Below are 144,179 nucleotides of genomic sequence, written 5' to 3'. Positions count from 1 at the left end.
ACATTTGATTTACCTTGTGTAACACTCTCATTAAGAACTTGAGACTTCTCTTTAATAGTATGATTATTATACTCACCCAAACCAACAATCCTACCTATTAAATGATAGCCAGATATTGATGCAATGTACAAAGTAAATAGCCTTAAATTAGAACAACAAGATACACATGCTAGAGACAAAGGAAAATGGTTTACAAAGAGACTAAATACAAATACTACAGATGAACAAAAATGCTATCCATATCAAAACAACATACTAAGCATCGAACAACTTCTATTTCCTACAAAAACAAGGCTACAATGCATCAGCCAAAAATATACTAAATGTACAAATATGTTAAAAATATTAGATCTTGATAAATATTAAGAGATGATAAGCTTTTTATACAGAGTTTTTTGGTGCAAGATGTGAGAGAATTTAAAACATTTACTTATATATTTTTTATTTTTAAAATGTATTATTGTGCATATATTAAATTATTTAGTAGTATCTATATATGAAAGTGTTTATATTAAATATATTTTTAAACAAATGAACTAATTAACAATAGAGAATGTATAAGAAAATTAGTCATACATCAAAAGAGATTATAGAAAAAGTAACATGGATTGGTAAAAAAATTAACTTAAAATTTTCAAATTGTAAAAAAAATAATTTGTTAATTTATAAAATATAAAACTATTGAGATTATGAAATTATATTTAGTTTTAAATTTTTTTAATCAAAGTTAATAAAAAAATTTTAATATAATTTTTTAAAAATAATTTTTTATATTAAAATATTTAATTTATAAAAATCAAAATTTTAACTTTGTAATATATTTTATTGGAATAAATTTTAATATTTAAGCATTACAAATATATGTAATTTAATATATGATAATAATAATTATTGTTTGTAGCTATTAAATATTAAAGAGACTATTCACATTGACTTTAGTTTATCAAACCTTTCTATTTCTAATTGTTTTTCTATCATAAGGTTAGCTTCCTCAAAAAGGATAATTGTTTTGTTAGAAAATCTGCAACTCACTTTACCATATATTAAAAATTGTATTGTTTAATCATGTGTTAAAAATTGTTCGATGCTTATAGTTCCAAAGCCTAAGTCTACCTCTTTTTAAATCAATATTATAATCAAAGATAGATTTGAATTAAATTAATATCAGAATTTATAAATTATTACTATTTTTCAAAGTGTTATCTCAAATATATTTTTTAGTTATATTTACTATACATATAACTAATACACCCTTTCTTTTTACATGCCTTTATGTCCAAAATTAATTTATAGCTATCAGATTTGTTAATTCAAAATTGAATTTTATTAAATGAATAAATGAAAACAAAAAGAGATGATCCAGATGATGTCGCTGGAGATCCCTTGCATTGTACATTCCCCTGCATCATACATTCCTTTGTATAGATCTGCACCCAAGCTAAAATGTTCTGCAAGAAATGAGCATACCCAAAGTAAAGTTCTACAATAATGGTCAATCGAGTCAGGCTATAGGAATATTGCAAGACATAGACAGACGAGAAAAGTTTCATAATCACATCATAGAAGACAGTTATAGCTTGGATTTGTCTCTGAGCTCTAAATATTTTATGTATGCCAAGTAGGGAGGGTTTAGAAGATGCACGCAAAGTGTTTGAGGAAATTCCCAAGAGAACATCAGTCCCCTGGACTACTATGATTGGTGTTTATGCCAAAGGAAAATCTCTAGAGGCTTTCGATCATTCTATGAGATGCACCGAAGAGATGTTGAAACTGATTAATTACTTTAGCCAACATTTTTGCGAGCTTGGAATCTCTATAACATAGCAAGAGGGTCAAAAACCATTGCACGAGGTTGGGGTTTGAGGATATGATTTTTTTGGTGAGCTTCTTAATGCGCATATGAAATGTTGGAGCTAACCAAATAAATTATTGTTTCATAAACTGCCATGGTTGCAGGAAACATTTAGAATGGACAAGTAGGATGGCTTGGAAACTATTTGGTAAAATGCTTGAGAGAAATATAGGGTTGTGGGATGCGATACCTTAGAAACTGCATTTTTTAATTTTTTTTGTTGTTGGGGAGTGCTCTAGCTTACATGCATGCTACAGGTGGAAGGAAAGATAGGAGAAGTGTATGACTATGTATGGAAATGAGTTCTTCAAATCTTTAAGGATATGTAGAGTCGGGAACATATTGTTTTCTTCTTATGTTTGATATTTTGACATATAATTAAATCGGTTTTGTGAGGTCCATAGGTTTCAGTTTGGGAATCTATGTAAGATTTTCCAACTTTTATCATCATAGATACTGCATAATTTTTGACAGTAAAAAGATTGAGGGATATACAGGGTATAAATGCTCCTTGAACATATCCATCCTTTGGTATCTATGCAAAATTAAGTCCCTACATTAATATTTCTCAGCCCCTTCGAGAATTTAAATGCGCGGTCTAGTGCCTGTTGGTAAGATTTTCCAACTTTTATCATCGCAGATACTGCATAATTTTTGACAGTAAAAAGATTGAGGGATAAAAAGGGTATAAATGCTCCTCCAACACATCCATCCTTTGGTATCTATGCAAAATTAAGTCCCTACATTAATATTTCTTAGCCCCTCCAAGAATTTAAATGCGCGGTCCAGTGCCCATTGAGACGAATTGAATGAAATTAAAGAGGACAGGTGTCCTAATTCACATTCAAGATAGCTACAACGGCTTCATAAAATTACAAGATATATAGATCATCAGTATGAAATGAGATTTCCATATACATACGAACAATTTAGCTATCCTTCTCCTAAAACTAACCGTTCATCCTCTAACAGGTTCAAGGCAAGGGTTGCAATTACATAAACAAAATGAATGTGATTACCCTGAGACACGTGGTTTGCATAGTTTTTCTTTTATGCATGGAAGTCTTGCATTCGGGGGACTTGTAGGAGAAGTAGAATATCAACGCTTTCATTTTATTCAAATATTCTGGTGCATATCTCCTCACTCTAGTTTTTACTTTGTGCCTTTTACTTCTCATTATTCAAATTCTTGCTTCATTCTTATGCTTCTCAACCTGGTACCCTCTTTAACTGTCGCCAAGATGTTTGAAACCCCCAATTTTTCTTCACCTACATCGCCATACTCTTTCAGCTTTGTATTCTCAAATTTCTTGATGTTTATACGTTTACTAGTTTGAGCAGGATCCAAGCTACCCCAATCGTCCATGTGGAGCACCGATGCAAGCAAGAGTGTGCAGCTCCGCCTGAAATTCATCATTATTAGGGTCCTCCTATGCTATCTGGTTTTATAATGCCATCTTTCAAATCTAACAGCCGAGGCTGTAACCATTCATTTTTGGTGTGAATGTGTTCAACTATGCTTTTTATAATTCAGTTTACTTTTGGCTTGAAAATGACATGGATTATTTTTTACAGGAGATTGCTAGTGTTGCAGTGATGCGGAGGTTATTTCCATTGAAACGAGTCTTCGCATACAACAATATCAATAATAATTTACCCTACCAGAGGGTTGATAAGGATGGGCCGCCTTGTTTGGAGAAGGGAAGCGATAGCCCGAAGGAGAATTTGCTTGAAAAGAAGTTGATGGTAGATAATTCTTTTGCTATTCCAAAGGAAACTATCTCTGGGGGAGGGGATTCAAAGTGTTCATCTCCACATTTGAAGCGATCATCTCCCCATTCAGTACGCCATCATAGAGAAAGTCATTCATCAACCACTTCCATCTTTTCCAGTGATGAGAGAGAAACATCTTTAGCAACTAAATTGCTAAGGTTGATCGAAGAAGAGATGGAATGTCGAACAAAGATACTAGAGAATGAGAAGAATGATCTGCAATAGACATTAGAAAAGGAGATAGATGGGTGGTCAAATGAATGGGCTTCTATGCTAGAAAAAATTAGGTCAGAGGAGAGGAAGATGAGAAAGAGGATCCAAGATCTGGCTAAGCAAAATGTACAATTGCAAAAAGAAGTTTCATCTTTGAAGAATAGTGTGTGGATGCAAGAAGAAATCTTGAAAGAAAATTCTTGTATATCCTATGATGAATCTCTCAAGAAACATGCAGAAAATCCAGAGGCATATCAACAGGAATAATAGCATAGAGAGGTAATTAATGTTATTTATTTACTTTTTTAGGGAGTGTTCATTAACATGGTTTTGTGATCAACCATTATTCTTCATTGCTATTTTAGAGTGAGGAGGTTTTCAAACAACTAAAACAAGAACTTAAAGCCAAAACTTTACTGGTCAAGCTTCTATGGGAGAAATTATGTTCCAAAGTGGTTGATGTAGAACAAACTGAGGAGAAAGTTGCAACTTTTGAAAGGAGTCAAGAGGTTTTGAGGAGTAACATTGAAAGACTACAGGCTAGGCTCACTTTCTCAAACTAGAAAGAGAAAGATTTGGAGCTTCTGGTATGTGTTTTCATGCTTTCAATTGTTTATATTTAGGATGTCAAATAGTTCATTAAATGGAAGATTAACTTACTTTTGAAGAGTATTATATTTAGTTCAGATTATGAGCACTAATGCTATGATATATTTTATCTACAGCTTGGAGGGAAGGAAAATACCATAAAATGTATATAGACTAACTTAGAAGAATGTCAGAAAGAACAAACGTTGTTAAGAGCAGAGATACCCAAAGTTTTAGAAGAAAGGAATGAATTTCAGCAAGATGCAAAATAAATTACCTTGCAAAACATTAAACTCATCACTGAAGTTGGAACACTGAAGCTCAGAGTAAACAAACTAGATGAAGATGTATTAGTTAGGGATGGACAGTTGTCAATTTTGCAAGAATGCCTAAAGGAAAAGTTCTATAAAGAATTGTAGTATTGTCTGGGTTCATTCCTTTTCCATTGACATGTAATTTTCAACATTCTTGGTGGTTGTATTCTAGTTCTGACATTTTTAATATAGCTGATTGTAGTTTCTAAGCGAATTTAGCAAGAACTCCTTCGATGTATAGTTAATCTCTATTTTAAATGTATTAATTTGACGAAAATATTAGAGGCATTCTGAGACATTAATATTAATACTGATTATAGGAAGACTTCAAGTTTTTGTAATATGTTAAAAGAAAGGTCTCTATAGCTGTATCTCTCTCTATCTATAGCTAATATTTTATTGTGCTGAGAGGCATTCTACAGCGGTATATGTGTTGAACAACTCATCTACAGAAAAGCTCATAAATGGTAAATTAAAACCAGTGCTACCCCAATTTTTTGGGATGGGTACAGCAAGGGACGAGTTTTTGGGATGACAACTTTTTTGTGCAATTTTGGGGACAGCTATATAACAATAAGGAAATCAAATTAAAATATGTAGAAAAATTTAGAGATTCATAAAGAATAGACAAAGCATGCTCTTATATGTAATAGAAACTTAAAATATAAGAATTAGCAAAATTCATTTTTTCAAATTTCTCTTACTTTTTTACATCAAGAGTCAAAGACAAATATCTTCTAGAAATCAAAGTCAATGTCCCCTAGGCATACACTATCCTTGAAACTTATCCAAGATGGGGATGGCTGAAAAACATATTGGAAATGCATTCCAAAGTAACATTGAATTAAACCCATTGCCACTTGTACCATTTGTCATGATTTGTAAGTAATTTTTTTGTATTCCATTTGAAATGGAGAGGAGGTCAATAATCAAGATGGTGCGGATTTGTAACCAATAGTAGAAGAGTGGTTCTTGAATTGATACAAAATATTTCATGCCCTGACACACCCTCCACCTAGTTGTTTCCTTTATTTGTGACTCTCTGTGGCATTGATAGAATAGAGTTCTGAGGAGAAAGTCATAGGTTTTGTTAAGCTCTTAGATTTATCCACATAAAAATTTTGTCATGTGTTCTGAGGTTTCTATTAATGGTTCAATATTTACATGGTGTTTTAGATGGTGCATCTTATCTTTCCAAGACTCCTACCATATGGGACCTCACATATGGATCTTCAATTCCTATTCCTGCTCAATTCTTCATCAATAAAAACCCTTGAAAGGAAACTAGTAGGAGTGTTGGTCCCATATGATAAAAGTTTAGTAGTAGTAAATTCTGATTGGAAGTTGAAAAGGAATTTTGTTTCTCTATTATTGTGAAATCTTGGATTGTTTTTGATGATTTTGTTCCAAACTTATTTTGTGTGGCCAAAACTTTTATTCAACAATTCTTCAAATCTTAATATGTTTTTGCAGTTTGGATGTGGGTGTGTCCATGGATATGGTTCAATTCTTAATATCTTAATATGATTGAGTACATAAAATCCTACATTACAAGATGTGCCTTTTGTAGTCTAGATGCAGACGTGTCTATGGATATATGGCTTATTGTCATATAACCCATTCTTTAGATACTGAATAAGTCATTGCCACTTGGATTAGTTGAAGCCATTTTCCTTTTAAAAATATATATATTAAAAAATGGAATCAAAATAATATTAATAATAGGTTTATATTGCATACTGATGACCTAGATTTTGAATAGAAGTTACAAATTTATAGGGGGAATCTAATTTAGTACTAATTTTTTTTAGAACCATCATCTGAAAGTAACTAAAACGTACTCCCTAGCTGCTAATTGGGACAACATGCATATTTTTAAGTTAAATGGGAGAGTTGAGGGAAGAGGTGGGGGAAGCGTTGAAAACTGGGAAGGGAACTCATTTGCCTCAATGGTTTTCTTCTATTGTTTTCTTTTGCTTGATACTCAGAGGTATGGGCATATATTCTATTCAAGGTTAACTATATATAACTTTCAAGAAATTCTTCATTATTTGTGAAATTTATTGCTATAATCTTGTTGATTGCACTTGTATAACACCTTAGTTTTAAAATTTTCTTGCATTGTCTTGTTTTTGTTCTGCATATTAGCGAGATCCCTAGGAAATTGCCATTTATATTATCCTCACCTACTTTATTGAATATGGTTGTGTATGCATACCTTATAATTTTTCTCCGCTTCACCAACAAATTAATGTCAAACTGAAATATTGGATGCATTTTTTGTATAACACCATTAGCCTTCAGATTCCTCCAAGATTAGGTAGTCAGAGTAATAGGAAGCTTGATTAAGCACTACATTTTTCTTTATTTCTCTTTTTACCTTAGCTTCCATGTTACCTGGCCTTGGATTGAGGATTGGTTGATTAGTTTGCATCTTACTAGCTGCTAAATCACCATGACCAGACTAAAAGACTCTGGATTAAATGATTCCTTTGATGTTTCTATTTGTTTTTTCTTTCTTCTCTCAAGGCCATAATGTAGGTGGTTTGAGATAATGGACATTGATATATGTCTGGTAGCCTAGAATTTACAAGTTAAATAGAATGGCCTTTGACCATGCTCCAAGGGACATCTAAGAGGTCATTTTGATTGTGGGGGAAAAGTTGGGAGTCAGTGGCAAGTTTGGGGACTATTGGCGAAGACTGTATCATTGTGGACTTGGTTTTCGACTGATTAGAGAATGGTCTACTTGTTTGTATTGGTTTCATTCAAAACTTTTGTTAGAAATATAATTGACAATTTCAAAGTTTTCCTTGCTATGTGAGATTTTCTAAGGTTGTGTCTTCTCCTTGGTCATCGCTCCTTGGGTTTTTACTGTTGAACCTTACTACTTTTATATCTACACTTATTGACTCTGTTATTCGTTTTAGCATAGGTGTCTCTTCCTATTTTGAAGTGATCATGTAACTTCATGATTTGATGCTTCATTTTCTATCAAAATTTTTATGCTAAAAGCCAATATTTTCACCCATTTGGCTTCTGACATTTGCTTCAACCTATTTTTCTATTTTCTTCAGATTTCACATCAGTTTGTTTGATTTCAGTATCATTATGATTTCAATGTCCATTCCTACACAACTTCTTATTTTTAAGGAAGATATTTGTATATTTATATTGAATAGGAAGTTTCAATTTCATTGGGTTGTTTCAATCTAACTTTTAAGTCTGTTTGGCAATGGGAATACAAGTGGAATAGGCATATGTAAATTCTTAAAATTTTGAATTTTGTGTCTAGGTGCACCAAATTAGAATTGTGAATTGGAATAAAATAGGAATATGTATTCCAATTTCATCCCAAAAATAAATATTTTCAATTCCACCTCAATAGGTGGAATTGGAATATGTATTCCTATTCTAGTTTTATTTATTTTAGAAAACTTTGGGTCCGTGAATTCCCCATCAAATTCTGGCTGAACCAAACAAAGAATATGAATATATATTCCTATTTTCTATTCCAAAATAACAATTCCTATTCCCATATTTGTATTCCCACAACCAAACGAGCCCTTAAAAGGATTTGCATTATTTAAACATATTGTGGACTTACAATTTTCACTTCAATTTTCGTTTAATATCATTACACTTTGATTACTCAAGTTGTCTATTACACGGTCAAATATTTGTTGGTTTATAAATATGCTCTGTAGTTTAATTCATTTTCTTTGAGTTAACTCTTAAGGAAAGATCAATAATTCCCTTGTGTTGTCATGGTTCCTATTTGGATATCAAAAATGTATTCTATTGATGGGCCTCATTCCTTGTTGCAACACCATCTCAATCCATCACCTCTTTTCTAATCTTAATCATATGACACTAACTATCTCAACTTTCACTTATTACCATATCTAATTCTTGCATGCCAAGGTGTGATGTTGTTTTACCATTTTTTTCTTATTGATTATCTATTTTTCATATTTAGACTAATCACTCATCTACTTGATTCTTCTTTCTATTCTCTTAGCTATTTAGCTCCATTGGAAAAACTAGTAAATATGAACAATACTCAGCCTAACATGAGAAAGACTAAACAAGTAAAACTACAAGGAGTAATGGAATTACATCACATGACATCTCATATTATACCTAGTATATTGTGAATCATAGATGTATTTAACTTAGAGGAGCATAAGACCAACATTAACAAATAAAACTCTTGAAATTAGTTGGATTAGAGAATAAGGTAACACATCAATCTATTATATTATTATATTGATTGTAATTAATAAATAAATTACAAGTATGTATGTGTGTGTGTGTGTGTGTGTGTGTGTGTGTGTATTATGAACAAATTACTATATAAATAAATCGCTTCATGCTTTTTCATAATATGAATTAAAAGAATCATTACTATTAATCAACTAATTCAAATTCACAAACTATCCCTTATAATTCAAACTTTACAAATACCAACTACTTAATTAAATGTAAAAGAAGCTATTTACTTGATTTTCCACTAGATCTAAATAGTTAAGGGATGAGAAAGAAGATATCAATTAGAGGAGTGATTAATTTGAATATGAAGAATAGATAATCAATAAGATCAAAATGGGAAAACAACATCATATCTTAACATACAAGAATTAGATATGGCAATAAGAGAAAGTAGGGATAACTAGTGTTAGATTATTAAGACTAGAAAATAGGCGATCGATTGAGATGGTGCCACAACAAGGAACGTGGCCCATCAAGAGAAAACATTTTTGATGGCCAAATAAGAACCATGACAACACAAGGATACAAGGGAATTATTGATTTCCTTAAGAGTTCACTTGGAGAAAATGAGTAAGACTAGAGAGCATATTTCTCAATGAACAAATATTTGACCATGTAACAGATAATTGCAATGATCAAAGCATAATGATGTCAAACAAAAATTTGCAGTGAAAATTGCAAGCCCACAATCCACAATCTACTTGAATAATTGAACTTATAAAAGTACAAGTCAGGCTAAACCATCAAATATTTTTGAAGCATCTCCAAGTTTGAGCTGGATTGAACAATCTAATGGAATAGAAACTCCCTGTTTGATATAAATACACAAATCTTCCTTAAAAAGTAAGAAGTTGCATAGGAATTGATGATAAAATCATAATGATATTAAAATCAAACAAACTATTGTAAAATATGGAGAAAATAGGAAAAGAGGCTAAAGTAAATCTCAGCAACCAAATGGGTGAAAATATTAGCTTTCGGCATGAACATTCTGATAACCCTTGAGGAGGAATGACCAAGGAGAAGACACATCCTTAGAAGGGCAAGGCCTCAATATTGTGCTGTTGGCATTCCTCGTGCAATGTGATGTAAGGGTTGTGTGATATGATGCAAAGACTGCATGACATTGTGAAGCTGTGCCCAAAGAAATACAAATCCTCTCACGTAGTTAGGCAAGGTCTCGTGTGGAGAAGCAAAGTCTCATGCCAGACTATAGATCAATGTCTCCTTGCATGAAAAATAATGGGCATTTTGGCTTGGCCAAGGAAAGTTTGGAAGTTGGTTTTGGACACACTACTAGGTTCCACACCTTCCTAGTTCAAAACATATTTTCTATGGAGTTTAAAATATGTCATTTAAGTATAAGTTGACATATTTTAATATATTCTTAAGAAATATTTTAATATATGTGACGATTCATTTGAGATAGGTCCAGAACTCTCCGAGTTAAGATAAATATTCTGGGAAATTTTAGGACTTCAAAAGTTTAGACTTCGCCAAATTTTAGGGCTTTAGGATTTTAGACTTAGCCAAATTTCAAGAGTGAGGTTGTAACTTTGAGCCCTTGTGCTGTGTATAACCATTGTTAGTCTCTACTTGTAATTCTTGATTATGTTGTAACTAGTGGGAATGGACTTGTTTGTCCAACCATACTAGGAGCTTTTACTTTGGGTTTGAAAGAGAACATCCCCTTGTATAATCTCATAATTCGTGTGATCTTTGGTTTGTGAGTTATGGTTTAGTGCTTGGAGATCCTTGGAAGTGTTGTAAGACTTCCGTTGGTGTAGGTCAATATATGAGTTTAGCGATGTTCCCTATTCTTATCACCTTGTTTTGATGTTTCATTATTGTATATGGTTACTTTATGTTGTTGATTTAATAACTTATCTTAAGGAAAAAAAAATTATTTAGTGCACATTTTATCCTTGTTTTCCAAGGATCTTTGGGCAGGGCATTACAATATGCATCTGTTATTAATATTATTTTGATTCCAAATGACTTCATCTAATCCAAGGTGGCAATGAAAATATCACTTTATTAGGTATTTGAAAAATGGGTAGTGACATTCTTCCCCCTTTAATTAATGTGTTTTCTTCAATGCATTAATCAAATTTTTCAATCATATCCCAAGAAAATAAAAAAGGTCACTCTTGACATTGTGAATGAACTGAAATGATTGTGAATATATATGTATGAGTATAATATGAAGTAGATATGAATTATCCACTAATACGGTCAGTTCTATGTAATACCAAGGTATGGTAAGCAAGCAAAGGTTTATATTTAGGTTGGTCAGCTGCAAAATCTTTCTAAAAACTCTCTTTGTAAATTAAGATCTTGCTGGTTTATCTTCCTTTTCATGCTTGAATTTCTTTCATTTAATTTTAATATTTTGTTGACTAGTGAATGTGCACATCAACCTTGACTCTTGTAGACTTTTCCTCATTTTATGGCAATTGTTGGTATGACACTCATTTTAGGTTGCAATCCTTACACTTATTAGCATATTTTTGAACTTAGGATTGGGTATGTACACCAAGTTGTTGTGCCAAAAATATGACAACCCTTCTTTTTCAATTTTCAATAGCGTGTACACAGTTTTAAAAAAGAAAAATCTTATTAATGGGCTACATACCCGCAACCCATTCATTTTAACTCTTTTTTTTGCCCTCTCCTCATAGCAGCATGTACATGAATTGTAGAAAATCAAAGTTTTCACCACCTGCCTTACCAATGTGCCTCCTCCCCAATGAAATACAAGATAACAAACATGTTGTATGTGATCTAAATTTCATTTTGCATTGTTTGATATGTTTTTTTATATTGTTTTGTAGGTTTTTTATATTTTTTTGTAGGGTTTTTACAATTTTTCTTTAGATTTGTTTATTTATTTAGATTTCAATTAATTTTTTATCAAAAAATGTCAATAATCAACCGACAAATCTCCAAGAAACTCAAAACCCTTAAGAAAATCAATACCAAAACCCTCCCCAAGAAGAACAACAAATTTTGCACCCTAAACCAATTGAAAGACTTCCACCTGGCAGACAAGAAAATATAATAAATGAAATAGAAAGAGGCAAAATAGAATTAGAAGGACTCATTGGTTGGTTGAAAGAATCTGGACTAACCAATCCAATGAGGGCTCAATTGGCATTGTCCCTCGAATCCATTAAGACCTAGATAGCTTCAATTAGTGGTTAGTTAGATGTTTGGTGGGTTAAGAGGGATGAACAAAAAGGATTTTTTGCAAATAAATTGTCATATCAAGATGTTAAAAAAAATTAAAAATACCAAAAGGTAGAATATGCGCATTTTTTAGAAAACTTGGTGAACAAAATACTATTAGAGAGGGTACTAAATGGTTCCCCATCCATTGGTGCATACATGATGCTATTATAAATAATTTTTGGGATAGATGGTGGATGGTTTTTGATTCCTCTCCTTGCAACAATCACAAGATCCCCATGTATTTTATAAAGAAATTGTATTGTGAGTTTGTCCTTGGGGAGATCCCCAGTTATTTTGATATATTAAACTCCCAGCGTAGAGGTGGGGGTTCATCATTTAAAATCCCAGGGGTAGGTCATGACCCTAATGTAGTTAGGGCACCTGTGGTCATGCCACAGGGTGAGCATGTGACTATTCCTTTAGTTGTGAAGGAACATGTAGAGGCCAACGCTCTAGGGACCATTAATGCTTTGACAGAAACTCTCATCCATTGCATGAGTCCATTAGTTAAGGGGGAGCCTTCAATGCACCATGATCACATCTGCACATCATGTGGATCCTTATGCACATTTAGCACTCATGCTAGAGATGGTGCAGATGATGAGCTTGTCACTGATCAGTTCTTGAATGACACATTTGGCATTGACGCACAAGTAAATTACAATTATAATTTACTAATTTGATCACATTTCATATGTATAATGAATGATTAATTAATTAGCATCTATTGACATTTTTCAAAATTTAGGGTTAGAGTGTTGGTAGGCCTAGTAGCAATCCCCTGGCTCCATTTTTTGCCTCGTCCATGAGTCTAGAGGTATGTATTGATTTAATCATTTAAATTAATACATATATATTATTAAGTAATCATATTAAGGATTAACAAAAAAAATTATGCATGTGCATCAATTCTCTAAAAGACAGTCAACATTTACTACAGACTCAGAGCATAGACATCATACGAGCTTCGTAGAGGTACATTTGTTTCATGTTAATTTAATTCATTTAATTATATTTGTTTCATGTTTCATGTTACATGTCACGTGTATTGTATGACATGCAGCTCATGACATCTCATCTCCGACAGTCTGTCGATCATTGAGTGGCCACAACTATGGCTGGTTCACAGCCATTGAGTGAGGCATGAAAGAATTTTCTTGGTTTTATTTTTTGTTTATTATAGTTAGTATCAAAATTTCTAATGTTATTTATAAGTGATTATATTGATTCAATTGTTGTAGGGTCTTGTCACACCTGATCATCCATGAGCATTCAAGGTGGACTTGTAGAGTGACTATATGATGTTAGTAAGAAAATAATTAACTTTGTGTGTACATATATTTGATTTCAATGTATAATAATTATTCATTCACTTCTAATTTGTTTGTATCAGCTCGAGTTAGAGAAGAGCCTCAACAAGAGGACAAGAAAGTGTGTGAAGAGGACCCCATCATCACTACTATCTCTCTCCACACGATGACCAAAGGCCTCTAGAGATTTGTTTCCTTCCCCTCATGAGAAGGAGAAGATATAGTTGATAGACATGTACATGTATAGGCATCAACAGACATATATGGTTGATTTTATGTCAATGGACATATTCAATATACATTTGATGTATATATGACATTTATTTGATGCATGACATTATTAGAGTTATGAAATTATTGGTTAATATATGATATGTTTGTTCATGTATGACATTAAATCCAATACCTAATCAGTTTGAAACTTTGATAGAATATTGATTAATAATAAACTTTATCACTGTTTAAGCATAAGTTTATCATTTCCAATATGTCATCGTCAAATGATTTATGATCTTGTTCATGTTTAAAGTTTTCCTTCTTTGTCATTTTTTTATCAAGTTTAATTCAATACCTAACTAGTTTGAATTTTTGATAAAATATTGATCAGCAATAAACTTTATCAATGTTAAAATAGCTATTTTATCCCCTTGCTTATGTTTGAACTTGGTGTGGGGCCTTGTGTTATCTCCTAGCTTAGGGGAGTGGGGTAGTAAGGTTCCATGGTTGAGTGGAAAGTCTTTTATCCATTGAGTATTTTTCTAGAGTTTTTCAAGAGCCTTGGATGATTTTTCTTCACACATTCCAATTTTGCATTTTTTTTTGTGTGTGATAACATGTTGCAACATCATATTTTTGTATCATGACTATGATATAATACTTATGTGTCCATTTTATATAGAGATCATGTTAGAGGAGAAAAATGTTAGAAGTATATGAAAACATGATATATAATGATTACTTGCTCCTTGTAATATGGATATGTACACATGCTTAGTTGCAATAAAGAAGAATGGGTATATCAAGATGATTTTCCTTGGTATGCTTATGTGATTTTTATGCTATCTAATTGTAATAATGGATTCAACTATTTATAATGAAACATTGTTCATATATTTATGATGGTTTTTACTTAAGGGAACTTATGTATGTGTTTCTATTAGTGATGTTTGAGAACCTATAAGAACTTGGTTGTTGAGTTAATATAGAATATTCATATATTTAATCAATGAGATATATCAAAATATTTAATGTTAGAAGAATTGAAAATGAAATGTATGTGCTTCAATGTTGTGTTAAAAACAAAATAAAATTTATTCCACTTTTACTCTTATTAGTTATGTGATCTCTTAGGTTCCCTGTCAAGGGGATACAAGGAAGAATTACTCTCTAGATTTCCTAGATTACTAGATGGATTTCTTGTAATATTATGGTTATTGAAATTGAGACTTGTGATGCCTTTGAATCTTTAGGTGTAGATAGGCCACAAAACTTACAAGTAAGTTAAATTTACTACTAGTCTATTTTAATTTTTAAATAAATTATATATATATATATATATATATATATATATATATATGGTGCAGGGTACTCAAGGCACTCAAGGTCTTCATGAAGCATTTTCAAGGACTCTGCATCATACCACCTTTCTAGGTAAAGGTGGATTTGGTGTTTAAATAGTCCCTAGAAGAGATCCTAAGCCCTGCACCTAATGTAGAGCCTCCCACTATTCCCCTAGGAATAACAACTCAACTCTGGGACTCCTTTGTACTCTTGGAATCTACCCAAGGAATCTAACTCTACTAGGGTTCAAGAGAAGTTCTTTGACTTGGTAATACCTTTCCACAACCATATCTAAGAGGTTATATCTTAGTTCTTCAATTTGTCTTCAAAACACCCATGTTGCTACCTATGCACCTAGTGTACCCTGGTGCCTCCAACATACCAAAACCCATCCTAGGCATCACACCATGATCCCAACACCTTGGGTTATCTCAAAACATCCCATCTAACATATTCCAACTCATCTCTTACACTTTGCCAATTATTCTTATTCTAGGCTTGACTCAACTAGCCCTTGCCAGACAATAAATCTCAATTTTCTCCAAACTTTTCCATTGACCTTCCCAAAAAATTTGGTGTTCTAGATAACCTTTATTCCCTTCTAAAAAATACCAAAATTTAACCTATAGTTGCTTTGGAAAGTATCTCTCAAATCTTGCTATCTCAATTACACAACTAGGCTTAATTAAAGGATATTTACAAAGCAACTCATATCCCCTTATTTGTTGGAACCTTAACAACATCAAACAGTCTTGCAATATGACTCAAAGGAAAGGATTTCAAAGTTTTTTTGGTCACTCTAGCATTTCTACATCCCCTTTCACCAAACCCTCACTTCTATGCCCTTTACCATAGGGCTTTCCCAAAAACTCATCTCCCAATCTTTCTAGACATTGTAAATTGACCGAAACATACTTAAAATCATCCGAATAGATGATATCAAACATAAAACTTATCCTTGTTTGGAGAAAACTCTTACTTCTCTACTTGGGGCAGTCACCCATGCCCATGCTCTTCACTACCCAACCAATATTTGGTTCTTTCTCTTTGTCAAAACTCTTACCCTACACACAAAATCATCATATATACATTCATTACAATTGTAACACCCTCTCCCACAAGTTACATCTACATCATAGATAGTGGGAGGGGTAAATCCATTAATCTAGCCTTAAAATAGTGAAGGATTGTCACGTGACAAAGATAGACAATGATGTAGAGCCAAAATAGGATTCTCAAGGTTTAGTTATGATGTAGAGCCTAATAGGATTATCAAGGTTTAGTTATTATGTAGAGCCTAAGAGGATTCTCAAGGTTTCATTAATTCCATATGTTAGATCTACCATCATAGAGTACCAATTATAATGGGCACTCACATGTATATGTGCATCTCATAAATCAATCTATCTATCACCATGGAGACTAGTTATCTATGTATATTCCAGGATAGGTGAAATGGTCTAGCAAATTTTGTTATTGATAAGTAGTCTTAGATCTTTTTTCACAAGTCAAATTGTGATAGTACTAATGGAATTCAAGTGTGTAATTTTTTATTCAATCTCATTATCCCATGTTTCACGAGTAGTGAGACACAAGAACCCATCTCTCATGAGAGTAAAGAGAATACTTAGCACTCATTGGATCTAGGTGATTCTGATAGAGTTGAGGTACATGGACTTCCTAAGATGTCACCCACCCCAGTACTACTCTTGCTTGAGCACACTTAACTATAAATTTTCCTTTATGGTTAAATCCACTCTTCCTATAACACAATTTGCAAAACCTTCACCAAGTATTGAGCCTTATGAACCATTCATTAGAATTCCCCTTAAGCTCATCAAGTAGAAGACATTTCTACAAGAAGTCAAATTGTGATATTGCTGTCAAAATTCAACTATGTAGTATTTGAGACAAATTCATTGACCCATGTTTCATGAGTAGTAATTTACACAAAATAATCTCTCATGATAATGAATAGAACACTTAGCACTCATTGAATCTAATTGATTCTTAAAGAGGTGAAGTATGAATACTTCTTAGGAGGTCACCCATCCTAGTACTACTCCAACTCAAGTGTGCTTAACTAAAAAGTTTCCCCCATGGTTAAAACCACTCTTCTTGTAACTCCATTTGTAAAATATTCATCAAGTGTTGTGCCTTATGAACCATTCATCAGTAATCCCCTTCAGCTTGTTAATTGATAATTAACATATATATTCCACAACATGTCAAATTGTGATATTTCTATCAAGATTCCACTATGTTGTTTTTGAGTCAAATTCATTGATCCATGTTGCATGAGTAGTGGTTTGCATGAACCCATCTCTTATGAGAATAAATAGAAAATTTAGGACTCATTGCATTCTTACTTATCAATTAACACTCGCCAAACCAAACAATACATTACACTATCCCCTCAACTCCTAGAAGTAGTAATTTGTACGCCACATGCTAGCAATTGTCACAACACAAACTAAATGAAATGTAAATCCCAAATCATGCACCATTCCAAGTCTTCTACCATGCTTTATGCTCCCAAACCTTAATTCTAGGTCACCAACAAGTTATAACCAAAATATAGTAACAATACCTGACATATTTCTCTATCACTAGCTTGCAACAAGTTTTTACTAAAACATCTATAACTTAATCAAATCATTACATAAAGTATTGAAATTGTAGACATAAGGTCTATACTCATCTTGCAAGACATATCCAAGCTCAAATATCCATGAACATTGTACACTATTTGTATTGTTCTAATCATTGACCTTAAAACTATTCATTTTGATAGGGTTTACCTGGCCACCTGGAGGTGACGGAGTAGATAGTTTGATCCTACAATGAAAGGTGAGAGAGATTTGGTAGTTGGAAACTTTGTACTGGCCAACACTACAAGTTTTAGCATCACCCGAGATGGCATCACAAAATTAAAACTGAGTATGATCTCCAAAAAGTGAGAGAGGTTAGTAGAGGTCTCTACAACATGGTCCTCTAGGAACTTTAATTTTATCCATACCTTGCACGAGCTCTGAGATATGCCCTTTCAAATATTTTAGCTCTATGGAATTTATTTACCCTTAGGGATATTCTAGTTCGACACTCCCAAGAATGTTTGAGCGTTGAATAGGATGGGACAAGGCTTAGGATAGGGTTTACCTACCCACTTGGAGCTAACATAGTAGATAGTTTGATCCCACAATGAAATGTAAGAGAGATTTGGTAGTTGGCAACTTTGTACTAGCCAACACTAAAAGTTTCAGCATCACTCGAGATGACATCACAAAATCAAAATAGAGTCTGATCTCTAAAAGGTGAGAGAGATTATTGTAGGTCTCCACAACACAGTTCTATAGGAACTATAATTGAATCCATACCTCGCACAAGCTCCAATATATGCGCTATTAAAGATTGCAACCCTATGGCATTTAGTGAACCTTAGGGACATTGTAATTTGGCATGTCCAAGAACGTTTGAGTGCTCAAAAAGATGGGTCAAGGTTGGGGATAGGGTTTACCTAGCCACCTGGAGCTAACAAAGTAGATAGTTTTATCCCACAATGAAAGGTGAGAGAGATTTGGTAGTTGGCAACTTTGAACTGACCAACATTACAAGTTTCAACATCACTTGAGATGCCATCAAAAAATCAAAATAGAGTATGATCTCAAAAAAGTGAGAGAGGCTAGTGTAGGTCTATGTAACATGGTCCTATAGGAACTAGAATCGTATCCATACCTCACACGAGCTCTGAGATATGCCCCATCAAAGATCCTAGCTCCATGGCATTTAGTGACCCTTAGGGACATTTTAGTTCGGCATGCTCGAAAAGTTTGAGTGTTGAATGGGATGATACAAGGTTGGGGATAGGGTTTACCTGGCCACCTGGAGCTAAAAGGGAAGATAGTTTGATCCCACGACGAAAGGTGAAAGAGATTTGGCAGTTAGCAACTTTGTACTGGCCAACACTACAAGTTTCAGCATCACCCGAGATGGCATCACAAATTCAAAATAGCATATGATCTCTAGAAAGAGAGGGTGGTTATTGTAGGCCTCCACAACATGGTCCTATAGGTACTAGAATTGCATCCATATCTTGTAGGAGCTTTGAGATATGCCCCATCAAAGATCGCAGCCCTATGGCATTTAGTGACCCTTAGAGACATTCTAGTTTGGCGTGCCCAAGAATGTTTGAGAACTCAACGGGATGGAATGAGGTTGGGGACAGGGTTTACCTATCCACCTAGAGCTAATAGAGTAGATAGTTCGATCCCATGATGAAAGGTGAGAGAGATTTGGTAGTTGGCAACTTTGTACTAGCCAACACTACAAGTTTCAGCATCACCTGAGATGGCATTGTAAAATCAAAATGGAGTATGATCTCTAAAAAGAGAGAAAATTTATTGTTGGTCTCCACAACATGGTCCTATAGGAACTAGAATCGCATCCATACCTCACATAAGCTCCAAGATATGCCCCATCAAAGATCGCAACCCTATGGCATTTAGTGACCCTTAGGGATGTTCTAGTTTGGTGTGCCCAAGAATGTTCCAACACTCAACAAGATGGGAAAATGTTGGAGATAGGGTTTACCTGGCCACCTGAAGCTAACAGAGCAGATAGTTTGATCCCACAATGAAAGGTGAGAGAGATTTGGCAGTTGGTAACTTTGTACTGGCCAACCCTACAAGTTTCAACATCACCCGAGATGGCATTAAAAAATCAAAATAGAGTATGATCTCTAAAAATAAAGAGAGGTTAGTGTAGGTATCTGCAACATGGTCCTATAGGAATTGGAATCACATCCATACCTCACATGAGCTCTAAGATATGTCGTGTCAAAGATCACAGCTCTATAGCATTTACTGACCCTTAGGAACGTTCCAGTTTGGCATGCTCGAGAATGTTCAAGCACTGAACAGATGAGACAAGGTTGGGAATAGGGTTTACCCAACCACTTGGAGCTAATGGAGCAGATAGTTCGATCTCACGACCCTTTTTCCAATAAGTTGCAAATTTGAGCAACTTTTACAACTTTCAATAATGCAACTTTGCACAAAATATGCAATTTTTACATTTTTCACTTGATTCCAATTCTATGACTTGGAAAAGGTTCAACAATAGTAAAATGACTTATTTCCAAATGCTCAGCCCTTCACCAATTTCCAAACTCTTGCAAAGTTGTCAACATTTTTTCAATTTTGCTTTAATAACTTTTGCAATTTTAGAAATCTTAACTCCTAGATGCCTAAAACTTAACCTAATGACCCCAAGGACCTTTATAACCTTCTAAAAAATCCAAACAATCTTAAGAATCCCCAATCATAAGGAAAACCTATCACAAAGACAACTAATCACTAGTTGCTCTTAAGGGCATCATAAGGCTTATTTGACACAAAACCTCACAAATACAAATAATGACTAGGGGTGACTTCCAAGCATGAAAATGGTCTATTTAGGTCCAAACTAACATGAATTCAACATTAGATTCAAACTATGCAACTTTCATTGGCTAGTTGCTTCACAAACTCAAGACTAGGCTTGTAGCCTTGAACATTGAAAATCACAAACATATCCTCACAACCCAAATAAAGGAATCACTGATTTGGATACCATTTTTAGTTTTATACAACATACTAAAGCCTTGGGATCTCAAGAGAAGTATGCAATAACTGAGTTTTTTAAGGCTTACTTAGGAATGCAGGAAATTAGGAATCTATTAACATAGGAAGTACCCTACCCCTTGATAAAAACTTCAATTCAGAAATTGAAACATGATGGGAATCATGTCAAATGGTCATATACTAATTTTCAAGCCTCAAAACCTTCTCTTTAGCAAGTTATGGAGGATGTTGCTACGAATTTCTAGCATGCACATAGACCTTGCATGCCTAGGGCATCAAGTTTTTCTCTCCAATGTCATTCTTTTGAACTAAAACCAAAAGGAACATAAAAGACATTGTCCTAACTCAAATTCCACCAAGGGTTTTTAATTTCCCATGGTGGAATCTCAAGATATGATGAAAAATAGATGAAACCCTAGGTAATGGCACAAAATGGGGACAACAGTTAGTAAAATAGGAATATCTTGGGTTGTAGAGTGAATTAGAACCTCATTCCAAGTGCAATAGAAATAAGATTCACCATACTAGATATCTATTTCTTAGAAATAATAATAATAGTTGGCATGAGTAGATTTCTACTGTGCATTATCTTTAGTGTTGAGATTGAGATTGTTCTTAGAGGAATGAAGATAACTCAGAGAAAAAGAGGCGTCATTTCCAGGTTCTCTTACTTGTTTTAGAATATACTAACTATATTTCATATTGACCAACTCTAGAAAGAAACTGATTTGAAAAGAATTATTTTTTGGAACACTACATCAATAATTTAAGAAAAGGACATGTGAGAGTGACTTATTTTCAAATTTGAACCCAAAACACATAAGGCAATAAAAATTGTAAGAAGGAACATAACCAAATAAATTTAATATCCTTGTTTGTTCTTTTGAAGAAAACTAAAGGACTAATGTCCTACTTGGTTACAAGTAAAGTACTTACCAGTTAACATACTAGGCCCTCTTCCACTAGACCTTCTTCTACCATTAGATCTTCTACCCCTAAATGTCCCTCTATTAGCAGACTCACTTTCAGCATTTGAACCACTAGATTCCTCCTAATTTTTATTAAAAGATAAAAGCATGTTATTCATAATATCATTATTGGTAACAATATTCCAAATGCAAAGAATTATTTGTTTGAGCTTCTAACAATGATCAAGCAGCTTACTGAACATGCCTTGATGAGTCTTGGAAACCTCTCCCATTATAGATGGACTATGTATGTATGTATCCCAATATTATGAGTGATATCATATGTTCCCAATAACAATACAAACATTACTTTAATATGGATGAAGACACCCCACATAGGGGCATGAGACTATGTGGTAAGGCCATGACCCTATGTGTTCTTAATTAATTACAATCATAATATATGTTAGTATAGAAGCCCATGGATGTGAGTCTGACTCCTAAGTGGTTGTGAACTTGCTTACTTTGTAAGTTCTTAAGAATGTATGTTGGCCTCTAGCTTTAGTTGTTAATCAATCTCTTCTCTTTTGTAGAATTTTGGAATCTGCTTGATTTACTTACATCCCTCAAGAGTGGAATAGAGTTGTGGATTTCTTGACTAAATGGGCTTTTGGTCATGTGCAAGATTGGAATATTACACATAGGGAGAAATTACCCCCGAATTATCTCATGAAATTGATGCCCTTGTTGATTGGGATAGAGATCTTTGCTATCTCCCTTTTGTATCTCTTCTTGTCTTGATAAATTTTTTACCCATCTTTTAATTAAAAAGTATAGCAGCCCATGGATATTTGAGGGTTATCATATTTACTTGAAATGAGACATTAATGATGTTTCTCAATTAGATGTAAATAATATGATTATAATAATTAATTTATCAATACACACACACACACACACACTCGTGTGTGTGTGTATACACATATATAGACATGTATATATACATGTAAATATATGTATGTATGTATATATATATATGTGTGTGTGTGTGTGTGTGCATACATAGATACATACATAGATACATACATACATATATATATATATATATATATATATATATATATATATATATATATATATATATATATATATATATATATATATATATATATATATATATATATATATATATATATATATATATATATATATTTGTGTGTGTGTGTGTGTGTGTGTGTGTGTTTATATATATACATCTAATTGAGTAACATCATCAGTGTCTCATTTCAAGTAAATATGATAAGCTTCAATTATTCATGGGCTGGTATACTTTTTTACTAAAAGAGGGGTAAAATTTTTACTAAGACAAGAAGAGATGCAAAAGGGAGAGCTCAACAAAGAGCTCTATCTCAATCAACAAATTCATAACTATCCCAATCATTATACACACACACACACATGATTGAAGCTACATCGTTAACATATTGAATCAATGATTACAACTCTTACAATTCGTTCAATAACACCTACTCTAAACTATGACTGTAACAATTTCAAAAATACTAATGACCCCTTGATCACTTTTACAATTGGCAATTATAAGATCGATAGCAATCTCACCATCATAAGATATTCAAGATATCTAATACAGATAACATCTCATGTATAGATGCATAAGTATACACTCCTTAAAATTTGTACATGCCTATATTCCTATAGAAGATAATTTTTTTACTAAGTTTCAGCTAAGAAATCTAAATGCTACTGTTCTCATGGTGACCTAAAGAACAATTTTTTCAAAACTTGTCAGAGAAAGAATTGCATGGTAAACTCTCATAGGGTTTGGATTTGTTAAGAAATCTTTAAACAAATAATATTAAACACTTGTGCTAGAGTGTACATGAAACTATTTTATTTCCACAACCATCCAATATATCGTTTACCAAGCTATAGTACATATTATATATAAATTTTACATCTACATACATTTCATACATCAACCAATATTTTAGCAATCTTTTAAATGTATTTGCTAAGAACTCCATATTTCAACCATGATCTATCCTATACTTTAATTATGGGCCACCCTTAAACATTACACACTAAGGAAGAAACTAACTTGAAAAAAATAATTCAACTTTGACTATTTAACACTTCTAACATAGAAATCAATCCTTAGTGTGATGTTTAAGCCATATAATAATTATGTACATTTTTTTCTAACATAAATAATTATCTTATTTTTTGTTAGAGTCACATATTTTTCTCTCTTTCTAGGTATTTGTATATAAAATGTAAAGGTATTTGTACCTAAGCCTCAAACATCACTAGTGTCTTGCACCTCCTCCCTACAAGTATATAGCCACTAATACCCAACAAAACCTAGAAGAGGATGAAGGAGACTCTCATGCATCTTGGTGATGACCGAGATATCTACAAAGCCAACAACATCATGGAGGAGACCCTATAGGGGCCACAAAGAGACATTACCATTCTAATAGTTGACAATAAGAGAGTCAAGGTAGGGTCCACCATTGTCCAACTACTAGTGAGAATTTCATGTAGCCTTGCGGCCCAATCTCAATATCCAATTGCTAAGAGGAGATGTTAGAATATATAGTCAACCAATATAACTGAGACTGGGGGATAAATCAGTTATCCAACTAATATCACAATTAAAAACCTTAAATAAACTTAACCATGTAAGCAATAATCAACAACCACAATAAGATACTAATGTATAATAACATCACATATGTTAACTAGGAAAACTCTTGATTAGAGGGAAAACCTTGGTAGAGATGGTACCCACAAGATGATGTACTAATATAGATATTCCTTGTTAGAGGATGCACCCTATTAGGAGTCTATAATAACATTCAATACATATCTATCCTTATTAGGGGACTTTAAATCCCTTTTAGGAGTTGTAGAAGATAGATGGACCCATTGTCCAAATAGCTTCAGGGGTAAGACCAATGAACCCATTGTCCAAATGATCTCTATATTATTTGTTGCAGAATAATAGAAAGAAATATTATTTCTCCTTCCTCTTTCTATGTCCTATCAATCAAACTTCTGCTCCTTCTGATCTTGTAACTAGATTACAAATGGCACATCCAATAATCCCTTGGATCGCTTACTCACATTCACTAAACGCTTTGCTCCTTTTCACACTTTACATAGAACATATAGAAAATACTTTACAAACAAGGAAAAAATCTTTCCTTTATATGATATCTTTAAAATAATTCCTTGAGTTGGCCTTGAAGCTTTCCTAATTAATTATAATAAGATAATTAATCAATTCATTACAACAATAGAACTACTAGCTCACAGTCTATACAATTTCTCACATGTGCAATACTAGGACTTGCACATTCACTGACATCATCATCAGACTATCTTATGTTAGTGGGTAACATCACATCTCCAAATTATATCTTTGTTAGAAGATACAATACAAACATTAGAAATCACTTCTCAAGTACTTTGTCTCTATAATGCTCTTTGTAAATCAAGCATAGCTTTCGTACATCTTTGACTTAGATACTATGCATTGAACCTTAACATTAGGACATAGTATAGAACATGTCCATGAATACGCACCATCAAATGCTCACAACTTTAATATATACAAATAAGATCTATATATGCTACTCTATTAGTCTTCACAGACTTACTATTCTTCTGACATCAATGACAAACACAGTTATGAATGTAACATGTCAATACTCTCTAATGCTTAGGATACTACCCCAAAGGAATATAATTCCCTGAGCTTATGGATAACTACCCACTTACCATTGTGCCTAGCCTCAACCATGAGGCTCTTAGAATGGTTCAAATCTTCCATTTGGGATTTTGTGAGGTCCTCGTCTAAGTCAATCTTAGTGGGAAAAGGGAATAAATTCCTCTAAGCCCTAACAGCCTGTAACATATCAAAGAGGGAGAGAAATTGAATAAAGAGAGTGTTTTTTGGGGATAACCAACACCTGTCAAGTGTGATGTCCGAGATACCAAGCTAGTTCATGAGAAAGGAGTACCCAGCTAATTATAAGTCTAACAAAGACCATAGGATCAATTCATGAGTTTTCCTCACATACTCATCATCCATCATCCCTTGAACCAACTTCTCAACACAAAAAAGGGGTACAACAGTAGCAGAGTTGCACAAGGAGGCATGAGTATTCACCTTGTCTTCAATTTCTATCAACCAAGAAGAATGCATGCCTTTCTAAAATCTTCATTTGATCCTCTTTGATAGAAATTTATACAAAAATAGATCATCCAATGTGTCTATTTTTGTTATGGAAAGTTTTAAATAATTATTTTAGCACAAGAACATACATTGTAATACAACTCTAAGGTGTGATCCTCTCATTTCATCTAAGGGAAAAAATAGTGTAATAAGAATTTCAATCTTTCCTTTTGGTAAAGTTTGTTAACATTTTAAATTGATATGGAATATTTACATTCATTAATAGATGTATTTAAACACAAAAAATTGTTCTATTTTTAAAATATTAGAAGTCAAATTTTAACAAGTTCCACAAATTGGCTAAGTACTTCCTCTAGTTATATAAAAATTAGTATAATTATTTGAATTATATTTTTGTAATTATACAATTTTGTTATTATCATTATAAACAATCATTATATAGTATTATAATAATACACTATATAAACAATATTAAGCACACTATATAAATAAGATTAAGTAGAAGTATGATCAATGGAGTTATAAATATGCAAAAGGAAGCAAAGGTGGGGAGAATACTGATAGACAAGTAAAAATCCTATTTGGAAGATGTAAGGAAAGTTGTTGTGATTAAAATGCAAACCTCAAGGAAGAAATCTACTATTTTTGGTAATATGAATATCTCCAAGCCCACAAGAAAGCAATAAAAGGACTAATCAAGCTCACAAAGAAATTACTACATCTTCCATTTATAAAGGAGAATAGTAGTAAGCTCAATATTGATATAGAATTGCAGTATTAAAGTAAATAAAATTTAAAATGAGGTAGGAAAAGACTTTAATTTAGAATTAATTAAGATACAGGTTCCTTGAGAGACCTCCACAAAAGAAAAGAAAACTCCTCATATCCAATGTTTGTTATGTGTACTTTCAGCCCTCTAAGTACTATATTCATCAAATATTTATGAGAATTGATGTGCACTTGTCACTGTCAAAATCACATTTTATAGGAAAAATATATTTTAAAAAAAAAGAAATTTCCTTCATAAATTTGAAAAAACATCACCAAATCTGAAACTAACAATGATTTAGCTTTTGATCGAGCTATTCATTGCTCAGATCAGATAATAGAGGCTTAAATTCATCTTGTTTGCATAGGCAAGTATGCCAAGAACATTCACAAGTTTCAATTGTATAAATAATTAACACATGTTGCTCAAGCCTTTTTTTAAACTAGAATTTTTGACCACAGAAAAAATTGAGAAGAAATGGAATTTATTAGCTGAGAAACAATTTGGGGCTTAAAAAATAGTATAAGACGTGTTTATTTTTGAGAAATTGCATGGCATTGGAGAAAAAAATGGAGACTTGAGAAAACCAATAAAGCTTATTTGCGAATAAATAGATTGTGATGTTTCAATCAACCAATTAAAACATAAAAATTTAATAAAGTTCTAATATATTTTATATCAAATGTAATCAATTTAAATCATAAGGACTAAAATGCTTTATTTAGTATTTTTTGAACAAAACTAAATTAGTGTTGGGCGGTCATTTTACAAGAGGTCAATGGTAGGAATCCATTGCACAATTCATCTCTTGAAAAGCTAATCTTTTGGTATCAACACCAAGGTTTAGTATTTGTCCTGCAATGTACCAAAATCTACTCAATTGAAGATAAATGTGATTGTTCATGAGGAGGCATTTGTTGGTTCTATTATGATCTCAAAATGACATAAATCTATTTTCTCTCTCAAAATATCACACAAAAAGAACAATATTTTTGTATTTTCTAAGTTTTCAATGAATGCAATCTAACAGTGCAACTAAAATGAGTTCCTATTCTAACAAGGGGTTAGCAAAGAAAATAACGAAACTAAAAGAAAATAACATGAAATCGAAATAACTTGGAATTGAAATTCTAAATAGACATAAGCTACATAAAACAACATGTTGCAATTTAAACTTTCAAAAAAATCAGTAGGAAACAAATGAAAATGGGAGCAACGCTTCTTAGAATCCACTGATGCAAACATCGATGAGAAATTCTAGTAACCAAATGATGTTTCACTCTTCATCAAATTGCAAGGCCATGAAAAGTGCACTCATGCGAGACAAAGAGTTATGCAAGAACAATTTGTGATCTCTCCTCAAGCTACATACATTAGCAGAATTTGTAAATCTATAGCAAAGACAAAAACTAAAAGATCACACGACTAGAAACAATACAATACCTTTGGCTCAATCACAATCTCATGAATAAAATCTACAAAACAATGACATATTCAAGCAAGAGTGACTACACTCCAAATGTGAGCACCAAAAGCATAATTTAATTGCATAATAATGGCAGCCTTTATTACATCTTACAATGGGGTATTTGTAAGAAATCATCTCCTAAATTTGTGTTGAGAGTGAGAGATATCTTCATGCAATAAAATGCTTTTAAAACATTAAAACAAATATATATAGACTAACAATTAATCTAGTGCTTAGAGGGACTCCATCCATATTTTATTCAGTAATTGGATGCATGAGACCTTTACATGTCAAAAAAATTGAAAGCATCATAGAGAAAGTAGGAGGAAGCCATCAGTCAAAGTGGAAGTGCATGGAGGCACCAAAAATAAAAGTTGGCCTATCACTAGGCGTGTGTCAGAGTTAAACTTGCCATCAAAACGCACTCCTAATGCATGGAAAGTGCCATTTTTGGAACTGGCAGTCAATTATTGGTGAACCTATGAATTGTAGAGTTGTGGACCTCAAACCTACAAAGCTTTAGACCTATGGCGCTATGGACCTATAGATCTTTAGACCTCGATAGGGTCAAAATCTCAAAATTTTACTAAGTGTCAAAATTGAAATTCTGACATTTGGGTTTTGTTCTTGTTCATCCCAAAACTATGTTCAAATGTTTGCCCTTGAATTTCTCTATCATCTTAGTAATTTTAGCTATTTCTAGAAGATCTAAAGTCTCATACTTGTCCTTAACCTTCTATCTATAGATTTCTACCTCAATTTGAGTCTCTACAAAGTCTTCAAGTTTGGTGTCTAATTCCAACAGTGCTTCTTCTATCCTGAAGGCTTCTTTGATATCCTCATCACTAGATGCTTCCTCTAAAGTATTCTTGAAATTCTCCACTACTACCTCAACTAGTAATGGCTTCTCTCATTCTTCATCTTCAAAGATGTTCAAGCACACATCACTGTACAACTTTTCTGCTTCGAAAATTTTCCCCCGTGCTTGGTCCTTGAGCCAATGAATCTTCTCCTACAATATTTCCATTACTTTATTTCCATCTACTATCTTCTCTATCCAATCATCTATCATGTCTAGCTCTTCTCTGGTATATACATCAATTAGAATGTGGTACCTTTTCCCTTTTATGGCTTGTAGAGTTTTCAAATATTTTCTCCATGCCCATACCTCATCCATGATACTAAAGTCTTGCCTCAAAATTGCCACAATATTATCAACATTCTCTTGCGTAGCATGAAATAACTTCAAATTCCCTATCATTGTGGTGACACCTCTATCCTCAACACTTTCTCGCCATTCCTAACAAGCTTTCAAAAATGGGTTAAGCCATACACCTTCCCCTTCTTTAAGAATTGTATTTAGAGTCTCCTCGAGGTGCTCAAGATCATGAGTACCAACAAATTTGGCTAGATATCCCTTTAGGATCTCAACTTTCCTTCAAAGAGTTTAGAGTTCAACTTCATCTTGCTCCATGTGCTTGAGAACCTCTTTGACTCCCATAGTCATCATCTATCGAGTTGAATCTCATGTAGGCTTTCCCAACATAAAATCCTTCACTTCATAATCCTCCAGACTAATAGTTTCTTCATCTATACCTTCAGGAGGGAGAGCCACTTGTGCAAATAAATCTTGGTTCTATATGGTAGCAACAAATATGAATGGTGTTGCATCATGTAATAGAGACTCAAGTTTTTTCAAGATCTATACAATATCATAAATATCATCCTCTAAAGCATGGAACTAAGGCTTAGAACTCCTCATTATCTCCTTTTAGAACCATCTTGGAATGTGTTTCTCTATAAACTTGGCTCTTGATGACAAAGGGTGTGTTCAACTACATCCTTCCCCTTATCGCTTTTGCTTAGAGTCACCTCCTATTTTGAGGACTCTCCTTTTATAAATTCAATCTTCGTAGATCCTATGACTTTCTCCTAAAAATCTTGGGAAGGTTGTTGTTCATATTCTACCATCTATCCCTCTTTTGACACTTCATCAATAGCCCTTGGCTCTAGTTTCTCTTGTGGTGATGGTTCCTTTTGAACTTGGAGGTGGGGGAGTTATAAACCCTTATCTACCACTGTAATCTGTGGTAGAGATGGAGGAGTAAGATCAGGACCCTGTGTATTTGGAAACATCTATGTCTAGTCTTCCTATTGGATTTCACCTATATGGGTGTCTCTGATCTTATCCCCAACCAACTTTTTACCGATGGGCATGAAATAAAAATCCATGATGGAGAAAAAAATCCTTACCTCCTTCCCTTTGCTCATTCACCCAGTACTACACTTCAGCTTCCAAAGAAGAGAGTTCTAATGGTTCTACTTGGGTGGATGGTGGGGTACTAGTGGCACTCTTTCTTCTTTCTAACTCTATATCTTTAGCCAACTAAGTTCTTCTTTGTAATGGTATTTGTTCCTCCTCATCTGATTCTATTTCTTCCTCATCTTCTTCTTCCTCTAGAATAGTTTTAGGAATAGATGGATTAGGTACTAATCTTCTACTGATCCTTTGCCTTTTCTTCATCTTAATCTTGATCCTCTTATGTTTCTTGGAGATGGAAGGAGAAGGGGGCTCTTCTTGTATAGGAGGAATGGAGGCTTCTAGAATCTCTCCCTCTTTTGGTTGGCTTGGCACAATAGGAGGCAACTAAGGTTCATCCTGGATTTGAGAGGTTCCAATATCTTGGGACTCTTGTGAGCTTTGTTCATACTGTTGGGAAGACACATGTTTTGTAACCTCTTCTATCTGAATCCTTTGAGGAGAGGTTCTCTTCTTCTTTCCCTTCCTTTTAGGGGGGTGATAATATCAGATTGGGTGATCAAGCTTGTAAACTATTTTTGGCCTAATAGGAGACTGGAGCGCAAAGATAGGAATTGTGACTTTCCTTCCCTTACCCCTTTCTAGGTGAGCATGTGCATGGAAAATTATAGTATCAGGAATTCGATCAAGTGGAAAAGGTTTCTTGATCCAATCCTTTATCATTCTAATGACATGTCTCACTCGATGATTGATGTCATCTCTTTCCTCTTTGTCAACCTCAACATTAAAAATGGTTCTTTCACCAACAATAGTCTCTGATGCGGACATCATAGTCATTTGTGGCACTCATCCAATGATCTTCAATTGCATCTTCATAATGGAAGTCCTTTCCTGCCAGGCTTTCTACTTTACCCACATTGTGAAAGTATGGCCAAGGAGAGTTGTATTCTTTAAGAGGATAGTTCTCCCATTCCCACTCAAAGGTCAAAATGTCCTATTTCTGCTTCACCTCATATGTCCCAATAACCAATGGCCATTCCAAGCAAGGTCTCTATTGTCTTTTGATCCTCTCATAAGCTGACTCAATCTACCAGGAGATCTCTAATAGGACCAGATTGTTACTTGCATATCTTTGAAGCTTCTTAGGATTGATAGATGAACCACCTACTTGAATATATGTAAATTTCTTGATTTGAATAAAGTAAGCTCTAAGAGCCATAATCTGTGCTTTGGCTTCATCAGATAACCTCTTCCCATAGTCCCCCTCAATGAATCAAATTGATTGCAAAGATGAAAGCATCATTTACAATTCTATACTCTTTATTTTGTGATAAGAGCTTCTTTTTCACCAACTAAGGGTAGCCTATGTATGGCTAGGCATTGGGATCCTGCATACTGCCCTTCCTATACAATCTGAGATAGTTCATTACCCTTGCTGCATGTAGGTACACCAAATAAGAAGTCATGTGGAACTTTTTCTTATCATTTATCCTTCTCAGCTACTCACACAGGTTTTCACTTAGTATGGTGGCCCAATCTAGTAGTATCTTTGCATGCCTGATGGTCTCAATGAAGTTGACCATGAATGGAGTGAGATGACCCACTGTAGGTAAGCCCATGAATCTACTCAGGAGAATGATAGAGTATCCAAATGAAGTGCTAAGATAGGTTCATGACTACTCTTGACTACTCTTTTTTTAGGAACAATGTGCCAAGATAGGGTGATGACCAATTAAGTTGATTGCATCGACATAGGATGTGACACTACACTCACTAATTTAGATTAGATCAATGTAGACTCTAAGGTTGACCTTTGTGTCAGATTGTTGCAAACTTTCAAGAACTTTCCCAAGTCCTTGTGTTCGAGGTCATTATCTTTTGATCTCAGCATAATCATCATGTAACCTTGACTTTGGGGGTACGTTGTGGAATTTGAAAACTACAGGCTTGGTTGTTGCTTCCAATGTGGATGCCATTTGATCATGTTACATGCGCATCACGAGAAAAGAAAATGTCATTAGTCACTAGATAGCATAATTTTAAAAATGTAAAAGAAGAAAAAAAGTCCCCCTTGGGGACTTTTTTTTTGGTTTTTTTTTTGAAATATATATATATATATATATATATATTTTAAAATTATTTAATATTTTTTAAAAAGAATTTTGTAAAAAATAAAATAAATAAAAAATGTGACATAGGGCATGGGCACACTATGCAAGCATGGGCATGCCGCATACACCACATGAGTGCCAATGCGTTGGTATGCCGCACGGGCATGCAAAGTGCTCCACACAAGCACACTGTGGCGAACGCCTTGCACCGTCATCTCTGAATGTCTACACAGGTGCAGTGCACGCATGCCAAAAAAGGGTGCAGCATGCAAGTGCCACCACGTGGATGCACTCAAAGGGCACTGTACGGGTGCTATCTATAAATGTATCGCATGGGCACTCCAAAGTAGAAGCGTTGCACAGAAGTAGTGTGCATATGCCTAACAGGGGCATTGCATGCAAGGGGGAAGGGTTGGTTCACCTTGCTCCCCTCAATGAGTCGATTGAAAGAATGAAGGAAAGAGATGGGGGGGGGGAGGGTTTTATAAATTCTCCTCCTTGGATGCACCAAACAAAATTGTGATCTGTGCTTCAATGTGCATGCGTAGGGATGAGGGGAGGATTTTTTATTTTTTATTTTTTTGAAATTTGCATTTCAAATTTTTCCATTTTCCAATTTTTTTTGTTTTTTGACTTTTCTTTTCTATTTTTTTTTTGTTTTTTTTTTTAAATTTTTGTGTTTTTTTTTTTTTTTGTGTTTTTTTTTTACTGTACAATTCAAACATTTAACTAAATTTTCTTCTCCTGACTCTCGAACTATGAGTCCAGGAGTCAAAAAAAGTAGGGGGTCCCCATTCCTGGCAAAGAATGGGGTGTGTGTTGTGGACACCACAACAAAAAGCCCTAAAAAAATGAAGAAATGACCAAGGCATTTCTTCATCAGCAAACATTCCTCCAACATGTGTCAAACACCAACTAGACTTTGGATATCTCTAGTATCTTTTGGATGACTAATATCAAAACTTGAAACCTTCAAACTCAGTGTGTGTGTTTTTCTATTCATTCCCTTTGATATGTCAGTATGCGATCAATTAAAGTTTTCTGACAACTTGAAACAATCTTCCACTCCTCCTAGCTCTTTCATTCAGAATCTCTAGGAAGGCTTTTATCAATCAATTACTTGACCAGATGAAAGAATCAGTTTGAGGATTCTTGGTGGGAAGCCATTTTCTTTTAAATTTTTGGCTTTTGAATAATTGCCCCATGATGTTCAAAATGTTACTTTTGATGGAACAATACTTTGAATACAAGATACCTTGTTTTAAGAATGTATCCTTTTCATCTCTTGTGAACATCCCTTGCATTCCTCTTTTAAAACTTTTGAGAAAACTCTCATGCCAAATCAATGATCTTAGTAACCTTTCAAGAAGACCCCTCCTATTTGAACTAGTTGAAATTTGGATCATCTCTCGCCATCTTTGACTTCAAATCAACAACACCTAAAATAATCAAATATTTAAATTTGCAAAGTGTTGAGAACTTGGTGGTCTAGGCCTCTGATTTCCAAATTGAGAGTCCCCTATTTCGACAAGAAATATTTGTTTCTTGGTTGGTATTAGACACACAATCATCCAAATTTTTTGACAAAGAAATACCTCTTCCTGAAATGAGAACCAAGAAGTGGTTAGTGAAATCTTAAGAGAAAACCTCAAGTGCACCTTACCCTCAGGACTGAAACAACTTTGAAAGCAAACAAACAACTGAAAGAAAACATGCAACTTGAAAGCAAACACACTCATAGAAATAAAATCTAAAATAAATGTGAAAATGAAATCTAATTATTATTATTCTTTTTTTTTGTCTTTTAGGCTTCAAAATAATGCTTCAAAAAATACCCATTTATGGGAAAGGGAAGAAATTCCCCTTGTAAGGAACTGAGCCTAAAAGTATTTTCTCCCAGAAGGGCCTATCCACAAGCATTGAAATGTGGTATGCCTACTCGGCTTTTCTTTCACTTTATCCCAGAGTAGAACAAGGTTGAAAATCCTGAATGATTTGATCATGTCCCTCTTGCTGAACCATCTTTTCACAACAACTTGATGTTTCGTCATGTGCTTGAATGCAACTATTCATTTTTCATCCATATCTAAAAAATTCATCAATCTAATTTGTACTTTTTCAGCATCTTTAGCATACCCACTCATGGATTTCAAAATGGGAATTCTAAGGTTATGTGGGAATACTAGTTCTTGCCCGTAAACAAGAAAATATAGAGAAGTCCCCAAGGCATTTTTTACTCTTACTCGATATGTCCATAGGGCATATTTTAGTTGTGTATGCCAAACCCTAGGATTCTCCTTTAGCAATCATTTTATTGCTATGACCAAGTTCTTGTTTATAGATTCTGCTACCCCATTTCCTTGTGGGTAGTAATTTGAAGAGAACTTGATAATGACTTTTTTTTCAAATGTCCATTGGTTCAAGAATGAAGATGCAAATGCGGACCCATTATCACACACAAGGCTGAAAGGCATTCCAAATCTGGTAACAATGTGTTCTTCTGGAAAGTTAGTCACCACCTTAGTAGTGCAATTCTTGAATGTCTCTGCCTCCATCCATTGTGTACAATAATTTTTAGTTGTAAGGATGAATGCATGGCCAGTTGATGAGGGTGGATTGACTGGACCTATGAAATCTAGTCTCCACTTTGTGAAGGGGCGTACCTTGTACACCAGTTGTAGTGGCATTGCTGGGTGCCTCTCTTTGTTAGCATTGGTTTGACATATATGGAAAGAACACACATGCTCAAAAGTATCCTTGAATATCAATGGCCAAAAATAACCTGATCTTAAAATCATTTGAGCTATTGCTTCTACTAAATCATATCCTGTACCATACTTTTCATGATAATGTTCCAAGACATCTCTAGCTTCTTCATGTATAAGCATTTCAGATAAATCCCTTCGTAGTTCCTTTTATACAACTTGTTATCAAGTAACATGTAAGACTCGCATTTCATCTTAAGTCCCCTACGTTCTAAACTATTCATCCATTTGGGGGCATTGATCTTGTAAGAGATAATAAATAATGTCTTGGTACCAAAATCTATGACCACTCCTTGGTTAATATCAACTTGTGATACAACCATCTTCTTTTGATCATCTTCATCTATCTCATCGTCAAACTTGAATTCCTTTTCATTTCCCTCTTGGTTATCAGCTATCATTTTTGACAACCCTTGACCTCTGACTAATCTCATAGATTGAATTTCAAGATCCAATTCTTGGAGTATGGTCATCCACTTTCCTCTCCCTTCACCAAGTTCATTTTGCATCAAAAGTGTCTTTATTGATGGATTAGGTACAATTGCATACACCTTACTTCTAAGTATGTAGTGACGAAACTTCTTTACTGCCTTGATTAACACAAAGGACTATTTATCAAGGTTTGAATATTTCAACTCTACATTCTTCAAAGGAAAACTCATAAAAGTAATTGGTCTCTCATCTTCCTTCTCTCTTTTTTGTGTTAGGATCCCTATGCAAGAGTGTTTGGAAGCAAAGAAATAGATATTGAAAGGTAACTCATAATCTGGACTCACCAAAACTGGGGCTGTTGAAATGGCAACATTGATATCTTCAAATGACTTCTTTATCTTAGGCACCCATTTCTTCTTAGCCCCTTTCTTGAGTAATTCATTAAGGGGATGAACTATCTCTTCAAATCCACTTATGAATTTTTGCACAAAGTTTATCTTTCCGAAGAAAGACATTAATTCCTTCCGACTGTGTGGAGGAGCTAACTTCAAAATAGACTCAACTCTCTCCAGACCAATGGAGATTCTAGCCTCAGAAATAACATGTGCCAGGAGCTTTCCTTTAGTAACACCAAGTGAACATTTCTTTGGATTGAGAGATATGTCATATTTACGACATCTATTGAATACCTACCTTAGATCAGCAATATGGGTACTTCGATCTTTTGAAAAGATATTCAAGTCATCCATGTAGATAACTATACACCTGTTAATTAACCCTTTGAAAGCTTCATCCATTGCACATTGAAATGTAGCTCTTGCATTAATTAGTCCAAAGGGCATCCTTCTGTAGGAAAAAGTTCCTCACTTCATTGTGGAAGCCGTCTTTAGCCTATCTTCTTTGTAAACCATCACTTGATTATATCTTGAGTAACCATCCAAGAATGACATCATTTTTGAATTATTGACAATTTTCAAAACCTCATCTAGTGAGGGTAAAGGATAATTGTCTTTTTGGGATGCTAAATTGAATTTGCTAAAGTAAACACAAAGATGAATCTCTCCTATCTTCTTCCGCAAAAAAACCAAATTGGCCACCCATGTGGAAGGGTAGATAGGAAATATAATCTTAGCATCCAACAACTTCTTTACTTCTTTCATGATCAATGGTTCAATGAGAGGATTTACTAGTCTTTTTCTTTGTTGGAATAGCTTTGCATCAGGCTTCAGTGGGATGTCATGTGTGATAATCTTGGGATCATAAGTCTTCAGCTCTTCTTAGCTCTAGGCAATGGCATCCTTATACTCAGTGAGTAATTTGAGCATGTCATCCCTTTCTTGTGAGTTGCATGCTTTTCCTATCTGTATCATTCTTGGGATCATAAGTCTTCAGCTCTTCTTAGCTCTAGGCAATGGCATCCTTATACTCAGTGAGTAATTTGAGCATGTCATCCCTTTCTTGTGAGTTGCATGCTTTTCCTATCTGTATCATTCTTGGTTCTTCATTAGTACCCAAATTGTATGAGTCACATTCTTTGATTCCCTTTTCTTGGGTTTCCCTTCTATTGAGTGTTGGTTCATGATGGTCAAAGATACATTCAAGTTCAACCATTCCCTTTGGAATAGTGTTAGTTTTTAAATTCAAAATCTCATCATCATCTTCAAGTTTTTCATCTTTAGGTCTATCATCTAGTGTATCCTCAATTTCTTAGTCCTCAAAATTGTGACCACACATGATAACTCAAGTATATGTTGATCATCTTGAAAGACTTGAAAGTTTGTGATATTATCAGGGATGGATGGAACAATGACCAATTCTATTGAAAATCTTTTCAACTTGGTTCTCTCAACTAGTTTCAATGCACTAGCTGAGATAGAAAGAGCATCTGCTACCATGTTCTTTCTTCTTGGAATGGACTTGAAGTTTAAGGCCTCAAAGTCATCCAATATGTCCCATACTATTTTCCTGTAAGAAAGTAATCTTTTTTCATTGCAAGAATATATGGATTTTACTTGTCATATGACCAATTGGGAATCCCCTTCAAATTTTAAGAGCTATGACTCCTTTCTTCAGTGCAAAGAGGAGTCCTCGGATTATCACCTCATATTTTGCACCATTGTTAGTACATCTAAATTCTAATTGATATGCAACATATAAAGACCTACCTTTTGGGTTGATTAATTTGATACCTACACCGGCTCCCATCTTGCACCTAGAACCATTGAAACAGAGTGTCCAAATTGCATTTTCATTGGGTTTTCTTGCTTTAGGCTTATTCGTCCTTAACTTTTCTTTCACTAGAGCCTTGAATGATTTTTTCTTAGGAACCCAATGTAATTTTCCTTGTCCAAGACTTGATGAGTCCCCTTCATAACTTGTAGATAAAGGAAGTGTGTGTTTTTCTTGTTTATCTTGAATTTCCCCTATTAGCTCTTTGATTTCCTCAACTTTAGGTTGAGAATGAATGACTATTGAAGTCCATCCTTTACCTTTCACATATCCTCTTCTTCTTTTGACTTTGATCATCCCTGGAGGAGGAGGAGACAAACCTCCACCATCTGATGAGGTATCACTGTATGAAACATTTAGATATTCACTTTCTTCTTCAATATTTTCAACAAGGTGGGATGAGTTCATAGAATTTTTACTTTCTGTGAGTTCATTTGTTGAGGTCATTGTATCCTTATTTTCCATCATGTGGGTCAATACCTTCACAACTACTTCTTGACATGGTGAACATTCAAATTCAGAGTGACTGACTTTGTGTAATCGATAAAATCCCAAAAGGAGGAGAATGTTGGGATCAAATTCTTCTCCTAAACATTGTAAATTTGTCACCATACTATCTTTGAACTATGTTACAGTTTCACTTTTGGGTACCGACACCTTAGGTTCTTCATTGTAATCTTGAGGTATATTGTTTGGAACCATATCTAATACCATCACTTTGTATGAACTCAAATCCAATTGTAAGAATGCTATCTCATTCAGGGCATTGTAATCTATGATCATTATTTTTGATTTGGGCTCACCAACTATCTTGATTTGATTGTTCAACCCTTTCCATGGAAACCATAATTGAGCGAAGTCTATAGAGAACCATCCTCTCAGAAATTTTGTCCATTCTCTTTTCAGAAGTAATCCATATGTCTCCGCGATGTCAACCACATGTATATCAATAACATCTTGAATGTGAGGGTCAACTGTTAGCTGTATTCACACATCTTTCAATACACCAATGACTTTTACCTCTATTTTATCCAACCGTATCACCGCTCAATTAGAGGGTTGAGAACTAACTCCTACCCTTTGGTCTATTGATAATGGAAGTACATTACATGAAGCTCCTGAATCAATGAGGTAATTGTGAATATTCTTCCCATATATCCTTATGCTCAACAAAAATGGGGTACCTCAACTTTATCTTTTAACATAGTGGGCATTGCTTCTGCAACATTTACTTGTTGCAACACTGTCTTTTGAGGGATAACATTCATATTGTGGGAAACCTTTGTATTATCTAATTTCTTCATAAGAGCTTCTTTTTGTTGTGGACAATTTTGTAACATGTCAAACATGGACATATTGGCTTTAGTTTTCTTCAGATCTTCTACTACATTGTACTTTTCAGTAAACCAAGTAGAGTTCTTTAGTATTGTTGGTATGTTCACTTGATTTGGATACTGTTGTCCTCCTTGGACTGGTCTTACTAGTAGAAGATTTTTATTTTCTCTTGGATTAGGTGGAGTTGGTTGCAAACCTAGAGGAATCCCATTCATCAGGGGATCCTTTCTATTTATGAGATTATATGTATTCTGGTTGTCATTTTGAAAGACAAACATCTCATCATGTTGAAGGTTTGGTTCTTGGCTAAATGGGAATGAGAATTCCTCATTTTCTTGCTCTTCCACTTGTGTATTTTGTGTAGAATCATAAGATTCCAATGGCATAGCATTGAATTGAATAGGAGGAGGATTGTCATTTACTTGTGAGTTTTGATTCACCTCTTAATTACCATTGTAGTATGAACCATTGTTGCTAGGCACATTTTGGCTACCATCATAGTGACTGATATCAACATATTGAAAATTTGTATTGTTGTTATTAGTATAAATGCTTCCATTATTTGATCAAGTGTTCCATTGTCAATTTTGACTTTGGAAGCCATTGTTGTGATCAGGTGGATTGAAGTTGTTTCCTCCACCATTGTTATTTCTTGCATTGTTTTTGTTACTATTATTGTTGAAGTTCATGTTGTAATTCTGACCAAAAAAATTTTTGTAGGGGCCAACATTATTTCTTTGGAAGTTGTTATTTTGTCCCTGTGACAACCTAAGACATGTCAACTTATTGTTCATTTGTGACATAGTCTTCTTCATTTGACCAACTTCTGAAAGAAGATTGTTATTTTCTTCCACAGGACCCATCAATTTCTATTCAAAGAAAGTTGTTTTTGGAGGCTCATACCCTAGATATGTTATTGCTTGAGTTTGTGGAGTCAGTGCCTATTGTAATGGAACTAGGTTCATAGGTATGAACTAGCTAGGCATGGTGGGTGCTCCCATGGGGTATGTTGACATTGTAGGGACTACTTGTGCTGGAAGCATCATTCCTCCTCCATTAGGATTAGCTTGCTTCATGAATGTGATTGCTTTTGCAAAGACTTTGTCCAATGTGTCAATATTCATTACAGGAAGTCTTCTCAGAATGATTGCAGTAAGAGGGTCCATAGCATTCAAATAAATCTGAATAGCAGCTTCAGTTGGTATGGTGTATGACATTTCCAACTTGCAGTAGGCCATATGAAAGTGATGGTTGAAGCGTGAAACTGTCTCAACTGGGTCCCTTTTGATTGATATGAATTGCTGATGTATCACAGCTGGATTGATGAAGTTTTGAATTTTTCCAAAAACAACTTTTTGAATGTATCCCAATCTCCAATGAATCTAGGTGGAAAATTGACATACCAATTGAAGGAAATTTCTCCCAAAGAGTAGGGAAATAAATGAAGAACCACATCCTCATCAGCCACTTACTTTTAGTCACCAATTTCTTTAAAAACCTTGACATGATCTTCAACAATTTGTGTTTCACCATAGATGAATCTTGGGCAAAACTTCTCAGGATTCTTCGCGAGGTCATGGAGAGCACCTCTCAAGTTTATTTGTGAGTCTACAACATTTGTGAAAAAGGCCATTGGAGGGTTTGGTGGACCTAACGATGGTTGTTGGGGATTAGCTATTGGAGTATGTGGAGGTCCACCTGGTGGTTGAATGGGAGGTGGAGTAGAAGATGAAAAAATGTTGAATGGTAGTGGTTGAATCTAGGTTATTCCTCTTTCACTGTGTGGCTTATGAAAGTGAGTAAGCTCTAGAAATTATTGGGTACTTAGTGAAGACCTTAATGCTCATTGGAATGGGGATCTTGGATCAATATCCTCCAGCTTGCATCAATTTTGGAAAAAGCATACCTCTGCAAAGGTACACTTTCTCACCTATCTAAATTTTGCACACAATAGATTTTTGTGAACTTGTGGACCTATAGAGCTATGGACTTGCAGACCTACATACCTACGAAGCTGAATTTCTAAAAAAATTAGAAGTATTTTCTGAACTTGTACAAAGTACAAATTATTGCAAGGGTGCAAAATTCTAAAACTTTGTCAAATTTTCTTTGTTTTTAGGAGTATATTCACTTTGTGGCCCTCCCTCTAGCATCACTTCTATTGGGTGGTCATTTTACATGAGGTCAATGGTAGGAATCCATTGCACAATTCCTCTCTTGAAAAGCTAATTTTTTGGGATCAACTCCAAGGTTCAGTATTTGCCTTGCAACGTACCAAAATCTGCTCAGTTGAAGATAAATGCGATTGTTCAAGAGGAGGCCTTTTTTGGTTCTATTATGATCTTGGAATGAAGTAAATCTATTTTCTATCTAAAAATATCACACAAGAAGAACAATATTTTTTTATTTTTTGAGTTTTCAATGAATGCAATCTAATAGTCCAACTAAAATGAGTTCCTATTCTAACAAGGGGTTAGAAAAGAAAATAACATGAAATTGAAATAACTTGGAATTGAAATCCTAAATGGACATAAGCTATAGAAAACAACACGTTGCAAGTTAAACTTTTGAAGAAATTGGTAGGAAACTAATGAGAATGGCAGCAACATTTCCTAAAATCCACTGATGCAAACGTCGATGTGAAATTTCAGTAACCGAATGATGTTTCACTCTTCATCAAATCATAAGGCCATGGAAAGTGCACTCATGTGAGACAAAGAGTTATGCAAGAACAATTTGTGATCTCTCCTCAAGCTAGATACGTTAGCAAAATTCATAAATCTATAGCAAACACAAGAACTAAAAGATCACACAACCAAAAACAATGCAATAAACCTTTGGCTTAATCACAATCTCATGAATAAAATCCACAAAACAATGACAAATTTAGGCAAGAATGACTACACTCCAAATGCGAGCACCAAAAGCATAGTTTTATTACAGAATAATGGTGGCCTTTATTACATCTTACAATGGGGTATTTATAAGAAATCATCTCCTCTATTTGTGTTGAGAGTGAGAGATATCTTCATGCAATAAAATGATTTTAAAACATTAAAACAAACTAAATATATACAAACTAACAATTAATCTAGTGCTTAGAGGGACTCCATCCTTATTTTATTCATTAATTGGATGCATGAGTGATTTACATGTCAAAAACAATTAAATCATGAGAGAGAAAGTAGGAGGAAGCCATCAGTCAAAGTGGAAGTGCATGGAAGCACTAAAAATAGAAGCTGGCCCTTCACTAGGTGTGTGTCAGAGTTAAGCTTGCCATCAAAATGCACTCCCAATGCATGGAAAGTGTTATTTTTGGAACTACCAATCAACTATTGGTGCACCTTTGAATTGTGGAGCTGTGGACCTCAAACCTACAAAGCTGTGGACCTCAATAGGGTGAAAATCTCAAAATTTTACTAAGTGTCAATATTGAAATTCTAGTTTTCTTCTTCTTCATCCCAAAGCTATGTTTAGATGTTTTCACTTGAATCTCTCTATAGTTTTCCTTGACCTTCTAGAAGATCTAAAGCCTCATACTTGTCCTTGACCTTCTATCTATAGTTGTCTACCTCAATTCGAGTTGGTGTCTAGTTCCAACAATGCTTCTTCCATCCTGAATGCTTGTTTGATATCTTCATCACTAGATGCTTCCTCTAAAGTCTTCTTGAAATTATCCACTACTACCTCAACTAGCAACAACTTCTCTTGTTCTTCATCTTCAAAGATGTCCAAGAATGCATCACTGTACAACTTTTTTGCTTCCAAAATTCACCCCTGAGCTTGGTCCTTAAGTCGATGCATCTTCTCGTGCAATGTTTCCATTACTTTATTGCCATCCGCTATCTTCTCTATCCAATCATCTATCATGTCTAGCTCTTCTCTAGTATATACATCAATCAAAATGTAGTACCTTTTCCCTTTTATGGCTTGTAGAGTTTACAAATCTTTGTTTCATGCTCATACCTCATCCATGATACTAAAGTCTTTCCTCAAAATTGACGTGATCTTATCAACATTCTCTTCTGTAGCATGCAATAACTTCAAATCCTATAATTGTGGTCACACCTCTATCCTCAAGACTTTCTCACCATTCTTGACAAGCTTTCAAAAATGGGTTAAGCCATACACCTTCCCCTTCTTTAAGAATTTTATTTAGAGTCTCCTTAGGGCACTCAAGATCAAGAGGACCAATAACTTTGACTAGATATCCCTTTAGGATCTCAACTTGCCTTTGAAGAGTTTAGAGTTCAATTTCATCTTCCTCCATGTGCCTAAGAACCTCTTTGAATCCCATAGTCATCATCTGTCGGGTTGAATCCCATGTAGGCTTTCCCAACATAACATCCTCCACTTCATAATCCTCTAGACTAATAGCTTCTGCATTTTTACCTTTAGGAGGGAGAGCCACTTGTGCAAATAAATGCTTGTTCTGTATGGTAGTGACAAATGCAATTGGTGTCACATCATGTAATAGAGACTTAGGTTTTTTCAAGATCTCTACAATATCACAAATATCATCCTTTGAAGCACAAAATTGAGGCTTACCACTCCTCACTATCTCCTTTTGAAACCATCTCAAAATGTGTTTCTCTACAACCTTAGCTCGTGATGATGAAGGGGTGTGTTTAACTACCTACTTACCCTTATCGCATTTGCTTGGAGTCATTTCCTATTGTGAGGAATCTCCTTCTATAACTTCAGTCTCTATAGATCCTATGGCTTGCTCCTCAGCATCTTGGGAAGGATGTTGTGCATATTCTACCATCTATCCCACTTTTGATGCTTCATCAATAGCCCTCAGCTCTGGTTGCTCTTGTGGTGATGGTTCCTTTTGAACTTGTTCCTCTTAAACTTGTTCCTCTTTTAAACTTGGAGGTGCAAGAGTTATTGAACCCTTATCTACCACCATAATCTGTGTTGGAGATGGAGGAGTAAGATTAGGACCCTGTGTATCTGGCAGCATCTATTTCCAATCTGCCTATTGGAGTCCACCTATAAGGGTGTCTCTGATTTATCCCCAACCAAATTTGTACCCATAGCCATGCAATCAAAATTTATCATGGAGAAAACATCCTCACCTCCTTCCCTTTGCTCATTTACCCAGTGTTGCACTTCATCTTCCAAAGAAGAGAGTTCTAATAGTTCTACTTGGGTGGATGGTGGGGTACTGGTGGCACTCTTTCTTCTTTCTAAATATTTAGCTTTAGCTAACCAAGTTCTTCTTTGTAGGGGTACCTATTCCTTGTCCTCTTCTAATTCTATTTCTTCCTCATCTTCTTCTTCCTCCAGAATAGTTTCAAGAATAGATGGATTAAGTACTAATCTTCTATTGATCCTTTGTCTTTTCTTCATCTTAATCTTGATCCTCTTATGTTTCTTGGAGATGGAAGAAGAAGGGGGCTATTCTTGTAGAAAAGGAATTGAGGCTTCTAAAATCTCTCCCTCTTCTATGTTTCTTGGCACAATAGGGGGCAACTGAGATTCATCCTGGATTTGAGAGGCTCCAATACCTTGGGACTCTTGTGAGCTCTATTCATACTACTAGGAAGACACGTGTTCTATAACCTATTCTATCTAAATCCTCTGAGGAGAGATTCTCTTCCTCTTTCCCTTCCTTTTAGGAGGGTGAAAATATCCCACTGGACAATCAAGATGATAAACTATCTCTGGCCTAATGGGATACTCGAGTGCAAAGATAGGAACTGTGACTTTCCTTCCCTTACCCCTTTCTAGGTAAGCATGTGCATGGAAGATTAGAGTATCATGAATTGAATCAAGTGGAAAAGGTTTCTTGATCCAATCCTTTGTCATTCTAATGACATGTCTCTCTTGATGATTGATGTATGGCTGACGAGAGTTGTATTCTTCAAGAGGATAGTTCTCCCATTCCCACTCGAAGGTTAGAATGTCCTATTTTTGCTTCACTTGATGCGACCCAATGACCAATGGCCATTCCTAGTAGGGTCTCTATTGTCTTTTGATCCTCTCATAAGATAACTCAATTAATTGGGAGATCTCCAATAGGACCAGCTTGTTACTTGGATATCTTGGAAACCTCTTAGGAATTGTAGATGCACCACCCATCCAAATATATGTAAATGTCTTAAACTGAATGAAGTAGGCTCCGAGAGCTGTAATCTATGCTTTGGCTTCATCGAATAACCTCTTCCCATAGTCCCCCTCAATGATTCAAATAATTACAAAGATGAAAGCATCATTTATGATTCTATACTCCTTACTATACACTGAGAGCTTCTTCTTCACCATCTAAGGGTAGACTATGTATGGCCAGGCATTGGGATCTTGCATACTGCCCTTTCTGTATAATTTGGGATAGTTTGTTGCCCTTGTTGCAAGTAGGTACACCAAATAAGAAATCATGTAGAACTTCTCATTATCCTTTACCATTCTTAGTTTTTCACATAGGTTTTCACTTAGTGTGGTGGCCCAATCCAATGGTATCTTTGCATGCTTGATGGTCTCAATAAAGTTGACCATGAATGGCGTGATATGACCTGTTGTAGGTAAGCCCATGACTTTGTTGAGGAGAATGATAGAATATTTGATGTCATCCTTCATATATCCCTAATTCATATCCACTTTGCTGATTGTCTTTCCTCAGGATGGCTTCTCAATGAAGTATAAGGAATGTATGATATCGATAGCCTCTTGATGATGCTCTTTGTGCCATCTATCAGCTAGCTCATAGGAGAGTCAGATGAACTATTCAGATCTGGGAAGATGGAAGACTCTCTCCATGTTATCAAGTCAAAGATCTAAGACATCTTCTCCAATAACACTCTTGACTACTCTCTCATTAGGAACAAAGTGTTGAGATAGGGTCATGACCAATTCAGCTGATTGCACTGACACAGGATGTGACCCCGCACTCACTAATCCAAATCAAATCAATGTGGACACTAAGGTTGATCTTTGTGTTGGATTGTTGCAAACTTTCAAGAAATTTCCCCAAGTCTGTGTGTTGGAGGTCAGTATCTTTGATCTTAGTGTAATCATCATGTAACCTTGACTTTGGGGGTATGCCTTAACATTTGAAAACTATGAGCTTGGTTGCTACTCCGGATGTGAACGCCATTTGATCATGTTACCTGTGCATAACGACAAAAGAAAATGTCATTAGTCACCAAATAGCATAAGTAAAAAAATGTAAAAGAAAAAAAAGCCCCCCTTGGGGACCTTTTTTTTTTGAAATTATATATATATATTTTATATTTTATATTTTAAAAATAAAAAATTTACAAAAAATTAAATAAATAAAAATATGTGACATAGGGCATGGGTGTTGATTTGTGGGCGTAGTGCGTGCAGACCTAAAAAGGGTGCGGTGCGTGAGTGCCACCGCATGGACACACTCGAAAGCACTGCATGGTGCGTAGGCACTCCCCACAAGGGTGCTGTGTGCGGGGGGGGGGGGGCGCAAAGTTGGCTCACCTTGCTCCCCTTAACTAGTCACTTAAAAGAATGAAGGAAACAGATGGGGGGGAGGGTTTTGTAACCTATCATCCTCGTGTGCACCAAAAAAAATTGTGCACTGTGCCTTGGCATGCATGCATAGGGGTGAGGGTAGGATTTTTTTTTTTCAAATTGAAATTTGTATTTCAAAATTTTCCATTTTCCAATGTTTTTTTGTTTTTTGACTTCTTTTTTTGGTTTTTTCAATTTTTTAATTTTATGTGTTTTTCTATTTTAAATTTTTTTTGTGTTTTTTTTTCGACTCTATGACTTAAACATTTAACCAAATTTTCTTCTCCTGACTCTTGAACTATAAGTCTAGGAGTTGAAAAAGGTAGGAGGTCCCCTTTCCCAACAAGGAATGGGGCATGTATTGTGGACACCACAACAAATAGTATCTAATATGAGCCTATGTTACCATAAATGTGAAACGTGGGAACGACAACGTGATGAGAAACAAGATATTTAAAAATTGCATATAAGAAATGTGTGTGTGTGTAGTAATTGAGTATATTATTACTTTAAAAAATATATTAGAAATAATTTAATATTCTAATCTTAAAATTCTAAAATTAATAAAAACAAATAAAAAATAAGGTGAACAAATAGATAACTATGTGGTGAATCAGAAACATGTTAGTTGATAAGATAATCAATTATTAATAGATTAGTTAATGTTTAGATTTAACTATTATAAAAACTAGAGTTGTCCCTTTTTATTTTAAAACTATTGTCTTTCTATTTGCGAGAAATTCAATAGTATGATAAATTAGAATTTTGAAATTAGTGATAAATTAGATTTGTGGAAAATTAACTTTAAAATTGGCAAATAAGTATGCAAAAATATAATTTCTTTGAAAATGATAATTATTCTATTGTTGTTGAAATTTTCACAAACTTTGAAATAATCTGAGAAATAGTTGTGCGCAATGAAGAAATGGGTTTTGGTCATTGAAATGTTAAACAACCTTCTCCTGTTGTGTTTCTGGTAACATATATATAGACAAGTACCTATAAGTTCCATTTCTTTTTTATTTAGTTTAAATGTTTAATCTTTAATCTTTTATTTTTAAATAATTCATGATAATATTAAAATAATAATAAGGTGAAAGCCTACAATGTAATGGTAACTTGCGAGCCTCTTATGTGGGAGGTCTTGGGTTCAAATCTACCTTTGCTTAACATATAACAATAATTAATTCCAACAAGTAATATTAATTAATCTAGGCTTTAGTCATTTATCAATATATATATATAATAAAAGAATTTAAGATTTCAATAATAATTACTTTAAAAATGTGTTAGTGAACAATTTTTTAATAGTAGACAAGTAAATCATAAAGAAAGGAATGATCGACTCATTTGGGGAGGAGCAAAGAATTGAAAATATAATGTCAAAAAAGGTTATGAAGCATTTTTGAATTTTGAAGGATGGAAAAAGATGGAAATCCCCCTCAACTTATGTTGGGACACAACATGTCTTCCAAAGGTGGGTATTTTCCTATGGGCCACTCTACAAAGTAGACTCCTAACAATAGATAGATTTACAAAATCAGGGTTTGATGGGCCTTCAAAATGTGTGTTATACGAAAGGAAAAATGAAGTTTTAGAACATTTATTATTGTAATGCTCATTCTCTAACCAATGCTAGAAATGGTTATGTAATAAGTTTAATTGGAAAACAACTCTATTAGACAATCTATGGAATTTCTAAAGAAATAAGCCTCAATAAGATTCATCAAAGGCATATAATGATTCATGGAAAATCTCAACACCCATCCTCCTATGCGAAATATGGAAAGAAAGGAACAACATTATTTTTCGTAAAGTAAAGATGGATATCCAAACACTTCTTGACAAAGTGGAGGCAAGTATATTAGAGGTAGAAAATAATTGCCTAAGAAATATTTACAAAGAAGAGGGATTTTTCTCCAACTAGGATGTAGATATGAGGAAAATTTGGCAAAATTTAATCAACCCTCCATTAACTTCGATAAGGCTAATAAATAAGATAGGATCATCTGCAAATGAGAACCTTCCCTAGTTGGATGGGAAAAATTAAACTTCAATGGTGCTTCAAGGGGCAATGTGGGGCTTCTAGATTAGGATGTATTTTTCAAAATGATCCTAGATCCTAGATGGTCAAACAAGCTAGACACGTAGGGAAGATTTTGTTAGAGTAATTAGATATTTCCTAATTAACTCTAGTTTGCTTAAGCTAAAATTTAGGCATATGATAATTATTTTATCATTAATTATTATGATGCAAACTAAGTTAGACCTTTTTAGGGTTTTCATATCCTTTATAAGGATGATCTCTCTTTGTAATTGTTATTTGATTCACTTTTGATTATAGAAATCTATCTTTTTGCTCATCAAGAATGTCTCACCTATGGATTTGACAATTCCAACCTCCATAGCTTTTGCTTCTCTCTTTTTGTGACAAGTGTTTACATTCAAGTGATTCTTAGGAGCTGTAGGGTCGATCTTTCATCAACTTCAACATGGTATTAGAGCCTCAGATCTTCATGCCCCTATTTTGTTCTTGAGAGTTTTGACATCAATTTTTAGATTTGTGGCTTTCAAAGGGTTTTATAATGGATCTAAGGGAACCCTATTTTCCAAAGCACTTTGAGCTGAATTGAACACCACCGTTGATCTTAGAGTGTTTGAAAACCCCCATTTCCATATAAAATATATCTAGTTTGGACACAGTTGGAATTTGAGGCAAACATATTTTGCACCCAGGCCATTTTGACCTGGGCACACATCCTGAGGTAGCAATATATTTTTATTTTTGTTAAAATTTCTTTTTTGCAAAAATACATGCAGAGTGTTTGGAAGTGCATGTATAGAGGTACATACATTGGTCTTTGTTAGCCTTCATATTTGTGGGGCCCACACTCACCTAATTCTCCATTCTTGCTTTCAAGATCCGAGGATGGTACATGCATATTGTTTGGAGACTTTTTTGGCAAGCAGTCTTCTCTTTTGGTGGTTTAGAAGAAATGATGTGAAATTTTTGATTCGTTGGTTATTTTTGGCTTGCCCATGGTTTTGACAAGCCACTACACTGGTTTATAGGTTTTGTACCATCAAAATTGGTCAACATGAGCATGGATTTTAAGGCTTGTTTTAGCAAAATTTGGGTTTATTTTTTAGGAGGTGCATGTGTTTGACTACAAAGAGAGGGTCTCACATTTTTAGTAACTCCACATGTACCCGAGCCCTTTTTTTGGTGATAGGTTTGTAAGCCTTTTGAAAGGTAGTTTGTGCTTCCTACTCACCTCATTGGTAGTTTGTGGGTTGAGGGCCCCCTATGGTCTACAATTTGTAGAGGTCATGCCCATCTACACCTTGGCTCCACCTACCTCTTGTGCTTCTTTCCTTGGTTTTACAGTTTTTCTCATGCGTTTGATGGCTTCCCACATGGCTTGGGCCTATCTTTGGCCTTCTACACATACATGAATTTTTGGTACCTAGCCTTAGAGTCAATGATATGATATCTCTGGTTGTGACCTCTACCTTGACCTCTACCTCATTTATGGTGTGATTTCTTGGGAGCTTGTGGAGAATTCTATTTCCTTGAATTTCTCCCTTTTATAGGGCTTGGACAAACATCTCATGGCAGTTTCTTCTTCGTTGAAGTGACAATTTGAACCAAATTCATTTTTCTAATTTGATGCTCTTCCATTATCACCGATGACACCTTTTTATTGGAGTGCATGTTCAATTTGAGTCCACATGGCATGATTGCTTGACAACCATCCTCGATGTTCTTCCTCATGCTTGTTTTGGCATGTGCGCCTTTGGCAAATCTAAGCTTGATTCATATGCTGGGGCACCTTGATATTTTGGTGGTCTTCATTCACTTTGGAACTTTATTGGCCCTCATGCTTTCAAAATGGTTGGAGCCTATGTTTTGGTACAATTCTCTACTCGATGATCATGCGTTGGGCTCTTTCAATGGTAAAATCATATTATTTGGGAGAAGGTTAATTATTGGTTGACTACACATTGGGTTGGAGTGCCTACAACAAAATCATCCACTCAGAATGCTTCTACCTTAGCCTCTGCATACATATTATGCATTCAATCAATGGTCTGAACTTATTAATGTCTAGTTAGGCCCATCTTGGGACCCCACCCATAGTGCTTTGGTCCATGTTTTTTTGGGTTTTGCACCATTCTTTCTCTCTGACAATCCCCATTTGAAATTTTTTGGAGGTTGTAAGGAGCACCTATTTCTCTAGCCTGGGCTCCTCATAAGTGGTCCCACCATTTGAATCCCCATTCATTGCCTATGCATCTTGATCTTAGGCCCCAAGTGCTCCTTTCACCTCTTTATGCACATGAGTTTTGATGGGTGGACATTTGTTTTTGGGCTACAAATGTTAAATTATGAGCCATCCCTCCTCTGGGGGTGTTTTTGAACCTCACCAACTTTTTTGGGTGGATGTTTCATGGATAAGAGAGTTGTAGATGATTTTATTGGCATGTGATAGTGGGCCCACTATATATGTCTTTGTACAGGTGGATTGACTACGTTTTTCAAACGTCAACTGTCTCTTCCATTTGTGGTGTTTTCTTGGATTTAAGAAGGCAGATTCTAAGCTTTTTTTCTTGCACCTTATTTACATACATCCCAGTCATTTCCCTTTGTCTTCTTTCATTGGAGAACTGATTTATGGTAGGTTTTTATTACCATCTTCTACATGTGGTTTCATACCATAATTTTCCTAGCATCAACATGTTTGACTTGTATAGGCATTTTATTTGCTACTGAATCTCTTTTTGACACTTGTACATGCTTTATTGGCCACCAATTTTTTTTGGCACCAACCCTTTGATCTAGCATATTGTTTCTATTGGTCAAAATTTTTTTTTATAGGGGTCAATTTTTTGGCATTTTTGCCTCAATGACTATTTGACCATCAAATTTGGGTTCGTCAATTGCTGATATTAGCACCATGTCAGCACTGCATTAATATATCTTGTCACCTCTTCAGGCCTTATTTGGACCTACCTTCAATTTTTTTCTCATATACTAGGCATATAGATTGTATTTTTCAAAAACAAGATACTATCAAAAACCTAGTTCTGAGCCCATCATAGTAATATAGATGTTTTTTAGTTTTGATGCTTTTTTTATGTGTTTTTCTACTGTCAAAGTTAGGGGTAAAATTTTGCACTCCAAGGGACATATCTTGAGCATCTAATCTCCAATTTGGGAATTCTTTATATTATTGGAAAGTTCTTTCTGAGATCTTTCCAATGATGCTAGTTGTTTTTCCAGATTCTACCCTTAGCACATTCTATTCATTCTTTTGCATTTTTTCATTCTAGTGGATATCTTGGTTGTTTCAGGTTTGAGGATTGATTTTGTTGCTTCAGATGATTTTTCATGACTTGTACTATCGGTCGTATTAGTCTTATGTCTCTTTTGGTCTATTTAGACATTATTTGTATGCATTCTTGCAAACATGCTTAGATAAAGTGTCAGATTTCATATGTGCTTTTATTTTAATAGTTTTGTCTTGTTTTTCCTTCTAATTTGAGGAGTGTCATCTAAGGACACTCATACAGATCATTGTATTCTTGGGATTCACCATAACTTGTGCCTTATTATACATACACTACTCTAACTAAAGTTCCATGGGGGGTTGATGTTTTCCCTTTGTTTTCCATCTTCCTTTATATAGTCAACCTCCCTTCTATGACATTAGCCTCATGACATGTTTGAGATTGATCACCTCAATACACACATATGTACTCTTTTGTGCATATTCATCATGGTTCCTTGACATGCAATTCTTTTGGCCCACTTTTCTAGTTTCCTATCACCTCACCCTTATTTGCATTAGGGGGATTCTTTCATTGTTTCTCATGCTTCCTTGGTTTGATGGAGTGAGCTATGTATTCAGTATTTATTCCTATGTACTAGGTAGATGTAGTGGCTGGGTACATATGCATTTCAATGAGATGGATAATTTACCATATAGATAATCTTCTTTTTGTTCATACTTTGGATGTAGCCTTCCATGTTCTATTGATCAGCTCTTCAGGCTTTGGTGTTTCATACCATCAATAGCTTTGAGTTTAGTTGTTTTCCTTTGTGTGCCTCCTAATTCAATATAGATTGTAGTCTTCTCTACCTGGTCAAGTTCTATTTCAATGGATGTTCCTTAAATCAATAGTTAATTTTGACAAAGCTTTGCAACTTCTACATTCATTAGTGGTGTTCTTCATGATCATCTTTTGTTCATATCTTTTGGACATTCCCTAGTTTGGAGGCTTGTTTAGTCCTTCACTAGTTCTTTTTAGCATGTTTTCCATCTCTTTTTGGTCTAAGATTTTTTCCATGTGGCTTTCTTTATTTCTCCTCCTTGTAGAGATTTGGTCATGCTAGGGTACCACATCAGGCCTTGTTGTTAGGACCCAAATCTACATTTTGTAGTAGTTTCTAGGTTTTTAGCTACTCACTAAGTTTATCTTAAGGGGGGGTGTTAGAGTAATTAGATATTTCCTAATTATCTCTAGTTTGCATGGGCTAAACTTTAGGCATCTAATAATTAATTTTTTATTAATTATTATGATGCAACCCAGGTTAGAACATTTTAGGGTTTTGATCTCCTTTATAAGGATGATCTTTCTTTGTACTTATTATTTGATTCACTTTTGATTATAGCAATCTCTCTTTTTTCTCATCAAGAATGTCTCATCTATGGATCTAGGAATTCTAGCCTCTATAGCTTTTGCTTCTCTCTTTTAGTGATAGGTGTTTGCATGAATGTGATTCTTGGGAGTTGTGAGATTGATCTTTCATCAACTTCAACAGATTTCCCATAATATGGAAAAATTAGAAGCCCTCATAGAAGGTTTAAAGCTAAGTTTAGAGGGACATATTTCTAAGTTAATAGTTGAAAGGGATTTTAAATTATCCTTAACACTTTAAGGGAAAAAAGCATCGAAAATTGGATTTTAACTTCTAAATTGAAAGAATTTGTTCAATTATTCAATAAATTGTAGGAGACTAGAATAAACCACATATATAGAGAAGAAAATGTAAAATATGAGCTTTGGAAAATTTAGGAGTTGATTGGGAAGATCTAACATTAAAAATAGCAACCAATTAGCTAAGAAGTAATTTAAATTAGAATCTTATATCAAATTAGTAATTCCAAATCAATGGTTTTAATTTAAATAATTATTCATTATAAAATCCAATGCTTAACTTTAAGCACACAGAAATCTACACAATGTCTAAAAATGTGCTTTAAATAGTATAAAATGTAGAGGAAACATTTTCTTGTTATATCATTTAGATAATCAATTAGAAACCTAGTAGAAAATAAGTAGTATTTTCTCAGTTAACTCACAAGATATGGAATTTATCTAATAATGATCTTGGTCATTATATAAGTCATGAAATTTGTAGTTATCAAACAAGGGAAGGGAATGATTCTTACAGAAGTGCAAAGGATTCAAAGAGTGAATATGAAGCTAGAATTCAAACACAATTTAGAAAAAGTGAGAAGATAAAAAAGCATATCAGAAAGAAGATTTGAGGATATGTGAAAGAAATTTTATATTGTTGGAAATATTCAAGATGTAATAGGTTACTAAGAGGGGAGGGGTGAATTAGTAACAATAAAACTTTTTAAGTCAACCATACACTACATTTACTCATCTATCCTGCTGCATAAAAACTATTAAACATTTAAACCATATATGCACAGAGATTTGGTGACCCAGAAACCTTCCAAAATAGAAAGTAAAACTGGGGTGGGGATGATACCCACAAAGCCTCGTTACTGCAGTACGAAGTTAGCCAGTTAAGGCTTACAATGATCACTTTTGGTGATCTTCCCTGTTAGGAGCACAGAGGATTGCTAGATCCACCTGGTTAGAGGATTTACAAACATACTTTACAAGTATGCACTTTGTTAGGAGATTTGAATAAAGATGGTTAAGTCTACCCTGTTAAAGGATTTACAAAAATGATTCACCTGTTAGGATGAACCAACAAACCAACTTATAATTTGATTGAATTCTTTAGTGTAGATCACCTTCTATGATTGATGAAATCATTTCCACTCCTAGTAGACCTTGCTAAGTATACTTTTCTGTTGATGAATTCGCATATCATATCTTATGTCCCTCTTTCTATTTCTTCTGTATTCTTGAATGTGTCAATTGTATATATTTTGAATGATATAATACATTATATATATACCATTCCAAAAAATTATTCATGCAAGGTCAGCCAAAAACAAGTAAACAAAATATAACTGAGTCGACCAAATAGTAAAATAAACTCGAGTTCTTCTAACAGACTTGATGACCTTCTGATACTTAGCATCCACTACATTACTCGGCATCATCATACACTCGATAGAGGTAGGGGCTCGGTTCATATTATTCATACAACGTTGCCTAGAACTTGGTAACCATTGGTGACTTGGTAGATATAGTGTCACTCGGTAGAAACTAACTTCTTCGATAACCTCCTGAGCTCGGTTATTACTGAGTGCTTCCTTACTCGGTTAATATTGAGTGTATCTTTACTCGGTTGACACTAAGTGCAACTTCACTCAATTAATACTGAGTGCATCTTTACTTGGTTGACACTAAGTGCAACTTCACTCGATTAATACTGATTGCATCTTTACTCGTTTGACACTAAGTGTAACTTCACTTGGTTAATACTGAGTCTTCAGTGCTCGGTTTGAACTATGTTTCCATTATTTAGTCTGCACTGTATTACTTGATGCTCGGTTAGAACTATGTTGTCATTGTTCAGTTTGCACTGTATTAGTCAGTGTGAACTGTATTACTCAGTGTGAACTATGAGATGAGTGTTGTCACTAATGGAAAATAATTTTATGCCAACAATCTCCCCCTTTGGCATTAGTGACAAAAACATTTATGATTCAAAGTTTATGTGAAAAAAAATTGACATACAGTTCTGAATTTTCAAAAAATTGCTCTTTGCAAGTCTTATTTACACATATTTTTCTTACATGTATCTCCCCCATATAGTGTGCATAGTATTTACAAGTCATTACACATATTTGCAAAATTTTATCTCCAGGAGTGTGCTATCTCCCCCCTTTTTGACAATAATGCCAAATTAAACAATATATATTTACACAGAAAGTCCAAAATGAGAGATAAACTCAGAATGTACCTTGAGAATAAGAGCCAATGTCTTATCCCAATTTTCTTGCAAAAGTTTGCTTGTGGAGAGTGCTATTTGAAATTTTGCAGAGAGTTCAATCATATGATCTACAATTGAGAAGTTTTTGTCATGAATCAATGTTTTGGAATGGGCAATGTGCTTTTGCATTGTATCCATGATAGGAAGGATCATATTTTGGATGTCAATCAGAGTATACCTGATCCTTGCTTCCTCTCTCAACAATTCTGCCTATTTCTCTAACAAAAATCTTATTCTGAGATGATGGGATGAACTTGAACTGTGGTCAAGCTGCAAAATTTGTGCACTGACCTTCATATCCTCATCAATTTTATTCAACTTTTCTTTGATTTCCTTATTATACTCGGTAACATCACAAAGTTTTCCAAAAAGTGAAGTTACATTATTAAAAGAATGTTCAAAATTACTCAAAATTGTAGACAGTTCTACCTGTTTTAATGCAATATGCTAAGCAATGTGCTCAAGCACCTTATTGTCCAATTTCTTCTCTACCTTTTCAATCAATTTTTCTTGGCCAGAGGTATCCTCATTGAATTTATATACAGCCTCTTCTAATTGATTCAAAATGTGTTGAGTAGAATCTTCTTCAACACCTATAGCCTCTGTTAGAATATTCTTAGCATTTTCAATAATACTATATTCCTAGTCTCTCTCATGCCTCAGTTGTTTTTGTCTTGCTTTCTGATCTAATAGCTGACTGATCATTCTCATTTCATCAACTGATGCATTATCTAGATCTATCTTAGGAATGACAATGTCCTTATCCAAGTCTATTTCCTCATCCACTGCCTTGCTGGAAATCATGTATCTTTTTGCTTTTCCTGCAGTGACTTCACATTTTCCCTTTGAATATAAAACAATAGTTGATGAAGCTAGACTGGCTGACAAAATTGGAATAGGACTAGCTAGAGGAAAACTGAGAGAAGTGCTAATAGTATCAAAAATTGATGTTCTTCCCAAGATTGATGTACAGGTTGGTATGGGAGAACTAACAGATGCAAAAATTGGAGCAGATGAGGTTGTCAAAATTGGAGTACTAGTGGGTACACTAACTGTATACGCTACAGTAGAAGTTGATATGCCTAATGAACTTATTGTTGTAGCTGATGATGCCTCGATCAATGAAGATGGTTGCAGCTTGGTTAATGAAGTGGTAGAGACTTGCATAGGTGGTGCTTGGAGCTGAGAGGAGACAGGTGAAGATTGAGCAATTGATGAAGCTGTTGTGCACACAATCTCACTAGTAGAGGCTATCTTCGCAGTTGATGTAGCTGCTTTAGGTGGAGAGTGAGGAAGAGATGCAATGACTTTGGCTACAATTTTTACAAGGTCATCTTCCTCCTTATTTTGATTAGTTTCTTCTTCCTCCATTTCCTTTTCGTCTTCCTCTATTTCATCTTCATTGAATTCTTCCTCAACATTTATCATCATTGAATGCAGATCCCCTAAAATATCTTCAATGTCATCATCATCACTACTGTCATTGTCTTTGATTTCAACAATATCCTCACTAGATTTATGTAGATGATAGATATGTTTCCACATGTTTATTGCATCATTGACAACATGCTCAATGTCTTTGATAAGTATCAAACAAGTCTGAAATCTAATCATCATATTACCTTCATGATCTTTCAGTGATTTCTTTACTGCTGCATCAGTGAGACTCGGCAGGAGATTTTTCAGGGTTTGTTCAAAGATATCTTTGAAAATTTTGGTTGTAATTTTCCATCTTGGTTGCAACCTCTCAAATAGCTCTTTGAGGATCTGAGAGGCAATCTCGTCTGGAGAGTATTTCCATCTTCCCATTTTATTTAATACCAACTCCTCAATCTGCATTTTCTCCTAATCTGTTCTTGTTTCAAATTTCAATGGTTTGAAGTTTGTGAAGCTAGTACCTTCTTCTAATTGCTTCAACCTTGCCTCAAATGTGAGTGGAGGCTTGACAAATAGAGGTTCCTTCCTCCCCTGTCTTGTTCTTCTAGAGAAGACTACAATAGCTTGCCTTTTAGGTTTGGTGATAATCACCTTACCTTTCTTTTGTTGAGGCTCCTCTTCTTTTTCTAACTCAGTTTCCTCTTCTTCATCATCATCTTCTCCTTTCCCTTCAGTAATCATCAGAGGACCAAGTTCTATTTTTAGCTTTGCAATCTTCCTCTTTCCTTTGCTAATGACCTGAGGGATTTTGATTGAAAGCTCAATTCTAGCTTTAGCTTCATCATAAGTTCCAAAGATTGGTTTCTTTGTGTCTACTGGTTCATTCACCAGTGCTTCTATGATATCTATGGTTTCATCAATATTAACTTCATAAGGAAGAGGTTTCACCCATGCCACTCAGGGCCTAACTGCCTGTATGTATACTTTGTCACAATCTACCATAAAGCATACATCTTCTTTATATTCCTCAACTAGTTTTGGTGGAATCTAAAACCTATTGTTCATTCTTTCCTTAAAATCTTCAAAGTAATTATCCAAAACACTATCAAAATTTTCTCCTAACTCTGCAATGAACTCATTTATTTGATAAAGAACGGGAATATCTTTTCTCCATACTATTGATCCTTTTGATGGAAAAGACTTTTGAACATAGAAAAATAAATAGATCAAAAGTGAACCAAATTTGCAGGAATTTTTCTTTGAAGTCCTTATGCTTTCCATATTTTTGTTAAATTGAGACAAAAGCAATTCAGACAGATCAAACTCAACATTCTTCTTTACTACCTTATATGCTAAATCTACTGCTTCGCAAAGTACACTATTTGGATGGCTGGAACTATAAATTTTATGAGCAATGATGTGAATACCAAATCTTAATTCAGCGTTAGCTACTGTATTGAGCTTGAGTCTTCTACCATCCCATTCTTCTTGGGTTAGCCTTTGCAATTCTTCCTGACCTAGGGTTTTGGTAGTCTTAGCTTTGCTTAATATGGGAAGGCCAGTGATCTTGTTAATCATTTTCTTTGTGATAAGCACTAGTTTCTCTAACCACAATTGCTCGTTGTGAACCCGACTGAGTACATACCTAACCCATTTAATTTGAAATTTTCTTGGCAAATGTGAAATGTGGGTTAACCCTTTTGTTTCAAGATGCTTATGCTCAGGTTTCAAATATCCATCTACACTCATTTCTCCTAGGGAATTATCAATTTCTAAGTTTCCAAGTTCTTGAATGGAACATTTGAAATGAGAGCGAATGTCATTTACAAGGAGTACCTTTGGAGGAATTCGAGACTGAGCACTGTTAGGGTCAACTGATTCTGCAATTGCTGGTGCCAATTTAAAGTTCGGTGCCTTCCATTCCACACCTTTAACTAGCATTTTTGAGCCTCTCTTTGCCTTGGAGCTGCTGCTACCAGATGCCATTGCTGCTTGGTAAGTGAAGAGAAATTTTGAACAAATTCTTCGCTCTAAAAATTTGCTCAAAATTGCTTTAAGCTTGCTCTTGAATAATAGAAGATAGCTTAGCTCAAAGTTCGTAGTAAAGAATGAGATCAAATTTTGCCCCTTTTTGACGAAACATTCATCATAAATACTTGGTACGATGGTAGATGAAATGACAGGTTGTCATCCACTTGCTTGGTATAACCAAGAGAAAACATTGATGTACTGATCTAACTCGATAAGGTCATGAATCAACCTTGCTCAGTAGATACAACTTGGTGAGTGAAACTTTGTTGCACCCAACCAAACTCGATTGAGTCTTGAACCGATTTGGGGTCAAAGTGTATCTGCATACTGATCTGATCATTTTTCTTCCTTTGGAACTGCTTAGGATGATTCTTGGAAGATGCAGTTCCATACTTTCTTTTATGAATGTTAATTGGAAATGATGGAATCACTCATTTCTTCAGTGATATTGCCATTGTTTGACTTATCTTGTTCGATGGATTTTGGAATCCACTGTTGCTTCATTTGCTTTCGGATGTTGTCCTCTTTGATTTTCTTTTCATCTTCAATTCTTTCTATATTCATGCAATTTCTAGCTATATGACCAAGTTCTGTAAATATATAGCACCTTACAGTAGTGTCCTTCTTCCTTAGGTGATGTCTGGCACAATTTATGCCAGTATGTCCATATTCTCCACAATAGTGACATCTGCACCAGGTGTTGTAGTCCCATCCAAATATGGCTTTGATAAGTTGTTCAGCTAGATTGACTGATTTGGATCTGCATTGGAATGCCTTGTGACCATGTTTATTGCATTTGTGATAGTTGCCTTCAAATTTTGTCTTTTCTTTGTACTCATTTCCTTTGTGACCATGCTGATTGCAATTGAAGCATTTACCATTGAATTTTGCTTTTCCATTGCTCCAGCATTTGTTTGATGTATGACCTAACTTTCCACATTGATTGCAAGTAGGTTTTTGATTCTTTTGGGTGCTTTGTTTTGAAGATTCACCTTCTTCATTATATCCAAGACTAGCTTTACCTTTTTGTCTATGAAGATTTTGCTTATTTTGCAAATTCAATTGATTCATATCTGCTTGGGATTTCATCATTCTTTCATTGACTTGCCTTTCAGAGATTAGATCATTTTCCAAGGTTTCATTGATTTGTCTCTCAGTTCTCAGATCACTATGCAAACTTACATTGATTTGTCTCTCAGTGATTAAATCATTTATCAGACTTTCATTCTCTGATCTTAGAATCATAATTTCTTCATTTGCATTAGATAGTTGTCCTATAAGATCTTCATGCTGAAGGGATAGATTATTCCTTACCTCTAAGTCTTCATTTGCTTTGTTTCTCTGTTCCAAAACTTCACATAACCTGATGGACTAGACTTCTTGTTCTCTTTTGAGTTTTCTTGCCTCTTCTTGGAGAGATCCATTCTTTTCTAGAAGTTCTTTGATTGCCTTGTCAGCTTCTTTTGTACTACTTGATGGTAACAAATCTTCAATCTTTTCTTCAACATAGTGATGGTCATTCATTTGTCTCAAAAGTTCCTTTCTTCTTTTTAGGGATTGAGAAAGATGCTCCTTTGCTTCTTTGAGTTGAACCATGGCCATTTCTAGATCTAACTTTTCATTTTCAATAACTTTCTCCAGTCTGAATATCTCCATAACTTAGATCTTTGCTCAAGCTGTCAAACTTTGTCCTGAGAACCAAAAAGCTCTGATACCAATTGTTGGAAATATTCAAGATGTAATAGGTTACTGAGAGGGGAGGGGTGAATCAGTAACAATAAAACTTTTTAAGTCAACCATACACTACATTTACTCATCTATCCTGCTACATAAAAACTATTAAACATTTAAACCATATATGCACAGAGATTTGGTGACCCAGAAACCTTCCAAAATAGAAACTAAAACTAGGGTGGGGATGATACCCACAAAGTTTTGTTATTGTAGTATGAAGTTAGCTAGTTAAGGCTTACAATGATCACTTCTGGTGATCTGCCCTGTTAGGAGCACAGAGGATTGCTAGATCCACCTGGTTAGAGGATTTACAAACATACTTTACAAGTATGCACTCTGTTAGGAGATTTGAATAAAGATGGTTAAGTCTACCCTGTTAAAGGATTTACAAAAAATATTCACCTGTTAGGATGAACCAACAGATCAACTTACAATTTGACTAAGTTCTTTATTGTAGATCACCTTCTGTGATTGATGAAATCATTTCTGCTCCTGGTAGACCTTGCTGAGTAAAGTTTTTTGCTGATGAATTTGCATATCATATCTTATGTCCCTCTTTCTATTTCTTCTGTATTCTTGAATGTGTCAATTGTATATATTTTGAATGATATAATACATTATATATATACCATTCCAAAAAATTATTCATGCAAGATCGGCAAAAAACAAGTAAACAAAATATAACCGAGTCGGCCAAATAGTAAAATAAACTCGGATTCTTTAGATAGACTTGATGACCTTCTGATACTCGGCATCCACTACATTACTCGGCACTGTCATGCACTCGGTAGAGGTAGGGGCTGGATTCATATTAGTCATACAACGTTGCCTAGAACTCGGTAACCATTGGTGACTCGGTAGATATAGTGTCACTCGGTAGAAACCAACATCTTCGATAACCTCCTGAGCTCGGTTATCACCGAGTGCTTCCTTACTCAGTTAATACTGAGTGTATCTTTACTCGGTTGACACTAAGTGCAACTTCACTCAGTTAATACTGAGTGCATCTTTACTCGGTTGACACTAAGTGAAATTTCACTCGGTTAATACTGAGTGCATCTTTACTCGGTTGATACTAAGTGTAACTTGACTTGGTTAATACTGAGTCTTCAGTGCTCGGTTTGAAATGTGTTGCCATCATTTGGTCTGCACTGTATTACTCGATGCTCGGTTAGAACTGTGTTGCCATTGTTCAGTCTGCACTGTATTACTCGGTATGAACTGTATTACTCGGTGTAAACTGTGAGATGAGTGTTGTCACTAATGGAGATACCACTTAAATTTCAAAATATATATATTTTAATAAGTAATCAATCATTGTGTAAAGGAAGTTATGTCTTCCTAATCCTTCCAATATATATAGGAAGAAAATATAAGGGAGGGTATGCCTTCTTAAAGACCTTTGACCTGCATCAAAGGCAAATGTATCTACATATATACAAGACAATAAATGTCTCGAGCAACATTGGGGGTTTTCTTCCAAATTATTTTTCCCTAAATGCTTGCACTTTGAATGGGAAATAAAAATTTACAAAATTTTTTACTATATATATATATATATAGGGCACTAAGCCTTTTATTGATTAAAAAAAATCACATAAAAAATAATATTTTGTAATATCGTTTTATAGGTAAAAGGTGACAGGGCCTAAGATTATTTTTATATTTGAAGAATCATCTCAATTGGGTACCAAAGATTAGATATGGATATGTATCCTTCGTGTAGCCCTTATATAAATATCTAAGAGTAATCTAACCAATTTGAGAACCTATTTTTTATTTCCAAACTTATAACTTTGTTCTTGATACTTTCTTGTGAATATAACGTGAGAATTAAACTTGGCTACAATCAAGTTCTTAGAAAAAAAAGAAGTATGCTTCATAATTAAAAAAATGAAACTTATCTCCTATTAATTTTAATTTTAAAATCAAATAGTATACAAGGAAACATTTTGAATAATTGAAAGTATGTCACTTATTAACATTTATCTTCCATGATATTAGCTAAATTTAACATGTTTATTTTGGTAATAAAGTTATAAACCAATTTTGCTTCAAAAAAAAGTGTCTAAATTATACTTATCATATTAGTGTGTCTTATTAGAATCTCTTCTCCATATGCTCCTTTGTTAGTGAAATTATCTACTTCTCTATTACTTTCCTTATAAATATGTCTTATGATTATTTCTTTGAGTTGATCAATGATGGGTAGGGCACATTCATTTTTAGAATTAAGGATCCAATTCAGGGTCTCTCTTTTTCTTAATGCATTTAGGATAACTTTTTAGTCTCTTTCGATAACTAATTTGTTAATACTTGTCTCTTTACTTAGAGTTAATTCTTCTATTAGGGCTTCAAATTTGGCTAAGCTATTAGATATTATTCCTAAAGATTTGGCATGTTTAGTTAGGTATTATCTGTTATCTGAAAAAATAATACATCCTAAGCCTATTGGTCTTGGATTACCTCTAGAGGCCCCATCAAAAATTTTACTTTAACCATCTGGAAGGAGGAGGTTCCCAATTACATTCTTTCCAAGTAATCTTTTTGGCTTTTGTGTATATTTATATATTTTTATTCATTTACATTATTTTTTTGTTGTGTTAGTAATGTTTAATCTTTAACATAATTTTAAGATAAGAATATTTATATTCTTCTACTACCCACAGAAATTAAAATATAATGAAGCCATGATACTTACAATGGCCATGTTAGTCGAAGAAATGTTCTTGAAATTAGGGTTTTAAAAATAACTTCTATAAAATAAAAATGATAAATAATATAATAATAAGAATTATATCTAAAGATTCATAAAATGGCATACAAGATTACAATTCAATCAACCAATCAAAACATAAAAAAATAAAATAGAAAAATTATAAAGTTAAAACATTATCATCTAGTTTTTAAAAAACCTAATATTTATAATATAAAAGAAACAAAAAAAATGGATTCTAATGGGCATATTAGAGCTCATTTAGTAATCATTTAATATAAGGATTTGCAAATATGTTACAACAGTATTTGGCCTACTGACAAGTGATAATAAATAAGTTTATTCTTTTATAAACACACACCCCAATATAACAATGCTTTCATTTCCTTCTATTTTAACTTTTTACATTTACTTGTTATTTTTCCTTACAACTAAAATGTAGATTTTTTAAAACTATTTGTCTCTTTCAAAGTCATCTCTATAAAAGATTTTAATTTTCTCTTAAAGTTAAATAAGCGAAGAACTAATGTCATTTTAAACTCAATTGATATTAGCCAAGCCCACCATCATACATATAAGAATACTATTTTGTTTTAGTCGATTAAGCTATTATTGAGTGGACTTTCAGTGGAATGAATTATATCTCACTTGGAAAACTTTCCACACTGATAGTTGGCAATAGTGAATTTTCATGATACCACTCTTCCCTCTACCATCAAATTCTTTTAAAAGCATTACTAGGAAGTGTAAAGTCATCCAAGGGGGAAATTGATGACAAATATCAGGGATCTATGAAGTAGGAAATGAGGGTTTGGTTGGGCCATGACATATAATAATGCTTCTATCAAATGTGGGGGCCTTACAGATTCCTTAGCTTTCTAGGTGAATTATATCCAAAGCATTGGAAAATGATTGTCACCATCTCTCATGCCAATTTAGCAAGTTGCAATGGTATTTTATGTAGAAAAAGAGGATTTCTAGAAGAGGAGTAATATCACAAACACCTAAACAAAAAATTAAAACATGTCTTACTAGGGATAAAAGTACAAAGTTGTGCTATACTAAAGGACATATGAGGGGATTTTGTTTGAAGGGGGTCCAATTGGAAGGGTTTCAAACAAACACACATTGTGCCAGATGGAATGGATGTGGAAAATATGGTCTTGCAAGAAATAAAGTTGTGTGCATGCATATGTAAGTACATGTAACATCATTAAATATAAAATTTATCAAATTGAAATTAATGAAAATCATAAATAAGTTATAATTTTAAAAAATTGAATTGAAATACATGTGTACTTATCTAGACAACCATCAAACCAAATCAAAGTACTCTGAAGCTTTTATATCATGATTTCTAAGATCTTCAAAATATATTGATAAATAATCATGAACTTTATCACCATTGATATAGAAATGAACCTCCTTGATGATAATGTGTTCATTTCAGCCAAACATTTCCATCTCATCCAAATCTTGAAATTGTGTGTGTCTGTAGGCCACTTGAACAAATATCGAAACTTGTTTTGAATGATAATATTGGGCATGAAGTTTTGATTGAGGGGAAACTATATAGTTCTCAAAGACATCTACAACTGAAAGATTACAACCAAGTGAAATTTTTTTTTTTAGAATTATGAAGCTATTTAACTTGTCATCATGCACCATGACAATGTTGGATATGTGCATATATCATAGGACAAAATTTGGTCATAAAATCAATGTAGGGAAATTCACTCTCCTTCAATTTTTTTTTTTGATTAATCTCGTCTTATATTCAAAACTCCTCACAAAATTGGTGTTGAATGATCAATATTCTCAATTTATAGTGGAAATTTATGCAAATCACCACAATTATTGTATTACATTTCTGTTTTTACTTCTAACTCTTCTAATATCTTTATTTATTACATAATATAAATTTCAAATTTTGTGTCATACTTCTAGGGATAACCATATCTGCAATAAGTATTGTTATAACTTTTTTTGTATGATTACAAGCATAGATCAAATTCAACATGATTTTAGCAACAACAAGTTTTGCATAAATTATGTAGAAAGCAAGGACACCACTACTTAAACATTATTTGACATATTTTCACATTTGAAATTTTTTGCTTGAATGCTTGAAATAATTTAGTTTGTGTTATACCTATAAACATTTTTAATGTTTATTTTTCACATTGTCTCTTTATCTTTAATTTCTATAGTATCATCTCTATTGGAAGAAACATGAGAGCATGTGGTTGAATATTCAATGACCTATCTATTTACATCTTTAGAATTTTTTTTTTTAAAGGAAGCTTATTGATATTTATTCAATTCTTTTCAATATTTTCATCTAACATATTTCTCCTCTTAATATATCTTAGAATAATTCTTATATCTATATCTATAGTAAATACAAAATTGCATGTACATATTTTCTCTATGTCAACTTCCTACTAGATATTGTAGTCATCAACACTCTATGTGTGACACTTTGTGAGGCCTCACCTTGACCCATCATAACATAGATGATACACTCATATTTTGACATTTCATGAAATGATTTTTTGACACACTTGTGGTTTAGGTAGATAGAAACTTCTATGGTTATGTTATTTTAATATTGCATTGTGATGACACTAAGTTATGTTGTAGGACCTAACTTATATGTTTTAATGATTGGTGATGTATTTTTTCAGTATTTCAGTATTTTGATTTAAATCGAATTGCTCAGATGCTTGAAATGTAAAATTGTAAAGTTAGGATTTTAACATATGATATTTACTAGGACCTAGTTCACATGCTTAATGATTTGATGGTTATGGATTTAGTGTTTCACTACTATGATAGAAAACAGATTATGATGATATTCAGAATGTTAATTTGACCATGTTAAATAGAGATTAATGTTGATATGTAGATTTGATATTACAATGTTTTGAATATTCCCTATGAAAATGATTAGAAAGGAAACTTAATTTGAATATGCTAATTAATGTGAATTATGCAATATTTAATTCTCATGCACATATATACACGTATTTTTATATGATTTTTATTGGACTACTAATGCTCAATTTTAGTGTATAGGGAATTGAACCATGGAAATTAATTGAGGAAACAAGGTTTAAACTTATGTGAACATAGTATAGCCAAGGTGAATCTTTGGAAGATTCAAATCCTCATTGTTATGTATTTATTTCATGACTTTTCATGTGTGTGATATATTTAAATTTATGAGTAATTAAGGACATGTCATTATGATGTGTAATGTGTCACTTGGCACTTGTAATTTCCCATGTGTAGATGACATGTCATTTAGGGTTTTAGGCATGAGATCACTCAACTTAAACCTAATCCTCATTTTATACTTAAGGAAACCCACTTGGGAGAGTGTTAGGATGGGTCACCATCATGTGAATTTCGGATTCAAACTTGTTAAGAATTTTAGAGGGCCCAAATGTGGTCCCAAAGTGCTATTTTTGTGAATATAAGTCACCCATATGATAGTATAACATGTTAAGGGTCTAAATTTAACCATTTAAGTGCCTAGCTAACTTAGGAGACCCTTTAAAACATTGTATTTTTCAACCAGTTCGAAAATGGAGTTGCCCCATGTTGTTACCCTCACATTTCCATAGAGTCAAAGTTGTATTTTTGTAGGGACAAGAGCGTAAGAGATAGTAGGCTTGAATTTTTTGCCAAAAGTGCGATAGTGGATGAGCCTTTTTAGAGGGCTTGTGAAAAACTACTAGAGTGTTCACCCACTCTCTAAGATTATAGACAATTAGGGGTACTGGAGGGAAAAAGCTAAGGAAGGTAGATCTTCAACAACTATCATTGAAATTTGCTTAGATTCAAGGTTAGTGCTCATGGCATAGTTTCTCATTGAAGCTTGCATTATGGTGTTGAATCTATTTTTTTAGAGAAATATAATTGTGCATTATGTGTTGTGTTTTAAATATTGTGCCATGTTAGTTTTTGCATTTTGTTACTTTGGTTTTTCCTTGTTTTTGTAATGAATGTTATTTGGGGTGTGAAGGTTTCACTCACCCTTGGGATGTAAGACAAGCCTTGGGTGAAGGGCTTAGTTGGGCTTGAAAAGGTAGTTGAGAGCCTTGGAGCATGGGCTCCATTGTAGCCATAATTATTCAGATCTTGCTTTGGGATCGATAAGGGAAGTATGGTGGAGAGAGGAAGTTGATAGAGTATGGGCTACAGGAAAGCTATAGTTGATGATAATGTGTTTGGGAATTTATTATAAACAGGAGGATGATTGTGAAAGGCCTGAAAGGGCATGGAAATTACTAATTGTGAAAGACCCAAAAGGTTATGGAAATTGCTTATTACAGATATTGTTTGATATGGAAAGTCTCCTCTTTGAAAAGCCCACCTTCACCCAATGTTTATGATACCATTTGAGAATCATTGTGCAAAGGATGGGGTTGTGAAATGTTGTGTTCATGTGTTATTCATGCATTAGTGAGTTGTTTGTGTGTATCCTATTTGAGCCTTATTTCCCCTAGCTCAGGGGTGGTCTCTTTGGAGGCCTATAGTTGGGAGGAGAGTCTCCATGGTTCTTGTGCTTAATGGATCAATGGGAAAAGCTCATATTTCTCAATGTGATGATGTAGCATGAGGAAAAATCCTATCATTATGTGGCACATTTGAATCAATATTTCTCCATCTATGTTGTGTATTACATTTGTAAGAATGAAATCTTCATTATATGTACATTATTATAATTTCATGGAAGAGATGATAATATTGGGAGATGATTATAGTTGATTGCATTGTAAGTTCAATCACATTCATTTGGGTGTATTGAAATGGAAGGATTGATGACCAAAATAATCTTAGATGGAATGTCAAATAGACCCATATCTAGGATAGTTCATTGCTGGTACGCATGTAGTGAACATGAATTGTTGATATTATGCTCAATAAAATCATGAAATAATACAAGAGATTGTATTTCAATTAGATTGTACATGTAAAGGAATCCCCCTAAATATTATATTATGAATAAATGTCAATCAAAATTCCATCATTCATAGAAAAGAGTAATATATTAAGTGTTGTGTTGATCATGCTTTTAGTTCATTTCTTGTGTTAAGTCATTGTTCAAGAGATTTCTAAAATGGTCCATTAACCTAGGTATTTACATGGAAATGTGAAGGTAACATTATATTACTACTAATCAAATATTTCAAACATCATAACTAAAATAATGGATGAAATCCCATGAGAAAATAGGCATGTACATATATTTTTATCACTTTGGAATTTGTATGGGAAGTGGGAAATTATGCCACTACCAATTACAATCCAATAAAATAATCCTAGAAAATATTTTGTAGGATCTCTAACTCCTAAGTTAAAATATATATAATAGGAAGGGAAAATAATCTACATTACAATATTAAATCTAATCCTAAACATTTTCCTCAAGAAAAATCATGTGGCCCTTAGGGAGGACATACATGTCCTAATCATAGAAATACATAAAATAATAAATAAAAGAAAGAAAGAAAAAGGATCTACCCACTTCCTTATGGAATCCACCCCATCTCACAAGAGTACCCACCTTAGAAAAATAAACTAACAAAGGAAACTTATGTGGAATGCCTTTATGAAGGTACATGCCCTTCTAAAATCCATGTACCAATCTTGGAAAAAGGGGCATGCAAATTGGTGGATACAGGACAATTGATATGCACTTGTATCAAGTTTTCAATAGTCTAAAAGACATAAATTTTCATTGAAAATGGGTGCATATAAGTTGTACTATAGACGGTGCCTAAGAATTAATGAGACTAGGTCAAGCATGTGATCCCACCTTTCCCTTGGTTGGTCTCTTCTCATTAACCTCGTTAAGGCTGCTACCCTATCCTAGCCAAAAAGGTTATGTCTTATGTGACCCAAGACATGATGGAATATGGCAAAATATTAAGGGAGATAGTCAACTTATAGATTACAAAACCCAACACCTAGAAAGTAGTGCTTAACATATGTGTGCTAGAAAGGTTGATGGGAAGTCCACGTGACCAAACATAGGTGGTATTGTTAAGAGAATGGAGGAAGGTGAGATTTTGGAGGTTTGGGTTGGGCACATGAGCCAAGGTGGAAGGTGGGACATGTACCTTAGAGGGAATGGGGCATGGGGAGATTAAGTTAGTGGTTAGTAGGTGTTAGGTAGGATTAAGTTGGAAATTAGTATATAAGGGCATAAGATTAGAAAAAATTAATACATGTTTACGGATTAGGAATTAGGTGATAGCGAATATCAATATAGATACAAGTATTTGAATATTTAAGTTATAAAAGAATATATAATAACATGATTGTTAGTAGACAAATAGAGTAATCACAAGTATGGAATAAATTCTTTGGCTAGCTAGGGATATTTATATGTTACTTGAAATAATGATATAGGTTAAAACTTTATTTTTTAAATTAATATTTGAAGGAGGCGTGTCATTAAGGGCAAAAAGGGGAAATTGTCTAGCATGTAGGCGATTAATGGTGAATAATTCAAAATTCAGGAATTGGTTCATATAGTGGTGGTTGAATTGTAAATTAGTGATTATATTGTTATAATTCACCTTAGGTAAGTTAGTTATATAATGTTAATCATGCTATCATAAATAGGAATAAGAGGTTTTAAAGTGGACATGACTGTGGAGGTTAACATGTAGAAATGAATGATAATGGGGCATTAGTATTGAAAGTAAATATAATTATTAGAAAATAAGGAGGAATAAATGTTAGTAATTATATAAACTAAACAATGAATCATGAGAAGGTAAGTTACTTTAGTTTTACCAACAAAACTAGAAATAAATAATTCTCTACCTAATTCAGGTACATTAATGCTCAAGTTAAAATATCGTAGTAAACCCTTCATGTATATACCGTGGCTTAAATCACAACCCAAATGTTTGATGTTCTAACCATGACCCTATTGATAATTGGCTAATGGAGATGTGTAATTTTTGTCATTCATGGCAACACATGATGTACATGCTTACAAGAAACCTTGGAAATAAAGATACTTAGCTTTTGGTACTTAGAAAATTGTCTAAGTATGAATTTGGTAAACGACAGTGTATTGTTTTGTTTGTAACTTGTTGTTGATGTCATATTATCACTAGTGAAGTTAGATGGGTATAGTATATATGTTGATTATGATATGTATAACCTTGAAAGTCAGTATGGAATATATAGAAAAATGATTCATGTTTTAGCAGTCAAACAAGATAGTGGAATTAAAGGAAAGAAATTACTTTATTTACAAAATAATTACTTGTCCAATCAGGACCAACATCCTAGATGTTTACTTTAAGTTGGAAAGTGTATTGTGGTCTTAGCCGACCTAGAAGCAACTTATGAAAAGGCATGGTATTTATGAAAAGGACATCTTGCAATAAGGTTGGTGTGTGTGCTATCTTGAAGAAATTATGTTGAGCTATGCAAACTTTTGTGAAAGCAATATATGCGAAGTTTGTGAAGCTATTTTGTGAACTGAGATCAAACTGAGAAACAATCTATACTCTAGAAGTTTGATTACTTGTTTGGGTATTGAGCTCTTCTTGTAATTGGAAGTGCATGTGTGGGCACTAGGCTCATCTTGCATGTAATATACTGCAACTCCTAATAGGGTTGGAATCTCCTAATAGGGACTATCTATACTAAATTTTCTCACTGACTCCTAACAGGGTCCATCCTCTAACAACGAACTTATATACCAGTATATTATCTAGTAGGTATCATCCCCATTGAGGTTTTTCCTTGGCCAAGGTTTTCTTAGTTAAGAAAATATGGTATTATGAGTTATCTTTGTGTATGGTTATTGTTATTATTGAGCATTACTTTATTACTTTATTACATATGGTTTAAAGAAAGAAATAATATTCAGTTGGCAACTAAAGTTTTTGGATTATTGATTCAACCCACACCCCCCCCCCCCCCCCACAATAATCCCTATTTCTAACAATTGGTATTAGAGTTTAGTTACTCAAAATAGGCTTAATAGCTTGAGTAAGATCCCTATGAATATGGAACAATTGATGAAGAACCTTGAAGATGCACTTGAACAAATTGATCTCCTTACTAAAGAAAGAGATAAGTTGAAGGACATATATGAATACTCCGAAATATATATTGGAAAAGTGAAGGAAAAGATTGAACATCTCAAATCTAAGCTTGAATCTACTAAATCTAAAACAAGTGATGATGATTATTCAAAGTTGAAGATAGAGTACAAGGTCTCAAAGCATGAATTGAAAACTACAAGTCTGAAGTTAACTTTGAGGAGTGATCCTAGCAAAGTTGAAATTGATTTGAAAACTAAGAATGTAGATCTTAGAGAAAGTCTAGAAAAGAAGACATCTAATCTTGAAACATTGAAAGATCATGAAGAACTTCATAAGTACAATAATATTGTGAAAGGTGAATTAAATTAGTGCAAGAAACAACTTGAGAAGCTTTATTCTAGTAGAGAAAAGCTTGATAATTCAATGCCAATATAGAGACCTACTTATGATGAGATTGGTCTTGGTTATCTATTTAACATGTCAGCAAAGAAACTTGAGATTAGATTATATTAGCAAGAAAAAGATAAATTTGATGATAAGATTGACTCTACTCAATCTTCTAATAAACCTAAAGAAGACAAGGAAGTTGAGATATTGGATGAACCAAAGCAAGTGGAATCTTCTAAGGAAACTAGGTATGAATTTAGAGTTAAGTTCTTTTAATGTAATGAAATAGGTCATATAAAAAGAAATTGTACAAATAAGTCATTTAATCATGTTAAGAATTTTTATTGTAATAATTGTCATGATATGGGTCATAAAGAAGTTGATTGTAGGAAACCTAAGTATGATAATGATAGAAGGAATAGTAGAATATCTAAGAATACTAACCCTATAGATAGAAGAAGATCTAATGAAAGGACATCGAGAGAATGAAGACCTTATAAGGAAAGAAGACAAATCATGTGTTATAAGTGTAACAACTTTGGACACATAGCTTGGAATTGTCATGCACCTATTGATCTGTAGAAGTAGAACACTAGTGTGTTAGTTATGTAACAACTTTGAACATACATAAAAGTATTATAGAATGGATAGAAACTTTAGAGATAGAAGGACAATGGAAGAAATGTAAAAAATAGAAGGAATGATGAAAGGAATGTCAGAAATGATAGAAGGAACCATGAGAGGAACTCTGGAACTAATAATGACAACGAGTAATAAAGAAATGTAGTCAATGAACTTTCAAAAGAACTCAATGAGGCATTTGTAAAAGGATTAGACATCTCAAAAGATAAGCTAGAAGATGGTGAAATAGGAAGGTCAAAGTTAGTTATCAAGTTTGATTCAATTCAGTTGAATTAAGCCTGTTCACAACACTAGAATTTGAAAACTTCATGTAGAGATTGAAACAGAGAATTTCATGGAGCAAAGTTTTGTGGAGCTTTTTCATGATGGAAGAAAGATATGGCAAACCTCAAGTAGCATCTGAAGATTGGATAGAAGATCTTGAGCAGATATTTGATTACATACCACAATTGACAACTTTTTCATGTTTGTAAAGTACACAATTAATGCAAGTTCGAGTTGATGGAATAAATGGAGTACATATTTGATTTTCGCTTTATTGTGATCACATCAAAAGAAAAGAGAATTCAACAGTGACTTCTCAGGGCGATTTTGAAGAAAACCCTATTTTTAGAAGAGGTATTTTATCATTTTCCATAGAATTTATTTCGATAAAAAGTTCATATTTTATAGAATCATGGATATATTAGTAGTTTACAATGTTGAGAATGAGGAGAGACCAAAAATGAAGGTTGTTTCCATGAAACTTATAGAAGGAAACCCTAACTCAGCATTATCCATTACACTAAATAATGTAGTGTATTTGGAAGATATAAGAAGTTATCTTACCAAGTTTGAATCTATTGGGAGTGAGTTTATGAACAAGGATATAGAGCTGGTTTTCAATCATGATATGATAGTGAAACTCAGATTTCAACACTTCAAGGAACTAGACCTATTCAAATATTATTTTTACCATGAATAAAACATAGATGAGTGGACATAGATCATACTAAGTAGAATACATGATGGGAAACTATGGATGCAAGATAGGGTAGTTGAAATTTCAGCCAACCTTATTCATGAGGTACGTAGTCTTTGCAAACAAGCCAATGTACCTATAGGTGAGAAAATGGTTAAGAAGAAAATTGAGAGCTACACAAAGGTAGCATATAATGGAAAGGCCATGGTGATCAACACCATTAAACAAGATGATGTAATATTCCTAAGTAGAATCATTGCCTACTATTATGTGCAAGTTCAAAGATTGATGAATTGTTAGCCAAATTCATCTATGTAGCCTTTAAGAAGGCATCTCACAAGAAAATAAAAACTATAATGGAGAAAGCTATAACAGAAGCTGATATGACTGAGAGTGAATCAAAAGTAGTCAACCAAACTATGAAGCAAGGTATACTAAATTTGCAACCTTTTTCAGTATCTATTACAGAGACATCTTCTAAATAGAGCATTCCCTATGCAATAGTTTCAAATGTTTAGACAAGTGAACCAAAGAGAAAATTTGAGAGATTAGTGGAAGCTATGACCATAAAGACTAAAAGGGTCAAACAACAAGCCATTGGACTAGGAAAGAGATAGAAGACATTGTTGACAATTCTTCAATCTAGCAAAGAAGAAGAAGAAGAAGCCAAACAAATAGAGAAGGTAACAACTTCAAAGTAGTTAGTAGGAAAAGCTTGATAACCTTGGAAGTTGGAGATAGAAAAGATAAACTTAGCTATTGCTAATGAAGGCAGCTTTTCTTAGATGAACAAATTTTATGATTGGTATAATAACTTCGAGAAAGATCATATTGATATCTCTACTATGAGATACATTATAGCCAACAATAAAAAACTGAAGGATATTGAAGGCACAGTAAACCAAAAGGTCTATGACAAACTCATAGAAAAGAAGGCACGAACTAGAGAAGAGGACATAGAACATTGAAAGTCTATGTTAAGAATAATATGCAAGACTGATGATGAAGAAGAAGTCAAGAGATTATTAAACAATCTAGCACTTTACTTAAGGAACAAAGTAAGACCATTTCTATTTATGGTGGGTGAAAAGGAAAAGATAACAAGTGAGACTATAGCAGCTATAAGTCAAATGATGATAGAGTCTAAGGCAACATCTTCACTAGCACCCACAACCACAGAAGTGTCAGTAAATGGTGACACATTGGAGATAGATCAAACCAATGTTACCATTAACATTGATGATACTAACCGATTTGAAAGTTTTGAACAAGATGAACCTCATACCAAGGATATTAAAGATAAATTGAGACAAATTGAAGAGGAGAAGAGGTTACTAGAAAAAGAGAAAAATAAAATAGAAGAGGCCAAGTGAAAATTTCTTGAAGATGAGATGAAAAGGAAAGTAGAGGAAGAAAAGAAAAGAGTAGCCAAAGAATAAATGAAAATGAAAATAGAATAAGATGAGAAGAAGAGATTAGAAGAGGAAGGGAAGAAAGAAAAAGAAAAGAAAGAGGAAGAAGAAAGAAGAGTCAAGGAGGCACCTGAGAAGAAGCAAAGGGAGGATGACACTAAACCTTCTAGTTCATCTAGTCCACTTTCACTTGCTAGCCTGGCAACTGATGATGATGATCAAATTGACTTGATCTCATCTTTATCAAAGCTTATTTAGAAGAACATGATAATGAAGAGCCTGCAAAGAACCTTGATGGAGATTACTGAAAGATTACATAGTACTCTGGCAATGCAACACATAGAGGTAGATGTAGAACAAAGGGCACGTACAATGCTAAAGTATTTTGATGAAAAATTTACAAATTTGTTGAATATTGCAGAATCTAAGGCACAAATATCACATGATGCTAACTTGTTTAGCACTATTTGTCAAAATATTAAGAATGATTTGATAAGTCTTGATACTTGTATCAAGGAACTTCAGAAGTGTCAATAGGATGGCAAGATAATGTAAATTAAGTGTACTCTATATCACAAGATGACTAAGGATATTGAAAATTATATTGGAGGAAAAATGAGTCAACTAGAAGCTTTATCTAGCCAGATACAACATCCAACTAGTGAGATTGATGATTTTGAAGGACAAGCAACCCGTATTCAGAGTGATATCAGAAAATTGGAACTTCAAAAGGAACAAATTTTGCAAAGAGTATTGAATTTCAGAGAGTTTTTTCTCTAAAAATATCTTTTATTGAGAATCAGTAGGAGGAATGTGTCAAGGCGAAGGACACTTATTCTAACTTTTTATACTTTGACCTTAATGTAGTTGAGATTGCATCATATACCTTATGTGCAATTCTCACCTCTACTGAATCTACGAAGGAGACATGGACTAAATGTATGGATAGTCTGAAGGGAATTTTTGATGATTGCATGAAGCTACTATTAGTTTAACACATATGGCTACAAAAATTTTGACAATAGATGGACAAATTTTAGACAAATTTTGACATCTTAACCTTTGACACTAATGTCAAAGGGGGAGAAGTACATAAGAAATTTGTAAATCAAGTAAAAAAGAAAAGTATGAAAGTAATTGTAAGGGGGGCATATGTATAATGGACAAATTATAATATATGTAATTTTAATGTGTTATTTATTTTTAAGTTTTTGATACTTAGCCAATTTTCCCTATTTTTTTGCCATCAATGCCAAAGGGAGAGATTGTTAACAATTGGCTAATGGAGATGTGTAATTGTTGTCATTTATGGTAGCAACTAAAGCTTGTAGATTACTGATTCATTCCCCCCATCACCCGCCCGCCCCCCCACCCCCTCGCCCGCAGTAATCCCTATTTCTAAAAAAACCATATTCAAAGTGCATAACATATATACATCTACATCTACAATAATTATACACTTTAACGTAACTCTACCCTAGATGTAGAGTTCAAGTTCATATTGGATTGAATGCCATGACATGACAACTAGTAAACTATTACACACACACATACACAAACATTGAGAGCTTAAATGAGTTGATTTTCTTATGAGGTTGTGTCAACAAAACTACTCCCCTAATTTTTGATGCCAATTAGAGATGAACCTTCAACCAACCTATTAAGGATCTCTTCAGTTAGGGAATTGAAAGTATGTTGCAACCCTATAAACATAATTGTTTGGTATCTTAAACTCTTGGTCATTCAATAACCAAGTTGATAATGCATAGTCCATGATGTTAGAACCTAAAGGTTATCTTCAAAAAAATAAAATTGTAGTTGTGCTTTTTCCCTATAAATTTTGGACATGACAAACCTAAATTGCCTCCTTGAGTTGTGTTGCCAGTTTTGTTTAATGCATCTTGCAAATTTTCAACTTTTATTTGATTAACATTATGCATGTAGATTTTCTTGCTATCATAGTCCAACAACTCCAAAACAAGAGGTATCTCTCTTCTCTTAAATAACTTGAGAAATAATTATGCTCTTTCAAATATAATTTTTCTTTTGAAATATTCATCCCTATTTATTTTGCACTGTGTTTTAATATTGCTTTCAAATACCATATGTTTAGATGAAATTTGACTAAAAAGTAGATCCTTATTTGTATCTATCAAATTTCCTATGCCAAATGATATGTTTCTACCTTAAGAACTACTAATTTGTTCCCCTACTCTAATTTCATCCTCTTGAATATTAACATCTCTTTCTAAAGTTCAATAGGTTGGTTTTGACTATGTTTTGTAGATGACCTTTCATTTTGTCATCTCTTACTCAATCATATTTCCTTAATATGCCTCTTTTTTCCCCATTGAATACTTTAATCTACCAATGAATACTTTAATTTAGGAAACTAAATATAATGATGCTTTAATTTGAAGGAATTAATGTATAAAATAACTTGGCAAAAGAATGTACCTTATTGATGATCCTTTGTAATTTTGCCTTTCTACTTCCATAAGAATAAGATCAAAATCACTTCTAAAAATTAGCTAATTTTTTCTACTTTAAGTTAAATTAATTTGATTAAAAGTTGTTTTAAAATAACATTATTTATATGAGCCTAAGGGCTTGGTCTCCATCTGACTGCATTTAGATGACCTTTATTTCAATTCAAGATGGAACCAAACCAATTTTGGTGGAATCAAGACTGATCAAAATTGCCTATGTGGTATCATATTTAGCCAAACCAGTTTTGGTGGAACAAGGTTTGGTAAAAATTGCCTATGGAGCAGCCATAGAAGAAAACATTGTAAATTTTTAAAATTTCTTATTTCTAAGGCCCATTTCTCTATCAAAACTCATGTTTCTTCAAAAATTAAAAAAATCCTTTTTGTTTCATCATCATTCAAGTATAAAACTTCATGCAAGGGTTTAGATCTACATATTTAGATCTTGGCATTGCACTTTCAGAGCTCATACATGAGCATGACACAATTATAACTAATATAATAGCGATTAGTGGAGCTAGACATCACCAAAATAGAGGGTTGACTAAGGAAAGTCCCTACATGGTCACCCAAAAAATATTATTTTAGATACCAACAGATTTCAAAAGGCAAAATAAGTTGTAGATCTAAGTACCCTTTTTGTTATTTGTCAAAATTTCATGTTGAAGTTGATGAATGATCAACCCTACATCTCCCAAGAATAACCTACATGCAAACACTTGTCACAACAAGGAGGAGCAAAAGCTATGGAGACTAGATCAAACAAAATATATTGAGTGAATAAGATTACAAAGAGAGATCATCCTTATAAAGGAGATCAAAACCCTAAAAGGTAAACGATAGGTTGCATTATAATAATTAATAAAATAATTAATTATTATATGCCTAAAGTCTAGCTTAAGTATAATAGAGTTAATTAGAAAATATCTAATTACTCTAATAGTGCAAAATCACAATCAAGGTTGGACATAGTTGAACATAGATGCATTGCTCATCTGCTTGAGGAGAAAGTTGATATTGTGCAAATGTTGACCTTGCCAGATTGTTAAATAATTTTAGAGTTTTATAGATTCAATAGTTTCAAGCCCTGATTGGTCACTGTTCATCCAGAGGAACAACACAAGAAGAATAAATGTAAGTCCAAACACTTGGTCCTTCTTTGAGATGAGTTCTTTACCCATCTTTGTCATTTCAATACTTTATGATTTTTACTTTATATAGTATACTTTGCATAGATCTAGAAGTAAAAAATTAGGATATGAAGAGAAACATGCATTCTTTTACCTACCTTCATAGTCATTGGATCTTAGTTTGAGCTATTATTCCATTATTATTTGGATTACATTAACCTACTAAGGTTTAAAACCTTTGAGGATTGATTGGAAAGAATATTTTCCTTGAACTCGTCCTCTTGAGGTGTGAGGCTATGTGATGAACTTGGGGTTTATTTCCTTGATTCACATTTCCCCCTACACACCTATGTTTTAAGTTATATAACCTATCTATTTTTAATTGGAATCATAGAGCCAATCTACATTCATTAATTGTCCATTCTTTATGAAAATTAAATAGAAAATCAAGAACCTACAATTTCTAAATGTAATAGTGTGTGCAGATTCATGATAAGAAATTTTAATATAAAATTACATTATATGAACTATGAATATTATGTAGCTAAAAAATTAAGCATACTTTTATATGAAAAATAACTGAGAAATATGTAGACTTGAGTTCAAAATCTCCAATAATAGGAAATGTGCATTACATTATAGGACTAACCCTTAATGAATTAACAACCAAATACATAATACAAGAGATAACTTTATGCAACCTTAGGTATAGGTCTACACATTAACAAATTGCCTAGATCCAATAATGTATAAGTGAACTCTTAAATAAAGAAATATACCAAATTAAATACTAGGCATCACATGAAAAATAAACATAGGAAATCTTCACACAAGGAGACTAAAAGATGTTCCATAAGGACTTATCAATATTTGACAGAATTCATAACATAAATCCCATGCTCATTCTTAATACACAAATATTCTCCATTAATCAATTCAGCAGTTTGTTCCAACTTACTGCAATAACCAACTAAGCCCCTAGATATCTTAGATCTTCTCCTACTGCTACAAAAACTAGGATCAAATGAGCCATACATGCTTCATGACTTCATCTGATTAAGAATTTTCTTTCTTTTTCCTTTTCTCTTAATCATAGAATCAAATAACTCTCTTTCAACAAAAAGTACTTCAACCACAAGTTTTGTTGTCTTCAAACTAAAAGTCTTTAAAATAATCAAATTCTTTTCTTTGATAACTTCTTCATCCTTCAAAGGAATTGAAAAAACCTCTTACCATCCTTCTCAATTGTAATAGTACTATTCTTTTTGCAATCATGTATATGTCCTTTGTCAAATTGCTGAGGTCTTTGGAGTAAAACATGACAAGCACTCATGTCTACTACATCACATAAAACTTCATCCTTGAAAGGTCCAATACTAAAATTAACATGATATTTTTCTCTAACTTGTACCCAATAATCATCTTGAAACCAAATGATACCATAAGGAGTAGGATGTTTCAATGTTTGAAAACTAAATCTCCTAACCATTTCTTCAGAGACAAGATTATTTGTACCACCTCCATCAATAATAAATTTACAACATTGACCCCCAAACTTACAAATAATTTAGAATATTAAATCCCTTCTTTGCATTGATTCAACATCATGCTTAGGCAATATGGTTCTCCTCATCAAAAGAGATTCTCCAACTTCTAGTGAAGCCAAATCAAGATTAGAGTATTCTAATTTCTATTCTTCTTGTGCTACCAAGTTATGTTTGTCAACTTTCACATTAAGACATTCAAAATCTCAGTGTCCATCCTTACCACATTTAAAAGAAGTACCTCTGAAAATAAACTTCCTTTTAGAAACAAGTTTCTTACACTTATCAACTTTAGTAACTTACTAACCTTTCTTCATTCCTAACTTTTCTTCAACTTTCAATTCATATTATAAGTATCTTTAACTAAACTAAGTTTCAACATACTCAATTCATCTCAAACATTGAATTTTAAACCATTAACATACGTTTCAACTTTCTTGTTAGAAGATTCATGTTGTCTAGATTTGATTTGTATCTTGTAAAATTCTTTAGGATAAGCTTCCATAGATAGATCTTTTTGCGTTAAGTTCTCCAATCTCTTAAAGAATTCAAGTTCATAGTCTTTAGGGATGAATTTAGCCTTCAATCTAGAAACCATGGGTTTCCATCTAGTAATCCAAAGTTTATCATTATCTTATCTATCTTTATGTAGTTCTTTTCACCATAAGGCAACATAACATTTCAAATTAGTCTATGCTAACCTAACTCTCTATGGTTCTACGATATTTTCAAGCTCAAAATAATCCTCATGTTCATTAATCAAATCTATCAATTCCTTAGGATCTAAAGAACCAAAATAACTCAAAAAGTCCATCATATGAATCTCACCAACTTGTGTCATAGCTTTCAACAATCTTTCTTCTTTTGGAGGGATCTCTACATCAAGAATTTCAAGATCTTTAGCAGCTTCAACATATTATTCATCAGCTTCAAGGTTTCTTCTCAATCCATTTAAGACATTTTGGATCTCATTCCTCATCTTAGCTTTGAATTCTTCAAATGCATTCTCCAACCTCCTACGGTTCATTCTTCTAGGTGGCATATTGACTAAAACAAGGTGCTACTTCCTCAAACTTTAAAGAACTATACACCAATAGGGGTCAACAAATCTATAATAGGATTCTAAACAAAACTTGAAGAAGTGATCTACAATTATGAACTAGAATTTCAATCTTCCACCTCACAATAAGGGATACAAGTCTTCATAAGCTCTCCAAGATTAAGCAAGATTAGATTAAAAATATATATCATACCAAACACCTCTGATAATTCACTAACAAGATCAACCTCAAGTTTACAAATCAGATCAAAAATCAACTCCAATTAGATCAAACCTTTCTCTAATACTATATTGATGCAGTCAAGGCAGGTGAGTCTCCAAAATAGATGACCAAGCCCCTAGAAAATACAACACAACAAAAATTCTGAGATAAAGTTGCAAAAAAAGAACTTTACTATCAAAAATAATTCAATTACATGAAATTTTCACCATACATTCCATTTATTCATAAGGCAACTCAAATGATAAAATATACTGTATGCTAGGTTGTAAGGCCTTTGGTGGAGAAACACCTAAGGTGGGCCATTTGAAACCTTAGCTCTCCTAGATCAATTTTGGCTTGTAGTGGTTCTGTCCAAACCACTCATGAATAATAGGGCATTAAGAGTCCTAATAGTGTGTTTAGGTGTTTAAGATGTCTAGTATAGAAGTTGAGAGTTAGATGTCAAGTGTTGACTCAAAATTGCTCACATTGCCAATAGTTGCTAAGTTGCAACTAAGTGATAAATTTGGGTCTTGGAGCCTCCAAAATGGATATATGAGTCATGAAACATGTAGGGACATGATAGGTACTATATTTTGGTCCCAAGACATAAATTTGAGAGGTCCAAGGAAATTTTGAAGCAATGATGGAAAAAATTGTCAAAGTTGTCATTAGCAACATTTCTTGAAAAGTTGCAGAATGACTCTTGGTAGTTATGGAACCATTTGAATAGTTGGATTTCATGAACGTGGTGAATATAAGTCCATCCTAAATTAGATTAATGGGTTGGTGAACATAATTTGTGATTTGGAGAAATAAAATAATCATTTTTTTGCATTTTGCTGTCATAATTTTACTTGCAAGTGGAGTAACTTTACTTTAATGGATAGATCACCACCTCTGTACATGGTAGTTAGTTATAGCTATGTGAATTATTTCTTTATGCATTTTTTTTATTTCATTTTTTTCCATTTTTAGTGTTCTTAAAAAATATTTCTTACCCAGCCAATTCATCGGTTCATCTAGAGTGAGGAAGACAAAAATGCCTCTTATATAAAATTCCATAGTGGGACTATAACAAGATGTTGGCATATGGAAGGGCACTAAATTTATAGTGTAAATACTAAATTTTAAGGCCTAAAAGAACTCTTTTCTATTTCTAGCACCTTTCCCTATGTGACTCAACAAGCACCTAGCTAGGAGAAAGAAGCATAACATGGGATTGAAACATGGGTCGATGGATTGAGAAGTGTGGGATTTTGATGTAGAAGTGTTGGATGGATATGGTAGGCACTATGGAAGGTAAAATCAATGTGTTTGAAACTCTATCAATCATGAAAAAGGGAAAGAACCCTTATGTGCTATTAACCTTAAGGAATTGGGCCAATTTGGTTTTGGGTTGTACAGACACCTACAGTATTTGAGACCTACAAAATCTTGAAGTCTTTTGAAAAGGGTATCTGATATATTGATTTTTTTCTAGGGTCTTTAAAGAAGTTTTAGAGTAATTTGGTCAAAACTACATTAGAAGGCCTAATTGGGGATCTTGACCTACTAACCCTACTTTTCATGGATTTGAAGAGATCAAGTAGGAAGAGAGAGAAAGGGGTAGTAGAACTGATGCAGTACAAGGCAGGAGAATCCCTAAAGGATATTTCCTAGCCCATGATAATTAACCATGAAAAAGAATACAAACAATAACACAGAGATTAAGATACACAATGATGCAAATTCTCATAATAGAATCATAAATTTTTTATTCAACATGCCTGGTTGTAAGGCCTTTTGGCTTACGGTCAAATATAAAGCAATTTACAATAGTAATTTTGCAAGATATCACAAGACATAAACCCTAGCTAGCCTAGATCCACATTTTGGTAGAAGCTCCAAGAAGAATCTAAACTTGTTCTAGCAAGCCATCAAGAAACCTCCTTGTTTCCCAAGCCCACACTTAGCTACTATCTCTGCTCAAAATTGTCTCATCTCAGCTCCTTCTTCTCCATGATGAATGACAATGATTCAAGACTCCCTAATAATCTTTCCTTTTACTCAACTAAGCCACAAGTTGGCCTAGATAATCATAAACTAAAAATTACATGATGAGCCACAAGTTAGCCTACAACAAATATTAAATACCAAATGCCTCAGAAGGCTTACAACACCCAATAAATACATATAGAAAAAATAACCGAGACCCTAATAAGTCCACACAAATTCCCATGATCAATCTACATCATGATCATAATCCTCATGCAATAAATGCACCAAGTCAGCCAAGAAAATCCGCAAGAACTCCATCCCACAAGCCACACTTTCAAGCGTCGAGGAAAATCAAAAGCATCATCAAATTCCCACAACAATTTTCAAATGTCATAGGTATCAAACAACCAACACATGCTAAGCACCATAGTGAGTATCAAGAAACATAGTGACTGAGATCCTTCAATAACCAAGCTCCTCGGTAAATACCTCATCTACAACTACCCAATAATGAGCAAGCACCAATCCCTTGATGATCGAGTCCTTAACTCCAAAACCAAAATCCCTCCAGCGTGAAAGATTTCTAACTACCCTACAATGTTCCTTCATCAAGAACTTGTCCAAGAGGATCAAATTGTAAGGAAACTTGGCAATAAAGAATATAACCGTTTCCACATAACCCATAATAAATCTGAAATAATCACAGTATTAAAATCCAGATGCAAGAGAATAGACAACATACCCACAAAATTGTGACACAAGATATACCCTGGGAAACCCTCATTGAGGGGAAAAACCCAGCCTCCAAAAGCATCCATCATCATGTATTATTTAGCAAAAAATACCATTGCCATACAACCATGGAAGCCTTCATGGCCATAGCCACAACCGAGAAAACTATGTGAACAAGCATGAATCCACACATCCCATGCCATGTTTTCAACCTTCACAAATGCTCCCTTGGCTAACCTGTCAAGCCTTGTCCCGCTCGACTCTTGCCTTTTGTCTTATCCTTGTCACTCTCTCTCTATACAACAACTACCCTTGTGGCTGCTTATATAGTAGCAAGTTCCACAAAACCACCAAGTGGTATTACATAAACCATGTGCTAAAACCATGTGCTACCTAACCCAATGACCCCACATTTAATATTGGGCATTTAATTCTTTGTCCCAATATTAAATAATTACATGAAATATTTTCACAATGTTACAATACAACTCATCAAGAATATTCCATGGGAATCTTTACATGTTGCACGTCCATCTAGGCACAACATTACATAACAAAATAAAATAATAAAATAACAATATTATGCAATGTGTGCAACACCCATTATCTCAACAATCTCCCACTTGTTGTATACATTGCATAGGGTTAATCTGTAGCCACATAAATGAACAAGGGAACAATCCCTCCAAGCACATCCACCATCATGGATCAAAATACACCAAGTGTTCCATCCTGGTACCCATAACAAAATCAAAGTATCTAGCATCTCGAACATGAATGATCTCACCTCCTGGACATACATAGAAGCCATCCAAAGAGAAAGCTACCCAACTTGTTGCATTAGAAGATCATAAAATCTTGTACCAACTGAAATTCCAAGCACAAATAACCTGATCCAAAGGTAATCACATGTATTCATAGTTGTCAAAAATATCCATAGCTGAAATAGCACCCACAGCAAGTGCCAAACCCATCCAACTATCCATACCTCAAAGGTATAACAAGTGAATCTTATATCACCGACATATCCAATCTACAACCTACAATCACAAGCCTTAAGAGCAATACCTACCACATATATAATAAGAAGCTCCCACTGCAAAATATAATATCAAATCTATAATCAATCCACTCAACACATCTCAAAGAAGTGAATCCATGTAGTATCAAGGACATTCACAATGCATAAACTAATATCCTACAAGAATAACTCTCATAACAAGTCTCCAATAGTCTTCCAAATTCTCCACAACCAACAAAGGAAAGAGATAAAGAAATAACCATGTCATCTCTCACATGACATACATGAGCACAAACCAGTGATCACAATCTCTAACCAATCTCAAATCCAATGTAAGCAAAATTAAACATCTAGGAAGATAACCAAGACTAGAGCAACCATGCAAATCATAACCTGTATCATGTCCTTCTACACACACCTCTAGATGTAAACTGTGCAAGTATGATATCCTCCATAAAACCCCAACAAGAAGCCTCAACAACACCCAAACCATACCATATAACTCATCATGGATGTAAGCCTCTCACAAGAAGATCAAACTCAATAAACCCATTCCTAAACCAAGGAAAATGCCCAATATAAAACCATCTCCCAAACTCAACCAGCATAACAACATATGCACATGGAGATAACCAATGCTAAACCATCTCTCAAATGAAACCTCCAGAACTAACTCATGTACCATAGTTCAAGATCCATATCCATGAAAGACAAGCATAAATTTAATGCAACTAAGAGAAACAATGGGCTATACCTCTCAAGTAGCAAACTATCGAGTAGACCAAGAGTGGGGAATGAGAGTGCTCATCAAGATACCCAAGTCTCCAACCAAGACTCATCTAAGAACAATCTCCTCTCAAGTCCATATCAAGTGACTGCCCCTCGGACTTCCTGCTGAAACCATCAACCATCCCAACAAATACTTCTCTAATCCAAGAGAAATCAGTGTCACCATCGTCTCTAAGTATCCATGAGCACCTATAACCAATCAATCCATGCCAACTCCAAATGCAACATAGCAATATCATGAAGTATCCAGGTTATGATCAGTGTACTCAATACCAAGAAACTAAACCAAGATCAATGTCAAAGTTCCAACCATGGCCTCAGGAACATAAACATGACAACATGATCTAACCATCTCAACTAAAGAGATAACGTGCTCCATATGAACACACCATAACATGTCACAACTCTAAATGTGTATCAAGAGTATACCATGACATAATAATGAAACCATCCTCATACCAAGGATAACATGCCAAATAAAAGCATAAACCACACCTTTGCCAAGAACCCTATGAGTCCTCAAGATGCAACCATCTCCACACACCATGAAGAAAAACCATCTCCACATACTAGGAAGAACCATCTCCACATGCCATGAAGATAACCAAGAACTCCATGAGTCCTCAAGATCTAACCATCTTCATACACCATGAAGATAACAAGTGCACCATGCAAATGTCAAAGATGCTTCTGTAGCAACAGGATCTAAGACAAACCTCCAACATCTACAAACACTCAATAAATATATCAATGCCAACAACTTCCACTCAACCGTGGTACCAAGTCACCTATGGCATCATAGAATCCATCCTCTCCAAACCAAGAAGATATAAACCAAACCAGGAACTAATCCTACACTGTCACCCCATCACTGTCACAAGCTCTCACTAAACTGTGTATCCAAGCTATCCATGACATAATGATGAAAAATTACCATCCTCTAACCATGAGAATCAACCAAGGCATCAAACTATCAAAGAACTCAAAGTGCACATCATGAGCTCCTCAAAAGAAACCAAATAACCATGATCCTCAACCAAGAAGATATACCACTATAACCAAATCAGAAAATCAAAGCTAATGAACATCAAGGATGTACTTGTATAACCAATCATGTCATGCCAAAATCCATGACACCATGATCACATCCATTAATCGAGCATCTGGCTCTCAATATGTCCAACCTATCAGCATACAATAGTCAACCACAATCCTCCACCATGACTGTACCTGGTAACAACATCTCATCCCTTCTACATGAAGAAAATAGTAAATCATGTGACTTAGGACATAGACAACCCAAATCCAAGCCACCAATCTGAATATGCATCAATAATGAAAGATCAATGGGCAAAGACAACCCATAACCAAGTTATAAATGAAACTTGTAAGTATAGACCGCTTACAACACTACACAACTTGTAGACCCAACAAGTCATCATGCATATCCAAACACTGATAACCATATCATCATGAGACCAATCTGAAATATGAACTGAGTATACAATGACATCAAATCTTAAATCTCCAATGCCATAAACTCATAATGTTACCATAGTCAAAATATACCTATAAACTGTTCAGATCAATATATTAATAAATAAATCATACCAAACCTGCACCAAATCTGAACCAATGTGTAGATCTCTCCAAGAGCTTTTCATTGACTACTCAAAGTCCAAAATCTGACTCCGTATGCCCAAGTTATGGCCCAATTCGTGCTCAAAATAAATAACATCTGATTTTAGGGCTCTTAAAAACTAATTAAATTTCAAAATCATAAAACCAAACCTACACCATCTTGTAGTGCTCTAAATTAGCTTTCCAACGCCTATAAGAACTCTAAAATCCGATATTTTGAGGGAAAGTTATGGCCATTTTACTAAGACAGTCTTTTTACCATTTTCAGTACAATTTTTCATTTTTTATTTTTTTCAGTGACAAAAATTTCGACGGGATTAAATTTGACGGCCATCATGGGCTGAAACCAAAAAACTCTTTCATTTCCTCTGAACATGGCCAAACTAGGGCATATTATACATCAAAATTTATGGAAATGTCGACCCGGATCCAATGGTGAGGTCTATTTTTACCTAGGAGGTCATTTCTGCAAGCTACCCCCCAAAACCCTCATTTAGATGAAACATCGGAAAAAAAAATCGTTTTGTCCAAAAAATTTCACATGCCTAAATATTTTAACATCCCATCATAACAACAAATCCAAAACCCTCAGATCTGCAATAAATCATTCATATATCTTGCCCTTTCTTTTATCCTCTCATGCATTCCCATGGATTCAATCTAGGGTTACAAATAATAAAACCATAGCTCTGATACCACTTGTAAGGAAACTTGGCAACAAAGAATATAACCGTTTCCACATAACCCATAATAAATCTGAAATAATCACGAAATTAAAATCCAGATGCAAGAGAATAGACAACATACTCACAAAATTGTGACACAAGATATACCTTGGGAAACCCTCATTGAGGGGAAAAACCCAACCTCCAAAAGCATCCATCATCATGTATTATTCAGCAAAAAATACCATTGCCATACAACCATGGAAGCCTTCATGGCCATAGCCACAACTGAGCAAACTATGTGAACAAGCATGAATCCACACATCCCATGCCATGTTTTCAACCTTCACAAATGCTCCCTTGGCTAACCTATCAAGCCTTGTCCCACTCAACTCTTGCCTTTTGTCTTCTCCTTGTCACTCTCTCTCTATACAAAAACTACCCTTGTGGCTGCTTATATAGTAGCAAGTCCCACAAAACCACCAAATGGTATTACATAAACCATGTGCTAAAACCATGTGCTACCTAACCCAATGACCCCACATTTAATATTGGGCATTTAATTCTTTTCCCCAATATTAAATAATTACATGAAATATTTTCACAATGTTACAATACAACTCATCAAGAATATTCCATGGGAATCTTTACATGTTGCACGTCCATCTAGGCACAACATTACATAACAAAATAAAATAATAAAATAACAATATTATGCAATGTGTGCAACACCCATCATCTCAACACAAATTGCAAGTGTCTATGGTCCATCCATCCATGGAGATGCTGAATTTGAAGTTTTCAAGACTTGGGGTGTCTTTGGACAAAAAGTCATTAGAAATTTTTAAGAGGATTAACCTTGGTGGTGAGTTTCTTGTGAATTGGAGATTAGTTTGAATCTCCTAAGGTAGAGGGTGTCTAGAGTGACCCCTAGGGACTAGAGAAGTGGTCCTAGAGTAGAGTAAGAAGATAAGGTCTAGTACAAAACCCTACAAGTTTGGGTTTTCTTAAAATCTCCCCATAAATCTTCTTAGTTATGACCAATGTATATTCTATATTATAGACTAGAGTTCACTATCCAAGCTTCCTCGAAGTATCTTCTTGAATGATACTACTTAAATAATACTTCAATGCTACCTCCTAAGACACAAGGTCATTACATATAAAGCCACCAAGACACACAAGTCGGCTTGAATTCAAAATATCCAATAATGAGAAACATGCATTACATTATATGATTGAGTCTTAATGAATTATTGACCATATACATAAAATGAGATAACTTTATGTGGCCTTAGGTATAGGTCCACACATTAACCGACTGCCTAGATCAAAGAGTGCATAAGTTGACTCTTAACTAAAGAACCACACCAAATTAAATACTAGACATTTTATGAAGAGAAACATAGAAATTCAACACCTAAGGAGATGTAGTATAACTTTTGCCAGATATCTCATACGATTATGCACACTTAGACTAATGATCCATAATATGTACACTATATGAAGCTAAGCTAGCAAAATTTGTAAATAAAAAACAAGTGTTTGTGAATACAAACTATCAAACAAGTAACTGTAAGATAGAAAATAGAAAATATCTTTTTGGGTGATGCAAGATTACCAATAGCCCAAGGATGCTCCTACATCATATAGGGAAAAAAATTTGGACTAAGACATTTTTTGCAAGGCATCTAAGTTATATTTGATAAAATATTGATTTGATGTTTAAGATAAAACTAGGTTAGGTCAAGGTTACTAGTAGAATTTCTTAGTCCCTACCTATAAATAGGTAGGGAACTAATGTCCCCATTTGCTACAAACAATTAATTTTCATAACTAAAATTATTAAATTGCTAAAGTTTAAAAACATATTTATTTTTAAATTAATTTTTAATTGTAAATTTCTTTTTTCTCATTAGCGAGACTCCATTTCCCTAGGGTTCTTATTATTTTTTAATTCCAAAAATTTAATTAATAATATCTATCTGACATTTCTAGAAAGTTCTATTAAACTATGTAACTGTTCAAGAAATCCTTAGAGACACCCAACAATCCATTCAAAATGAAGTCCTATTGAAAATAGATTGATACAAGTATTGGAATGTGTTTCAATCATTGTTTTGCCACTAATGTCAAACTTGCTACTTTCTCATAAAACAAGTCTTTAGTTTATTTGTTTACTATCATTTATTTGATTGGTAAAGAGGATTTGACCAAGTGGGATAAAAAAGCATCTAGAGAAAAGGTCAAGTTATGCTATGAAAAAGAAGTACAAAGATCAATTAAGATAATGATGTTATAGTGCATTGATTATCTACTTAAGGTTGCAAAGGTTAGATACACTGACTTATTCTAGAAGAACAATTAGGAAGAATTGAGCTTTCCAAGCTTGACCAAGTGGACAGTAGGTGTCGAGCAAAGTTAGTGCAAGCCAAGCAAAAAATCTGTTGGAGTTGAGAAAAGTCAAGTTCAGTGTATGTCGAGTGATACAGTGTAAGCAAAGTAATGTTTAGTTGATGTTGAGCACTAATAAACTTTAGTGTTTGTCGAGTGATCTAAATGATTTGAGCAAATATGCAAAACAAATGCATGAAGCCCTTGAATATTTGCATGTAGAAAACCTGTCACAAAGAAGAAAATGACAAGAGGAGGCAAGGGTTTGCTCTAATAATATAAAAATTGTATTCTTAGATAAAGAAAAGATAAAATATATTACAAAAGATCAATCCTTATAAAAGGAGATCAAAACCTGAAAGAGTAACCTAAAAAGTTACAAAGGGAAACCTATAAGGTAAAAACCATTTAATAATTACTAATTAATTATTAAATGTGAATGCAAAAAGAGCATAAAGTGAAATCTTAAGAAGGGAGAAAAGGTAATTTAATTAATGAAATAAAATTAACCTTTTTCTCTAACACCCCCTCTTAAGATGAGCAACAATGCAGTTACAAACAATGAATAAAGAGCAAGGAAACTACAAAGCAATGTTGAAAGCAAACTTGGGTTTTGACAACAAGGCCTAATGAGGTACCCAATCACAACCAGATCTTTATGAAATGGAGAAACAAAAAAAACCCATTGGGAAAAACTCTACTCTAAAAAGAAATAGTTGAAAACCTAGTGAAGGACTGCAAAAGCCTCCAACTAGATGAATCTTCTAGAAAATAGGAACAAAGAGTGATCATGGAGAAACATCAGTGAAGCATGAAGAAGTCATAAAATCTATCCAAAAGAAATTTCTAATCTATAGAACCTCCTCTGAAATAGAACCTAACCAAGGAGAGAAGACTATAATTTGTATCGAATCAAGAGGAAAACAAAGGAAAACCATTGAACTCAAAGAATATAGATTGCATGAAACCCCAAAGCCTAAAGAGTTGATCAATCAAACCAAGGAAGCATGAGAAAAATAATAGAAGAATGACCCCACACCACCACCCCCCCCCCCCCCCCGATCTAGACAAGGGTGAGGTTGCAGGCAACTGAGAAAATGGACCAAAAAACTCCTACAAAATAGAAAGAACCAAGAACATCGACACCTATAAATGCAAGTTTCATTGATACATCATAGGGATAATGTCATGGAAGGGAAAATCACTTGAAAAACAAAGAGGGCATTTTAAAGGAAAAAAAAAATCCCCCCATGGTACTTTATGATGTAGTGCAAGCACAATAAGTCACAATGATGAAAAAGGTCTCAAAAATGCAAGGAGTGGCTCTCCAACTCAGTGCATTTACATAGACATGCTTATAAATGATATCAATAATGAACAAAAAGGGAAAATAGTTGTTACAATAGATAGTATAGCCCAAAAGAATAAATCCAATGCCATGAAAACAATCCCCAGACCCGAAACACCCAAGATATCCACCATAGTGTAATAAAGAAAAAAACATGATAGGAAGAGCATGGAGCAAAATTTTGAAGAAAAACTAGCATTTCTGAAAAGAGTAATGAACCAAATTTCCAAAAATATAACAATTTTGAAAAACAAAGATGGGATGCCCAAGATATGCCATCCGAAGTGAAAATTGAACACCCGGCTTTGATTACCCAAATAGGAAACCAAACTACATCACAACTAGAAACATCCTATGCCATTATCTTTGTCAAAGAACTAAATTTCTAGCTCTTCTTTTAGATCGAAAAAATGACATCTATATGCTCAAGTTACAGTGAAAAACTAATAGGCCCCCTGGAAGCAATACAAAATAAATTATTTAAAAAAAAAACAATTTAAAAATTCTAAAAAAATCAAACTATTAGAGGAGCAGACGCAGAGCAGTGGCCTAGGTAGTGGAGCCATAGCAACAATGGTGGGAGGGAGGTGTCACTGGCAGTGGTGGCCCATTAAGCGGGGGTGGTTGCTGCAGTCAGTGGGACCGCTCATGGTTATCGCTAACTGCTAATAGTCTCAGTGACCACTGGCAATTTTTTAAAACTATAGCAGGTCAAAAATCTTTAAGAAATAATTTTTTTGTGATTTTTCAATGAAAAACATGCCTCAAAGTGCATATAGGGGCCGTAAGGCCTTGTTGGGCAAAATTGTTTTGGCTCTTAGATCAATGTTGTCCAAAAAGGATGAACTTTATATGGAAACAAGGGTTTTGATGCCTTCTGAATCCATCTGTGAGGTCTGTTTGGCTTCAAGCTATTCCAAAAATCAGTGAACCCCTATTTTCTCAAGAAATACTAAAAAAAACTCTAGATTTGATTTGTCAAACCCCCATTCTCCTTTTTCTCCAAATACCAAACAAGCTATAGTAGATTTGGCTCTGATACAATGAAGTATTTGAGAAAATACACAAAATAAACCCACAAAGCCCTCAAATACCTACATGTAGAAAACCTATCATAGAGAAGAAAAAGACAAGAGGAGGCAAGGTTTTGCTCTAAAAACATGTGAATTGTATTCTTAGATAAAGAAAATATAAAAGATATTAAAAAAGATTAATCCTTATAAAAGGAGATCGAAACCTAGAAGAACAACCTAAAAAGTTACAAAGGGTAATCTAAAAGGTAAAAACCATTTAATAATTACTAATTAATTATTAAATGTGAATGCAAAAAGTACATAAAGAAAAATCTTAAGAAGGGAGAAAAGACAATTTAATTAATGAAACTAAATCAACCTTTTTCTCTAACATGATCTAGTTGAAGATGAGTGGAAGAACAATATGGAAGCCAAGTGACAACATATTGATGTTGAGTGCTAGTATTAACGTTAAATTATATATTTAACAAATTTGAGCCAACTATTTTATTTTCTTGAGCTTTATGAAGCGTGTGGAAGATAATTATGATGAGTTGGTGGCAAAGAATTCATGGTAAACCATTTTGAGGCGAATAAAAAAAGGATTGAAGGAGAAGTTTCTTGAAGGGACTAAAATGAAAATATGGGTAGATTCATTGAATCCTATCTAATCCTACCTAACCCTAGAATGGATGATGGAGGATAAATGAAAAAAAGACCTTAATTTTATATTTATAGAGATGGTTACTCAGAAGAAAGGTTGGTCAATGCTCAAGAATCAAAGTTAGACAAGAGGTCTAAGGTATTGCTTCATTTAGAGACCAAATAGAAGAGACTAGTTTGGCAAGCAAAGCAAGAAGGCTTAAGAGTATGAGTGCTTGAAGGGTGAACAAGATATTATATCTGAAGTGTGTGTAAGCCAAGAAGAATGGAGGACTAAAACAAAGATCTAGAATCTACAAGTGAGTTGTAATTTGTTATTAGATCAAGCCTTACTATTACTTTCTAATCATTGTACCAGTCTAGGGTAAACTCTTTGGATTAAGGTTGACCTAACAATCATTTGTAAATCCTTTAACTAGGTGACATTCCAAGTGAATGATCTAAAGACCTCTAACAAGGCTCACTCCTAATAGGGTGATTGAATTCTCTAACTAGGTCACATTTAACAATGTGTATTGTAACCTTTCACAATGTGTATTTATACAAGTGCTATAAATATATCAAAGAATCATGTAATGCATACAAAGACTAAGCACATTGTAATCAAGTATCATTACTTGTGAGAGTTAGATCAAGATAAATAGGTGCATATGGAATATGTTAACACAAAAGAGCAAATAGCTGATATTTTTACAAAAGCATTACCTAAGGATTCTCATGAGTATCTAAGAGGTAAACTAAGGGTGATACCCCTATCAAAGGCTATTTAAGAAGCATGAGAAGTGTCGTGCATAAAACAAGCTAATTGACATATGTTACACATTGATGTAGTGGATCTTACTTTAGGAGCTACCTAAAGGAATCAAAGAGCTATAGTTACAAATTAGTCACAAGCCAAGTTTTAAGGAAGCAAAGGTGCATGGAATTGTTTCCTACACTAATCTTTGAGAGGACAATTATGCAAATTCAACTAACTATTGCAGAGATCTCAAAATACATAACAATATAATAAAAATAGCAATGAACTCATAATACAATGATTACCATGGGGGAACCCTTCTAGGAGGAAAACCCCACCCTCAAAATCCCATACAATGTATTCTCAAATCTGAGAGATTACAATACACTTGCAATGTAAGTTCTTATAGGAGCGCATCATTACAACTCAAACTTGGACTTAGACCCAGAGAGACTCCTTCTAGAACTAGTCTTGCAAACTAAACTCAATGACTCAAACACCTCCCCAAGCCCTCCTTTTATAGTGATTTTTCACTTAGAAAACATTTGTGGTTTTACAAAATCATGGGCCAAAACCATGGACAAAACAACCATGCCACATGTTATCCACTTGTAATTTGTAACTACAAGAATACCATTTTCGTCCATAATTTTGTCCTCTAGTTTAGACCCCCATAAAAGTCATATAATGAGCTATTTACACTTTAAAAATAGCCCTTCTACATTGTTCTAGAGACTAGACACATTTTTAACAACTCATACACCTTTTCCAACTAATAAATATGTGGAAAACTTCCACAAACAAATTCTAGAATTTTCTACAATTTTTTGCAAAAAGTTTGCAAGGTTGAGAAAAAATTCTCAACATTCTCCCACTTGCTGAATACCTTGCAAGAGTCAGGGGATCCATAGTGTCATGGACTTAAATGCTAGGGGCTGAGAGGCCCATAGACTTTCAACACCATCTAAATTTCTCTATGCTCACGGGCTTAGTTAATGCATCAACAACATTCACCAAAGTCTCTACCTTCTCCAATTTCATCTTAATTTCCTCAATCATATCTCTCAAAAAATGATATTGTACATCAATGTGCTTGGTCTTGGCATGAAATGTCGAGTTCTTTGCTAGGCAGATTGCACTCTGACTATCACTATAAATTGTCACTACACCTTGTTTGAACTCTATATCTGAACATAGTCTCTTAAGCCAAATGGCTTCCTTGAAAGCATGAGTAGCTACCATATACTCTTCCTCTGTAGTGGACAAAGTGACCACAACTTGTTGCTTCTCATCCAACTAATTACACCACCAAATGATTTAAACACATATGCACTAGTGGATCTTCTACTATCAACATCACCAGCCCAGACTGAATCCACATAGCCTTGAATATCCAAGGAATACTCATTTCTTGTTTCATGGAAACATATAGAGTACTCTTAGGTACCCCACAAGTATCTAAAATCTATTTTTACAACATCCCAATTCTCTTCCTAGAGTATACATATAATGGGAAAGTACTCCCACTACTTAGGCAATGTCTGGTCTTGTACAAACCATAGCATACATCAAACTTTCAATAGTACTTTGATATGGTACTCAACTCATCTCTTCCATATCCAATTGGGATGAAGGACACTGTGAGCCAGAAAGCTTTGCCCCCATATTAATCAGAACACTCAATGGTATGGAATCTTACATATTGAATCTCTTTAGAATATTACCAACATACTTATTCTAGCCTAGCCAAAGCTTTTTGTTTTGTCTATCTCTTATAATCTCCATTCCTAGAATATACCTTGTTGCACCAAGATCTTTCATTTCAAAATTTGTTGAGAGCTAAGATTTTAATTCTATAATAAAACCTTTTCCTTTGCCAATAAACAACATTTCATCAACATATAAGGAAACAACTAGGAAATAATCACCATTGGACTTGTAGTATATATGGTGATGAGATTTTGATCACACAAATTCCAAACTCAATACATATGTATCAAACTTCTAGTACCACATCATAGGACTTTGTTTTAACCCATACATGGATTTCTTCAATTTGCAGACCAAATGACTTTTACTTTTCACCACAAAGTGCTCTAGCTATGTTATAGAAATTTCTTCATCCAAATCTCCATGAAGAAAATTTGTCTTCACATCCATCTATTCAACTTCTAGATAATAAGTTGTTGCAATAGAAAGTAAAAAATGAATGGGTTTCATTTTTCCTACAAGAGAAATTTTTTTGCCATAATCAATTCCTGCAACTTGGGAGTGACCCTTTGCAAACAAACATGCTTTATACTTCTCAATGCTTCCATTTGAACCCATCTTCCCTTTGAACACCCATTTACAACCAACAAGCTTCCATCCTTTAGGAAATAGCACAAGGTCCCATGTGGCATTCCTCTTAAGAGCTTCCATCTCTTCTTCCATGGCTATCTTCCAAGACTCTAGATCATTCATACCAAGAGCCTCTTCTATAGATTTTGATGGGGACACAACCCAAGAACAGAATAATACAGCCCCAAGAACATAATGGACACAACAAAAAAGTGGAAAATTATATTGATTGAGAAAATAAGCTAGTACAAATAGTACAGAGAAAATAATCTTCAAAACATGCCTTAAGGGCTTACAATAGCATAAATCTGGAGATAATTTCTCCTTTCAGTACCTCCTCTCAAACTCCACTCTGAACTGCCTTTTACAATGCCAGAAATCTCCTTAAATAGACCCTGGAGGGTTAAGGACTAGGAATACATTCTAGAAAGTGCTAGTAGGCATCCACCAACCAAATAGAAGGTTCCAGAAGCTGCATTGGAAGTCGGTGCAAATCTAGAAGAATCCAGAAATGGTAACCAAACTTTCGGGAGGCATAACTTTTGAACCGTAGCTCTGATTGACGAATCATTTACATTTTCAGAAAGGTCTCGAAGTGCTCTATAGCCCTATGGACCAGCTTCACTTGTCCCCCAATTTTTGACCCTTTTTGAGGTCATTTAATGCCCCTAACCTGACTTTGAAGCATTCTTAGGAGGTCTCTAAAACTTGAAAAATTGCAATAACTTTCAAACCATGGGGCCTTTTGACCTGATTCTTTTTCTAGAATGCTCTAAATCACAATTACATTCATCTGGCCAATTCACACCTTCTAGGTCACCAAAATGATGGCCAAATTGCATGCTCCTATTTTTTTGGGATTTTCTAGCACACTGATAGTTAAACTGTGAGAGTTGGAACCTTTATTTGACCAAAATGGGTATCCAAAAATGAAAATACATGAAACAAAAACTAAGTCTAAGTACATTTTTTTTTTGGGTGACACGGGATTGCCCTTATACCTCTAGATGCTCCTGCATCAAACACCTAGGGTAGATTAAAAAGTGACCCTGTCACTTTATGGATGGTAGAGGAAATCCCAAATGGGAAACCTCAGCTGCTGAAATCCAAGTTGAGTCCTGGATCAATCGTCCTTTCCATTTGACCAAATATTCTTCATACTGCCTGTTTCTGGTACTCCTACCCACATGATGATCTAGAATGTCTTCTATCTCCTCCTTCTTAGAAGCAAGAATTGGACATGGCTCTAACACCAGCTCCTCATCTGCACCATCATCATGATACTCTATTAAATTTGCAATGTTGAAAATGGGAGAAATGTGAATACCATCTGGTAGCTCCACTTCTTATGCATTTCTTGAGTCATGTTTCTTCAAAATTTTGCAGGGGCCAAATTTCTTCATTTTCAGCTTGTTGTAAGTACCGGCTGGAAATCTTTCTTTTCGTAAGTGCACCATGACTAAATCTCCTACTTGGAATTCCTTATGTCTTCTCCTTTGATCAGCCCTAGATTTATACTCTTGATTCGTCTTGGTAATGTGTGCTTGAACCTCCTCATGTAGACGCTTGATATGTTTAGCAAATTCCTCAGCTTCAGCACTTGTCCTCTCCCCGTGTTCTATCTTCCTCAGCTCTGGTGCAGTCCTTGGGCTATTCCCATATACAATTTGGAATGGTGATTTTCTAGTACTCCTATTTATAGAGTTATTGTAAGAAAACTCTGCTTGTGGTAGAATCAAATCCCATCCCTTGGGCTTATCCCCAACTAAGCATCTCAGCAAATTGCCCAGACTTCTGTTTACCACTTCTGTTTGGCCATTAGTCTATGGGTGATGCATGGAACTGAATTTTAGGTTTGTTCTCAACTTCTTCCACAATGTCCTCTAGAAATACCCCACAAATATAGTATCTCTGTCAAAAACTATACTCCTTGGAATACCATGTAGTCTTACCACCTCTTTGAAAAACAAGTCTGCAATATGGACAACATCATGAGTTTTGTGGCATGGAATGAAATGTGCCATTTTGGAGAACCTATCAACCACCACAAATACTGAGTCATTACCCCTTTGTGTCCTTGGAAATCCAAGAACAAAATCCATACTTATGTCCTCCCATGGCCTTGATGGAACAGGCAATGGCTGATATAGGCCAGTATTTTGACTAAACCCCTTGGCAACTTGACAAACCTGGCAACTCTGTACAAACTTCTTCACATCCTGCAAAATTTGAGGCCAAAAATAATGTTCTCTAAGAATTGCAATGGTCTTATCTTGACCAAAATGTCCTGCCATCCCTCCACTGTGTTTCTCCTTAATCAAATTTTGCCTCATGGAACTCCTTGGAATGCACAATTGACTACCCTTGAACAACATGCCATCTTGAATCAAATAGTCTAACCATTTGGTTCTATCTATAGCAACAGGTTCTTTACAAGCTTTCCATGCTTCAGCAAAATTAGGATCCTCGAGGTACAAATTCTTGAGTTCATCAAACCCAACTACTTCAACGTACATTACTGTAAGCAATGATTGTCTCCTACTTAGTGCATCTGCAACCCTGTTAGATTTTCCACTTCTATGCTTCAACACAAATGTATAAATCTAAAAGAATTCTACCCACTTCATATGCCTCTGATTCAATTTACCTTGGCTATTTAGGTACTGTAATGCTTGATGATCAGTATACAAAACAAATTCCTTTGGCAATAAATAATGCCTCCATTTTTTTAAGGCCTGAACTATTGCATAGAACTTTTGATCATAAACAGAATACTTCTTCTTTGCATCATTCAATTTTCCACTAAAATATGCAATAGGCTTACCTTCTTAGCTTAATATAGCCCCAATAGCACTGCCACTGGCATCAAAATCTACCTAGAAAACCTTTCTAAAATCTGAAAGTGCCAACACAGGCTGTTCTGTTACCTTCTTCTTCAGCAATTCAAAACTTCTCGTAGCTACTACAGTGCATTTGAACTCTTTTCTATCCCCTCTTATTGTATCAGTTAGGGGTGCACATATGCCACTGAAATTCTTAATAAACTTCCTATAAAAACTAACCAGACCATGAAATGATCTTACCTCAGTAGCAGACCTTGGAGTAGGCCATTCCAAGATGGCTTTTACCTTCTCTGGATCCATTTTGAGACCTTCAGGTGATATAACAAACCCCAAATAGACTAACTCCATTTTTGCAAAGATACACTTCTTCAGATTAATTAATAGTTTCTCTTCCCTTAGCCTTTCAAGGACACTATGAATATGTAGTAAATGTTCTTCCAAAATCTTGCTGAAAATTAAAATATCATCAAAATAGACAATAATAAATTTTACCAAGAACTTCTTAAGTACCTCATTCATGAGTCGCATGAAGGTGCTTAGGGCATTCGTCAATCCAAAGGGCATGACTAGCCACTCATAAAGACCCTCCTTGGTCTTGAAGGCTATTTTCCACTCATCTCCTTCTCGAATCCATATCTGATGATAACCACTCTTGAGATCTATCTTTGTGAAGTACTGAGCTCCACTCAAGCAATCCATAAGATCATCCATCCTTGGCAAAGGAAATTGGTACTTGATGGTTATCCTATTTATAGCTCGAGAATTTGTACACATCCTCCACTCTCCATCCTTCTTTGGTGTGATTACTATAGGTACTGCACATTGACTCAGGCTCTCTCGAATCAAGCCCTTCCTCAACTACACCTGAACCTGTCTATTTAGCTCCTCTGTTTCAGTAGGAGTCATCCTATGAGCAGCCTTTTTAGGCAAACTAGCTCCTGGAATCAGATCTGTTTGATGACTGATTTTCCTTATTGGTGGCAATCCATCTAGAACATTATCAGAGATAATATCTCCAAACTCCCCTAGTAAATCTGAAACTTCAAGTGGTATTTCACTACTACCTTCTTTATCTTTCCTAGGAATCAAAGCATAGCACATATGCTAATGTTTCATGCCATCTAAAAAATTTCTTCCATCAACAAGACAAATCCTAGCACTGCTACATACCTTTTCACCTTCCTTTTTCATGGGCTTCAATTTGTGGCGAACTCCATCCTTTGTTAGAGAGTATGTGTTTGCATGTCCATCATGCACTGCATGTCTATCAAACTGCCATGGTCTACCCAACAATAGATGGCAAACATCCATTGAAATAACATCACAGAGAACTTCATCATGGTAACTTCCAATTTTGAATTTTACTAAACATTGTTCACTTACCAGGACCTTATGATCATCTTTTACCCAAGCAATCTGATAGGGCTGGGGATGTTTCTCCCTCTTGAGCTTTAGCTTAGAGACCATCTCTTCTGATACCAAGTTATCAATGCTACCACCATCAATGATCATGTCACAACATTTATCCTCACACTTGCATCTAGTATGGAACAAACTCTTCCATTGTGGTTGTTCAATCTCACCACTTAGTAGGACTCTTTCATTTACCAAGGTCTCTCCTCTTTTTGCATCCTCTGAATGTGATGACTGTGCATCCTCATCCACATTAGCAATCCTAGCTTGGCCCTTAGCTCTCCTATCTGTCCTTCCTTGTCGTTGAGGGCATTCAAAGGCATGATGACCTTCTTTATTGCAATGGAAATAGGTACCATAGAAGCCTCCTCTTACTTTTCCATGTCCTCTACCTCTTCCTCTCTAATTTCCAAAGTCTTGATCATGGAAGCGGTTGAAACCCTCATTCCTTTGGTTCCTGTTAGTACCCACATCTTCATTTTTCTTTTGGGTTTCATTGCGGCCTCCAGATGATCTACCACTTCCCCTTCCTCCTTGACCACACCCTCTTTGTCTTCCTTCAAACTTTTTATTCAGCTTCTCTTCAACTCGTAGGGAAAACTGTTATGCCTCTTCAACTCTGGTCATTCTTACCAGACTTAATTCCTCCTGGATGCTAGGTCGCAACCCATTGATATAACGAGCAACCTTCTTATTTGCTTCTGCATGTCCCACTCTAATCAAGAGTCGGTAAAATTCCTCTTTATATTCTTGGACTGATCTTCCTACTTGTTTTAACCCATGCATCTTCTTAAACAAATCAAGCTCGTAGTCCACAAGAATGAACTGCTTCTTTAATTTGTCCACCATGCGATCCCATCTTGTGATCTTCTCCTTTCCTCTTCTATTTCTTTCCAATTGGACCTCTTGCCACCAGATTTTGGCATGGCCTTTCATTTTGGCCTTTGCAAACTTAACCCTATCTAGGTCCCTGATATCCTCATACTCAAATTATTCTTCCAGTTCATTGATCCAATCGATCAACTCATCTGGTTTCAGATTTCCTGAAAATACACCCACTTCAATTGTAGGTCTTTTCCCAAACTTAGTAATGAACCTAAAAAGCCTTTCCTCTACATGATTCAGAACTTCCTCGTCAAATTCCTCTTTTGGTCCCATTACTTCTTCTTCATTGTCATCCTCACTATTGTCACCTATGACAACATTTGCTCCTCTACGGAGCTCCTCTTGCAATGCCTGTACCTGCCTTTGGAGGGCTCTAACCTCCTTAGGATTAATAGCTCTGGCCCTTTTGCCACACTCTCTTCATGGAGGCATCTTCTAACTTGAACCCACAACCACATAGTCCTGGTGCAAACTGCCTCACAGTTGGCGCTCTGTCTACACACTCAGGAAAACCTGGCTCTGATACCACTTGATGGGGACACAACCCAAGAACAAAATAATATAGCCCCAAGAATAGAATGGACACAACAGAAAAGTGGAAAATTATATTGACTGATAAAATAAGCTAGTACAAAGAGTATAGAGAAAATAATCTTCAAAACATGCCCTAAGGGCTTACAATAGCATAAATCTAGAGATAATTTCTCCTTTCAGTACCTCCTCTCAAACTCCACTCCGAACTGCCTTTTACAATGCCAAAAATCTCCTTAAATAGACCCCAAAGGGTTAAGGACTAGGAATACATTCTAGAAAGTTCTAGTAGGCATCCACCAACCAAATAGAAAGTTCTAGAAGCTGCATTGGAAGTTGGTGCAAATCTAGAAGAATCTAGAAATGGTAACCGAACTTTTAGGAGGCATAACTTTTGAACCGTAGCTCTGATTGATGAACCGTTTACATTTTTAGAAATATCTTGAAGTGCTCTATAGCCCTATGGACCAGCTTCACTCATCCCCCAATTTTTGACCCTTTTTGAGGTCATTTAATGCCCTTAACCTAACTTTGAAGCATTCTTAGGAGGTTTCCAAAACTTGAAAAATTGCAATAACTTTCAAACCGTGGGGCCTTTTGACCTGATTCTTTTTCTAGAATGCTCTAAATCACAATTACATTCATTTGGCCAATTCACACCTTCTAGGTCACCAAAATGATGGCCAAATTGCATGCTCCTATTTTTTTGGGATTTTCTAGCACACTGATAGTTGAACTATGAGAGTTGGAACCTTTATTTGACCCAAATGGGTATCCAAAAATGAAAAGACATGAAATAGAAACTAAGTCTAAGTACATTTTTTTGTTTGGGTGACACAGGATTACCCTTATACCTCTGGATGCTCCTGCATCAGATTTCAATTCATCAATATTAGCATTCAAAGAAAATATACACCTCCAATTATCAGGAGAATATCCATACCTTTCTGGTGCTTTCCTCTATCTACTAGACCTTTGAACAAGATTTGGTTCAAGTTTAGGTTCAAGTTCATGATTGGGTTCTCTCTCTTCCTTTGATGATTTAGAACTCGTAGAGCTCTCTTCAACAACTTATCTTTCTAATGGCCTTGATTCAACTTTCTCAGGTGTAGCAAGAAGTTGAATCACATGTTTCTTTTCTTTTATCTATTCTAGCTACACTATAATAGAAGAAGGCTCAGTTTCTCTAAAAATAACACTTCTGGAGTAGAATACCTTTTGTGCAACAAGATCCCAAAGTTTGTATCCTTTCACAACATAACTATATCTGATGAAGATACATTTGATAACTTTTTTGTCAACTTTTTCTACTCCTCCTTTGGTACATGAGCATATGCCTCACAACCAAAAACTCTTAGATGTCTAAGTGAAGGCTTATGGCTTGACCATGCTTCCATTGGTGTCTTATCAACAAGAATTGATGTAGGAGACCTATTTATCAAGTATCAAGCAGTGGCTATAAATTTGGCCCTTAATTTTTGTTCCATTCCAACTCCACTCAACACACTCCTAGCCTTCTCCATCAAGGTCCTGTTCATTCTTTTTGCAACTCCATTTTGTTGTGGAGAATACAGAAGTTTCTTCTCTCTTTTAATACCACAATTTGTACAAAATGTGTCAAAAACATTGGAGCAATATTCACCACCATTATCATTTCTCAAATGCTTTATCTTCTTTCAAGTTTGTGACTTAACCATTGGTTTAAATTCTTTAAAATGACTAGAAACTTCATCTTTACTTCTAAGAAAATAAACCCATGTTCTTCTACTGAAAACATCAATGAAAGAAACATAATAAACTGATCTACCAATAGAAGCAACATCAACTAGACCAAATACATTTGAATGGATTAGATCCAAAATACATGAGGACTTATGAGAACTTGAGTAAAATTGAATGCAGTTTTGTTTACCATAGATACATTGCTCACAAAAATCAAACTCAAGATTGTAGTCATTCAACCCATCAACAAGGTTTTTACTTTTTAAGGTTCTTGACCTTTCTCACCTATGTGGCGAAGTCTCTAGTACCATAACATAGTCTTCTCTATAGGTAACTTTGATTGAGTAGATAGAGCACCCTTGGGAACCCAAAAATCATGACCATCTATTGAAAGAGAAACCCTCTCCTTCTCCAACAAAGTATTTGTCTTCATAGTTTCATCAGAAGTACTATTGCACTCAATTATGCATGCATCAAGCTGGTAAAAGGTACCCAATCTACTTCCTCTTGCTATTACCATAGCACCTCTCACCATTTTCACACCTGCTTCAAAAAACTATACATGCACACCCATGTCTATTAGTTTACTAACAAATAACAAATTCCTCACTAGTCTCAAGATATGCAAGATACCATCAAATCTTCTTATTCTACCATAAAAAAATTTCACATGAATACAATGACTAACAATATTAAGAACTGAGTTATCACCCAAATAAACCTTACCACTATGAAACTTTTCATACTTAATAAACCAATTTCTATTAGGATTCATGTGAAAAGATGCACCTATGTCTATCAACCATGCATTGTCAATGCATGAGTGGCCAAGGCTACAATGAAAACATCTCCATCTTCCATCTTGGACTTAGAATTAGAATATTGCTTCTTCTTTTTTTTCTTCTTCTCCTTTTTATAGTACTTTTAGAAGTGTCCAGGTTTGCCAAAATTCCAATAGATTGACTTGGACTTACCAGGATATTTTGATCTCCCCTTATTATTGGACTAGGAACAGCCATGGTTTTTCTTGTTCTTGCCTCTTTCCTTTGGTCTTCCTCCAATACTCAAACCCTCTTTGGCAGTCAGAGAGGCCTTCCTTCTCATCTCTACAGAAAGTAGAGAGGCAACAATATCCTCCATCTTCAAGATGACTGAAGTGCTCCCTATGGCCATGACAACGCTATGCCATGAGTTTGGTAACAAACATAGGAATATTTGGCACCTTTCTTCTTCATCCATCCACACCCCAAACTAAGGTCGACTGAGTCACAACCATATTAAAACTTTCAAGATGCTCAGAAATATATCCACCTTCTTTCATTATCAAGGAATACAACTTCTTCCTCAAGAAAATATTGTTCACAAGTGATTTTTCTTAAAAGATCTCACTAATTTCATGGACATTAATCAATATAGAGTCTGCAAGACACAATCTGATAAGACTTTTAGCTTTTTTGTTTCTCACATTGTACTCTATGGTTGAAGTTGTATCTATGGGCCTTAGCTTCTTTTCATTGACTGCATCCCACAGATCTTGATCAATCAATAGATCTTCCATCTTCAGCTTCCACATTTCAAAGTTTGCACCAAAAAAACATTTCTACATCAATCCTCCCCGATGTCCTTTCCATCTTTGCAATCCTGCAACATAGAAATAAAAATCTCTACACAAGCTCACAATCAAACCTTGATTAGCTAAAAAAACCTTGTACCCAACAAATAGAACCAAAACTAGCTAGGCTCTAATACCACTTGTAAGGAAGCTAAGGTGTATAGAATCGCTTCCTACACTAATCTTTAAGGGGGTGATTATGCAAGTTCAACTATCTATTGTAGAGATCTCAAGAAATGCATAATAACATAATAACAATAGTGATGCAGGAGCATCCAGAGGTATAAGGGCAATCCTATGTCACCCAAAAAAATGTACTTAGACTTATTTTCTATTTCATGTGTTTTCATTTTTGGATACCCATTTGGGTCAAATAAAGGTTCCAACTCTCATAGTTCCACTATCAGTGTTCGTGTAAATCTTGAAAAATAGGAGTATGTAATTGAACCATCATTTTGGTGAACTAGGAGGTGTAGATTGGCTAGATGAATGTAATTGTAATTTAGAGCATTCCAGAAAAAGAATCAGGTCAAAAGGCCCCATGGTTTGAAAGTTATTCTAGTTTTTCAAAAGCTTTTCCATAGGGCTATAGAGTGCTTCGAGAGCTTTTCAAAAATGTAAACGGTTCATCAATCGGAGCTACGGTTCAAAACTTATGCCTCCCAGAAGTTTGGTTACTATTTTAGGATTCTTCTAGATTTGTGTCGACTTCTAACACAGCTTCTGGAACCTTCTATTTGGTCAGTGGATGCCTACTAGCACTTTCTAGAATGTACTCCTAGTCCTTAACCCTTCGAGGTCTATTTAAGGAGATTTCTGGCATTGTAAAAGGCAGTTCGGAGTGGAGTTTGAGAGGAGGTACTAAAAGGAGAAATTATCTCCACATTTATGCTATTCTAAGCCCTTAGGGCATGTTTTGAAGTTTATTTTCTCTATATTGAATGTACTAGCTTATTTTTCAGTTAATACAATTTCCCTTTTCTATTGTGTCCATTTTGTTCTTGGGTTGTGTCCCCATCAAATAACAATGAATACATAACAAAAAGATTACCATGGGGAACCCTTCTATGAGAAAAACCCCACGCTCCAAAACTTGCACAATGTGTTCTCAAATCTAGAAGATTGCAATACACTTGTAATGCAAGTTCTTACAAGAGCATATCACCATAACTCAAACTTGGACTCAAACTCAGAGAGACTTCTTCTAGCATGAGTCTTGCAAACTGAACTTGATGATTCAAACAACTCTCTAAGCCCTCATTTTATAGTGATTTTCCAGTTGGAAACCATTTTTCATTTCAATACAATGAATTATTTTCTTTTTGGCATTATTGTTAGCATTGGTTTTCCATCAATTCCAAATAGGAAGATTATTGAACATAGATTGATACAAGTATGAGAATGTTTTTCAATCATTTTTTTTATCATTGATGTCAAACCTGCTACTTTCTGGTAAGACAAATGCTTAGTTGATTTGAGTACTATGATTTTTTTGATTGATGAGGAGGATTTGATCATATGAGATAAAAAAAGCACCTAGAGAAAAGATTGAGTTATGGTATGAAAGGGAAGTACAAAAAGCAGTTAAGAAAATGATGTTATAGTGCATTGATTATCTACTTAAGGTTGTAAAGGTTGGATACATTGACTAAGTCTAGAATAACAAGTAAGAAGAATTAAGTCTGCCAAGCTTGACTGAGTGGATAGTATGTGCTAAGAAAAGTTAGTGCAAGCCAAGAAGGAAATTAGTTGGAGCTGAGAAAAGTCAATGTTCAGTGTATGCCAAGTGATATAATGTAAGCTGAGTAAACTTTAGTTGATGCCGAGCACCAGTAAACTTTAGTGTTTACCGAGTGATCTAGTTGAAGATGGTTGAAAGAACAATATGGAAGTCAAGTGACAAAATATTGATGCTGAGTGTTAATATTCATGTTAAATTGTACATTTGATGAATTTGAGCCAACTATTTTATTTTCTTTAATTTTGTGAAGCTTGTGGAAGATAACTATGATGAGTTGGTGGCACAAAATGAATGGTAAACTATTTTTAGACAAATTCAAAGAGGATTGAAGGAGAAGTTTCTAGAAGGGAATAAAACAAAAAGATGGGTAGATTCTTTGAATCCTACCTAATGATAGAGGATGAATGACAAAATATCTTAATTTTATATTTATAGAGATTGTTGGTCAGAAGCAAGATTGGTCAATACTCAAAAATTTAAGTTAGACAAGAGGTCTAAAGTATTGCTTCATTCAAAGATCAAACATAAGAGATTTCTATTGGAAAACAAAGAAATAAGGCTTAAGAGTATGAATTCTTGAAGGGTGAACAAGCTATCAAAGATGATGTGTGTGAAAGTCAAGCAGAATGAAGGACTAAAACAGAGATCTTTAATCTGCAAGTGAGTTGTAATTTGTTATTAGATCAAGCCTTACTATTATTTTCTAATCATTGTACCATTCTAGGGTAAATCCTTTGAATTAAGGTTGACCTAATAGCCATTTGTAAATCTTTTAACTAGGTGACATTCCAAGTGAATGGTCTAACATCCTCTAACAAAGCTCACTCCTAATAAGGTGATTGAAATCCTCTAACCAAGTCAGGTTTAACAGTGTGTATTGTAACCTTTAATAGGGTTGGCCTTTCATAGGGCATCACTTCAGAAGAGTGAGAATGAGTAGCATGTTACTAGTGGTTTTTCCCAAATTGGGTTTCCATGTAAAATCATTGTGTCAATTGTGTTATTGAAATCATTATGTTTTATGCTTACATTTTTGCAAAGTTGATTTTATAGTAACCTACAAAGTTTAAGTGATTGTATGATCTAATGGATGCCTATATGAATATGTTTTATGAATATGGGTTCACTAAGCTATGAAAAGTTTTATTTGTACATCTAGACCTTGAATAACTGATCCACCCCCCCACCCCCCCGCCCCCTGCCCAGTTATTCTAAAGAATTCCAAAAAGTCCCTACTGGATTTATGAATTTGTCTTTCATATTTGATAAAATAATAGAAAATAAAAATGCAGTAGCATTCAAATTTAAGAAATGGATCTATAATACACCAAGAACATATTTAGTTTGACAAAGCATGATCCTTCCTTCTTCTTGTCATACTTATATACCCAAAAAATAGTGCATTAAGCCTAAATTAGTGATTTCAAAAACTTGTTTGAGTTGATCCTTAGTGATCTCAATACTATTTCTTTGATCTCTTGTAATAATTAAGTCATCAACATTCAATACAATGACAACGATTTTTCCATCACTACTTTTTACATGCACATCTAGATCAACTTTACTTCTTTAAAATCCTTCATCTTCAAAGTACTTATTTATTTTTAAGTACCATGTCCTCAGTACTTACTTGAGACCATAGAGGGATTTTATTAATCTACACACCAAATTTTCTTCACCATATTTAAAAATTGTGGTGGTTGTTGCATGTAAATTTCTTCTTGTAAGTCACCATGTAAGAGTGCACTTTTTACATCCATTTGAAAAAATTTCCAACCAAACTTTGTAGCTAAAGAAACTATTGTATAATGGAAGTCATCTTAGCTACTGGAGAAAGGGTTTCAGTATAGTTTATAGCTTCTTTTTGTGAGACACCTTTAGCCACTAACATTTCTTTGTAATTTTCAATAGCTCCATTTGATGTGAACTCGATTCTATAGGTCCACTTTCAACCAACCACATTTTCCCCTTCTAGAAGTGTTTTTAATTCCCATATATCACTTTTTATCAAAGACTTGTATACTTCTTGCATAGCTACTTTCCATTCATCTTTTCCTTTTGCTTCTTCATATGTGGTTGGAGTACCATCCTACATCAGTTTAGTCATAAGAGCATGGTTAGAAAATATATCTCTAGGACCTTCTTGATAAATTTCTTGGATGCTTCTAAATTTTCTTGGATTTTCACTATCACTTTCACTTGATTGAGTCACTTCCCTTCTAATAGTTTGGACACCTTGATTTTGACCATTGGTAGAAGTAGACTTTTCTTCATCAATCAAAATTGGAAAGAAAGATAATTTTGGAGATTTATCATTCTTAACATCTTCATCAAACCATACTTAATTGGTTTTAGGATTGTATAACTTCTATCATTTTGATTCCTCACTATATCCAACCATTATGTACTTCACACTCTTCCTTTTAAGTTTTCTCCTTCTTTCATCAGGAATGTGAGCATATGCATTGCAACCAAAAATTCTAAAATGAGTTACTATAGTCTTTTTTTAACTACATGCCTCTTCTAGTGTTATAGTCAAAACCGCCTTAGTAGATGTTCTATTCAAGATATATACGGTAGTATGAACTATTTTAGCCCAAATTTAAGCTTCTAGATTTCAAGAGCGAAGCATACAGCTAGCCATTTCAATTATAGTTCTATTGTTTCTTTCAACAACCTCATTTTGCTGGGGTAAATAAGAGATAGTTGATTCCTTCTTTGTACCATGTTCTTTACAAAAATTTAAAAAGGTCTTATTCATTTATTTAGTCCCTCTATCAGTTATTATTATCCTTAAACACTTTCCACTTTTTTTTATAGTCAAAGCTTTAAACTCCTTAAATTTTTGAAATAATTCATCCTTCTTTTGTAAAAAAATAAACCGAAATTCTTCTACTATAATCATCTATAAAAGTGAGAGAATACCTTGATCCTCCAATTCAAGGTGTTTTAAAAGGACCCATTACATCACTATGGACTAAATGTAGAAGAATTTTTGCTCTCCATGATTTACCTTGTGTGAAACTTTCCACATGTTATTTTCCAATTGCACATCCTTCACATACCTTTGGATTTGATGATATCTTTGGAAGCCCATGCATAGTTTGTAATCTATAAATAAGCTTAAGGCTTTGAAAATTGACATGCCCCAAATGCTTGTGCCATAACTTGCTCATATCATCATATTGGGCAATAATACTCATATGTTTATCTCTACATTTAGAAGTAAATTCTTGAAACTTATATAATCCATTCCCCATTTTACCAATTGTAGTAACATTGTAATTATCATTGTCATCTTTGATTAAGTACTTATCATTGTAGAATTCTATTTTATATCCTTGACTAGCAATTTGAGATACTAAAAGTAGATTTATTTTTAATTCAGGGACTAACTTCACATTTTTGAACAAACCATTATCAACCTTAACATTACCAACCCCTTTAACTTCTAAGCAATATTATCTCCCAAATATGTTTTCTCTATAGTTTTTTCACTTAGTGATTCAAATTTTTGCTGATTGTGAGACATGTGTTGTGTAGCAATAGAATCAATAACCCAATCATCTATGAAAGTATTATTTTCTTTGAGTACAACACAAAATTTCTTTTAAAATCACTATATTTTTGGAGAATTATTTATCTTCTTTTCTATATCTCTTTTATTCTTGAAACATTCATTTCCCTTATGACCCATCTTGTCACAATAATTACATTTCCATTTGCTTCTATTATGATCTATAGAAGAAACACTTTTATTTTCATACTTCCAATTTATTTCTTTAGATTGATTATCTTGTGACTTCTTATAATATTGTTTTCTTTTCATTAAAAATGCTTGAGATTCACCATCAAATCATTCTTTTTCTTTAACTAGTTTTTTCTATTCTTGAACTAACTTAGCACATAATTCTTCAAATTTAATACTTTGTAATTTATCGGTAGTATCTAAACCCCTTATAAAAGATTGATAAGATTCAAAAAGACTTTTTAATATAATTTTATTAAATGAAAAAATGAAAACAAAAAGAGATGATCCAGATGATGTCGCTGGAGATCCCCTGCATCGTACATTCCTTTGGATAGATCTGCACCCAAGCTGAAATGTTCTGCAAGAAATGAGCATACCCAAAGTAAAGTTCTGCACTAATGGTCAATTGAGTCAGGTTGTAGGAATACTGCAAGACATAGACATACGAGAAAAGTTTCATAATCACATCATAGAAGATGGTTATAGCTTGGATTTGTCTCTGAGCTCTAAATATTTTATGTATGCCAAGTGGGGAGGGTTTAGAAGATGCACGCAAAGTGTTTGAGGAAATTCCCAAGAGAACATTAGTCGCCTGCACTCTTATGATTGGTGTTTATGCCAAAGGAAAATCTCCAGAGGCTTTGGATTGTTCTATGAGATGCACCGAAGAGATGTTGAAACTGATTAATTACTTTAGCCAATGTTTCCGCGAGCATAAATAAAATCATATGATAATCTAACAAACTATTTCTTATAATATAAATAATAATTAAAAAATTCAAAGAATTTATAAAATACTCTTTTTAGTTTTCTATTTAGACATTTTCTCAACACAACTTTAAAAAAACCTTGATTATACAGAGTATTTTGTAAAAAATTGAAAATAGTCCACAAATGAAGAAAATGAAATAAATGAAAAATAAAGGCCCCCAAATTACGTTAAATTTTACAATTGACAGTATCTCTTACGATACAGTTAATATCTTATACTGTCAAACAAACAATCTAGCAGCAACTAGTACACTAATATCAATCCATAGGTAAAATGACAACACTAATACCATTATATAAAATGTAAGTGAATGTAAGTGAAACCATGTGAGTCGACTGATTAATGGCTCGAAAACTATTTGGTAAAATTCCTAGGAGAAATATAGGGTTGTGGGATGCGATACCTCAGAAATTGCATTTTTTTTTTTTTTGGTTGGTGGGGAGTGCTCTAGCTTACATGCATGCTACAGGTGGAAGGAAAGACAGGAGAAGTGTATGAACGTGTATGGAAAAAAGATCTTTAAATCTTTAAGGATATGTAGAGTCGGGAACATATTGTTTTTTGCTTATGTTTGATATTTTGACATATAATTAAATTGGTTTTGCGAGGTCCACAGGTTTCAGTTTGGGAATCTCTGTAAGATTTTCCAACTAAATACTGCATAATTTTTTACAGTAAAAAGATTGAGGGATAAATAGGGCATAAATTCTCCTCCAACACATCCATCCTTTGGTATCTACACAAAATTAAGTCCCTACATTAATATTTCTCAGCCCCTGCGAGAATTTAAATGCGCGGTCTAGTGCCCGTTGAGACAAATTGAATGAAATTAAAGAGGACAGGTGTCCTAATTTGCATTCAAGACAACTGCAACAGCTTCACAAAATTACAGGATATATAGATCACTAGTATGCGATGAGATTTTTGTATACATATGAACAATTTAGCTATCCTTCTCCTGAAACTAACTATTCATCCTCTCACAGGTTCAAGACAAGGGTCACAATTACATAAACAAAATGAATGCGATTACCCTGAGACGCGTGGTTTGCATAGTTTTTCTTTTATGCATGGGAGTCTTGCATTTGGGGGACTTGCAAGAGAAGAAGAATATCAACGCTTCCATTTTATTTGAATGTTCTAGTGCATATCTCCTCACTCTAGTTTTTACTTTGTGCCTTTTACTTCTCATTATTCAAATTCTTGCTTCATTGTTGTGCTTCTCAACCCGATACCCTCTTTAACTATCGCCAAGATGTTTGAAACCCCTCATTTTTCTTCACCCGCATCACCATACTCTTTCAGCTTTGTATTCTTAAATTTCTCGATGTTTATACATTTACTAGTTTGAGCAGGATCCAAGCCACCCCAATCGTCCATGTGGAGCAGCGATGCAAGCAAGAGTGTGAAGCTCCACCTAGAATTCACCATCATTAGGGTCCTCCTATGTTGTCTGGTACTATAATGCCATCTTTCAAATCTAACGGTCGAGGCTGTAACCATTCATTTTTGGTGTGAATGTGTTCGACTATGCTTTTTATAATTCAGTTTACTTCCGGCTTGAAAATGACATGGATTATTTTTTACAGGTGATTGCTAGTGTTGCAGTGATGCAGAGGTTATTTCCATTAAAACAGGTCTCTGCATACAAAAATATCAGTAATAATTTAACCTACCAGAGGGTTGATAAGGATGGGCCACCCTATTTGGAGAAGGGAAGCGATAGCCCAGAGAAGAATTTGCTTGAAAAGTAGTTGATGGCAGATAATTATTCTGCTATTCCAAAGGAAACTATCTCTGCGGGAGGGGATTCGAAACGTTCATCTCCACATTCAAAGCGGTCATCTCCCCATTCAGTACACCATCATAGAGAAAGTCATTCATCAACCACTTCCATCTTTTCCGATGATGAGAGAGAAACATCTTTAGCAACTGAATCGCTAGGGTTGATTGAAGAAGAGATGGAATGTCGAACAAAGATACTAGAGAGTGAGAAGAATGATCTACAACAGACATTAGAAAAGGAGATAGATAGGTGGTTAAATGAATGGACTTCTATGCTAGGAAAAATTAGGTCAGAGCAGAGGAAGATGAGAAAGAGGATCCAAGATCTAGCTGAGCAAAATGTACAATTGCAAAAAGAAGTTTCATCTTGGAACAATAGTGTGTGGATGCAAGAAGAAATCTTGAAAGAAAATTCTCGTATATCCTATGATGAATCTCTCAAGCAACATGCAAAAAATCCAGAGGCATATCAATAGGAAAAACAACATAGACAGGTAATTAATGTTATTTATTTTGTTATTTTAGGGAGTGTTCATTAACATGGTTTTGTGATCAACCATTATTCTTCATTGCTATTTTAGAGTGAGGAGGTTTTCAAACAACTAAAACAAGAACTTAAAGCCAAAACTTTACTAGTCAAGCTTCTACGGGAGAAATTATGTTCCAATGTGGCTGATGTAGAACAAACTGAGGAGAAAGTTGCAACTTTTGAAAGGAGTCAAGAGGTTTTGAGGAGTAACATTGAAAGACTACATGCTAGACTCACTTTCTCAAACCAGAAAGAGAAAGATTTGGAGCTTCTGGTATGTGTTGTCATGCTTTCAATTGTTTATATTTAGGATGTCAAACAGTTCGTTAAATGGAAGATTAACTTACTTTTGAGGAGCATTATATTTAGTTCAGATTATGAGCACTAATGCTATGATATATTTTATCTACAGCTTGGAGCGAAGGAAAATACCATAAAATGTTTACAGACTGACTTAGAAGAATGTCAGAAAGAACTGACGTTGTTAAGAGCAGAGATACCCAAAGTTTTAGAAGAAAGGAATGGATTTTAGCAAGATGCAGAACAACTTACCTTGCAAAACATTAAACTCATTGCTGAATTTGGAACACTTAAGCTCAGAGTAAAAAAACTAGATGAAGATGTATTAGTTAGGGAGGGATAGTTGTCAATTTTGTAAGAATGCCTAAAGGAAAAGTTCTATAAAGAACTATAGTATTGTCTAGGTTCATTCCTTTTCCACTGACATGTAATTTTCAACATTCTTGGTGGTTTTATTCTAGTTCTCACATTTGTAATATAGCTAATATTAGTTTCTAAGAGAATTTAGCAAGAACTCCTTCGATGTATAGTTAATCTCTATTTTAAATGTATTAATTTGAAGAAAATGTTAGAGGCATTCTAAGACATTAATATTAATACTAATTATAGGAAGAATTCAAGTTTCTATAATATCTTAAAGGAAAGGTCTCTATAGCTATATCTCTCTCTATCTATAGCTAATATTTTATTGTGCTGAGAGGCATTCTACAACGGTATATGTGTTAAACAACCCATCTACAAAAAAGCTGACAAATGGTAAATAAAAACCAGTGCTACCCTAATTTTTTGGGATGGGTACAACAGGGGATGAGTTTTTGGGATGACAACTTTTTTGTGCAATTTTGGGGATAGCTATATAACAATAAGGAAATAAAATTAAAATATGTAGAAAAATTTAGAGATTCATAAAGAATAGACAAAGCATGCTCTTATACATAATAGAAACTTAAAATATAAGAATTAACAAAATTCATTTTTTCAAATTTCTCTTACTTTGTTACTTCAAGAGTCAAAGACAAATATCTTCTAGAAATCAAAGTCAGTGTCCCCTAGGCATACACTATCCCGAAAACTTATCCAAGATGGGGATGGCTGAAAAACATATTGGAAACACATTCCAAAGTAACATTGAATTAAACCCATTGCCACTTGTACCATTTTTCATGATTTGTAAGTAATTTTTTTGTATTCCATTTGAAATGGAGAGGAGGTCAATAATCAAGATGGTGCAGATTTGTAACCAAAAGTAGAAGAGTGGTTCCTGAATTGATACAAAATATCTCATGCCCTGACATACCCTCCACCAAGTTTTTTTCTTTATTTGTGACTCTCTGTGGCATTGATAGAATAGAATTTTGAGGAGAAACTCGTAGGTTTTGTTAAGCTCTTAGATTTATCCACATAAAAAATTTTTCATTTGTTCTGAGGTTTCTATTAACGGTTCAATATTTACATGGTGTTTTAGATGGTGCATCTTATCTTTCCAAGACTCCTACCATGTGGGACCTCACATATGGGTCTTCAATTCTTGTTCCTGCTCAATTCCTTATCAACGAAAACTCTTGAAAGGAAACTAGTAGGAGTGTTGGTCCCATATGATAAAATTTTAGTAGTAGAAAATTCTAATTGGAAGTTGAAAAGGAATTTTGTTTCTCTATTATTGTGAAATCTTGGATTGTTTTTGATGATTTTGTTCCAAACTTATTTTGTGTGGTCAAAACTTTTATTCAAAAATGCTTCAAATCTTAATAATTTTTTGTAGTTTGGATGCGGGTGTGTCTGTGGATATGGTTCAATTCTTAATATCTTAATATGATTGAGAACATAAAATTCTACATTATAGGATGTGCCTTTTGTAGTCTGGATGCAGATGTGTCTATGGATATATGGCTTATTGTCATATAACCCATTCTTTAGATACCAAATAAGTCATTTCCACTTGGATTAGTTGAACCCATTTTCTTTTTAAAAATATATATATTAAAAAATGGAATCAAAATAATATTAATAACAGGTTTATGTTGCATACTGATGACCTAGATTTTGAATAGCAGTTACAAATTTATTGGGGGAATCTAATTTAGTACTATTTTTTTTTTTGAACCATCATCTGACAGTAACTAAAATGTACTCCCTAGCTGCTAATTGGGACAACATGCATATTTTTAAGTTAAATGGGAGAGTTGAGGGAAGAGGTGGGGCAAGCGCTGAAAACTAGGAAGGGAACTCATTGTCTTCAATGGTTTTCTTCTGTTGTTTTCTTTTGCTTGATACTTAGAGGTATGGGCATATATTGTATTCAAGGTTAACTATATATAACTTTCAAGAAATTCTTTGTTCTCCTCTCAATTAGCATTATTTGTGAAATTTATTGCTATAATCTTGTTGATTGCACTTGTATAACACCTTAGTTTTAACATTTTCTTGCATCGTCTTGTTTTTGTTCTGCATATTAGCGAGATCCCTAGGAAATTTCCATCTATATTATCCTCACCTACTTTATTGTATATGGTCATGCATGCGTACCTTATAATTTTTCCCCGCTTAACCAACAAATTAATGTCAAATTGAAATATTGGATGCATTTTTTGTATAATGCCATTAGCCTTTAGATTCCTCCAAGATTAGGTAGTTGGAGTAATAGGAAGCTTGATTAAGCACTACATTTTTCTTTATTTCTCTTTTGACCTTAGCTTCCATGTTACCTGGCCTTGGATTAAGGATTGGTTGATTAGTTTTCATCTTACTAGCTCCTAAATCACCATGACTAGCCTAAAAGACTTTGGATTGTAAATGATTCCTTTGATGTTTCTATTTGTTTTTTCTTTCTTCTCTAAAGGCCATAATGTAGGTGGTTTGAGATAATGGAGATTGATATATGGCTAGTAGCCTGGAATTTACAAGTTATAAATAAATCACTTCATGCTTTTTCATAATATGTATTAAAATAATCATTACTATTAATCAACTAATTCAAATTCACAAACTATCCCTTATAATTCAAACTTTACAAATACCAACTACTTAATTAAATGTAAAAGAGGCTATTTACTTGATTTTCCACTAGATCAAAATGGGAAAACAACATCATATATTAACATACAAGAATTAGATATGGTAATAAGAGAAAGTAGGGATAACTAATGTTAGATGATTAAGACTAGAAAATAGGCAATGGATTGAGATGGTGCCACAACAAGGAGTAGCCCATCAAGAGAAAACATTTTTGATGGCCAAATAAGAACCATGACAACACAAGGATACAAGGGAATTACTGATTTCCTTAAGAGTTAACTTGGAGAAAATGAGTAAGACTAGAGAGCATATTTCTCAATGAACAAATATTTGACCATGTAACAGATAATTGCAATAAACAAAGCATAATGATGTCTAACAAAAATCTGTAGTGAAAATTGCAAGCCCACAATCCACAATCTACTTGAATAATTGAACTTATAAAAGTACAAGTCAAGCTAAACCATCAAATATTTTTGAAGCATCTCCAAGTTTGAGCTGGATTGAACAATCTAATGGAATATAAACTCCCTATTTGATATAAATACACAAATCTTCCTTAAAAAGTAAGAAGTTGCATAGGAATTGATGATAAAATCACAATGATACTAAAATCAAACAAACTATTGTAAAATATGGAGAAAATAGAAAAAGAGGCTAAAGTAAATCTCAGCAACCAAATGGGTGAAAATATTAGCTTTTGGCATGAACATTCTGATAACCCTTGAGGAGCGATGACCAAGGAGAAGACACATCCTTAGAAGGGCAAGGCCTCAATATTGTGCTGTTGGCATTCCTCATGCAATGTGATGTAAGGGTTGTGTGATATGATGCAAAGACTGCATGACATTGTGAAGCTGTGCCCAAAGCAATACAAATCCTCTCACATAGTTAGGCAAGGTCTCGTGTGGAGAAGCAAAGTCTCATGCCAGACTACAGATCAATGTCTCCTTGCATGAAAAATAATGGGCATTTTGGCTTGGCCAAGGAAAGTTTGGAAGTTGGTTTTGGACACACTACTAGGTTCCACACCTTCCTAGTTCAAAACATATTTTCTATGGAGTTTAAAATATGTCATTTAAGTATAAGTCGACATATTTTAATATATTCTTAAGAAATATTTTAATATATGTGACGATTCATTTGAGATAGGTCCAGAACTCTCCGAGTTAAGATAAATATTCTGGGAAATTTTAGGACTTCAAAAGTTTAGACTTCGCCAAATTTTAGGGCTTTAGGATTTTAGACTTAGCAAAATTTCAAGAGTGAGGTTGTAACTTTGAGCCCTTGTGCTGTGTATGACCATTGTTGGTCTCTACTTGTAATTCTTGATTATGTTGTAACTAGTGGAAATGGACTTGTTTGTCTAACCATGCTAGGAGCTTTTACTTTGGGTTTGAAAGAGAACATTCCCTTGTATAATCTCATAATTCGTGTGATCTTTGGTTTGTGAGTTATGGTTTAGTGCTTTTAGATCCTTGGAAGTGTTGTAAGACTTCCGTTGGTGTAGGTCAATATGTGAGTTTAGCCATGTTCCCTATTCGTATCACCTTGTTTTGATGTTTCATTATTGTATATGGTTACTTTATGTTGTTGATTTAATAACTTATCTTAAGAAAAAGAAAATTATTCAGTGCACATTTTATCCTTGTGTTCCAAGGATCTTTGGGCGAGGCATTACAATATGCATCTGTTATTAATATTATTTTGATTCCAAATGACTTCAACTAATCCAAGGCTGCAATGAAAATATCACTTTATTAGGTATCTGAAAAATGGGTAGTGACATTCTTCCCCCTTTAATTAATGTGTTTTCTTCAATGCATTAATCAAATTTTTCAATCATATTCCAAGAAAATAAAAAAAGGTCACTCTTGACATTGTGAATGAACCGAAATGATTGTGAATATCTATGTATGAGTATAATATGAAGTAGATATGAATTATCCACTAATATGGTCAATTCTATGTAATACCAAGGTATGGTAAGCAAGCAAAGGTATGTGTTCATTGTTGTGATTTTAAGGTATTGTGCAACTTATTTGAAAGCATTGAGATAAGGGAATATTTGATTTTTAATTGAATTGATTTATGATGTAATGTGGATTGATATTTTGGTGTTGTTTCAATGGATGAAATAGATGGAACAACACATCATAAGAAGGGGGGAACTTGGTTAGTCTTCCTCGATGTTGGGTTGGGTGTCTTTCATGTTAGGAAAGATTTCAAAGAAGGTTAAGAACTTTGTGGTAGGACAAAAAAGCTCACCTACAATGTTCTCACCCTTTGTGATTGTTTGAACAAGTGTCTGGAGTTCTTTTCAAGAAGGTCATATGTTCATAACCTTATGGTATTCTTTGTAACCCACTTATGGTCTCTTTGGTTTATATTCAGGTTGGTCAATTACAAAATCTTTTTAAAAACTCTCTTTGTAAATTAAGATCTTCCTAGTTTATCTTCCTTTTCATGCTTGAATTTCTTTCATTTAATTTTAATATTTTGTTGACTAGTGAATGTGCACATCAACCTTGACTCTTGTAGACTTTTCCTCATTTTATGGTAATTGTTGGTATGACACTCATTTTAGGTTGCAATCCTTACACTTATTAGCATATTTTTGAACTTAGCATTGGGTATGTACACCAAGTTGTGGTGCCAAAAAGGTGAGAACCCTTTTTTTTCAATTTTCAATAGAATGCACATAGTTTTAAAAAAGAAAAATCTTATAAATGGGCTACATACCCGTAGCCCATTCATTTTAACTCTTTTTTTTGCCCTCTCCTCATAGCAGCACATACATGAATTGTAGAAAATCAAAGTTTTCACCACCTGCCTTGCCAATGTGCCTCCTTGCCAATGAAATACAATATCACAAACATGTCATATGTGATCTAAATTTTATTTTGCATTGTTTGATATGTTTTTTTATATTGTTTTGTAGGTTTTTTACAATTTTTCTTTAGATTTGTTTATTTATTTAGATTTCAATTAATTTTTTTATCAAAAAATGTCAATAATAAACCGACAAATCCCCAAGAAACTCAAAACCCTCAAGAAAATCAATACCAAAACCCTCCCCAAGAAGAACAAAAAATTTTGTAACCTAAACCAATTGAAAGACTTCCACCTGGCACACAAGAAAATATAATAAATGAAATAGAAAGAGGCAAAATAGAATTAGAAGGACTCATTGGTTGGTTGAAAGAATCTGGACTAACCAATCCAATGAGGGCTCAATTGGCATTGTCCCTCGAATCTATTAAGACCTAGATAGCTTCAATTAGTGGTTAGTTAGATGTTTGGTGGGTTAAGAGGGATGAATAAAAAGGATTTTATGCAAATAAATTGTCATATCAAGATGTTAAAAAAAAAAAAAAATACCAAAAGGTAGAATATGTCAATTTTTTAGAAAACCTGGTGAACAAAATACTATTAGAGAGGGTACTAAATGGTTCCCCATCCATTGGTGCATACATGATGCTATTATAAATAATTTTTGAGATAGATGGTGGATGGTTTTTTATGCCCCTCCTTGCAACAATCACGAGATCCCCATGTATTTTTTAAAGAAATCATATTGTGAGTTTGTCCTTGGGGAGATCCCCAATTATTTTGATATATTAGACTCCCAGCGTAGAGCTGGGGGTTCATCATTCAAAAGGCTAGGGGTAGGTCATGACCCTAATGTAGTTAGGGCACCTGTGGTCATGCCACAGGATGAGCATGTGACTATTCCTTTAGTTGTGAAGGAACATGTAGAGGCCAACACTCTAGGGACCATTAATACTTTGACACAAACCCTCATCCATTGCACGAGTCCATTAGTTAAGGGGGAGCCTTCAATGCACCACGATCACATGTGTACATCATGTGATCCTTATGCACATTTAGCACTCATGCTAGAGATGGTGTAGATGATGAGCTTGTCACTAATCAGTTCCTGAATGACACATTTGGCATTGACACACAAGTAAATTACAATTATAATTTACTAATTTGATCACATTTCATATGTATAATGAATTATTAGTTAATTAGCATCTATTGACATTTTTCAAAATTTAGGTTTAGAGTGTTGGCAGGCCTAGTAGCAATCCCTTGGCTCCATTTTTTGCCTCGTCCATGGGTCTAGAGGTATGTATCGATTTAATCATTTAAATTAATACATATATATATTATTAAGTAATTGTTAGGATAAACCACAAACAGAAATAAAAACTACATGCAAATATAACCAATAACAGAAAATAATAGAACACACAGAAATGAACACAAGGCACCAAGACTTAACGTGGTTCACCCAATCCCTAGGCTACATCCACCAAACAGAAAGTCCGATCTTATTACAATCCAGTGATTACAACCCGATTACAATCCGTAATCCCTTACAGCTCAATACCGCTGCAAGAACCAATTTCGTATCACCACATATAAAAAATACCCAACCCTAAGCCCTTTTTATACAAGTATTAAACCGCTTTAGGGTTATAACATGTCAGCCATATGTCAGCTACCATGTCGGCTACTTCTATGATCAGTCACCCCACTATTTATGAAGTATGTACAGTACTTTTGTGATCAGTCACCACAATCTAACAATCTCCCACTTGGGGACTAATCAGGCTCCACACTAAACAATAATCTCCCATTTGGAGACTGATCCTGTAGCAATACAACTACCGCATGGGGCTCCCACTGGATCAAACCACCTTGGACTCTGCTGTTCTTTTATTCACATTTAGTCTAAAAGACCAACTGAAGCTGAAGAGGAGTTTAGCTTCTCCCTTGTTACAACCTTTGTAAACATATCTGCTGGATTTTCATTGGTATGTATCTTCTCCAGCTTTAACTGTCCATCCTCCAAAACTGACTGAATGAAATGGTACCACAACTGTATGTGTTTGGTCTTAGAATGCAGAGCTGAATTCTTAGCAAGATGAATGGCACTCTAACTATCTGTGAACAAATAATTATCCTTCTGAGGATGTCCCAATTCTTCCAAGAAGAACTGAAGCCATATCATCTCTTTGGCTGCCTCTGTAGCAGCAACATACTCTGCCTCTGTAGTGGAGAGAGCATTAATATTCTATAGCCTAGAAACCCAGCTCACGGCTGCCCCACCAACAGTAAAGACATAACCTGTAGTACTCTGCCTGGTATCAATATCCCCAACCAAATCTGAGTCAACATAGCCCTGTAAATCAGTAGTAGAGCCCCCAAAGTGTAAACACTTATTGGATGTTCCTCTCAAATATCTGAGAATCCACTTGACAGCATTCCAATGCTCAAATCCTGGATGACTCATATACCTGCTAACGACTCCCACTGCATGTGCAATATCTGGCCTAGTGCATACCATAGCATACATCAAACTTCCTATAGCTGAAGCATAGGGTACCTTGGACATCTTATCCTCCTCTTCCTATGTCTTGGGACACATCTCCTTAGTCAATTTCAAATGACCAGGTAAAGGTGTGCTGACAGCTTTAGCATTCTCCATAGAGAAACGTTGCAACACCTTCTCAACATAATCAGCTTGAGATAGCGTCAATGTTATGTTCTTCCTATCACTGCAAATCTTCATACCAAGGATTTGTTTTGCTGCCCCCAAATCCTTCGTAGCAAATGCATGTGCTAATTGGCATTTCAGCCCCTTAATATGATCCATGTTAGAACCAGCTATAAGCATATCATCAACATATAAACATAAAATAATGTAGCTATCATCATCCAACCTCTTAAAATAAACACAGTAATCTGAATGACACCTATTATATCCATGCTCATGCATAAAACTGTCAAATTTCAGATACCATTGTCGAGGTGCTTGCTTCAAGCCATATAAACTTTTCTTCAATTTGCACACTAAGTTCTCCTTACCTTTGACCTCAAAACCTTGTGGCTGAGCCATATATATTTCTTCATCCAAATCACCATGAAGAAAGGCTATTTTAACATCCATCTTCTCTAAATGCAAATCTTCAGTAGCCACAAGACTTAAAACAGTACAAATAGAAGTCATTTTAACAACAGGAGAAAATATCTCATCAAAATCAATTCCCTTTTTCTATGAAAATCCTTTTACAGCTAACTTGGCCTTAAATATTTTCTTACCTCCTTCCTCTTCTTTCAACCTGTAAACCCATTTATTCTGTAAAGCCTTTTTACCTGCAGGCAACTTGCACAAATCCCATGTCTTATTTTTCAGCAAAGAGTCCATTGCATCTTTCATTGTAGACTCCCACTGAATCTTAGTATCCACCTACACAGCTTCATCATAACTTTCAGGTTCACCAGCATCAGTAAGTAAAATAGAATACAAAGAGGGAGAAAACCTTTGTGGAGGTCTAATTGGCCTTGTTGACCGTCTAACATTCACTGGTGTGTGTGGTATTTTTTGTTGCAGTTGTTGCACATCATGAGGAATGGCTGGAACATCAGCTTTTGGAGTATCATCCAGCACTACATAATCATCTTCTTTCTTCTCATGTTGTTGCAACAGATCTTTGTACAACACTTTTTCATTGAATATGACATCTCGGCTTCTTATAATTTTATGATTTTCAAAATCCCAAAGCCTATAGCCAAATTCATTAATGCCATATCCAACAAAGACACATTTCTTTGATTTAGCTTCTAGCTTGGTTCTATTTTCAGAGTCTATATGAGCAAAAGCTTCACAACCGAAGGTCTTGAGAAAAGAATAACTCACCTTCTTACCAGTCCATGCTTCCTCTGGAATACCATAGCCCAAAGGAGTAGAGGGTCCTCTATTAATCAAATATACTACAGTATTGATAGCCTCCACCCACATGTGTAAGGGCAACCCAGCATGCAACCTCATGCTCCTTGCGCGCTCCATTATAGTCCTGTTCATGCGTTCAGCCACTCCAGTTTCTTGTGGAGTCCTTGGAATAGTTTTTTGTCTACAAATACCATTAGTAGAGCAATAATCTTCAAATTCATGACTGCAATACTCACCACCATTATCAGATCTGAGACTTTTTAATTTCTTACCAGTCTCATTTTCAACCAAGCATTTCCATTTCTTAAAAGTTTGAAATACATCAGATTTTTGTCTAAGGAAATAAACCCATACTTTTCTAGTTGCATCATCAATAAATGTAACATAATAATGAGAGCCACCAAGGGAAGATACTTGAGCCAGTCCCCATACATCTGTATGCACAAGCTCTAATTTCTCCTTTTTGTTTTCCTTCCTAGTCTTTACAAAACTCACTCTCTTTTGTTTTCCATACACACAACTTTCACAGAAATCCATATTCACACATTTTAGACCTGGTAAAACTTTCCTTGAATGAAGTACTTTCATACCTTTCTCACTCATGTGCCCAAGTCTATTGTGCCACAACGTTGTATCAGAATCTACAGCAGCTATTTGTTCTCCCTGCTCAACTGTAGTAATTGTTTCTGAATATTCATTTTTCTCTGAAACAATCAAAGTAGAAGGAACAATATGACCTGTACAAAGATATAAGGTGCCTACTTTCACACATTTTGCTACTACAAGGGAACCTTTTGAAACCTTCCAATTTTTATCATTAAAAGTAACTACACAACCCTCATCACCGAGTTGCCCTGCTGAAATTAAATTCCTACTCAGCTTTGGAACATGTCTTACCTCATGTAGTAGCCAATGATTCCCATTCTGCAACTTAATCTTAATTTTTCCCTTTCCAACAATCTAACAGGGTTCATTATCCCCCAAATAAACAAGCCCAAAATCCCCTTGGACATAATCAATGAAATAACCTCGATGAGGTGTAGCATGAAAAGAAGCACCAGAATCTAAAACCCATGAATCATCAACACTCTCTAAAGACAGAAGCAAAGCATCCTCTTTGGATTTGTTACTTACCACATTTGCCTCTTTGTCTCCATCTAATTTATCTCCTTCATTTTTCTTTCGAGTCCAGCAATCTTTCTTTTTGTGCCCTGGTTTCCCATAGTACCAGCAATCATTTGGTCCTCTCGATTGAGACCTCCTCCCCTTTGACTTTCCTCTTGATTTCCCATGATTTCTAGAGTTACTACCTCTTTCATTCGTTCTGCCCCTGCTTTGTGCATTTAAAGCACTTCCTGATGTAGATCCACCTGAGGATTTTCTACGAGTTTTCTCACTTAAAATAACACCGATCACATCATCATATTTTAGGGTACTAGATCCAGGAACAGAATTCCTCACCGCCATTACCAAGCCATTCCAGCTTTCAGGCAAAGAACACAAAATCAAGAGAGCCCTAATTTATTCATCAAAATTGATACCCACAGAAGATAATTGACTAGTAATATTATTAAACTCATTTAAATGATCTGCAACAGATCCACCTTCTGCCATTTTCATATTAAATAAACGCTTCATGAGAAATACCTTATTTGAAGCGGAGGGCTTTTCATACAGTGTCGCTAGGGTTTTCATCAAATCTTTTGTTGTCTTTGCTTTTGTAATATTAAATGCCATCGATGGTGCCAAGCATAACCGAATGCTTTTGAGTGCCTTTCTATCCAAAAGATCCCATTTAGCCTCTGACATAGTTCCCTGATTCTTGGCTTTTCCTTCCAACGGCTTCCATAAATCCTTCTGATATAAATAGTCTTCCATTTGCATCTTCCATAACTAGAAGTTCTGCCCATTAAACCTGTCAACCCTCAACTTACCCTCATCTACCATCGCTCCCACTCAACTGTGAGACTCCCACTTAACCGTGAGACTTTCCTATAGAGGATAACTGAAAGACAACCTTGCTCTGATACCACTTGTTAGGATAAACCACAGACAGAAATAAAAACTACATGCAAATATAACCAATAACAGAAAATAATAGAACACACAGAAATGAACACAAGGCACCAAGATTTAACGTGGTTGACCCAATCCCTGGGCTACGTCCACCAAATAGCAAGTTTGATCTTATTACAATCTAGTGATTACAACTTGATTACAATCTGTAATCCCTTACAGCTCAATACTGCCGCAAGAACCAATTTCGTATCACCACATATAAAAAATACCCAACACTAAGCCCTTTTTATACAAGTATTAAACCACTTTAGGGTTATAACATGTCACCACAATCTAACAGTAATCATATTAAGGATTGACAAAAAAAATTATGCATGTGCATCAGTTCTCTAAAAGACCGTCAACATTTACTATAGACTAAGAGCATAGGCATCATACGAGCTTCATAGAGGTACATTTGTTTCATGTTAATTTAATTCATTTAATTATATTTTTTTCATGTTTCATGTTACATTTCATGTGTATTGTATGACATGTAGCTCATGACATCTCATCTCTGATAGTCCGTCGATCATGGAGTGGCCGCAACTATGGCTGGTACACAGCCATTGACTGAGGCATGAAAGAATTTTCTTGGTTTTATTTTTTGTTTATTATAGTTAGTATCAAAATTTCTAATGTTATTTATAAGTGATAATATTGATTCAATTGTTGTAGGGTCTTGTCACACCTGATCATCCACGAGCATTCGAGGTGGACTTGTAGAGTGACTATATGATGGTAGTAAGAAAATAATTAACTTTGTGTGTACATATATTTGATTTCAATGTATAATAATTATTCATTCATTTCTACTTTGTTTGTATCAGCTTGAGTTAGAGAAGAGCCTCAACAAGAGGACAAGAAAGCGTGTGAAGAGGACCCCATCATCACCACCATCTCTCTCCACATGATGACCAAAGGCCTCTAGAGATTTGTTTCCTTCCCCTTGTGGGAAGGAGAAGATATAGTTGATAGACATGTACATGTATAGGCATTAGCAAACATATATGTTGGATTTTATGTTAGTGGACATATTCGATATACATTTGATGTATATATGACATTTATTTGATGCATGACATTATTAGACTTATGAAATTATTGGTTAATATATGATATGTTTGTTCATGTATGACATTAAATTAGATATATTTGTGTATGAAATTAAATTAGATATGTTCATGAATGACATTAAATCCAATACCTAATCAGTTTGAAACTTTGATAGAATATTGATTAATAATAAAGTTTATCAGTGTTTAAGCATAAGTTTATCATTTCCAATATGTCATCGTCAAATGATTTATGATCTTGTTCATGTTTAAAGTTTTCCTTCTTTGTCATTTTTTTATCAAGTTTAATTCAATACCTAACCAATTTGAATTTTTGATACAATATTGATCAGCAATAAACTTTATCAGTGTTAAAATAGCTATTTTATCCCCTTGCTTATGTTTGAACTTGGTGTGGGGCCTTGTTTTATCTCCTAGCTTAGGGGAGTGGGGTAGTAAGGTTCCATGGTTGGGTGGAAAGTATTTTATCCATTGATTATTTTTCTAGACTTTTTCAAGAGCCTTGGATGATCTTTCTTCACACATTCCAATTTTGCATCTTTTTTTGTGTGTGACTACATGTTGCAACATCATATTTTTGTATCATGACTATGATATAATACTTATGTATCCATTTTATATAGAGATCATGTTAGAGGAGAAAAATGTTAGAAGTATATGAAAACATGATATATAATGATTACTTTCTCCTTGTAATATGCATATGTACACATGCTTAGTTGCAATAAAGAAAAATGGGTATATCAAGATGATTGTCCTTGGTATGCTTCTATGATTTTTATGCTATCTAATAGTAATAATGGATTCAACTATTTATAATGAAACCTTGTTCATATATTTATGATGGTTTTTACTTATGGGAACTTATGTATGTGTTTCTAGTAGTGATGTTTGGGAACCTATAAGAACTTGGTTGTTGAGTTAATATAGAATATTCATATATTTAATCAATGAGATATATCAAAATATTTAATGTTAGAAGAATTTAAAATGAAATGTATGTGCTTCAATTTTGTGTTAAAAATAGAATAAAATTTATTCCACTTTTACTCTTATTAGTCATGTGATCTCTTAGGTTCCCTGTCAAGGGGATACAAGGAAGAATTACTCTTTAGATTTCCTATATTACTGGATGGATTTCTTGTAATATTATGGTTATTGAAATTGAGACTTGTGATGTCTTTGATTATTTAGGTGTAGATAGGCCTAAAAACTTAAAAGAAAGTTAAATTTACTACTAGTCTATTTTAATTTTTAAATAACTTATATGTGTGTGTGTGTGTGTGTGTGTGTGTGTGTGTGTGTGTTATTTAAATATATATGGTGCAGGGTACTCAAGGCACTCAAGGTCTTCATGAAGAATTTTCAAGAACTCTGCATCATACCACCTTTCTAGGTAAAGGTTGATTTGGTGTTTAAATAGTCCCTAGAAGAGATCCTAAGCCCTGTACCTAATGTAGAGCCTCCCACTATCCCCCTAGGAATAACAACTCAACTCTGGGACTCCTTTGTACTCTTGGAATCTACCCAAGGAATCTAACTCTACTAGGGTTCAAGAGGAGGTCTTTGACTTGGTAATACCTTTCCACAACCATATCTAAGAGGTTATAACTTAGTTCTTCAGTTTGTCTTCAAAACACCCACGTTGCTACCTATGCACGTAGCGTACCCTAGTGCCTCCAACATACGAAAACCCATCCTAGGCATCACACCATGACCCCAACACCTTGGGTCATTTCAACACATCCCATATAACATGTTCCAACTCATCTCTTACACTTTGCCAATTATTCTTATTCTAGGCTTGACTCAACTAGCCCTTGCTAGACAATAATTCTCATTTTTCTCCAAACTTTTCCATTGACCTTACCAAACCCTTTGGTGTTATAGATAACCTTTATTACCTTCTAAAACATACCAAAATTTCAACTATAGTTTCTTTGTAAAGTATCTCTCAAATATTGCTATCTCAATTACACAACTAGGCTTAATTAGTGGATATTTACAAAGCAACTCATATCCCCTTATTTGTTGGAACCTTAACAAAATCAAACAGTCTTGCAATATGACTCAAAGGAAAGGATTTCAAAGTTTTTTTGGTCACTCTAGCATTTCTACATCCCCTTTCACCAAACCCTCACCTTTACCATAGGGTTTTCCCAAAAACTCATCTCCCAATCTTTCTAGATGTAAATTGACCAAAACATACTTAAAATCATCCGAATAGATGATATCAAACATAAAACTTATCCTTGTTTGGAGAAAACTCTTACTTCTCTACTTGGGGCAGTCACCCATGCCCATGCTCTTCACTGCCCAACTAGTCTTTGGTTCTTTCTCTCTGTCAAAACTCTTACCCTACACACAAAATCATCATATATACATTCATTACAATTGTAACACCCTCTCCCACAAGTTACATCTACATCATAGACAATGGGAGGGGTAAGTCCATTAATCTAGCCTCAAAACAGTGAAGGATTGTCATGTGATAGAGATAGACAATGATGTAGAGCGAGAATAGGATTCTCAAGGTTCAGTTATGGTGTAGAGCCTAATAGGATTATCAAGGTTTAGTTATGATGTAGAGCCTAATAGGATTCTCAAGGTTTTATTAAATCCATATGTTAGATCTACCATCATAGAGTACCAATTATAATGGGCACTCACATGTATATGTGTATCTCATAAATTAATCTATCTATCACCATGGAGACTAGTTATCTATGTATATTCCAGGATAGGTCAAATGCTCTAGCAAATTTTGTTATTGATAAGTAGGCTTAGATGTTTTTTCACAAGTCAAATTGTGATAGTACTAATGGAATTCAAGTGTGTAATTTTTTAGTCAATCTCATTATCCCTTGTTTCATGAGTAGTGGGACACAAGAACCCATCTCTTGTGAGAGTAACTATAACACTTAGCACTTATTGGATCTAGGTGATTCTCATAGAGTTGAGGTACATTGACTTCCTAAGATGTCACCCACCCCAACACTACTCTTGCTTGAGAAAACTTAACTATAAAGTTTCCTTTATGGTTAAACCCACTCTTCCTATAACACAATTTGCAAAACCTTCACCAAGTGTTGTGCCTTATGAACCATTCATTAGAATTCCCCTTAAGCTCATCAAGTAGAAGACATTTCTACAAGAAGTCAAATTGTGATATTGCTGTCAAAATTCAACTATGTAGTATTTGAGACAAATTCATTGACCCATGTTTCATGAGTAGTGATTTACACAAACTAATCTCTCATGATAATGAATAGAACACTTAGCACTCATTGAATCTAATTGATTCTCAAAGAGGTGATTCAGTATGAATACTTCTTAGGAGGTCACCCATCCTAGTACTACTCCAACTCAAGTGTGCTTAACTAAAAAGTTTCCCCCATGGTTAAAACCACTCTTCTTGTAACTCCATTTGTAAAAGCTTCATCAAGTGTTGTGCCTTATGAACCATTCATTAGTAATCCCCTTAAGCTTCTTAATTGATAATTAACATATATATTCCACAACATGTCAAATTGTGATATTTCTATCAAGATTCAACTATGTTGTTTTTGAGTCAAATTCATTGATCCATGTTGCATGAGTAGTGGTTTGCATGAACCCATCTCTTATGAGAATAAATAGAACATTTAGGACTCATTAGATTCTTACTTATCAATTAACACTCGCCAATCCAAACAATACACTACACTATCCCCTTAGCTCCTAGAAGTAGTAATCTGTATGCCACATGCTAGTAATTGTCACAACACAAACTAAATGAATTGAAAATCCCAAATCATGCACTATTCCAAGTCTTCTACCATGCTTTATGCTCCCAAACCTTAATTCTAGGTCACCAACAAGTTATAACCAAAATATAGTAACAATACTTGACATATTTCTCTATCACTAGCCTGCAACTAGTCTTTACTAAAACATCTATAACTTACTCGAATCATTACATAAGGTATTGAAATTGTAGACATAAGGTCTATAATCATCTTGCAACACATATCCAAGCTCAAATGTCCATGAACATTGTACACTATTTGTATTTTTCTAATCATTGACCTTAAAACTATTCATTTTGATAGGGTTTACTTGGCCACCTAGAGGTAACAGAGTAGATAGTTTGATCCTACAATGAAAGGTGAGAGAGATTTGGTAGTTGGCAACTTTGTACTGGCCAACACTACAAGTTTCAACATCACCCAAGATGGCATCACAAAATCAAAACTGAGTATGATCTCCAAAAAGTGAGAGAGGTTAGTAGAGGTCTCTACAACATGGTCCTCTAGGAACTGGAATCATATCCATACCTTGCATGAGCTCTGAGATATGCCCTTTCAAATATTCTAGCTCTATGGAAATTATTTACCCTTAGGGAAATTATAGTTTGACATTCTCGATAATGTTTGAGCGTTGAATAGGATGGGATAAGGTTGGGGATAGGGTTTACCTAACTACTTGGAGGTAACAGAGTAGATAGTATAGGAACTAGAATTGTATCCATACCTCACATGAGCTCTGAGATATGCCCCATCAAAGATCGCAGCTCTATGGCATTTAGTGACCCTTAGGGACATTTTGGTTCAGCATGCCCAAGAAGTTTGAGTGTTGAACGGGATGAGACAAGGTTGGGGATAGGGTTTATCCGGCCACCTGGAGCTAAAAGGGTAGACAGTTTGATCCCACGATGAAAGTTGAAAGAGATTTGGCAGTTAGCAACTTTGTACTAGCCAACACTACAAGTTTCAGCATCACCCGAGATGGTATCACAAAATCAAAATAGCATATGATCTCTAGAAAGAGAGGGAAGTTATTGTAGGTCTCCACAACATGGTCCTATAGGAACTAGAATTGCATCCATATCTCGCAAGAGCTTTGAGACATGCCCCATCAAAGATCACAGCCCTATGGCATTTAGTGACCCTTAGAGACATTCTAGTTTGGCATGCCCAAGAATGTTTGAGAACTCAACGGGATGGAATGAGTTTTGGGATAGGGTTTACCTATCCACCTAGAGCTAATAGAGTAGATAGTTCGATCCCATGATGAAAGCTGAGAGAGATTTGGTAGTTGGCAACTTTGTACTAGCCAACACTACAAGTTTCAACATCACCTGAGATGGCATTGTAAAATCAAAATGGAGTATGATCTCTAAAAAGAGAGAAAAGTTATTGTAGGTCTCCACAACATGGTCCTATAGGAACTAGAATTGCATCCATACCTCACATAAGCTCCAAGATATGCCCCATCAAAGATCACAGCCCTATAGCATTTAGTGACCCTTAGGGATGTTCTAGTTTGGTGTGGCCAATAATGTTTGAGTACTCAACAAGATGGAAAAAGGTTGGGGATAGGGTTTACCTAACCACCTGAAGCTAACAGACCAGACAGTTTGATCCCACAATGAAAGGTGAGAGAGATTTGGTAGTTGGCAACTTTGTATTGGCCAACCCTACAAGTTTCAACATCACCCAAGATGGCATTACAAAATCAAAATATAGTATGATCTCTAAAAATAAAGAGAGGTTAGTGTAGGTATCTGCAACATGGTCCTATACGAATTGGAATCACATCCATACCTCACATGAGCTCTAAGATATGCCGTGTCAAAGGTCGCAGCTCTATGGCATTTAGTGACCCTTAGAGACGTTCCATTTTGGCATGCTTGAGAATGTTCAAGCACTGAACAGGATGAGACAAGGTTGGGAATAGGGTTTACCCAACCACTTGGAGCTAACGGAGCAGATAGTTCGATCCCATGACCCTTTTTCCAATAAGTTGCAAATTTGAGCAACTTTTACAACTTTCAATAATGCAACTTTGCACAAAAAATGCAATTTTTACATTTTTCACATGATTCCAATTCTATGACTTGGAAAAGGTTCAGCAATAGTAAAATGACTTATTTCCAAATGCTGAGCCCTTCACCAATTTCCAAACTCTTGCAAAGTTGTCAGCATTTTTTCAATTTTGCTTTAATAACTTTTGCAATTTTAGAAATATTAACTCCTAGATGCCTAAAACTTAACCTAATGACCCCAAGGACCTTTATAACCTTGTAAAAAATCTAAACACTCTTAAGAATCCCCAATCACAAGGAAAACCTATCACAAAGACAACTAATCACTAGTTACTCTTAAGGGCATCATAAGGCTTATTTGACGCAAAACCTCACAAATAAAAATAATGACTAGGGGTGACTTCCAAGCATGAAAAGGGTCTATTTAGGTCCAAACTAACATGAATTCAACATTAGATTAAAACTATGCAACTTTCATTGGCTAGTTGCTTCACAAACTCAAGACTAGGCTTGTAGCCTTGAACATGGAAAATCACAAACATATCCTCACAATCATAATAAAGGAATCACTGATTTTGATACCCTTTTTAGTTTTATACAACATACTAAAGCCTTGGGATCTGAAGAGAAGTATGCAGTAACTGAGTTTTTTAATGTTCACTTAGGAATGTAATTAATTAGGCATCTATTAACATAGGAAGTACCCTACCCCTTGAGAAAAACTTCAATTCAGAAATTGGAACATGAGGGGAATCATGTCAAATGATCATATACCAATTTTAAAGCCTCAAAACCTTCTCTTTAGCAAGTTATGGAAGATGTTGCTACGAATTTCTAGCATGCACATAGATCTTGCATGCCTAGGGCATCAAGTTTTTCTCTCCAACCTCATTCTTTTGAACTAAAACCAAAAGGAACATAAAAGATATTGTCCTAACTCAAATTCCAGCAAGGGTTGTTAATTTCCCATGGTGGAATCTCAAGATATGATGGAAAATAGATGAAACCCTAAGTAATGGCACAAAATGGGGACAACAGCTAGTAAAATAGGAATATCTTGAGTTGTAGAGTGAATTAGAACCTCATTCCAAGTGCAATAGAAATAAGATTCACCATACTAGATATATCTTTCTTATAAATAATAATAATAGTTGGCATGAGTAGATTTGTATTGTGCATTATCTTTAGTGTTGAGATTGAGATTGTTGTTAGAGGAATGAAGATAACTCAGAGAAAAAGAGGTGTCATTTCCAGGTTCTCTTACTTGTTTTAGAATATACTAACTATATTTCATTTTGACCAACTCTAGAAAGAAACTTATTTGAAAAGAATTATTTTTTGGAACACTACATCAATAATTTAAGAAAGGACATGTGAGAGTGGCTTGTTTTCAAATTTGAACCCAAAACACATAAGGCAATAAAAATTGTAAGAAGGAACATAACCAAATAAATGTAATATCATTGTTTTTTCTTTTCAAGGAATCTAAAGGACTAATTTCCTACTTGGTTACAAGTAAAGTACTTACCAGTGAACACACTAGGCCCTCTTCCACTAGACCTTCTTCTACCATTGGATCTTCTACCCCTAAATGTCCCTCTATTTGCAGACTCACTTTTAGCATTTGAACCACTAGATTCCTCCTAATTTTTATTAAAAGATAAAAGCATGTTAGTCATAATATCATTATTGGTAACAATGTTCCAAATGAAAAGAGTTATTTGTTTGAGCTTCTAGCAACGATCAAGCAGCTTACTGAACATGCCTTGATGAGTCTTGGAAACCTCTCCCATTATAGATGGACTATGTATGTATGTATCCTAGTACTATGAGTGATATCATATGTTCCCAACAACAATACAAACATGAATTTAATATTAATGAAGACACCCCACATAGGGGCATGAGACTATGTGGTAAGGCCATGACCTTACGTGTTCTTAATTAATTACAATCATAATATATGTTAGTGTAGAATCCCATGGATGTGAGTCTAACTCCTAAGTGGTTCTGAACTTGCTTACTTTGTAAGCACTTAAGGATGTATGTTGGCCTCTAGCTTTAGTTGTTAACCAATCTCTTCTCTTTTGTAGAATTTTGGAATCTGCTTGATTTACTTACATCCCTCAAGAGTGGAATAAATTTGTCGATTTCTTGGCTAAATGGGCTTCTGGTCATGTGCAAGATTGGAATATTACACATAGGGATAAATTACCCCCAAATTATCTCATGAAATTGATGCCCTTGTTGATTGGGATAGAGCTCTTTGCTATCTCCCATTTGTATCTCTTCTTGTCTTGATAAATTTTTTACCCCTCTTTTAATCAAAAAGTATAGCAGCCCATGGATATTCGAGGCTTATCATATTTACTTGAAATGAGACATTAATGATGTTTCTCAATTAGATGTAAATAATATTATTATAATAATTAATTTATCAATACACACACAAACACTCGTGTGTGTGTGTATACACATATATAGACATGTATATATACATGCAAATATATGTATGTATGTATATATATATGTGTGTGTGTATATATATGTATATGTGTTTATATATATACATCTAATTAAGTAACATCATCAATGTCTCATTTCAAGTAAATATGATAAGCTTCAATTATTCATGAGCTGGTATACTTTTTTACTAAAAGAGGGGTAAAATTTTTACTAAGACAAGAAGAGATGCAAAAGGGAGAGCTCAACAAAGAGCTCTATCTGAATTAACAAAGTCATCACTATCCCAATCATTATACACACACACACACACACACACACACACACACACACACACACACACACACACGATTGAAGCTACATCATTAACATATTGAATCAATGATTACAACTCTTACAATTCGTTCAATAACACCTACTCTAAACTATGACTGTAACAATTTCAAAAATACTAATGACCCCTTGATCACTTTTACAATTGGAAATTATAAGATCGATAGCAATCTCACCATCATAAGATATTCAAGATATCTAATACAGATAGCATCTCATGTATAGATGCATAAGTATACACTCCTTAACATTTTTACATGCCTATATTCCTATAGAAGATAATTTTTTTACTAAGTTTCATCTAAGAAATCTAAATGCTACTGTTCTCATGGTGACCTAAAGAACAATTTTTTCAAAACTTGTTAGAGAAAGAATTGCATGGTAAACTCTCATAGGGTTTGGATTTGTTAAGAAATCTTTAAACAAAAAATATTAAACACTTGTGCTAGAGTGTACATGAAACTATTTTATTTCCACAACCATCCAATATATCGTTTACCAAGCTATAGTACACATTATATATAAATTTTACATCTACATACATTTCATACATCAACCAATATTTTAGCAATCTTTTAAATGTAGTTGCTAAGAACTCCATATTTCAACCATGATCTATCCTACACTTTAATTATGGGCCACCCTTAAACATTACACACTAAGGAAGAAATTAACTTCAAAAAAATAAGTCAACTTTGACTATTTAACACTTCTAACATAGAAATCAAGCCTTAGTGTGATGTTTAAGCCATCTAATAATTATGTACATTTTTTTCTAACATAAATAATTATCTTATTTTTTGTTAGAGTCACATATTTTTCTCTCTTTCTAGGTATTTGTATATAAAATGTAAAGGTTTTGGGGTAAATTCTATGTCTACTTTCCATTTCTTGGTTGTTTTGTATTTGTGTGAACTTTTGATCTGTTTTTAAAATCAAAATTGTTGTTAATAAAACATTTTTCTATAAAATGTTTTCTACAAAATACTAAGCATTAGTCAAGAGAACATGAGATTTAATGGTAAAATCAAACCTTTGACATCAAACATTGAATTTTAGATTTCAATTCATTATTTAAACAATCAATGATTTCAAAGCTTTAAAAATTATTTTGTTTTGTAAAATTACATCCAAATTTAATTTGTATTTCCTACTTTTTAAATTTAATTTGTATTTAATTTGTAAAAATTATATGGACCAAATCATTTCAAATAGTAGAGAGTCCAACCATCTCTACTTACAATTGAAAATAATCACTCGCAATTGTACTTAAACAAAGTGTATTGATTATATTGATAGAAATATATACTTACATTATAATATATTGAAGAAAAAGGAATTTCCAAATTTTTCCTTTAAGATTTTCTTTTAAGTAAAATAAATATATATTATTATTTGACTTTTACATATATAATTCTAGTCTCTTCTTACTTTTGTTTCTTTAGAATCTATTCAATTAGAATATGCTTTTGTCAAAAGTGCAATGTATTATGCATATTGGGTAACCTTCTTCCACTAAAATTGCATGGTTGAATGCAAAAAAGGTACTTCACTAATTGAAAAAGTGATAAGAGCATCCCCAAATACACCATTTGGTGCATACGATGCAATCAATGAAATAAAATATTAGATATAAACAAAATATAATTAAATCACAACATTGCAAATGTATATGAAAACATTTGCAAGTTTTATCAGTCGCATCAATCTTACAACAACAATGATCACTGAAGGTGTTGGTAATACATATTGAATAATCTATTTTATCATCATCTTCTTCAACTTTTTTGTAAGAAACAAGCATCTCATCACCACTAGTGTCATAAGCGTACCTAGCTTTTAAACCATAAACATTTAGTAGTTGATTTTATAAGATGTAACTAGCTCTCATTACCAATTCCATGGTCACTTTAAATGTTTATTATTAAATTTATTTCAGGTTCAGAGAATATATGTATGTCTTCAATTTCAAAATCTTATTGTTTTGATAATTGATATATTAAGGATGAGATATGCTCTAATACTTAAGTTACTTCCAATGCTCCAAATTATGCTAAGCATTTATTGATTTCAATGCCCGACAAAAATGGATTGTTTAGATATTAATATCATAGGGAGAATGGGAGTGAATGTGCATGTCTCCATTTTTTAAATTCAACTCTCAATGATTAAAGTTTTCTTTAAATATTTTTTCTTTTATAAATTTTATTAAAAGTTTGGTAATAGCCAATAAGCTATTATGGATTGAACTCCCACCATAGAGTCGCATTTCCTGCAATTCATCTCAACTATGACATTTTAATATACTATTCATATTCTTTTTTCTATGCATCCAAATTTTACATACATGCATATCATTGTTTCAACCTATGTCAAAATTGCTCTTATCAAATTGCTATCGAGTCTATAAATATTCATACAAAAAAATCATTTTTAAAAAAAAAATGCATAAAATTAGGATAAAACAAGTGTTCAGTATTTTTTTATAGAATTTTTTTCGCTAAACTATAATATTAAATAAATTTAATAATTATAAAATAGTAAATTTAATTTGAGAATTTTGAAATTTTGAAGAAAATAAAATTGGATGCAATGACACCAAATCTCACAACCTTTACCAACATCCTCCTAACATCCTGCCAACATGTGATAAAATAGAAGTTTTAACATTGAGAATGAACATCCATCAAAGTATAGCAGTTGTGAAGGTATAATTGACAATTTTTCTTGTGGTCATCTATGATCATTGGAAATGCCTTGTTAGACATGTATGCAAAATATGCAGATGTCATGTATACTCTTTGACAAAATTCCATCTAAATTTAACCCTCTCCAGATCATCTCTAACCAAACAACCCACACCACCTAAGCCTCAAACACCACTAGAGTCTTGCACCTCCTCCCTACAAGTACATAGCCACTAATACCCAACAAAACCTAGAAGAGGATGAAGGAGACTCTCATGCATCTTGGTGATGACCAAGATATCTACAAAGCCAATAACATCATGGAGGAGACCCTATAGGGGCCACAAAGAGACATTACCATTCTAATAGTTGACAATAAGAGAGTCAAAGTAGGGTCCACCATTGTCCAACTACTGGTGAGAATTTCATGTAGCCTTGGGGCTCTGTCTTGATATCCAACTGCTAAGAGGAGATTTTAGAATATATAGTCCACCAATACAACTAATATCACAATTAAAACCCTTAAATAAACTTAACCATGTAAGCAATATAATAAAAAACCACAATAAGATACTAATGTATAATAACATCACATATGTTAACTAGGGCAACCCTTGATTAGAGGGAAAACCTTGGTAGAGATGGTACCCACAAGATGATGTACTAATATAAATATTCCTTATTAGAGGATGCACCCTATTAGGAGTCTATAATAACATTCAATACATATCTATCCTTATTAGGGGACTTTAAATCCCTGTTAGGAGTTGTAGAAGATAGATGGACCCATTGTCCAAATAGCTTTAGGGGTAAGACCAATGAACCCATTGTCCAAATGATCTCTATATTATTTGTTGCAAAATAATAGAAATGAATATTATTTCTCCTTCCTCTTTCTATGTCCTATCAATCAAACTTCTGCTCTGTCTGATCTTGTAACCAGATTCTAAATGGAACATCCAACAATCCCTTGGATCGCTTACTCACATTCACCAAACACTTTGCTCCTTTTCACACTTTACATAGAGCATATAGAAAATACTTTACAAACAAGGAAAACATATTTCCTTTATATGATATCTTCAAAATAATTCCTTGAGCTAGCCTTGAAGCTTTCCTAATTAATTATAATAAGATAATTAATCAATTCATTATTACAATATAACTACTAGCTCACAGTCTATACAACTTCTCACATGTGCAATACTAGGACTTGCACATTCACTGACATCATCATTAGACTATCTTATGTTAGTGGGTAACATCACATCTCCAACTTATATCTTTGTTAGAATATACAATACAAACATTAGAAAACACTTCTCAAGTACTTTGTCTCTATAATGCTCTTTGTAAATCAAGCATAGCTTTTGTACATCTTTGACTTAGATACTATGCATTGAACCTTAACATTAGGACATGGTATATAACATGTCCATGAATACGCACCACCAAATGCTCAAAACATTAATATATACAAATAAGATCTATATATGCTACTCTATTAGTCTTCATAGACTTACTATTGTTCTGACATCAATGACAAACACAGTTATGAATGTAACATGTCAATACTCTCTAATGCTTAGGATACTACCCCAAAGGAATAAAATTCCCTAAGGTTATGGATAACTACCCACTTACCATTGTGCCTAGCCTCAGCCATGAGGCTCTTAGAATGCTTCAAATTTTCCATTTGGGATTTTGTGAGGTCCTCGTCTAATTCAATCTTAGCGGGAAGAGGGAATAAATTCCTCTAAGCCCTAAAAGCCTGTAACATATCAAAGAGGGAGAGAAATTGAATAAAGAGAGTGTTTTTCTGGGCTAACCAACACCTATCAAGTGTGATGTCCAAGATACCAACTTATCAACACCAAAAAGGGGTACAACAGTAGCAGAGTTGCACAAGGAGGCACGAGTATTCACCTTGTCTTCAATTTCCATCAACAAAGAAGAATGCATGGCTTTCTAAAATCTTCATTTCATCCTCTTTGATAGAAATTTATACAAAAATAGATCATCCAATGTTTCTTTTTTTGTTATGGAAAGTTTTAAATAATTATTTTAGCACAAGAACATACATTGTAATACAACTCTAAGGTGTGATCCTCTCATTTCATCTAAGGGAAAAAATAGTGTAATAAGAATTTCAATCTTTCCTTTTGGTAAAGTTTATTAACATTTTAAATTGATATGGAATATTTACATTCATAAATAGATGTATTTAAACACAAAAAATTGTTCCATTTTTAAAATATTAGAAGTCAAATTTTAACAACTTCCACAAAGTGGCTAAGTACTTCCTCTAGTTATATAAAAATTAGTATAATTATTTGAATTATATTTTTTTAATTATACAATTTTGTAATTATCATTATAAATAATCATTAAATAGTATTATAATAATACACTATATAAACAATATTAAGAACACTATATAAATAAGATTAAGTAGAGGTATGATCAATGGAGTTATAAATATGCAAAAGGAAGCAAAGGTGGGGAGAATACTGATAGACAAGTAAAAATTCTATTTGGAAGATGTAAGGAAAGTTGTCGTGATTAAAATGAAAACCTCAAGGAAGAAATCCACTATTTTTGGTAATATGAATATCTCCAAGCCCACGGGAAAGCAATAAAAGGACTAATCAAGCTCGCTAAGAAATTACTACATCTTCCATTTATAAAGGAGAACAGTAGTAAGCTCAATATTGATATAGAATTGCAGTATTAAAGTAAATAAAATTTAAAATGAGGTAGGACAAGACTTTAATTTAGAATTAATTAAGATACAGGTTCCTTGAGAGACCTCCACAAAAGAAAAGAAAACTCCTCATATCCAATGTTGGTTATGTGTACTTTCAGACCTTTAAGTAGTATATTCATCAAATATTTATGAGAATTGATGTGCAATTGTCATTGTCAAAATCACTTTTTACAGGAAAATTATATTTTAAAAAAAAAGAAATTTCCTTCATAAATTTGAAAAAACATCACCAAATCTGAAACTAACATTGATTTAGCTTTTGATCGAGCTATTCATTGCTCAGATTGGATAATAGAGGCTTAAATTCATCTTGTTTGCATAGGCAAGTATGCCAAGAACATTCACAAGTTTCAATTGTATAAATAATTAACACATGTTGCTCAAGCCTTTTTTTAAAATAGAATTTTTGGCCACAAAAAAAATTGAGAAGAAATGGAATTTATTAGCTGAGAAAAAATTTGGGGCTTAAAAAATAGTATAAGACTTGTGTTCATTTTTGAGAAATTGCATGCCATTGGAGAAAAAAATGGAGACTTCAGAAAACCAATAAAGCTTATTTGCGAATAAATAAATGGCGATGTTTCAATCAACCAATTAAAACATAAAAAATTAATAAAGTTCTAATATATTTTATATCAAATGTAATCAATTTAAATCATAAGGACTAAAATGCTTTATTTAGTAATTTTTGAACAAAACTAAATTAGTGTTGGGCGGTCATTTTACAAGAGGTCAATGGTAGGAATCCATTGCACAATTCCTCTCTTGAAAAGCTAATCTTTTGGTATCAACATCAAGGTTTAGTATTTGTCCTGCAATGTACCAAATTCTACCCAGTTGAAGATAAATGTGATTGTTCATGAGGAGGCATTTGTTGGTTCTATTATGATCTCAAAATGACATAAATCTATTTTCTGTCTCAAAATCTCACACAAAAAGAACAATATTTTTGTATTTTCTAAGTTTTCAATGAATGCAATCTAACAATGCAACTAAAATGAGTTCCTATTCTAACAAGGGGTTAGCAAAGCAAATAACGAAACTAAAAGAAAATAAAAAGAAATCGAAATAACTTGGAATTGAAATTCTAAACAGACATAAGCTACATAAAACAACATGTTGCAATTTAAACTTTCAAAGAAATTAGTAGGAAACAAATGAAAATGGGAGCAACGCTTCTTAGAATCCACTAATGCAAACGTCGATGAGAAATTCTAGTAACTGAATGATGTTTCATTCTTCATCAAATTGCAAGGCCATGAAAAGTGTGCTCATGCAAGACAAAGAGTTATGCAAGCACAATTTGTGATCTCTCCTCAAGCTAGATACATTAGCAAAATTTGTAAATCTATAGCAAAGACAAAAACTAAAAGATCACACAACTAGAAACAATGCAATACCTTTGGCTCAATCACAATCTCATGAATAAAATCTACCAAACAATGACACATTCAGGCAAGAATGACTACAATCCAAATGCGAGCATGAAAAGCATAATTTTATTGCATAATAATGGCAGCCTTTATTACATCTTACAATGGGGTATTTGTAAGAAATCATCTCCTCAATTTGTGTTGAGAGTGAGAGATATCTTCATGCAATAAAATGCTTTTAAAACATTAAAACAAACTAAATATATATAGACTAACAATTAATCTAGTGCTTAGAGGGACTCCATCCATATTTTATTCAGTAATTGGATGCACGAGCCCTTTACATGTCAAAAAAATTTAAAGCATTAGAGAGAAAGTAGGAGGAAGCCATCAGTCAAAGTGGAAGTGCATGGAGGCACCAAAAATAGAAGTTGGCCTATCACTAGGCGTGTGTCAAAGTTAAACTTGCCATCAAAATGCACTCTTGATGCATGGAAAGTGCCATTTTTGGAACTGGCAATCAACTATTGGTGAACCTCTAAATTGTAGAGCTATGGACCTCAAACCTATGGAGCTATAGACCTATGGCACTATGCAGCTATAGATCTGTAGACCTCGATAGGGTCAAAATCTCAAAATTTTACTAAGTGTCAAAATTGAAATTCTAACATTTGGGTTTTGTTCTTGTTCATCCCATAGCTATGTTCAGATGTTTGCCCTTGAATTTCTCTATCATCTTAGTAATTTTAGCTATTTCTAGAAGATCTAAAGTCTCATAATTGTCCTTGACCTTCTATCTATAGTTTTCTACCTGAATTTGAGTCTTTGTAAAGTCTGCAAGTTTGGTGTCCAATTCGAACAGTGCTTCTTCTATCCTAAAGGCTTCTCTGATATCCTCATCACTAGATGCTTCCTCTAAAGTCTTCTTGAAATTCTCCACTACTACCTC

The sequence above is a fragment of the Cupressus sempervirens genome, chromosome 10 (genome assembly GCF_028749045.1).
Source record: "Cupressus sempervirens isolate cs-2001-9-10 chromosome 10, ASM2874904v1, whole genome shotgun sequence".
Lineage (NCBI taxonomy): Eukaryota > Viridiplantae > Streptophyta > Pinopsida > Cupressales > Cupressaceae > Cupressus > Cupressus sempervirens.
The sequence above is the reverse complement of the archived record's forward strand: the minus strand, read 5'-3'. Positions refer to the sequence as shown.